The 144179-nt window shown below is 35.6% G+C and overlaps 4 protein-coding genes across 4 annotated transcripts in view; 3 read left to right on the top strand and 1 right to left on the bottom strand.

Moving 5' to 3' along the window:
- Positions 1-37997: 37997 nt before the first annotated feature.
- On the top strand, positions 37998-38603 carry LOC137398197 (uncharacterized). Its single transcript, XM_068084303.1, has 2 exons — positions 37998-38017; positions 38165-38603. Exons 1-2 carry the CDS (start codon positions 37998-38000, stop codon positions 38601-38603), a joined length of 459 nt encoding a protein of 152 aa, XP_067940404.1.
- A 2133-nt stretch (positions 38604-40736) lies between these two features.
- LOC137398621 (uncharacterized) lies at positions 40737-105979 on the top strand. Its single transcript, XM_068084788.1, has 20 exons — positions 40737-40813; positions 47092-47217; positions 48131-48167; positions 53750-53887; positions 57102-57163; positions 61028-61238; positions 65357-65556; positions 67722-67787; positions 77677-77770; positions 78674-78828; positions 82826-82933; positions 87563-87683; positions 90016-90165; positions 90981-91161; positions 94653-94839; positions 96453-96554; positions 97431-97508; positions 98228-98288; positions 103824-104009; positions 105441-105979. The coding sequence occupies exons 2-20, from the start codon at positions 47125-47127 to the stop codon at positions 105785-105787; spliced, it is 2577 nt and encodes an 858-aa protein (XP_067940889.1). The 5' UTR covers positions 40737-40813; positions 47092-47124; the 3' UTR covers positions 105788-105979.
- Positions 105980-123971: 17992 nt separating this feature from the next.
- LOC137398886 (uncharacterized) lies at positions 123972-133251 on the top strand. The gene is made up of 4 exons (XM_068085052.1): positions 123972-124427; positions 128153-128293; positions 129468-129561; positions 132918-133251. Exons 1-4 carry the CDS (start codon positions 124340-124342, stop codon positions 133021-133023), a joined length of 429 nt encoding a protein of 142 aa, XP_067941153.1. The 5' UTR covers positions 123972-124339; the 3' UTR covers positions 133024-133251.
- Positions 133252-139841: 6590 nt separating this feature from the next.
- Positions 139842-144179, bottom strand: part of LOC137398691 (sodium/glucose cotransporter 4-like) — a 23585-nt gene continuing 19247 nt past the window's right edge. The window contains exons 10-12 of the mRNA XM_068084883.1: positions 142450-142665; positions 140609-140704; positions 139842-140191 (exon numbers count right to left, since the gene is read on the bottom strand). Of these exons, the coding sequence (XP_067940984.1) occupies positions 139958-140191; positions 140609-140704; positions 142450-142665 (546 nt within the window). The 3' untranslated portion in view covers positions 139842-139957. The remainder of the gene's footprint in view (positions 140192-140608; positions 140705-142449; positions 142666-144179) is intronic.

The raw sequence follows: 144179 nt of genomic DNA, 5'->3' as shown, positions 1-144179 counted from the left end.
ACTTTTGGTCTTTTACTCAAGGAAGCTCACGAGCCAAAATTCCTGTTTTGTCAATTTGTAATTTTGTTTAAAAAACTACACAAGTCTTTTTAGAAATTGCATTGTAACAAAATAATTTTTAGATAGCAATAGCAATAGTGCAATAGCCTACTTATTGTTCTATTGGGATCGCTAATTTGAACTAACCTTTTTTTTTAGAAATATTCTATAGCTGGCCGTTGACTACTTTTGTTGGAAAGCTTACATATAGTTTTAAAGATTGGAAAACTCATCTCACTTTACTTTGCGTAGCTCATACATGTATATAGCCACCCCTTTTTATTAATAATTGCTTTGAAAAAGTCTCGCAGCATTGATAAACTTTCTGCGCTGTTTGAGATTTTTCTGAGCCAACATGTTTATCACTGTTGAAACTTTGCCTGTCATACATTGAACATGTCGTGTTCTGCTTATGATTATGTAATATTGAAGTAGCACCAATTAAACTCCGAGAACAAAGAAACTTATTCAATACTGCAATCAGTAAAATTCAGTACTGCTCATGCACAATAACAAGATTATAACATTTTATGCTTGTACACTACATCAAAGACAAATAAGATCCTAAACTCTCATAAAGTTTGTGCTCAATAGCGTATACACTTTTCAAATATTCAATGAATTTAATATTTTCTGTATATTCCATTCTATAATATCCTATTCTGTGCAAGGATTTATGGTTAGCTAGAAACAAAGCAGATTCAGTGAGTAAGACATGTTGTTAATAAAATGGTTGCTTGTAAATCTCACATACACTGCAAATAATTTGTCAAGATTCTACCTAGGCGCAAGATTTTAAACTTTATTTGCAACATCAGATACTCATGCTCACTTCTATTTTATATCACATGGTTTCCACTATGCCCATTTTTTAAAGACATGCGTACATATTTGCCAATCTAAACAGCTTTCACGATCCATCAACTTACTGCACAATTGCCAAAGAGTTATGCCACGCGTCTTGAATCGAAAAAGTAAAGTGAACAACAGTTAACGGTAACGACGAATCACCTTTTCAAAATATTTCATATTATTAGTTGTTGCTCACATAGATGATTATCATCATAAACAATACTGACTTAGTAAAACATGGCCGAAGGTTTCACACTGAAATGTTATACTTAAAATTTTATTAAATACTTAAAGAATTTGATAGTTACTGTCTATTTTTATTTTTAAAAACTTCAATATGAATTAAAAGCCAAACAGGCATAGCAAGTGAAATGTGTTTGAAAGGTTGTATTCTGTTTCACAGGTTCTGAAAATAATCTGGCAAATATCTACTTAGTAGACAGCAATTCACCTTTAGTTGCAATATTGTCTTTTAGCTGTACACAAATTATATTATATTTGTATTGCATTAGTGTTGTTGTCTTGTTTACGTGTGCCAATTATAGGCTCAATAGTTTCTATCATGCTAATATTTGAAACAAATAAATATATTTTATTACACCCAATAATTTTCGTACAAGATTTAGTAAAAATCCCAAACTAATAGGTTATATGGCATACACACCCATGATAATAATTCCGAAACCGAAATGAGGATATGTGTTCAATGAATTTTTTACGGATGAAAGTATAATTAATTAATTCATCAATATTCTAAAAGTAATGGTTGTATTTTAATGAATGGTTTTGATAATATTCGTAGTTATTGAAATAGCATTGAGAAATTTTATGACTGTATGTACAGTTATGATATTTGCTTTATGTTTTCAAACCAATGGCCATACAAGCAAATGTTCATGCACTGATATTTTTACCATCGATTTGGGAAAATCTTATTACAAATGTTTTGAGATTGATGGCGACTAATTCTGCTCTTATAATCATTGTGTAATGTTCGAAACTAATGGTTGTAATATAATAAGTATTTGTTGGGGTATTCGTCTTTCCAAATTAGAAATATTTTATTCTTTGTCATCAAATGTAACAACAAACTGAAGGAAACTTTTTATAACATCCTTGATATGAATTAATACTATGCATGCACCAGTAAATTTTGACAATTATTTCAAACCAATGGTTAAAAGGTTATGCAAACTCGTGGTTATATTGGAACCCTCAAATTAGCAACAACATATCACAATGGCGTTGATATGCTATATCACTCAAACTGCTTTTGTAATAATTGCTCAATATCCCCGAGCAAATGGTTAAAAAATTATACACGCTTTGTGGAGATAATGGAGCAGGCATTAGGGACATTTTATTACATATGACTTCTACATATTTGTTTATACATATTTGTATGACTGTGAGCGGAGTTGCATCAATTGGCCAACTTCCCAGAATAGTTACATAATTATAAACACTGGTGATGGTATCTTAGCATCTATTTAAGGACATCTTGTCACAATAGCTATGAGATGCTTGATAACTGTGTGTAGATTGGTAATAATTGGTCAATGTTTCAAACTAATGGAAGCAATATCATTCACAGTTGCAATAATAGTTTTGCCACAAAATTGTTGAAATCTTCTCACACATTCGCTTTAAGATGGTTAACGAATAAGTGTGCACTTACAATTATAGATCAATTTTTTCAAGCTAATGTTTCAAATATAACAAAAACTTGCTGTGATATTTGTGCCATTAAATTAGAGAGATTTTACCACAGCCCAAATGCTTTGAAATGATTAGTGACTGTAAGTGAACTTACAAAAAATTGTAAAGTCATATGCACATGTGATAATAGTTCTGTCATCAAATTGAGACATCTTGCCATGATGAATTTACATGGCTTAAAACTGTACATTCTTTTATCAGAATTGGTTAATGCGACCATACAAATGTTTAAAATAGCGTAAACATGTCTGAGATATTTGGCTGTCAAATAACGGCCATCTTACAGCAACGGTTTTTAGATTGTTCATGACTGTGAGTTCACACATAATAATTGTTCCATGTCCCCAAATTAATGATTAAAATATCATACACACCTGTGAGAATAATTTTACCATCAAATTGGGGACATATTGTTGCAATGGTGTTGACATTGTCTATGACTGACTGTGTTCTTTTGTTCTAATTGGTCAATGTGCTCAGAAAACTGTTTAAAAAAGCATATTTATTGGGGTTGATATTTTGGCATTAAAATTGGAACATCTTGCAGCAATGGTATTATGAATGATGATGACTGTGATTTCAAATAAAATGATCAGTCAATGTCCCCAAATCAATGGTTAAAATATCATACACACCTGTGAGAATAATTTTACTATCAAATTGGGGACATTTCGTTGCAATGGTGTTGACATATTCTATGACTGACTGTGTTGTTTTATTATGATTGGTCAATGTACTCGGGAAACTGCTTTAGAAGCATATTTACTGGGGTTGATATTTTGGCATTAAAATTGGAACATCTAGCAGCAATGGTATTATGAATGATGATGACTGTGATTTCAAATAAAATAATCAGTCAATGTCCCCAAATCAATGGTTAAAATATCATACACACGTGTGAGAATAATTTTACCATCAAATTGGGGACATATCGCTGCAAAGGTGTTGACATATTCTATGACTGACTGTGTTGTTTTGTTATAATTGGTCAATGTACTCGGGAAACTGCTTTAGAAGCATATTTATTGGGGTTGCTATTTTGGCATTAAAATTGGAACATCTTGCAGCAATGGTATTATGAATGATGATGACTGTGATATCAAATAAGATAACCAGTCAATGTCCCCAAATCAATGGTTAAAATATCATACACACGTGTGAGAATAATTTTACCATCAAATTGGGGACATATCGTTGCAATGGTGTTGACATATTCTATGACTGACTGTGTTGTTTTGTTATAATTGGTCCATGTGCTCAGAAAACTGTTTAAAAAGCATATTTATTGGGGTTGATATTTTGGCATTAAAATTGGAACATCTTGCAGCAATGGTATTATGAATGATGATGACTGTGATTTCAAATAAAATGATCAGTCAATGTCCCCAAATCAATGGTTAAAATATCATACACACGTGTGAGAATAATTTTACCATCAAATTGGGGACATTTCGTTGCAATGGTGTTGACATATTCTATGACTGACTGTGTTGTTTTGTTATAATTGGTCAATGTGCTCGGGAAACTGCTTTAGAAGCATATTTATTGGGGTTGCTATTTTGGCATTAAAATTGGAACATCTAGCAGCAATGGTATTATGAATGATGATGACTGTGATTTCAAATAAAATAATCAGTCAATGTCCCCAAATCAATGGTTAAAATATCATACACACGTGTGAGAATTATTTTACCATCAAATTGGGGACATATCGTTGCAATGGTGTTGACATATTCTATGACTGACTGTGTTGTTTTGTTATAATTGGTCAATGTGCTCGGGAAACTGCTTTAGAAGCATATTTTTGAGGTTGGTATTTTGGCATTAAATTTGGAACATCTTGCAGCAATGGTATTATGAATGATGATGACTGTGATTTCAAATAAAATGATCAGTCAATGTCCCCAAATCAATGGTTAAAATATCATACACACCTGTGAGAATAATTTTACCATCAAATTGGGGACATTTCGTTGCAATGGTGTTGACATATTCTATGACTGACTGTGTTGTTTTGTTATAATTGGTCAATGTGCTCGGGAAACTGCTTTAGAAGCATATTTATTGGGGTTGCTATTTTGGCATTAAAATTGGAACATCTAGCAGCAATGGTATTATGAATGATGATGACTGTGATTTCAAATAAAATAATCAGTCAATGTCCCCAAATCAATGGTTAAAATATCATACACACGTGTGAGAATTATTTTACCATCAAATTGGGGACATATCGTTGCAATGGTGTTGACATATTCTATGACTGACTGTGTTGTTTTGTTATAATTGGTCAATGTGCTCGGGAAACTGCTTTAGAAGCATATTTTTGAGGTTGGTATTTTGGCATTAAATTTGGAACATCTTGCAGCAATGGTATTAGAAATATTCATGACTGTGATATCAAATAAGATAATCAGTCAATGTCTCCAAATGAATCGTTAAAAGATCATACACACTTGTGAGAATAATTTTACCATCAAATTGGGACATATCGTTGCAATGAGGTTGACATATTCTATGACTGACTGAGTTATTTTGTTATAATTGTTCAATGTGTTCAGGAAACTGCTTAAGAAGCATATTCATCGAGGTTGATATTTTGGCATTAAATTTGGAACATCTTGCAGCAATGGTATTAGGAATGATCTTAACTGTGATATAGAATAAGATAGTCAGTCAATGTCCCCAAATCAATGGTTAAAATATCATACACACCTGTGAGAATAATTTTACCATCAAATTGGGGACATATTGTTGCAATGGTGTTGACATATTCTATGAATGACTGTGCTCTTTTGTTCTAATTGGTCAATGTGCTCAGGAAACTGCTTAATAAGAAGTATATTCATTGGGGTTTATACTCTGGCATTAAATTTGGAACATCTTGCAGCAATGGTATTAGGAATGATGATGACTCTGATATGAAATAAAATAATCAGTCAGTGTCCCCAAATCAATGGTAAAAATATCATACACACCTGCGATAATTTTTCTACAACCAATATAGGGATATCTTTTCTCAATAATATTTCTACTAATTTGTTAAACTAATGGTTACAAACTTGCTGATTAAAGTACCAAACATTCCCTTGTGCTCAAATTGCCCTCTAAATAGTTGAGGGTGAAAAGTACAGATTCCCTATTAGACTAGCATTGAGAGAATTTATGATATCGTGTGCACTTATAATAGTTGGTCAGTTGTACCTAAATAATGAATATACTTGTATACTAATACAAAGACACTTTTGTTTTATGTTTACATCATACATCAGAAAAATTGTATGACAACATATTTGAGACTATTTTTGATGGTTTGCAGTTCCAATAACTGGCCAATTACTTCAAAAAACATTGACTGTAGTATCATACGTAATGTGGATGATGTACTCGCCTTCAAATTGAACAAAGTTTATTTCAATAGTACCGAGATAGCTCAAATCAGTGTGTGCAGTGATAGTATTTATTTAACACTCCCAAGCTAATGGTTAAAATATTTAGCAAACTTTTGATCATATCTGCACTAAAAATTGAGTCAATCTTGTTATTAAACATTTGAATAGATTACAGTTAAATGTATGGCTTTTGCAAAGATGGGCAACTCAATATATTTTTAGGAAAATGTAATAGAAGGCAAATTTTTGGTACGGATAACACGATTTATTAAACATAAAGATATTTTTATAAGGTAAAGGTTTTTGGGCTTACATTAGGCATATTGGAGATACCAATGCTTCATTTCCAAAGCTTGATTCTAATATGTCTCCGTCTATGCTTGGCTTTTTATGCATGGCTTACAAACAAAGGAATTGCGCAAAAATTTAAATTAAAAGTGATAATCATCATGTGGAACCAAACAGAAAAGTACGACTAAAATTAACTATATCCAAATTTATTTGGCTTCCTGATTTTAAAAAAATTACTCACATTTGCTGGCCTGGTTATTTTTACTTTTGTTTAAAAAAGTTAACTCATGATCGCGCAATGTAAATTTTCTGATGGCTGCTCTTGGTAGCGATAAAAATGAGATGTAGCAAAATACTTTATCGATTATAGTAATTAAATTTGTTGCCCAGATCTCAGGGCTTAAGAGTTCTATGAAAACTATGTTAAAATGTTTACCTTGAACATACTCGCGTTAAATGTTGAAAAGTCGTAAATCTAGATAGACATCAGCCTGCAACCTTGGCCTGGCTGTTTGCAATTCAAAACCTTAACTTGAACGGATCACCATAAATTCTGAGAAGCAATTGATTACACTGAATTTATTAATAAACATAAAAGTCTCAGGTCGATTCAACCTTTGCGCACCATACATGTGTAGAATTAGTACTTTAAATAGGTTTAATAAAGAACTATTAAACTTCTAAGTTGATATTTGAGGACAAAATTAAGTGATGGATAACTTTTACAAGCACATTTACGAAAGTGTGGGAAGAATATCACATACCGACAACTCCAAAATGGTTGAAAAAAACAAAAATAAGCCCGAGTTATCTTCTCTATGCAAAAGTCCCCGTTTATTAGATAAAAAATTCATACATGTGTGTGAGGTGAAGTCCCCAAAGTTAGTGTTAAATTCTCACGGGCTATAACTGAAAAACGGATAAGATGACAGCTCCAAAAATCAGTGCATTTGTAAACCCAACAAAAAATGTTTTAATATGTTGTTTTTTAAAGCTCTCAATGATAGATGAAAATTGTCCTCAAAGTGATGGTAAAAATATCGCGTCCCCAATTGCATGCGTTTACAAGACTGTGTGTGCGTGCGTGTGTGTGTGTTTGCTACCTTATCTTCTCTATAATCCTATGATTTCAAAATGCCACTGCTAGATATGTAGACACATGTAGACAGCAGCTAAAAATTCATTGCAGTGGAAAATATGACAATTCGAACTTGCTGTGTTTTGTCAGATCTAAGAAGAGTATATGAAAGTATAGCTCTCTTAGAGAACAGCCGTAGTTTAGTGGTCTTGTTTAAGGTTTTGTTTAGGTTCTCTTGTCACATACTCTGACATATTCGCAGATGCAGTTGTTTTTAGAACTGCTGTTGCTTTTACAAAAATGTTTGTAAAAACACGCACAGCTTCTGCTTGCTGTAAGATATGCAGACATCGTACTCGAGCTATGAGAGAGTTCTCACTGGTAACCTTTTATGTTTTTTGCAAAATTATGTTGATACATGTCCTTAGTACATTATTGTTTTATAATATTCTTAGATGTGTTAGAATGGCTATATTTATAATATGATTTGTCAGACAAGTGTTATGGTGTAATAAACCTAAATCTAATCCCATTAAATTAAATAACATGACACCCGTCTTAGATCACTAATGTTACCAATATTACCATTCTACTAGACATGAGGATGTATTAGTGTAACTGATTGAAATCAAGTCCAACAAGCACAACCATATCCAGACTTTAATTTCAAATAAAAAGCACAATTTTCAATCAAAGTTAGTTTTCAAATAGAATACATTATAGACTACTCTGGGAATCATCATTTTATTTTTTAAGGGTCTTTAATTTTTTAATGTGATTGATTGGTGCTGGTCATAACATAATGTGATTGGTTGGTGCTGGTCATAACATATTGTGATTGGTTGGTGCTGGACATGACATATTGTGATTGGTTGGTGCTAGTCATAACATATTGTGATTGGTTGATGCTGGTCATAACATATTGTGGTTGATTGGTGCTGGTCATAACATATTGTGATTGGTTGATGCTGGTCATAACATATTGTGGTTGATTGGTGCTGTTCATAACATATTGTGATTGGTTGGTGCTGGTCATGACATATTGTGATTGGTTGGTGCTAGTCATAACATATTGTGATTGGTTGGTGCCAACCAGAACACACTGTGATTAGCTGACACTGCTCATAATACACTGTGGATTGTTGGCGTTGATCAGATTTGTAGATGTGCTGGTCAGATCTACAAATGTGACTTTGAACTCCACACAATATTTTAAGGTCAGTTTATATGTGGAACTAGCTGTACTACTCGGCGTTGCCCGAGTAATAAAAACGTCTTTGCACAGAAAATTGATTTGTATTTAACATATAATAACATTTGCCATTCTAACTTTCAAACTACATATCATGAGAGAAGTGTTTTGTGTAGTTGAAATAATTTAAGAGAAAATAAAAACAATTTTAAAGATTTTCAAACTTTGTCAAACAGCTGTAACTTTCAAACTTCATAACATGAAAAAAATGTTTTGTGGGAGACAAGTAAAAAAAGATAAATTCCTATCATGAGTAAAGTGTTTTGTGCAGGTCAAATAAAATTTAAAAATAAAACGACTATAAAAAGGTTTAGATGTAACAGTGAAATAATTAGCAAGTAATAGCTAAATTGAGTCTGTTTTGCTACGATTACAATAAAAGATGATTCGGTAGTGATACAATTAATACTAACTGAGAAAACAAAATAAAAATCATGAATATGTTGAATTAATAATACCAATTTTTGCATAGAATTGTGTGTGAAAATTAAAAAGTCACTGTTCCACTAAAAACTATTCGTCAAAAGTTTGAATACGACAATATTGGTACCTCTCGATACTGATACAAATTTAAAAAAGGTATATCTTACTAACTTTGTCTGACCGAACAGCAAGAGAATGTCGAGGCTTTCTTTCTATAATTGTCCGCGCGAGGAGAATTGGCCTTGAACACAGATAAAGTAATTGAACCATAAAGTAATATATTATATTATATTAGAAATTGAGTGACTTCCCATATATAAATTTTTTCTTATTGACTGTAATGTCTTTGCATATGTGCAAAACTGGTGGTAAAGGCGTAACAAAACTGAACATGTACATGTAGTTCAGCTGTGTGCACGTATGCATTGGTTCTGTAAAAAAATCCAGTTAGGAAAACTGTGTATGGTACAAACTTAAGCTATGAACTACCCGCTCATAACAGAACTGAGTTGTTTGTATCGGAAAGAGCAATAAGAAGCTTCTCTAAATGCTGACCTTGTTATTATAAAGCTCATATGTACTGAGTGGGTTTAGCATCTAGTTACGCAGACTCGTCACAACTAGTAGTAATAAGCGAATAACAAACGGAAGTCAACAGAGATCCAACAGTTAATTGTTTTAGAGGTTCCAAGGTAAGAGTTCAGGCCTTCAATAGCCTCATTATATGATGATACCCTGAATGCGTCTTCCAGCATGTGTTATGCTGGCTAGTATCTTTTCTGATACCTAGTGCTTTTACACGTATGTAAAGTTAAATGTTACAAGTTGAGATACAAGTGATTATCTTCTTTGGATGCCAACTTGATCCAAATCGTATATACATGTATGTATATGAGTTATATATATATACGTATACTAGCTGTACACATAGCTGTACATAGATATATATTATATCTATGTATATACATATATAGATATAATATATTTTATATATTTATATTAATGTATATTATATATTTACAATAAATATATAGTATATATAAGACACCTAATGAGCGATGATAACGTAGCATGATAAAAAAAACTCATAAGCATGTAACTATGCTTTTAGACTGAACTCGTATGATACATTTTAGAATAAACCACATGCATATGATACTTTTTAGACTGAACCACGCTCGTATGATATCTAGTGTTCCACTCTCGTCATCTGTTAAACAACCGTGTGCTGCCAGTTACCATTCAAGAACTCTTGGGAACATCGAGGTCTTGTGTGAACTAGAGTTAAAACTTTCAGCCAATAGTAATGAATCAGTTGAAGATCAATCACATTTGGTAAGCTGTATTCTAGTTTATATAACACTTTACAAGTGAAACATAACCTCACTAATGAAAATAATGTTTTCAACAATGGCTAATTAGAAATTAGCTCACACCCACCCGCGATGATTTTCTTTGACTTGAACCCCTGCATAAAATCTTTAAATAATCTTGCATCTGGCATTTTAGCATCTCTAATTTACAGTCAAATTTTAATATAGTATGATATTATCTTAGTTGGTAGTATATTAAATCATACTATTTATATATAGTATGATATATCATACTATATCATACAACATATTTAATATGCACATCCTATACTATATTATATTGTACAATATTTATAGCAACATTTTGTTGTATTCTTTTATATGATACTATATTATATTTATCAAGCTATATTATATTGAATTAAATTATATTTTACCATATTTTATTATATTATAACATATTATATTTTCTTATCAATTATCAAGTGGTAGCGCCTTTCAATTATCAGTGGTAGCGCGACTGTCAACCATGAAGTTGATGATTCGAGTCCTGCTAAGTGCTGATCTGAAAAAATGCTCTTAGCAAGCTTTCAGCACCAAATTGCTGGACTCTTCGGATCTAGACCATAACTTTGAGGCCCCGTGTACTTCACTGACAACATGGGCACATCAAAGATCTACTATTTCTACTATACTGTTATTTTACTATTTTATAGAGAGTCAGTGTTTTGTCTTCCTACTCTAATAGACTGTTATTTTCAGATTTTGGTAATGATAATCCTTGGCATTTAATGGGTCAACTAACTAAAGTGTGAACTTTACCACCTTTTATTCTAAAAGGTATCATATGAGTGTGGCTCAGTCTAAAAGGTACCATATGAGTGAGGATCAGTCTGAAAGGTATCATATGAGTGTGGTTCAGTCTAAAAGGTATCATATGAGTGTGTTCCGGTCTAAAAGGTATCATATGAGTGTGGTTCAGTTTAAAAGGTATCATATGAGTGTGGTTCAGTCTAAAAGGTATCATATGAGTGTATATAAACTTTAGGTGCATATACCTATATCTTATATTTTATATATTTACATGTAGGCCTATATCAAATTTGGAGGCTCACAGCTTTAAACCCTAGAAATGTACAAAGAGACAGACAAACTTCAATTGTTGGTGCTTTTTTATTCCAGCTAACAGGTTTGAATTTCATTGTAGATACATGTGTCAATTAGAGTTGAAAATCACTGGAATTACCTCAAAGAAGCCATTTTGAATGAATCTTACCACCTAGTGTTCCGTATTGATAATAAAATAAGTAAGTGTCAAATCATTAATGCTGGAACAGGTAAGTGGTAATTCATCAACACTGAAACGGGTTAGTAACAATTAATGCATTAACGGGTAAGTCTCAATAGACTTATGGTAGAACAAGTAAATGAAAATTTACCCTCGGTAGTACAAGTAGCAACTCATCAAAGCTAGAACAGGTAAGTGGTAGTTCATCAATGCTGAAACAAGTAAGTGTCAAAGCATCAATGCTGGAACTAGTAAGTGTCAAATCATCAATTCTAGAACAGGTAATTGTCCATATACAAAATTATACATATCTCACAACGGCTGTTCTTAACTATTTTTAGATCATACACCTCCCGTAGTGGTAAATCAGACACTCATGCTGCCTCCTACCAGAAGAAAGTTGAAGCTTTATTACGCTGATGACTACTGGGAGAAGCTGACTTGGGTTTGTTTTTGTGAAGAAAAAACAAAAGTTTGTTCTAATTATTCGAGGTGCCCCAGAAACAATGGTTAGTATACACTTGCAAGTATTCACTTCCACAATGTTTACCTGAACAAATCTATATATAAAAATCTTAAAGTTTGTTGTCTGTCGAGGTCTGATCTGTCCAATTATAACGATTGGTATTTAGCAATGACAAACCCGTATCGCAGCAGATCTCATGTCGGAACTTCCCTCTCACCTGACGATAACCTAACCAATTAAAGGTTGACTTGCAACAAAACTCACATTACAGTTATTTGATATCAAAAGATTCACCATGTCTTACTCTGTTGTATTGTAGGTGCAAAATATGTGGAAATGTGATTACAAGCTCTTAAAAGCTCAAAAACGAACCATTAATGGAAGCCACACAAGACCGCCGTAGTTTAGATTCTCTTTCCAAAACGGCTCAAATGTGACATAGTTGTGGGAGATGGTTTCTGTTTACACTTTCATGCAACCTTATTCATCAAAATATTTTCACAAATACACTTCACGCATTCAATTTATAAAACCATGTCTATTGTTCTTACGCTTCTGTTTTATCGTCATTGTAATGCTGTCACTTTTAGCACGGACATCTTATAACTTACCGTAAAAATTCATTTAATTTTTTAACCATACCTCGAAAGAGTACATATCATTGTCTGATAATAATGACGAGCTGTTGGTCACCTGTGATAATCGAGAAGTGCTGCAAAAATTATTTGCGAAGTATTGGGTCACATGATCAGATTACGACTTGACGATTCGGTCAAGCCGAAACAAAACTGTAAAGTTGCGAGCATCTATATTTGATACAGGGTCTTTGGTAAAACCCGAAGTGTTTGTCATAAACTAGTGATACGATAAGTTTTATATTGAGCTTTTTATCGGCCTTTCAATTTGCGTAAAAACATCACGTGACAAGACAATAACCAAACTGTCATGATTACGTCAGAGAAATAAACAGATTCCAATCTACGGCGGCTTTTCGCTTTTGAGGTTTTAAGAGCTTGTAATCACGTTTCCACATATTTGGCACCTACAACACAGCAGAGTAAGACATGGTAAATCTTTTGATACCAAATAACTGTAATGTGAATTTTGTTGCAAGTCAACCTTTAGGCTACGCGAGATGCAATAGAATCATTGGGCAATATGAATCGTTATCTGAGTTAAAATACAAATTGCACTCTGTGTTACGCAACTTCACTAAAGCTTGCTCTAACGGCTCTTATTGCCAAGTTTAGCAACAAGGATACTAACTTACTTAAATTAGTTGCTAGGCTAATAGTAAGTGGCAGGAAACTACTTTACCTGCCGCTGTTTGTAAGCTGTTTTAATATCCTTGCAACGCCGGACAAAAGGTTAGTAATCTTACAAAAATAAACTATTTGATGGAATGAAATTTGATAATTAAATGAATTAGATACTTTTGTAAGGTGTTGGCATGAGCATTTATATATTTTTACTCAATACATATGCTTGATTTTAGTTAGCAATAGCCCAAGCTCAATGTTTTCTCAATACCCATACTACAGCCTGTGTGAAGTGAACTTTGCTGATGAAAAGCTGAAGCTAAGCTGTAATTATTCCCATGATTCAAACAAAGAGTTATTTGCTCGACAGGCCTTGGCTCAATCAGGTCAAGGTAGGTTGTCTTCTGTTCTCCTTGACAAGAGACCCTTCAAGAAGGGTTCTTCAAAATCTTCAAATAGTAAAACTTTTGAAGATTCAAGAGACAAAACTCAACACTTGATATATTATTATTGCACTGAGGTATTTTAAACTATAGTATACTAAGTTGGCAATTGAATAAACTTTTTCATTGTTTGGTGTCATAAAAATATAGTTGATTCTGTTTTTTGCTCACTATTTCAAAATGGTAGAAAATTGACATAGTTTAATAAATAATTGGTATTAATTATTTTGCAGGACTTTTTAAAGGGTGAGGGACTTAATTGCTGAATCGTACAAACTTTGCATACTGACAGTAGTTTAGTGTACAAACTCTTTATACTGACAGTAGTTTAGTGTACAAACTCTTTATACTGACAGTAGTCAGGTTTAGAAACGCTGTATATTGAAAGTAGCTAGGTGTACAAACTCTGTATATTGACAGTAGTTAATAATACATAAGTTCAGACGCTGCGTCGGCCAAACTTTACCGGTTACTTTCTTTCCAGGAAGTTAGAAGTTATAATTGAGTTCAGCCCATTCAGTTTCTAATTGTCACCAAATGCACTACGAATTCTTTTAGCAATCAGGTGTTCGGTAAGCTCCTTCAGACTGCAAATGACGTGTTTGAGGAAAATGGCAAACTCACAGTCGATACGACAAGGCTGCTTTTCTACAAGGTTGTACAACTGCCCATATGACTTCATATGCGCTATGCCTGTATGTGCTATAGTTTCAGCAGTCTGTGGTCTGCCTGACCCTTACAGATAGACATGACTGGCTGCTGCTCAGCACGGTCTAAATAGTGCGGGACATGTTGGTGTCAGTGGAGACTAAGATGGATGTTCTATGCAGAGTTACCACAAGAACTCACTGCTCGTTGAAAGTGATTAATGTCTGCTCATATAGATCACCAGCTTATACCGGCCTGGGCTGAAGGAAAGCATAATCAGATAGTGCCTCGACCTCACAGACCTACCCTACCCCTCTGAATCTGTAGTTCAGTCAGAATGTACACGGGACTACAAGACCACCAGGTAGATGATGAACTACCCCTCTCTGACTCGCCAGCCACACCTCCGATTGTGGACATGTCGGAAGGAAGGGTGCCAGCTCACTTGGAAAATCTCTACGTGGCAGCCAGGTGCAACTGCATGGAGCCAGGTCAGTCTGACCAGCTGGCATGATTGCTGACTCACTACCAAAGTATGTTCAGCACAGGTGATGTAGATATGAATTGGGTCTACAAAGTGGAACACTCCATTACGCTAAAGGAGGAAACCCATCCTATCTAACAGCCCAAAGGTTGATAAAGCAAGCATAGATGACCTAGACCTAGATGTCATCAGAGTCATCACCCCCAACTTGATGCCCATGTGCAATGACTGGAGGAGGTGCTCCAGCGGCTGAAATGAGCCTGGCTAAAGTTGAAGCTCTATAAGTTTAAACTTTTACAATCACAAGTCCGGTATCTAAACCACGGGTGAGAGTAGAAGGAGACTCCGAGAATACCCAGGCGGTCCATCAATTGTTGACCTTTAGGGGACTTAGGGAGCCACAAGGCTCTCTTAGAATGGTAGGATACTACCAGCAATATATACCCAACTTTGTTACTCTTCTCAAGAGAAGAGTGAATGTGGGAAAAAGCAGAGGAGATAGCCTTTGACCAGCTGAAGGCACAACTTTTTTCAGCCTTTGTGCTTGGCTACCCAATACCGAGCTAGCCGGATATCCTAACTATGGATGCCAGTGGCTACGGATTAGATGCGGTGCTCTTTCAAGTACAAGAGGGAGCTAGGAGGATGATAGCTTTCTTCAGCAATACACTGACACTTGTCGAAAGGAATTACTGTGTGACACAGACGAAGCTGCTAGCTGTGGGCAAGGCTGTGAAATACTTCTAGCTATACTTAAAAAGCACACAGGATAAGTGTGCACAAGAACAAACTTTTTCAATGTTTGTTGCCATAAAGATATAGTTTATTCTGTTTTTGACTCACCATTCTAAAAATTGTACAACGTTAACATTAACATTAACATTAACATAGTTCAATAAGTTATTGTTATAAATCATTTTTCCGGATTTTTGAATGTGTGAGGGACTTAATTGCTGATTCGCGAAAACTCTGTATACTGACAGTAGTTGGGTGTACAAACTCTATATCCTGACAGTAGTTAAACGTACAAACTCTATATACTCACAAAAGGGAGATTTATAAACTGAATACTGACAGTAGTTACGTGTACAAACTCCGTATATTGACAGTATTCAGGTTTACAAACTCCGTATATTGACAGTAGCCAGGTGTACAAACTCCGTATATTGACAGTATTCAGGTACACAAACTTCGTATATTGACAGTATTCAAGTGTACAAACTCTGTATATTGATCATAGTAAGGTTTATGAACTCCGTTGATTGACAGTATTCAGGTGTACAAACTCTGTATATTGACAGTAGTCAGGTTTACAAACTCCGTATATTGACAGTATTCAGGTGCACAAACTCTGTATATTGACAGTATTCAGTTGTACAAACTCTGTATATTGATCATAGTAAGGTTTACGAACTCCGTATATTGACAGTAGTCCGGTGTGCAAACTCTCTATAGAGATTAAGAGTACTTGTATAAGTATTTGTGTATGTAACGTGACTTAGCAAATTGCTAAGCTGGATCTAAACGTAAATGCCATGGTTGTTTTGTTGATAGTCAGAGAAACGGTTACAAACTTGAAAGCAGTCTACGAAGGGTCAAAGAAGAGCGTTTCGCTAACTTGGGAGACCACAACAACTGGTCCGGATTCATTTTTAATAGAGCTCTGCAGTCAGGCCTCGGGATGTCACAAAATCAAAGAAATGGCTGTGCTGGATCCTTCCCAGAGAGAGTTTTCGATTTTATTGAAACCTGATTTTATAGACGAGGTTGGAAGGTACAACATTTCTGTGACTGGAGTCACTAGCAACTCTAAATGGTTCCCTGCTTTCTCCAGTTTCATCATTGGTGAGATCTTTTTTATCACAACTCAAACAATTTTTTAAGACCTCAAACTAGACTGCTTGAACTGATGAGAATGCATGCGTTTATGCTTTATGGCAGCACTTACTAAATCCAGCTAATTAAACAAATAGCTAATTCCTACTACATGTACAATCACTGTGTTGAAGTTCTGACAGAATTGTCTGTCACTGCAACTTCTAGTAGAGTGGGATGTTAGCGTTAGATTACAATATACATGTGTGTGTATATGTATTTTTCATTTTGAAAAAGTTAAATTACAAGAAAACTCTAAACTCTGCGAATTCAGTATGTTAAAATTGAATGATTCTTGACTAATAATTTCTCGCGGCAGCTACAGCGTTGTTTCACGCTGGGCACTTCTCAGACAAATGCCCACTAGACAACATATGCATAACCAAAAACAATCTACCAAGCTAGAGTAACAATCTCAATTTTGTATACTGACACTAGTTAGAGTTACAACTTATGATTGGGGACTGGTTCGTGTAATTTTTAGGTGCGTCCCGTACACATAATGGTCCAGTGTCCGAGTAGTTTTGACAGGTCGAGTGTTACAATGTACTGTTGCTGGTGCTAGCTCTGTTGTTCTCGCTGACCTAACTGTAGGTCTCAGAGCATTGTTATCTTTTTCTTTCAGTGTTTTTGGAGTCAGTATCGCTGGTTTTGTCATTGTGGGTCTCTAACCGGTGGATTTTTTCTAAGGTGTTCCGGACATAAAAGCAGAATCACATACAGTCAAACATGAATAACTCGAACTTCACGGGACCGAGCAAAAGTGTTCGAATTATCAGAGCGTTCAAGTTATCAGAGCACTGTCACAAGTTCATGTATTTACTTATTTATTAGTAGATACATGTACATATACAAACTATAATATAAATCAAAAGCACAAATGGCTTGTTTCAAATTAAATGCTTCTAATGTAAAGTTTAAAACGTTTTTATCAAAAAGTATAGAGATTTTTCTATCACTTGAGATTGGTTTGTTGTTTGAGGTGATGTTATTGCCAGGACGTTTTTTTAGATTGACATTGGCAAAACTTGATCGTTGTTGAAATGCTCAAAAGAAAAGACATCTTTTTCTTTTGAGCGTTTTACCCACGATCAATTTTGCCGATTTTTCTTAAAGTTTATGCAAAGATTACCTTACTTTACCTGGGATTCGTTAAGAGCAACACTCTGAGGCAGTTCAATTAAAAGTTTTACGAGGTTTTACGGTACATTGTATATCACTCACGCTTTTTGAATGAATACTTATTGAATGTACACACGTATTCTGTGTTTAGGTCAAACGATGAATAGTTTTTTTAGCTAAGACAACGTATACATTTAATTACAACAATTTTTAAAACGTTTTAAATATTCAACATTCCGACGTTGATTCAACACGGAATCAACGTCGGAAAACATTTCGTCACGGGCTAGCCGGGTCACGCACTCAAGGATTTTCGTCACGCACATGCAAAGCAAAAACAACATGCTGTTTTTGTTTTGTATGTGCGTGGCGAAAATCCTTGCGCGCGTGACCCGGCTAGCCTGTGCTATTCATCGTATAGCAGTATATATCAAATTTCATCAAACCTTTAGAAAAGTCGTTGACAAAAATATTTTGCCGATGGTGGTAATAACGACGCTTATGAATTACGAAAAGATGAGGTTTACCTCTATGGCTTTGAATAAAGTGATTTTCTAAAGCGATAACAACCGTTTCGGTAGTCGTTGGGCGAAAAACAGTTCGAATTAACAGTGTTGAGTTCAAGTTATCTATAGCAATTTATCATTACGTGGGAACGGACCAAAGAAACCGTTCGAATTAACCATGTGTTCGAGCTATCCGTGGGCGAGTTATCCATGTTTGACTGTATTGGATTACACACAACTGACTTCAAATCCAGATACAATAACCCCAAAGCTTGGGTCAATCAGAAAAGTAAATAAAATTAAACAAAACTTAGTGAACACTTGCAGTCCGAAAGACAACAAAAAACTTCAAGAGAACTTGGAAAATAAAAGGGCTCCCCCAGCCCTACAATATCAGAACAAAAAACATTCAGAAAATTATTACATAATGTTCAAGTGGAACTAACAACACTAAACAAAATGAACGAACTGGCATCAGCATGTAGGCATGCTTGGAGTTATCTTCTCAAAGATTTCATAAGCACCGCCTCTACACCACACTGTTATGCCAAAACCATCACAACCTGACTAGTGCAGGAACAAATGCTGTAGCTGCCGCCAATAAGATTTGAGTGAAAAATTGTTTTATTATATATACTATATAACTATCTAGAGTGTTGAAATAGGATAAGTAACCACGAAAGAGTTAAAGGTTGACTTGCGACAAAATTTTAATTACAGTTATTTGGTATCAAAAGATTCACCATGTCTTACTCTGCTGTGTTGTAGGTTCAAAATATGTGAAAATGTGATTACAAGCTCTTCACAGCTCAAAAATGAACAGCTAATCGCGGCCATCATGAAACTGTCGTAGATTCCAGATGGGGTTCAAAATGTTCAGCTTTGGAAATTAAAATTCTATTTTTTATTTGGTTACGGTATTTTATTTCTTTGTGGCAGTCTGGATCCTTTCATGTTTGAACTTTTCCTTGGTTCTACTGTAGCCAGAGCTCGACCGAATTCTTCTGGGCATACATAAGCTCGGCTTGAGCTGGCCCTCACTCTGAATGGATGACTGACGCTTCTGTTCTACCAGATATGTTTGTTTGGGCCATGCTCTTCCCACATAACTGGCTTGCATCTTAGAGTTGTCTCCTCATTGTCTCATTTTGTTGACTATTCAGACTTAATCATCAGGGATGTAGAAGTGTGGCTTTTTCTGGCCTTCTTTTCTAATCTCTCCGTTTGAACAGTTTCGACCATTTATAAACTTTAGTTGTTTTACTGTTGTCAAGGCAACCAGATGTTAACCAATTTGTAAAGATTGTGATGTAAGGTTTTCCCAATTGTGTATGTGCTGAAAGCCTGGTCAAGCTTTATGAGAGTTGTTTACACTTGTAAGCCAATATTGCCTATAAAATGCTGAAACACATTCTAACATGTTCTATATGTTGAATTTTCTAGTTTTTATTTGTTCTGTTGTACTAGTTGAGTGCCAATTATACATATTCACATTTGTCAGACTTTTATGGACGCAGGTTCATAGCGTCAACAATTGAAGCTAAAAGTACACATCTACTCAGTGTCGAACTGCAAAGTTGAAAGGACCTGCATTCATTGAGTCAGAGTATATTAACAGGATAGAAAACCAGAGGCTAGTGCCCTCAGTACAAAAATATAGTGTAAGAAACTACATACCTGCACATCATGCTAAGATGCAAAGCTAGGAACTACACACCTGCCACATAGTGTTAAGGTATAGAGCCAAAGACTACTCACCTGCTGGCAGTGTTAGGATCTGGTGTCACTTACATATAGCTCTAAAATATGACCTCAGGGACTACACACTTGCCCCATAGTGTCAAAATAAGAAGCCTGAGTTATTCTATTTAGTGTCACAATAAAAGCTAAATTGATTGATAATGGATCAGGTAGAAACAATGAGCTCTAACGTATTTATAATGGATCAAGTAGAAACAATGAGCTCAAGTCAATTATTTTTAATAGATCAGGTAGAAACAATGAGTTCTAGTAAGTTATTTATAATGGATCAGGTAGAAACAATGAGCTCTAACTTATTTATAATGGATCAGGTAGAAACAATGAGCTCTAACTTATTTATAATGAATCAGGTAGAAACAATGAGCTCTAACTTATTTATAATGAATCAGGTAGAAACAATGAGCTCTAACTCATTTATAATGGATCAGGTAGAAACAATGAGCTCTAACTTATTTATAATGAATCAGGTAGAAACAATGAGCTCTAACTTATTTATAATGGATCAGGTAGAAACAATGAGTTTTAACTTACTTATAATGGATCAGGTAGAAAAAATGAGCTCTAACTTATTTATAATGGATCATGTAGGAACAATGAGCTCTAGAAAAAAACTTTTAAAGGACCAGGTAGAAACAATGAGTTCTAGTAAGTTATTTATAAAGGATCAGGTAGAAACAATGAGCTCTAGTCAATTATTTATAATGGATCATGTAGAAACAATGAGCTCTAGTCACTTATTTATGATGAATCGGGTATAAACAATGAGCTTTAGTCAGTTGTATTAAGTTAATTGTTTACTTTTAGAGAGTCGAACGCATTTTGGGTCGAAAAAAGATCAGAAGCTTCTTTTTACAATTATTGTTGTGGGTCTGTGTGTCACTGGACTCATTAGTTTCGCTGTAATTCGCTGGATACAAAAGAATTCTGGTAAGTTTTTGATTTTCATAGAGTCGGTCAGTCAATAGAGGTAATACAGTTTTTCCCATATAATATTCATTTTTGACTAGCTAATATTTTCAACATTTTCAAACTAGTATTCACTGTCGTTTAGCGGGTGCTATGTGTCTATGTGTCCTTCTAAGTGCGTGTGCGTCTCTGTGTCTGTACTTCTATGTGTACGTGTGTCTGTGTATCTGAGGAACAGTGCATTTGAGTGTTGGGGTGTATGTAAATTTATGCATCTTATTCGGTATATTTTGCTTCGAATTAAACTTTTCAAGACTCTTATTAAAAGGTGTGAATTTACAATTTAAACTATTATTAACTTTATCTTTAAATTAAGGCATCAATTTAATTAGATTTGCATTTGACTTTTTTAAATTTGCTCGAATGACTTGCATGTGAGCTTATGTGGTAAATAATAACATAGTAATAGCAATTATATAATAATAACAAAAATAACATAGCTTGATAAAATAAAAATGATAAAATAAATAAAACTGATAAAATAACATCATTATCAGTTTTGATAAGCATGGAAAACTTCACATCTTTTATTGATATTAGTTAATGTTAATAATAATTAATTATTTTCAATATTAATAAATATTATAATATTTTTAATAATTGTTATAATAATAATTATTATTAATTAATTAGTTATTGTTTATTCACAAAACAATAATTAATAAATTGAATGATAAAGTATCGGTCATGCACGTTAATGACTATATATAAGTATTGCAGTAGTAGCACATAGTGGCAGCTATAGCAGGAGGTAGAAAACTTGATATTTTGAAGTAAAAAGCAGAGAGTAATCGTATTAATTATATAAAACTGCTAGGTGATTTATAATGTAGTGAACAAATAGCATAGTTAAGGACTAACCACTGAAAAGATGACGTAGAAAAACCTAGCCAATGAACAAATGGCAGAGCAAAAAACTAGCCAATAAAGAAATGGCATAGTTAAAGACTAGCCAACAAAAACATGACACACTAACCCTAAGTTTTACCATAACTTTTCCAATAAAGGGTACATAAGATGACATAAAAAAACAAATCATAAAAGTTTATTTAGGTAAGACTCAAATGCAGGTTATGTTTGATATTTTTATTTTAAAATTAATTTATGTTTATTTTGATTAATTAAGAAAAATTGGTAATTTTACTGTTTTAGAAAGAAGACAGAAGATTAGCACAAACCTGAAATTCCAACATCATGTAAACGAGAAAGTTAAGTCAATGCTGCCTCCGGACTTGGAAAACCCTCCAAAATAGTCATCGGCAGGAGCACAACAAAAAGTTTTTATCGTGTCATCAGAAGAATCAGAAACTCAACTTAAATCAATGTGACTCAAGTAACAGATAGACACGTGTTCATCTGTAACTGTTCACCCAATCCTATACAAACTATCTCATATTGATATTAGCTAAATTTTTGATGTCAAGGTCATTGTGAATATACTTACTACTACTGCTACAAGGTAGAAAAAGCCATTGCATGGTACATGAGTTGACCTTGACATCCAATGACTTGAATCAAACTCGCCAAGCTATTTCGTATTCGCCATTGAGGAGTCGTCCACCTGACCGGAATACTATAATCTCCATCATGTATACAACAACTGAACAGATTGTAAATAAATTTACTTGCCAAGTTTAAATTTTGTTTTCCAAAATAATGATTGTCATTTAAATTATGTACAAACATGAGTTATTCTTCTAGACTGTGAACTGCAGGTTAAAGTTCACAGTCTAGGTCAAAGTTTATTTCTCAGACGTTGTATGTCAAGCATCGCAAAACTACCGGAATAAAATTTTGCTTTAGCCTGTTTTTATAATGTGTGCTACCCTTGCAACCGTAAAGCAAATTTAGAGCATGCTGCATATTTCTAATGTAGTCAGGTAACATCGCTTTTTCATAAGCACACATTGCAGCAAAAGGAGATAATTACTACATTTATTAGACTAAGCACTAAAATAGTTTAGAAAAACAGTTTCGGTCTTTTTACTAATTGTAATGATCCTCTGTTTTAAGGACTATTAACTATAAGTGCTGGATTGGTGGTTCAAGTAGTTGGTTTATGATTTGCAGATTTAGAGGAATGTATTTTAGGTGTAGATTTAATGTCAAGAATTAGACTGGTTTGTTTTAGTTAAAAACTTTAAAACATTATATTTATTAAAATTCAAACTTTCAATAGCAAAAACATAAAATATATAAAGGCTAATCAAGTCAATGGCTGATGATAATTGCGCAAGTCTAAAAATATAAAGAGTGATACAAGAGCAGAGTAATACTTAAAGCGAGAGTAAGATATGGAATTCAAATTGTTTCTCATCTACGCATGCTTATCTACGTTTTCTTAGTCAGTCAGGCAGTCGTCATATCCGTAGATCTCAGACGATTGGGCGCTGCAAAACTTCCTAGGCAGTAAGCGAGTAAGTACAAAGAAACAGATAACATTTATGCTATGCAGTAAAATAGCAGGTGCTAGGAAGTTGAAATAACAAATTGGCGTGTCAGGCTACCAAGAGTCCAGAAAGCTGTTTTTTAATCATATCAAAATGGTTAAATAAAAGGGTATGAGTGGTTCCATAAGAGGTGTATAGTACTCTTACGACGGGATGCATAAACATTAATATAGAAAAGTAATAACATTATGAGTTCCCTTGTCTCACAATGACAGGTATTGATGGGCTGTGTAACTATAGATTACAAATGCTGGACGCTTCACATAATCCACATTTTGTTTTCCATCTCTTCATTTACATAACTTTCTGTGCCCCTCATCCTTAAATCTATTCTACTAAACCTAGTTCATATGAACACCACTCATATCACTCTGTAGACAACCCATAGCCAATAGCTTACCAATAGCACAAAATAGCTTTACATAACTTTCTGTGACCCTCTCTTCCTTAAATCCATTCCACTAAACCTAGTTCATATGAACACCACTCATATCACTCTGTAGACAACCCATAGCCAATAGCTTACCAATAGCACACAATAGCTTTACATAACTTTCTGTGCCCCTCTCTTCCTTAAATCCATTCCACTAAACCTAGTTCATATGAACACCACTCATATCACTCTGTAGACCACCCATAGCCAATAGCTTACCAATAACACACAATAGCTTTACATAACTTTCTGTGACCCTCTCTTCCTTAAATCTAATCTACCAAACCTAGTTCATATGAACACCACTCATATCACTCTGCAGACCACCCATAGCCAATAGCTTACCAATAACACACAATAGCTTTACATAACTTTCTGTGACCCTCTCTTCCTTAAATCTAATCTACCAAACCTAGTTCATATGAACACCACTCATATCACTCTGCAGACCACCCATAGCCAATAGCTTACCAATAACACAAAATAGCTTTACATAACTTTCTGTGTCCCTCTCTTCCTTAAATGTATTCTACTAAACCTAGTTCATATGAACACCACTCATATCACTTTGTAGACCACCCATGGCCAATAGTTTACCAATAGCACACAATAGCTTTACATAACTTTCTGTGTCCCTCTCTTCCTTAAATCTATTCTACTAAACCTAGTTCATATGAACACCACTCATATCACTTTGTAGACCACCCATGGCCAATAGTTTACCAATAGCACACAATAGCTTTACATAACTTTCTGTGCCCCTCTCTTCCTTAAATCTATTCCACTAAACCTAGTTCATATGAACACCACTCATATCACTCTGTAGACAACCCATAGCCAATAGCTTACCAATAGCACAAAATAGCTTTACATATCTTTCTGTGTCCCTCTCTTCCTTAAATATATTCTACTAAACCTAGTTCATATGAACACCACTCATATCACTCTGTAGACCACCCATAGCCAATAGTTTACCAACAGCACACAATAGCTTTACATAACTTTCTGTGTCCCTCTCTTCCTTAAATCTATTCTACTAAACCTAGTTCATATGAACACCACTCGTATCACTCTGTAGACAACCCATAGCCAATAGCTTACCAATAGCACACAATAGCTTTACATAACTTTCTGTGTCCCTCTCTTCCTTAAATGTATTCTACTAAACCTAGTTCATATGAACACCACTCATATCACTCTGTAGACCACCCATAGCCAATAGCTTACCAATAGCACACAATAGCTTTACATAACTTTCTGTGCCCCTCTCTTCCTTAAATCTATTCTACTAAACCTAGTTCATATGAACACCACTCATATCACTCTGTAGACAACCCATAGCCAATAGCTTACCAATAGCACACAATAGCTTTACATAACTTTCTGTGTCCCTCTCTTCCTTAAATCTATTCTACTAAACCTAGTTCATATGAACACCACTCATATCACTCTGTAGACAACCCATAGCCAATAGCTTACCAATAGCACACAATAGCTTTACATAATTTTCTGTGCCCCTCTCTTCCTTAAATCTATTCTACTAAACCTAGTTCATATGAACACCACTCGTATCACTCTGTAGACCACCCATAGCCAATAGCTTACCAATAACACACAATAGCTTTACATAACTTTCTGTGTCCCTCTCTTCCTTAAATGTATTCTACTAAACCTAGTTCATATGAACACCACTCGTATCACTCTGTAGACCACCCATAGCCAATAGCTTACCAATAACACACAATAGCTTTACATAACTTTCTGTGTCCCTCTCTTCCTTAAATATATTCTACTAAACCTAGTTCATATGAACACCACTCGTATCACTCTGTAGACCACCCATAGCCAATAGCTTACCAATAGCACACAATAGCTTTACATAACTTTCTGTGCCCCTCTCTTCCTTAAATCTATTCTACTAAACCTAGTTCATATGAACACCACTCATATCACTCTGCAGACCACCCATAGCCAATAGCTTACCAATAGCACAAAATAGCTTTACATAACTTTCTGTGTCCCTCTCTTCCTTAAATCTATTCTACTAAACCTAGTTCATATGAACACCACTCGTATCACTCTGTAGACCACCCATAGCCAATAGCTTACCAATAACACACAATAGCTTTACATAACTTTCTGTGTCCCTCTCATCCTTAAATCTATTCTACTATACCTAGTTCATATGAACACCACTCATATCACTCTGTAGACCACCCATAGCCAATAGCTTACCAATAGCACACAATAGCTTTACATGACTTTCTGTGACCCTCTCTTCCTTAAATGTATTCTACTAAACCTAGTTCATATGAACACCACTCATATCACTCTGTAGACCACCCATAGCCAATAGCTTACCAATAGCGCACAATAGCTTTACATAACTTTCTGTGTCCCTCTCTTCCTTAAATCTATTCTACTAAACCTAGTTCATATGAACACCACTCATATCACTCTGCAGACCACCCATAGCCAATAGTTTACCAATAGCACACAATAGCTTTACATAACTTTCTGTGTCCCTCTCTTCCTTAAATCTATTCTACTAAACCTAGTTCATATGAACACCACTCATATCACTCTGCAGACCACCCATAGCCAATAGATAACCAATAGCACACAATAGCTTTACATAACTTTCTGTGCCCCTCTCTTCCTTAAATCTATTCTACTAAACCTAGTTCATATGAACACCACTCATATCACTCTGTAGACCACCCATAGCCAATAGCTTACCAATAGCACAAAATAGCTTTACATAACTTTCTGTGCCCCTCTCTTCCTGAGTATGTATTCTACTAAACCTAGTTCATATGAACACCACTCATATCACTCTGCAGACCACCCATAGCCAATAGCTTACCAATAGCACACAATAGCTTTACATAACTTTCTGTGTCCCTCTCTTCCTTAAATGTATTCTACTAAACCTAGTTCATATGAACACCACTCATATCACTCTGTAGACCACCCATAGCCAATAGCTTACCAATAACACACAATAGCTTTACATAACTTTCTGTGTCCCTCTCTTCCTTAAATGTATTCTACTAAACCTAGTTCATATGAACACCACTCATATCACTCTGTAGACCACCCATAGCCAATAGCTTACCAATAGCACACAATAGCTTTACATAACTTTCTGTGACCCTCTCTTCCTTAAATCTATTCTACTAAACCTAGTTCATATGAACACCACTCATATCACTCTGTAGACCACCCATAGCCAATAGCTTACCAATAACACACAATAGCTTTACATAACTTTCTGTGCCCCTCTCTTCCTTAAATCTATTCTACTAAACCTAGTTCATATGAACACCACTCGTATCACTCTGTAGACCACCCATAGCCAATAGCTTACCAATAACACACAATAGCTTTACATAACTTTCTGTGCCCCTCTCTTCATTAAATCTAATCTACCAAACCTAGTTCATATGAAAACCACTCATATCACTCTGTAGACCACCCATAGCCAATAGCTTACCAATAGCACACAATAGCTTTACATAACTTTCTGTGCCCCTCTCTTCCTTAAATGTATTCTACTAAACCTAGTTCATATGAACACCACTCATATCACTCTGTAGACCACCCATAGCCAATAGCTTACCAATAGCACACAATAGCTTTACATAACTTTCTGTGCCCCTCTCTTCCTTAAATGTATTCTACTAAACCTAGTTCATATGAACACCACTCATATCACTCTGTAGACCACCTATAGCCAATAGCTTACCAATAACACACAATAGCTTTACATAAATTTCTGTGTCCCTCTCTTCCTTAAATCCATTCCACTAAACCTAGTTCATATGAACACCACTCATATCACTCTGCAGACCACCCATAGCCATTAGCTTACCAATAGCACAAAATAGCTTTACATAACTTTCTGTGCCCCTCTCTTCATTAAATCTATTCTACTAAACCTAGTTCATATGAACACCACTCATATCACTCTGTAGACCACCTATAGCCAATAGCTTACCAATAACACACAATAGCTTTACATAAATTTCTGTGTCCCTCTCTTCCTTAAATCCATTCCACTAAACCTAGTTCATATGAACACCACTCATATCACTCTGCAGACCACCCATAGCCATTAGCTTACCAATAGCACAAAATAGCTTTACATAACTTTCTGTGCCCCTCTCTTCATTAAATCTATTCTACTAAACCTAGTTCACATAAACACCATTCATATCACGCTAGGAGCCACCCTTAGCCAATAGTGCAATAGCACAATAGCCAATAGGTGGTCTGCATACGTCCTATTGGCTATTGCACAATAGCCAATTATATGTGGTCTGCAGACCACAAATAGCTTGCCAATGGCACAAAATAGCTTTACATAGGTAACTTTTTGTGGCAAGTTTACAATGCAGGTCAGTTTTTTATGTCAGAAATAAAGCTATCTCAAGTGAGCTAACTAGAAAATAAACTATAAACTTAATGATTTTGCTTTTTTGTATCAGGAGTTGAAAGATTCTGTGATAAACTAGGAATACAAGCTGTACCAGATGCCACAGCCCGCTTTGGCTTACTAGAGCAGAAGATCCCAATGATTTCAATTGAAATATAACCAAACAAACATTTTCTGAAACACACTGTTAGGGAAAACCAATTTCCTAAGTATTAAATTATTTCAGAATCAAAACTTTTAATAAAACAATCAGTAATGAGTTTATTGGTGGTAGAGCTAGTTACAATCAAGTATCAATTTGACAGCAAGCAAATTGTAATGATTGGTTGAATGAAAGGTCAAAGTTCGACGAAGCTATTGCTATGTATTCATCGTATGCCTTCCTGGCTAGTAACTTTTATATTAAATGCTGCTTGAATAATAGCTGACGCTGTTTAATAGATGGTCTAAGGTGACGGTCAAGGCTGCACATTCTCTCATTAGAGTCATAAAAATGGCCATATTGGTGGCTTATTTATGAAAAGCAATTGTCATGGACGTCCAGCAGCACGCAATCAAAATTTACGTGTATTATAACTAGTATGCTGGTAGTTATGTGTGCCATGAGAGATTATCTAGTGTAATAAGTATGTGTGCAACTATTCCATAATATGGCGATGTGCCTGGGTGGCGCAGTGATTAGAGGGTTCGTCAACTAAGCTGGTAATTTTGTAAGTTGAACTCCTGTGCATCTTTTTTCTTAGAAGACATTCCTATGGCTGTTATTAAAATAAGGCTTGACTCCGCCCACAGTCTGTTAAACTCCTCCCTGTTGAAACTAAGATGTTTCGTAGAGCTTCACCATTCGTAATGATAATAATAATAATAATCATACCAATAGTAATCAAGTAGCAGTCTTTGAGAAGAGATCAGAATAGTATCAGCATCACTAACAATTTTCCACTCAAACAGGTACAGCTATAAAATGAAAAAAAATATAACTAATAATAAATATAACTAATACATAACATACTTATAGACCATAGCTTTTTGCTATTTATATCACTCTAACAGGATGTAAGGCGTGAATATGCATTTGTAATATTCAATGTGTTTCATCTTTCATCCATATATAGAAAACTGCAACAGTTAACAACTGAAATCAAATAAAGGGTTTAACACTTTATAGCATTTAGAATACTCTTCTCTAGCAGGAGAACGGATATCAGGTAGAAGATTGTTAAAGCAGTCAGCAATGATATTTTCAAAATAATTGTTAAAAGTTGCATGCAATTGGTTCCTTTCGTGTGAGTTGAACACCTGAACATTCAATTGAAAAACAAGGACACAAAATGATTTTGAAACCTGTGTTTACCCATACTATAAATATACTCATATACGTATTTGGGTTTGATGAGTGGAAGTACTTCGTCTTTTCCATTGAAAAGTTCATTTCCATCCTAAAATGTTCATTTTCTCACTATATTGTTATAGCAACCATCTATGCCCTGTACAATTACTAAGTTATTATATAGCTATAGTGTAGCAACACCTGGCTGTGTTGATGCAGATGTGCTATGCTTGGCTGACAAGTACAAGTAGATCATGTTTCTATAGGGTGCAATAGTAGAGTGATAGCTGTGTGATAAGATGGTAATGTAATGGTTGTGTGATACCTTATGTCAAGGCATATGTATGTATATGAAGCACCAGGAAAGCAAGACCTTTGCACATGCACAAGGTGACACCTTTGGTCACACAGGCTGTTTTCTGGTCACACAAATGTTTCACTTTTAAACAGCGACACTGAATCACAACAAAGTGCGAGTTACTTAGTTTTTTTATGACACCATTGCTGTATAGAAAATTAGTAAAAACTGACCTCAAAAAGACTGAGTGGTAACAGAGAAACTACAGAATGATGACACTTTATCAAAATGGTACTTGTAATCATTCTGCTTTCAACTGGCCATTCATGAAATGGTTAATTTCTGAAATGTTTAGTTCTATTTCCAAACACAAGCCTTAACATTGAAAACATCCTGCCCTCAAGCTTAGTTTATCCTGAAGGTTGGTACTTTACTGGGAGCCTTTCAGTTTGCACTCTTCAAAATTGTTTAAAAAAAAAATATTTTTTTCCTAACAATTTAAACTCTCCATTATCTGTATGAGTATCAATTATTAACAACTCATGCAGTCAGGAGCCTTTTGCCCTTTGTCAGCTGTAAGTTTGTCAGTTGATAATTTGCAAGGGGGCGGTGACAAGAACTGCCCCAGCAAATTTACAATTTCTGTGGTGTTCAAAGCCATTGGGCACTTTCAACCCTACTTATATGGCCAACAGTTTCCGTTCAAAAGTGATCATGCTTTACTCAGTTATCTGGGCAGGCAGAAGGAGCCATTCAGGCAAGTAGCTGGAGATCCTGGCAGAATTCAATTACAACTTGGAGCACCAAGTGAAGCAATGCCAAAGCATCGCCAATAGACCGAGTCAGCAGATGTGTTAGAACAGCTAGTAATGCGAGCTCATCAAGCTGAGGGATGGTGGGCCAATCCAGAGAAAGCTTGCCATGGAAACCAGCCCTCATTGTGCACACTTGCGGCAAACTCTGAAACTGTGTCAAGGGTCGCCCATTTGTACCAACCTGCTGCCTTTAATGTAGCAGCTGATGGACTGATCCCAAAGCTGGTCGAGGCTACTTTAAGACTTGGGAGCAGTAACCTTTTGACACACACGCACGCACGCACACACACACACACGCACTCACACCACACACCCCCATGCACACGCACGCAAGAATTGTTACTATTATTAATCTTTGTATTCAACATATTCACGATTTTTTTTTCCTCAGTTCGTATTAATTGTATAATTACCGAATCATCTTTTAATGTAATCGTAGCAAAGCCAACTTAATTTAGCCATTACTTGCTAATTATCTCACATTTACATTTAAACCCTTTTATTGTCACTTTTTTTTTTTTTTTTTTTTGACCTGCATGAAAACATTTTCTTCATGATATGAAATTTAAAAGTTGTTTGACAGAGTTTGAAAACCTTTACAGTTGTTTTTATTTCCTCTCTTAATTTATTTTATTGCACCATACCCGTTTTCATGATATGTAGTTTGAAGGTTAGAATGGTAAATGTTGTTATATTATAAACGAGCTGTGCCACCCGGCGTTGCCCGAATAATAGAAAGTCTTTGGACAGAAAATTGATTTGTATTTAACATATAACAACATTTGCCATTCTAACTTTCAAACTACATACCATGAGAAAAGTGTTTTGTCTTATAAACAATGAGAAGTAGTGAGAGTTGCTCGCTATTAGCCAGTTTAATAATGTGAGCGAACAGCTTCTCGTGACGTTATGCTATGACCCGCACCCCAAGCAGTTAGGTATTTGCTCTCATATAATGACTTATATTGGCAAGCTAGCAATTCGATTTCTGTAGTATAGTGGGTAAAGGCATCAGACTGACAAACGGCAGGGTCCAACATCGAATCTTTTTCGGTACGGAATATTTATTCCAAGATTGTATAATCTATAGCCGGACAATCAATCCTACAAACATACAACAAACTTTGAGAAATATGTATTTACAAATAAATTTTTTGTGCCAAAACTTTTCTATTATCCAAGCAACGCCGAGTTGTACAGTTGATAGATTTATACAGATTAACTGCTGCTATGCTTTGGTAAAGTGTCAGCTTTGTGGCTCCTGTGATATCAACTATAACTTGTGCTCATTGCCTTGTTTGTACTTGTCTCAATGTAAACATATTTGTTGCACATGATATCAATTGATAACCGCTGTATCATGTTATTCCATTTCTGTATGGTGGTGACGACTATCATTTATCTCCATTTGTTTAGTCGTTTGTGGCACTTTTACCCACAACTTTTCTTATGCTATGAAGAAAAAACTCCTATGCTGTCCTGATGTCCCCGATAGTTGATCTTTAGCTGTGGTAAAGGTTGGACAACTCCTGTGTTTGTCACTTTTCATTGTAGAGCAGTTGGGCCAGAAATTTAATGTTGCTGCTTATGTATTAAGTTTGCAGTGATTGCTAGACTAGTCAACTGTTAGTTCTTTTGCAATGATAGCCTGGTTTCTATGGTTACCAGTTTGTTGTCTATTGGAATTTGTCGGATATTTATTTCAATATTTATATTATTTTATTTCAATACTGACATTTGGTAATTTTCTGTATTGCACCAGAATAACAGCTGTGTCCCACTTTTCCAGCTGTATCCTACAGTAGTTTCAAAACCTGAAAAAACTGGTAGATATCCTTCACCAAATGATAGCATAGTAATTTGGAGTTGTAATTCCTTTGCACAAAATATTAAGAAATAGATAACTCCCAGTTAAAAAGCAAGTCTAGCTCTCAATAAAACTTGCAAATAGTATCGATGAATGGGCCTTGAAAAAATAATGTACAAAAAATGTAATCTCAAGTGAAATTACAGTTCTAAGCTCCGCTCAACATGCATATGTGCAAATTTTGATTTACATCTAAACAAAATTAGCATTGGAAAATAATTAAAATTTCCTCCTTGATCGCTGAAGGGTGTAGCAAATTTATGGAAAAGTATAGTTCCTATTGGAAAAGGTTTGTTCCCCGTTACAACGGTTTTTTAATTTACTCGCTGTTTGTCGGTAAATCTAGAATATTCACTGGAGTAGTGAAACTAAGTTACTGTTTAAAGGTTGACTAAAAACAAAATTTACATTACAGTTGTTTGGTATGAAAAGATTCACCATGTTTTATTCTGCTGTGTTGTAGGTGCAAAATATGTAGAAATGTGATTACAAGCTCTTAAAAGCTCAAAAACGAACAGTTCATTGCAGCTATCACGAAAGCGTCATAGTTTGGAGTTCATTTCCAAAAGGGCTCAAATGGGACGTAATTCAACAAGATGGCTTCTGTTTACACTTTCAAGCAACCTCATTCGTCGAAATATTTTCACAAATGTACTTCACGCATTCAATAAAATCATGTCTATGGTCTTTACAATTCTATTTCATCATAATTGTAAAGCTGTCATTTGAGCACTGATATTTCAACACCTACCATAAAAATTTGTTTAATTTTTTAACCTTAGCTCAAAAGAGTGCATATCATTCTCTGATGAACAGAAGAAGCCTCTTGATCATCTGTGAAAGTCGAAAAAGCTGCAGAAACTTTGCACAATTTGGCAGAAAGTATGGGTCACATGATCGGATTATGACTAGATTATTAAACCAAGCTGAAACGAAACTGTAAAGTAGCAAGCATCTATATTTGATGAGGGCTTTTAGGTAGAACCTGAAGTATTTGTTATAAGCTAGTACTATGAGATGTTTTATATCAAGCCTTTTATTGGCCTTCAATTTCACGTGATAACATCATATGCCAAAACAATAACCAAACTGTTACAGTATGCCAGCCAAATAAAGAGATTCCACACTACGGCGTTTTTGTGATGGCTGCGATTAACCGTTCGTTTTTGAACTTTTAAAAGCTTGTAATCACATTTCCACATATTTGAGACCTACAACACAGCAGAGTAAAACATGGTGAATCTTTTGATACCAGATAACTGTAATGTTAAATTTGTTGCAAGACAACCTTTAAGTATTTGGAAACTATACAATAGGAACCTAGTATATATAATCTATCAACATAATCAGTGTGAAGAATGTTGGAGAAAGTCTGGCAGGCAAAGAAGAAAGTAATAAGAAAAGATGGTCAGCGAATAGTGTTGTAGATACTAGAAGTTTGTCTATCTCTGTAGGGCATCTTCTGTGGCGTAGTTAGCTTGTGTAGATGAAAAAATTCAATTCTAAGAAAATAAAGGAAAAAAAGTTTAATAAATTGTAAAACTTTAATACGTTGATTAAAAATACATTTCTCATTACGTTAGTAATTATAGTATGCCATATGTTGTTGTGTCTAGTAAAATGTTGAGAGCTGGTTTGTCTAAACCGATGAATATTAATTTAAAATTTTGACATTGGATTTTACTGAAGGCACACAAATTTATCAGCTCTTGTCTGTTTTCAAGGGATTGCTAGTTGCTACTTATCACTTTAAAGGGAACCATTAATCTATTAATGCTAAAACAAACTAGACCAGTGAATTGAGAGCCTGTAAAAACTCTTCATCTTTTTTTGTAAATTATTCCTAGATAAGTCTTGAACCGCCGTCTTTATTTTCCATTTTATTTGCCGCCGGCATGCAAATACCAAATAAGCAGTTCTTTTAGCTAAAGAGGAAGCATTTTTGAAGGTCAAACAGGGTGACATTTAACTTCTGAACAGTATTGTTAATAAACCCAATGAAATCTAAAAAAACTACGCATACAAACACTCGGGTAAAAAAATTTGTTTAGCTCTTGTTTGAACTCCAAAGTCCCTTTGGTACAAATATTATGACTTTTAAATGTGTTTCTGCCAGCCTTCATTTGTGAGATTAGCATATATACCTGTATATATAGCATATATAGCATATATACCTGTATATATGCATACATACATAAGCCACTCTTTATCTCGAAAAACTATTCCTTCCTTGCTCAAAAAGATTTTTTTACTTTAGCAAGGTGATGGTTGCAAGAGTATCATCTTTCGATGATGTGAAATCAGACCTAATAATAGACATGAGAATAAACACATGGTGAAGTTTGTGCCTGTTAGGTCAAAAAAATCATTTACAACATCTCTCGATTATGTTGAGTGACTGAAGAAACTGTTGTATTAGTCAGTGTAGTCTTTGTTTCTTCCAGAGCAAGAGAGTAATCACCAGAGCAAGCAATTATGACTGAGGTTCTTGAATAATAAAAGCATGAGTTTTGTTTTTACATACTGTAACTTGTTATGCTTACTCAGAGTTAAACTATTATCTGCATTAACCTGCATCAAAACTTCGATAACATGACTTACTCTGAATAGAAAAGATTAAAAAAATGGGAAAATAATTTGTGGAAGGAATGACAACAACTGTGATAGACACCAATACATACCAATGTGAGCATGGAAGAGATATGAATGTAAAACAGAAAATGAAAAACAAGACTGAAAGAAGTAAAAGAGTATTGTGTAATGCTGTGAACATCAACATGTATATTGTATACTGAGTAATGCGTATAAGCCATCATCTGCTCAGAGTATGTCAATTAATGTATTAATAATCTTGATCTCTTATGCCATTATAGATTGCATGGCTCAAGACAATACATATTCCTACATTATGTTTACTGAACTGGTCTAATTTTGGCCAGGATGTTGTAGCCTTACACAGTGGTGTTTGATAGTGTAACACCTCAACTTCCCACACTGACTAAAGCCTCGTGAAAGACAAGGACAAGTGAAGAACAATTGTGAATACCTGCTTTTTAAATATTCTTAAACATCTGAACAGTAGATTGAACTGCTCTTGAAAGATTTCTCCTTACTACTTCTTTACTGTAAGAGGCTAGATTTATTTTAAAAAGTTTGCCTTTCTTCAGTTTTTCCCATTGTGTGTATGTCATATGCCTTTTTATAACATCTATTTGAAAACAACTGGATAGAGAGATTATTGGTGTAGTTCATGAATTTTATGCCTGGTTTGTTGTAGGTTTACTGTGTATCACTGGCAATACAACAAGCATCAGCTTGAGAATGACTATCATAGAATAACATACCTATGGTTCAGTGCAGTACTTGCAAGGGGTGGTACCACCAAAGATGTATATCTTGTGAGGCAACAGATGTCATCAACTTTTCACTAACAAGTTAACTGAACTCTCTAACCCCATATTGACAAGAACAGGTGCTTTAAGTAGATGTTTTCATTTCATTTGGCAGATTTCTTGCCGTTATCTCTAATCTATACTCTTATGTCACTCTTCTTGTTAAAATAGGTTACACATATTTTGTCTTTTATATCCACTAATAATAAGTACCCATTGTGTTTACTGTTTACTGTAAATGGTGATGACATACTCTGTGTTGTGCATACACACCTATTTTGAACATGTATCACATAATCGGTGTTGTAGATCTACCTGTCAATTGTTACAAATATCAACTACTTTGCGTTGTACACATACAGTGAACATATTTCACATACTCTGTTTTGTTGTACGTTTACTGTTATCAATGAGTGTCACATAGTCTTTTTGTGGAAAGGAAAAAATAATAGGGTTATAAAAATGGTTACAAAATGTTGCTTTTGCATGTTGAAACAAAATTGTGAATAGTTATCACATACTTTGTATTGTTTTACACCTGCTACTGTTTAGTATTAAGTTATTGACTACTGTAATAAGTACAACATACACGGTAGTTTTGTGTTACAAAATGAAGGGAGCTTCTTTACTTTCCGAATCGTTTTAAACCCTTTGTTAGGCCCAGCACATGGCGCCAGGCACACAATTGTTGTAAAATTTTCGAACACCTTTTTCTAAAATTAACAGCTGTCGTTGTTGTATTATGGGATTTGTTAGGCTCAGGCTATATTGGTGTCTGAGCTCAAGGCAGTACAGGTGGTCTTGGTAATTACGGTGAGTGCATAAAGCTGGATAAAGCTAGTGGGTAAAGCTAGTAGATTAGCTAGTGTAAGGCAGTATGGGGGAAGATATAAGGAAGTGTAACGAAAGACAAAGGCTCTTCTTGACTTTTGCATCAATCACATGTAAGTACATTGATTTATACAACATGACGCAGTTGACGAAGCTCTGATTTTTCTTTCTTTTTGTGTTATCGTTAGCGATAATTTTCTGGGTACGGGCTAAGTTTAACGGTTGATTAGACCCTTTCACGGGCATGCAGGTGAGGTGACGTGAGGTAGGGTGGTGTTGTGAGGTCGTGAGGTGTCGTAGCGGTGAAGCATCGGTGTTGGAGAGGTGTAGATATTTATTAAGTGTTCGGAGGTGAGAATTACATTAAATTTATACGAGGGGGTAGAGTAAATCTGTGGTGAGAAATATAACGTATTGTGTTGTGTCGGGATAGAGATCGGTTATCCGAAGCTGGTGTTTGGTGAGCACGGTGATGGTTCGTGGGAGAGATTTATAGAAGAAATGAATTTATGTATTGAGAGTGCAGTTGAGAGAAGAGGTTATGAAGGTGAAGGTGGCAATAGACGCCTTATTATGAGAGGTAGAGCTAAGTTGAAGCCATTACTGAGAGCTATTGGGCACAGTGGTAGAAAAGTATTGAGGGGTGCAGGGTTTAACATAGATGGTGCAAATTCTACTTATGAAGAGGCAGTGGAGGTTTTGCAGGGTTATTATGGTAGACAGGAGAGCATGTTTGTGAAGGATCATAGGTTTTTGACGACTACACAGGCACTCGGTGAAAGTGATAGAGTTTTTGCGACGAGTTGAGAGTTTAAGCAGATATGCTGAGGTAGCAAATAATGCTGATAGATCAAGGTTTGCTCTTATAGTGGCAGTTAACGGGTTGAGAGATAGAGAAGCAAGTAGAAACTTGATGAAAAATGCCAATTTGACTTGGGCGATGTTGAATGAGGCATTAGGACTCATGAGATGGCGAATCATTTAGACAGGTTTGTGAGAGCAGATAGTAGAGGTAGCAATTTAAAAAGTGAGATTAAAAAAGAGGTAGCAAGGGTATCAGAGTGCGGCAGTCGTGCGCAGTACCGGAGTGGTTGTAGGGATAGAAACTACAACTCAGAAGGTGGATAATCTCCTAGAAGCAGTCTTAGGAGTAGTAAAAAGTATTATGAGGATAGCAGTGATGAGCGTGATGTTAGTAGGTATGGGGCAAGAAGTGAAGAGTATGACAAGGACAGTGACAGTAAGAAGTTTAGAGATAATAGCAGGGAGAGGGATGTCTCTAGATATAGAGCAAATAGTAGAGAAGGCAGTGAAGATAGAGTGTGCTACAATTGCAAGCATAACGGCCATGAGATGAGGAGTTGTCACTCCATTAAATGTTTTTCTTGTGGGCAACGAGGACACGTATCCCGATATTGCAGGGATAATGGTAGAGAAGTAAGGTCTGGCAGTCGAGATAGCAGGAAGGAGAGGTATTGGGGCAGAGAAAGTCTTCATGACGTAAGGGATAAGTGGAATAGACCCAGAGATTACAGCATGAAAAGGTATGAAAGAGACAGTTGGTTTGAGAAGTGAGAGACAGATTGGTATGATGAAAGGTGCAGTGACAGTAAAAGGGGTAAAAGTGCAAGATTTTCAGGCTATAGAGATAAATATGGGGAAAATCAATGACTAGGCCAGAAAATGCAGTATTTAGAAGTTAATGGAGTAAATGTGGAGTTTACGCTTGATACTGGGGCTGAAGTGTCAATAGTAACCGAGGAAACAGCCAATAAGTTGAACCTACGGTTAAAGAAACCGTCGTCAGCTTTAGAAACTGCTGATGGTAGTGAGCTAAAAGTGGTTGGAAGTGTGATAGTTCATTTGGAAAGTAAAGACAGGCATATAGATGCTGAAGTTCATGTGGTGAAAGGATTGAGAACAAACTTTTTTGGTCATAACTGAGTTGAAGCAGCAAAAATTATTTGCTGTTGTAAACGCGTTATGCGAAAGTAAGTTTAAGCCTGTTAAGGACTGTAGAAGTATTAAGCCTGTCAAGCCGTTTTCGTCGAGAACCATTATTGCTGAGTCAAGTTATGTTTCAGATGATGTCGAGTTGCAAAACCTGACAAATAAGTCTGACAGAGAGAGTGAAGTTAAGAAAAGTCACACAGGTCAAGATTGGTGGACTTGTAAAACCAAGGGAGTGAAGAGTAGCAAATACGTAGAAATTGATAGTCAACGGGGGACAGCCCAAGACACCAGAAATATCCAAGTGTCTATGGGGTATGATAGAAAACACAGTCATGATGAGGTAAGTGAAGGTGCTGAGAAAGTAGCTGAACCAGTACCTGTAATGGAGAAGGTTTGTTTTTTTTTAGCCGAGGTATCCAGCAATGGAATGTTAGACAGAGAAGGTCATGAGAAAAAGGTAGCAGAGATTGAAAGAGAGGAAAGGGAGGTGCGGAGGAAGTCGAAGGAGAAATTGACTAAGCTGAAAGCCAAACGGGAGGCAGCAGTCATGGAGTTGGAAAATGTCAAGGCATTCAAGGTAGTGGTGCAGGAGTTAGCCGAGGTTCAGAGGAGAATTGTTGGTAGCAGACCTGCACTGGTTGCAGGTGAGGTAGAGCTAGATAGGTCTGGGCCTATGCCAACTCTCAGCTCTGTGGTGCCATCCCCTGTGCAGCAGGATATGACCCAGGTGGAGACCTCCCACAGGAAGCCTGTCGAGCCTGCCACTTATTGGGGAAAGCGAGGTAAAGATGGAAGAGACGGAGATGAGGTTGAAGAGTCATTACTGACTCAACCAAAATACTCCGGGCTAGTCAGGGTTGGTGGAAGTAGTGTTGGAGATGTTGGTGGAAGTAGTGTTGGTAGTGACAGTGGTCATGGTAAAAGTATCGGTAGCGGCGGAGGTCAGGGTGATGGAAAATCCAGTGCAGACTGGCAATGGAGCTGGCAGTAACGAAGAGAGTATTTTAGACGGTGGCACAGGGTCAGACAAGCCAGAGGCGTAGCCTATGGAGACTGCCCTAACAGAGTCAGGTAACGAGCAACACAAGTAAGGTAAGTTACTACGCCTGCTTGTTGGTAGTGATGAAGTGGCCCAAAACAAACAGAAAAAAAAGAAAGGGCATGTTGTATTATGAGATTTGTTAGGCTCAGGCTATATTGGTGTCTGAGCTCAAGGCAGTACAGGCGGTCTTGGTAATTACGGTGAGTGTAAGGCAGTATGGGGGATATAAGGAAGTGTAACGAAAGACAGAGGCTCTTCTTGATCTTCGCATCAATCACATGTAAGTTCATTGATTTATACAACAATCGTAACAAGAATACTTTTCACTATAAAGAAACAACAATCAGTTAACGTCATAAGAAAATATTAGTAACAGTGAATTTCAATTCAGCTTGCTTTTTGCGGTGATAGCGTTTACAGGTATCTATAACAGCTGGGAGAATCAGCGAGTCAATTAACGAACCGTTGTAGCGGAAACGAGATTTTTCAATAGAAACTAGGTATCCTCTTCCAAATTTTACCCGAGCGAAGTTTTTAAGGCTTACTTTAACGGTAAAAAATATTTAGCGCAACCATTGAACTAAAAACCCCCGGGTTTTAAGTTCAATGAGCGCAACAGTCGCATTTGTTCGGCGAGTTAAATCGAATGAACAAAAGGTTTAGTTGTTTATTTAGTGACGAGTTAATTCGTAGACGACTTACCACTAAGCACTAGTTTTCCTCAATAGGTTCCTTATCGACGAGGATGTGTTCGCATTATTTTGTTTACATCAAGTTAACGCAGCACATCGTAAGTAGACTTTCTTATGATCCATTTACTATTTATAGACATATTGTACGCTTAAAATCCTCTGTTTGATCATATATATGTTGGCTAACAGTTAACATTATTTTTTCTTAAATACAGTCTTTCATTCTACCTGGTTTGCGATACTCTGAATATCGTTGATCTTTTTTGGTTCCTCGGAACGTAGTGTTTATTTTTAATCTACATGACTGTTTGCTGAAAATATATGTTGCACTTCGGTATAGCAGTTTCAAATTGGTAACTAACTTGTCAGTGTTGTACAAAAACGATAAATAAATGGAAAATGCTATTTAATGTATCTAAGTGCTCTGTCATGGTTTTTAATGACAAAAATAACTCTCCCTCAGCTGAATACTTCCTAGACGCCGAACAATTAGAAATAGTTGAAGAAACCAAATACCTAGGTGTTATCCTACAATCTAACCTAAAGTTTGACAAACATATAGACTCCAAAGCCAGAAGGGCGAGACAGCAGTTGGGCATGATTAAGCGTGCGCTATATGAAGCTCCTGAAAAGGCCAAACTCTTAGCATATACTAGTCTTTGCAGGCCACATATTGAGTATGCCTCCACTGTGTGGGACCCTTCTACTAAGCTACTACAACATGAACTTGAAATGGTGCAAAACAACGCACTACGTTTTATATGTAAACTGAAAGGAAGAGATAGCATCACCAAAGCTTTAGATACTTTAAATATGCAAACACTATGTGAAAGACGGAAGGTCAGTAGACAAAATCTGCTAATGCGACTCCTCTCCTCTGACCAGAATCACAACTCATTAATTACCACCTATGATGAATTAATGCAGGACCGAGTTAGTACGACTGTCACACGAGCTGCTGGAAGAGGCGATCCTCCTACTATATATGCAAGAACGTCTGTTTATCACAACAGCTTTTTACCAAAGACTGTTCGTGAATTTAAAAACTACATCACATCAACAATAAACAATTAATTGCTAATATGGCAATAAATTACAATATTATCTAGTGTTAACAACTGCTCAACATATGAGGCGTGCCGCTTGCCGCAACCGGCTCTAGTACGTTCTATGAAGAAGATGTAAGATGTAAATCTATTCGACAACCTTTCTATTCAATTTCGGTATCACTTGGAAAAATGTTGCTAATGTAGTGCGTCACACATACCAAATTGTATTTGACTAAGTTTATGTTTTGACGTCAATCAGGTTATCTTAGTTTTATACAAAAGAACCATTTTAGCTATAGAAAGCCAGCTCTTTTATGGGCAGGCCTGCCAACCCAAGAGTGGGGCAATGCGTGAGATTTGGTTTTAGGGCAATTGATGTATCAATGATAGTCATACCTGCCAACTCTCACGCATTGGGCGTGAGACTCACGCAATCACCCAAAGAAAAAATGAAAATGCGTGAGATTTTTGCCCCAATTTCCATAATTTTATATATACTATCATTGATACATCAATTGCCCCAAAACCAAATCTCACGCATTGCCCCACTCTTGGGTTGGCAGGTCAGATGATAGTATATATAAAATTGTGGAAAATGGGGCAAAAATCTCATGCATTTTGTCACATCGTCGCCAATCTCACGCATGGAGTCTCAGGCCCAATGCTTGAGAGTTGGCAGGTATGGTTATGGGTGGATATGGAGAAACGTATGTTATGCGTCACTAATCCGAATCCACACACAATACCAATGGAGAAATTTCTTTGTCATTTTATTTTAACTTTGTTTAGTTTATGCACTTTTGCTTAGCTTTTAGGAACTAATTATATTATAACTGTTTCCGGTACTTGTGAAAGTGTCAGCTATATTAAGCAATAGGCTACTGTTATTTACCAGTAGAAGTTACTTCTTTATTTTATATGTCAAACAATTAAATACACACTAACAAAATTTTAAAACAATAATATTAATGAAAAAAAGTTAGAATATCTAATGGAAGTTACATCCTTATACGAGCCATCATCCATGTTTGTTGCTCAGTTTAGTCCTGTATGGCCATGAGCCTCGACAGTCAAACGAGATTCATGACAGTTCATAGGTAAAGAGTTTTGGCAATTGAGATAGTGATGTAGAAGCGGCTCAGTTGATGAAGAAGAATGAGGCTTCATAGGCAAGGAGAGAGAGAGACTCCTCAGCAGGCCAAGAAGAGAACGCTTAAGCAGGCCCTCGAGAAAGAGACTGAGTTATTGGAACTGTTCTCTTTTATAGATGTCTAGCATGTGGGAAGTCCAACCTGTAGGAATAGGCTGAGTGTTAAGGTTCAAAGCTTTCTGTCAAGTTTGTGAAGATATCTTGTTTGCGTAAGTCTGCTATTTGCGTAAGTCGCAGTTGGTGTAAGGGATGTATACATGTAGGGTGGAGCTTGTGACTTACTCCTAGTATCTAGGTCAAGTCTGACAGAGGATGGCAGATTGGTATATGTGTAATCATTTGATTTGTCTCCTATGTTTCTATGGTGGTTTTCAGTTGGTGGATTTGATTGCTTTTACATCCCTTTGGCGATTTCTCCAGTTGGTGTTGATGCAATTTCTATTATTGCTCCCTCAAATTTTAGTTTCTAATTTGCAGAAAATTGACGTTTTCTAATTTTTGGATCTTGCGATGTCTTTTGGAATTTTGCGGCTCATACATATTATATGCTTATCTTGTGGTCTGACTGCAGCCTCTGTTGGTATTTTGTTCTCAGGATTCTTCCATACAGCAGCTTTTGACATGTGATTGCTATATGCGCAGTGTACATTACTCAAATATATTATTTTGCTTCAAGTTTAGAGTGCAAGTTTAGTTTGCATAAGATTTTACACCAAAACCTAAAGTGTGAGGCCAGAACACTCTGACAGAACAAGGCTAGCTTATGGGGAGTTGTAAGTGTCAATCTTGCCAAGTGATGCTGCAAAATGAAATTATAGGAATGTTTTAAACTTTCAATACCCAAGTAATAGTTATTCACATATTTAAGAGTGATTTAGGTAGAAAAATTCTGCTGCTAACACATTTGTAAGAGAGCACATTTCTAGTGAGCATAAATTGGACATTTATTGGGGAACTCTTAGTGTTCACAGATTGTGTTCCATTATTCTAACATTTCATTTATTATAGTATTATTTATACTCAAATTTTTGCTCATTTAATTGTTAGTCTCTGTAAATAATAAACCTTTTGTATATTCCTACTGTTTAGTATTGCCTTACGTAAGCCTACTTGTTGCGTGCCATCATTCAGGTCATTGAAGTCATACTGTCAACTCATGGTAATGATCCGGCACAACTACCTTCAAAGTAGCTACTGGCTCATTACCACATGTTATTGTTTATTAAGATAACCGAGTATACTCATGTCATCTGGGCAACAACCTTGTCAAGCTGATGTAAGTCCGGTTCTTTGTCCTTAAAACATATAGAGGTGGTGTTTGGGTGACCTCCAGGTAACTGCCTAAAGAAACAAGACTAATTGTTGTGACTAAAATATGTGTATTTATCGTATGAAAGTCTAAACACCTACTGCCCTCTATACAATTTGGGCCACTTACACACGTATTTACATTCAATTCCAAGTAAAAACTCACCCGGACTCTGATAAAGCTAACAAGATGCTGTGCCGACCATAATCCGTGTTCCGCGTACACAACAATGATATCGTTAATACAATATGCAAAAAATATAAAATTTCATGTAATTTTCAAGTCCATATAATTTCATGCGCACAGTTTAATTTCAATGCATTCAATATACTATAGTTACACAAAAACGAATACAGCATAAAAGAAACAATAACAACGAAACTATCATCATTAGCTTTTTGGCTGCGATCCTTCTTCCTGGATGGGTAGCTATCAAATTCTACACTCAACTAGCTACTGCACATTAGTTTGCCGAAGATTCCTACAATCACTCAATATATGAGTTTCATCAGCACATTGACATTGTCAGCAGTATCTATAGTTCTTATTAGAAGGTGAGCGGTGAGGACCCAAACTGCAAAGCATATGCTTACCTCTGAATCATCAGTAAGCATCATTCTTGACTTACAACACTTTGTTGAATGCGTGTGTGTGTTGAGCACATTGTTCATGAGGGTTTCATGTATTCAGATGAAATTTGATTTGTGTGTCTATAAGGTGGCTAAATGGACACTCTGGTACTAGTGGTATGTAGTGCTCATGGTCGTAAGGGATACCATATTGTCACAAAGTGGTGATGAAATGTGACAGGTTCGAGATATCTGGTGTTGTGATTGTATCCTGATGTCTGCACAAGGCCAAGAGTTAAGACGTCCGGGTGTAATATTGCGGCAAACTATGTATAAGTAATATAGTGTCTATATGTCGAAGATTGCTGTGAGAGTATAAAATAATCTTTTATTGCTGACTTGTAGACATGTATAATGTAAACTGAATTGTTATGAACTTCCCTGTATTAGCTGCAGTCAGACTATTTATACTTTCTTACAATTATTCTAGAAAATTCCAGAAAATCCATTCAGGAAAAATCTAGTAATAGAACAATATTCTAAATTTATGATCATAACTCATCAAAACATGTACATGTACATATATAGAGGGCTAATAATAATCCACTGAACTACTACTGTATGATTCATCAGCGTATTGCGCAATAGCTATTGTCATACTATTACTTTGTTTACTATACTACTACATGTATACTATATACAGTACTCAGAATCTGTGACACATATATATTTGCATTACCCTTAGAGTGTGAATAACTCTCTGTTATTTCAAGGTCTACCATGTATCTATGTATATGTACCATGTATACTATGTACCCTTGCATTGCCTCTAGAGATTGAATAACTCTATGTTATTTCAAGGTTTACCATATATATATTTGCATTACGCTTAGAGTGTGGCTAACTCTATGTTATTCCAAGGTCTTCCACACATCTTTGCATTAACTTCAGAGTGTGAATAACTCTGTTATTTCAAGGTCTACCATATATCTTTGCACTGCCTCTAGTATGAATAACTTTGTTATTTCAAGGTCTACCATATATATTTGCATGTTGCCTTAGAGTGGGAATAACTCTATGTTACTTAAGGAAAGTCATAGTACATTAATGTAGGTTTAAGGACGGGAGTTACAACGTTCAGTACCAAAATATATACCAGTGTTTGGCTATGCATACCACAAAGATTTTTGGCTACAAATGTTAAGGTGAGACGGTGAGACTTGTGAATGGTAAATTGTCTTTACTTATGCAAAACTATGCATATGAAAACAGAAAATGTTGCACTTAATGATCAAGCAGGCTAATTGCCAAAACTTTATTGCTGTAACTGGACGAATGACAAACGCCAAGATATATATAGACTAGATAAATGCCCGACACTATCCAGGTTATAAAAAAGATTGCGCAGCAAAATTATTTTTTTCAACACACAACATTTACCATTCTCCCTTTTAAACTTCATAACATGAGAACAGTGTTTTTGTGCAGTTTAAATAAATTAAGAGAAAAATTAATCATTGAGTACCTGGAAGTGTGCGTGTAAAAACTTGACTGTTGCAGCAGAAGCTCATTGTATTCGAGGGTTCGATGGACGGTACTGGTACCTCCTCGATACTGGTATAAAAATAAGATATCAGACTCTCTTTGTCTGGCCGACAGGAGAGAGAATGTAGAGACGGTTCCTACTCCAGATAACACAATTGTTCACGTGGAAAGTATTTAGCTTTTACAGATTTTCCGAAACCAGAAATATGAGTTTAATGGCACATTTCAAATTGAAACGGCAGATTTTAAAATGACAAATCAAAAAATTAGGTAATGATAAAAAAATTAGCTTTTAAAAATTCATAAAAATGACAGGTGCAAAATCAAATATTAATTAATAATACAAAGTGCACATTCGGCCTGTGTAATCGCGAAAAATATATACAGTATATGGTAAGAGCGATGGAAATGATGGGAGTGGCTTAGCTATGTGGTTATATGTTACACGCTATAGTTATGGTTATAATTATAGTTATACTTATAGTTATGTGGTTACACGCGCTTGTTAGTAGATCTTCAATTTGAATGTCCCGAGGTCAAATCCACTACAAAGATGATTTTTCATTGTTATAGCTTTATTAATAAATTGATAATAAAGACTAGTATTTATTGATAACAGCTATAACCAAGATTAAACTTTGTTATAGCTGGACAGACAAATGACAAACATTGATATTTATATATACATGTATAGATGAGTCAACATAGAGTACTCAGTGAGGTGCTAACATATTATATTGACTACTGCTGGCAGGTGAGAGAAACAGATGAAGGGGACTGAGTAATAATGTTATGCCTGTCTTGGTCGCTGTTATGTCTGATATCTCTCATACCTATGACAGAAGCAGCATGGCAGAGCTGTACTCCTGAGGACCAAGATGTTAGTACTGAAACATTGGTTATGTTTCTGATATTTGATTCTCTTTACAACTCTCTGGTACTTTTACTTACAACTCCCTGGTACTCCCTCTCAACTCCCTGGTACTCCCTCTCAACTCTCAGGTACTCCCTCTCAACTCTCAGGTACTCCCTCTCAACTCTCAGGTACTCCCTCTCAACTCTCAGGTACTCCCTCTCAATTCCCTGGTACTCCCTCTCAACTCTCTGGTACTTCTCAACTTCCTGGTATTCCCTCTTAACTTCCTGGTACTCCTTCTCAACTCTCTGGTACTCCTTCTCAACTCCCTGGTATTCCCTCTCAACTTCCTGGTACTCCTTCTCAACTCTCTGGTACTCCCTCTCAACTCTCTGGTACTCCCTCTCAACTCTCAGGTACTCCCTCTCAACTCTCTGGTACCCTCTCTCAACTCCCTGCTACTCCCTCCCAACTCTCTGATACTCCCTTACAAGTCAGACGAGTTTTGGTACTTGAGAGCTTTTGTCAAATGTTACATGCCTGCAATAGATGGAAATGATACTTGCGAATGATGCTCAAGACAATGCCGTAAGCTATTCCATTTTAAATATTTCCACATTTTAGTCTTATTTATTTCGAAAGCATGCTGCTAAGTGAGACATCAGTGCATCGCTATGACCTCTCACGTAGAAGTCATTCCTTTTCAACAAAGCCTCCATATTCATCCGCGACACTTATCGCGCGGTAACTTAACATGCGCACAACTCTATATCTGCATTAGTTGCGTAATAAAAACATAGTTCATAGGCGTATTAGTAGTAAATATGCCAATAATATGCATAAATACATATTCATGTTGCAATCCTCCATCTGACTTGCTTAATATGCATGATTGAAGCATATGCTCCAGCTGTATCACGTTTCTCATGTGTTGTAGCCGGAAGTACTTTTTTGCGAATACTCAACAAAGACGGGTAAGTTTTGTATCTTTACTTTGGTGTGATTGGTCAAGAATTTACTAACATGGTTCGACCTTATGGATTCTGTTTCAAGCTCAATTTCATATATTAACATATCTACCTTAGGGAGTCATTTTCTCATGTTTTTACCATGATCAAGTTTTGTTGATTTTCATAATGAAACATCCTGACAGTCGGATGATCTCAAACATCAAAAGCAATCACAAATGATAGAAAAATATTGATACTTTCTGATAAAATCTACTAAAATCTTGTGCAAGGTCATCTCCAAGGCCATCCATTGCTTGATTGTTAATTGTTGCTAGAGTATATGACACTTTCACTAGTTCATTACTAAATTAGAAAAATAATGTTACTTAGTTAGTATTATTGTTAATAAAGTTTTGCCCTGGAATGAAATGTAACATTATAGGTAAATCACAAATCTGCCATATTTGGCTTCTCCTATTGGAGTATACTTCCATGATGCTGTTAATCGCAAGATTAAAACAGCAAAAATCCGCAAGTCCAGTGAGTTTTTTTACTCCCTAATGTCTAATGAGTGTTTCATGCTTGCCAAAAATGAAAACAGCACTTGTGTATGATGCGCGAGAAACTGCCGCACAAGCTATTCCATTTTAAACATTTTCCACACATCAGTCGTTCTTATTTTGATTTGAGCATTTTCGAATTTGTCACCGTGACCTCTGGCATAGAAATCCTTGTCATTTTTTAACAAAGTGCTCATGTTAATCCACATCCATTAAAACATTTATCGCGCGGTAACTCAACGGGCACACAACTCCAATTCCGCAACATGGGAACAGCGATAAGGTTCTGATAAAAGGTTACGATTTTTTGATTTTCATTGTATAACTTATTGACAGGAATTTAAAGAGCTGTGAGTTTGGCTAAATGGATCTGCATTTGTTAAAAAGTGCTATCTCTATAGAGTAATAGCTCCGCAATTGTCCAAATGAGGTGATTACTCCGCCATTTTGTGTTGTTCAGCATACATCATTATTTTATAATCAGGAGATGTTTGGGTGTCCTAGTTCCTTCTTTATGCCTTGTTCCTCAACATGGCAGGCGCCTGGTAGCAAAGATAATATTTATTTGTAACTTATACATACAGAGAGTGCATTGTGCACTAATCCAGGAAGCACTTGAATATGACTATCACTAAGAGGTGCTGCGAAAATGGTTAGATGGTTCTCAGGCTTGTTTTCAAAAAGGCTAGGAAAAGCTTCAATAAAGCATGTTCTTACCAGCTGTCTCTACAATTCCTGAGACAGCCAGAGAACCTTGAACTTTAGACTTCCTATAAGCTCTGTTTAACATTTCTATATTGTTGTGACCCCAGCCTACGCTTAGTTCATACTGCTGAAGTATGGCTGGTATCAGCATGAGTCTTGCAATGCTGCTCTGTATAGCTTAACTGAAGCCGAACATATATTATTCCTGACATAATCATTATTATTATATAATAATAATTATTAAAATAATTATTATTATATAATATTATAGTATTATTATATATTTTTATATAATATTATATTATAATTATTATGTTTTATATAAGAATTATTTTAATTATTATCTAATAATTATTATTAAAATAATAATTATTATTTTACAAACCTATTCTGCAAGCCTATGTTGTAGCTGTCATTACTTCTACCTATTGATATTTGATCAAGAGCATGACAATCCTACGCAATTTATTTACGGTTAATAATAAACTAGTATAATAGTAGAGACAAATTCAGATGTTGGATATGTGAGCCTTGCGGTATTTATTTAGCATCGGCGTCCGAAGTTTATGGGAGTTTCCATCTGTTCTGCAAAACTCACTTTTTCATAATATATCGCCTCCTTTCTTGTATTCGCCTTCTTATAGCAAAATATTCAGGTAGCCTGCTGTTTGAACACTAGATTCACATGGGGAGACAATGCACACGGTGTAAAATCCCTTACCGCTACAGAGACTGTCGCATGAACTACTTCCTGGTTTACCTCTAGTTTATTTGAATCATGCTGACTTCGCCATCAACATCATTGAGTTAAGGATGAACTTGCACCCAAATATAGGAGATTTTATCAGAAAGGATCGGTAGTTTTCTATCATTTGCGATTGTTTCTGATGTTTGATGTAATCTGACTGCCAGGATGTGTCAAGATTAAAATCTACAAAACTTGATAGTTGTTAAAACGCTTAGATCAAGTGCAAGTGTGATTATAACGTCTATAGTTGCAGAGACTTCTAACACTGCAACTTGAGAGCAATAGTCGATATTAACTATAGCAGTGATAACCACTAGTGACATCATTGTGCACGTATTTTTTAGCGTTTTAACCGCGATCAATTTTGTTCGATTCTAATATTGAAATGTCCTGACAGTCGGATGATCTCAAACATCAAAAACAATCGCAAATGATAGAAAAATACTGATACATTCTGATAAAATCTACTGAAATTGTGTGTAAGTTCATCTTTCAGCTTGAAGTCTCTCCGAGGTATGCCCTTTACTGGCTCATACTCTCTCCATTCTGTGTGCAAGCTAAAAGTTACACATTCCAGACTTCATCTATTGTCTTTTAGCGAGCTCATAAAATCTGGCACGGGTGGCTGCAGTTTATCCATGCAAATAACCTGCATGGATGCAGTGGAGCCCATTTTGTTTGGTTTGTTGCTATACTCTACTTCCTCCTTCAACCCTTAAGGCCCGTGCAGACTATCAATCAAATCAACATTTAGCTGTGCGATGGACTGCAACGATTAGCTGTTTTTACGTCATCACCAACGATAAGGTGTGCAGACTGAGTGATTAGCTGTAGGTGATCGCTAACCAACCACTGAATAGAAATTATGAAATTTCATCGGTGATATCTTGGGTCCTTTTGGTATCATTTAATTATCTCATTATGCTATTCATCACAGCGTAGTTCTTCGCAATCTGAATTGACATCAATCTTCACAACTGTTGAAATTGGATTCGATGAGGTCAACAAAAAGCCAACCAAGATGCAACAGTTGTGATCATCGGTGTCAAAGTTCAACATGTTGAAAGTCCATTGCATTGTCGCCAGCAACAATTACGCTCATCGCAAAAATGCCGGCATAGCAGCCCATCGCACAGGTAATCGTCGATTTGAGCGATAGTGTGCACGGGCCATAAATCAGCTGCTGCACTCTGATTAGTTTTGCCGATACAATTTTGATGAATGCCAAATATATATAGCATGGCCAGAGAACAAATTTGACTTCGCCGAGATCTGTCATGGTGTCTATAGTGACTAGACAACTTTCCCCTGTAAAATAACCCTTAAAGGTTGACTTGCAACAAAATTCACATTACAGTTATTTAGTATCAAAAGATTCACCATGTCTTACTCTGTTGTGTTATAGGTGCAAAATATGTGGGATTGTGATTACAAGCTCTTGAAAGCTAAAAGACAAACAGATAATCGCAGCCACACAAGACCGCCATAGTTTGGATTCTCTTTCCAAAATGGCTCAAGTTGGACGTAGTTGTTACAATATGGTTTCTGTTTACACTTTCATGCGGACCTCATTCGTCGAAATATTTTCACAAATATACTTCACGCATTCAATAAAACCAAGTCTATTGTTCTTACGCGTCTATTTTATCGTCATTGTAATGCTGTCACTTTTAGCACGATATCTTATAACTTACCGTAAAAATTCGTTTAATTGTTTAACCTTAGCTTGAAGGAGTACATATCATTGTCTGATAATCATGACGAGCCTGTTGGTCACCTGTGATAATCGAAAAATGCTGCAGAAATTAATCACGAAGTATTGGTTCACATGATCAGATTACGACTAGACGATTAGACCAAGCCGAAAGAAAACTGTAAAGTAGCGAGCATCTATATTTGATACGGGGTCTTCGGTAAAACCCGAAATGTTTGTCATAAACTAGTGCTACGATAAGTTTTATACTGAGCTTTTTATTGACCTTTCAATTCATGTGAGAACATCGTGTGACAAGACAATAACCAAACTGTAATGACTACGTCAGAGAAATAAACAGATTCCAATCTACGGCGGCTTTTCGTTTTTGAGCTTTTAAAAGCTTGTAATCACATTTCCACATATTTGGCACCTACAACACAACATAGTAAGACATGGTGAATCTTTTGATACCAAATAACTGTAATGTGAATTTTGTTGCTAGTCAACATTTAACAATTGTAGTATACTAATACTACAATTTCGTTGTAGTAGAATAGACTTTATCTAGCCATTCTAATTGTTTCACATTTACACACCTTTACAGTTGTTTAATTTTTTCTCCTAAACTATTATTTAAATTTTTATGCACAACACTTTCTTCTCGTGATATGAAGCTGAAATAGAAACTGTTCTATATGTTACATAAAATTAAATTTTCTGTGCAAAAAATTTTACATTGGCAATGCCGGGCATTCAGCTAGTACAATTATATTACTTTATATATATATTATATATATAAATATATATATTATATATATTACTTTATTATATTAATTACGTTAAAGATAGACTCACGTAGAATTGTAGTAGATTTCATCAAAAAGTATCAGTATTTTTCTACCATTTGTGATTGTTTTTTATGTTTGAAGTGATCTGATTGCCAGGATGTTTCAAGATTAAAATCGATAAACATAAATATAAACATCGATAAGCATAAATATTAAATCGATCATGATTAAGGCGTTCAGATCAAGCTAAATTGTGATTGCAAAGAGACAGCCAGAATAGACACGGGTAACAATTCAACTTGAACACAATAGCTGATATCAACTATCACAACAATAACAACTAGTGACATCATTTCTCACTTTTTTGAGCGTTTTAATTACCATTAAGTTCCATGTTAATCTATAAACATTCTGGCATCAAGCATGAAAAACAATCACAACTGATAGAAAAATACTGATAATATCTCATAAAATCCACTTCAAAATTGTAATAGTTCATCATTAAGAACTTCAAGGTACATATGATTTCTCTGATTTCATGGAGTTACGCTCTCCTAGTAGTTCTCAAAGGTTTAACAACTCCTGTAAAAAGATAGGCTCGCTCTTTTTTAATGCAAGCACCTATCAGGGTGCAGAGGATTACCCATAGCATTAGCTTTATTTACTCAACTCACATATTTTATGATTATTTATTTTTATTTTACATTTTTTTTAAATTTCAAAATCAGCCTTCTGACTTAAAAAACCTGGTAGTTGGAGAAATTTTGAATATGCCTTTAGATGTAAAGTCATATATGCGTAAGATTACATCAAGGCACTAAATAGTAGAGGGTCGTATTGTTCTGATCTGAAAAATGTTAGTTTTGAAAGATTGGCTACCTTCTTATGCTAGCTGTTATTTTGTATATTCTGTCTGCTTTACCATTGTCTCTCCTATCGTTACCTTTCTCAGCATGTTACATCATTTGTGTTTACAGGAGACATTAGTGAACAATAAATATCCCTTGTCAGACATTTGTCTTATCAAATTAGCAGGGGAGACAAATCAAATTTTCTTTTTTATCTACACATATTTTGTGCTTTTACCCACTATTCTATTCCGTTACCAGAAGACTGTCCGGATATCACTGTGGGGTCACCCGGTACGCCCCTCCAACCTGTCGTTGACATTGATATCTACAAGTACCTCAACAATGTTGTGAATTATACAGGAGTTAAAATATCATGGAGCTCACCCACTGCTGCCGGTATGTGTCCAGAAGTGGTCATACAATTTATTTCGGCTGAATGATGTTATCTTCTGCACTCCATGTTTTGTATAGTTCGACTTAAGTACTTCAGATCTTGGTTGACATAATAAAATAATATATAATATATGCAATTTTAAGTATAATATAATTATAGCTTTAACTTGCAGAAATCATTAAGGATGAACTTAGTAGTTTTTAGTAGAATCTTTTTAGTAAATTTTAGTAGATTTCAACAGAAAATATCAGTATTTTTTGTCATTTGCGAATTTTCTGGTGTTTGATGTGATTGACGGTGTTTCAACATTAAAATCAAAAATATTTTATCGCCGTTAAAACTTCCAGAAGAAAATTATGAGTAAAATGGCGTCACTAGTTAGGTCACTGAATAGACTCCGATTCAAAGCGAATGTGCTGTTATGACGCCTGTAGTTGCACTGCTTATACCAATAATGATAGAGACAGGTGGAGACAGGTGGAGACAGGTAGCTTGCCAACTACTCTTGTCATTTTGGCACATACTCTTCTGCTGAATTTGATCAAGTTTTATCAATTTCAATCTAGAAACATCCTGGCAGTCAGATCACCTCAAACATCAAAAACAATTGCAAATGATAGAAAAATACTCACGCTTTCTCATAAAATTTACAACAATTTTGTGGAAGTTCACCTTTAACAGGTCTGATTTGTCAGCTTAATTTGTTATTAAGAATAGAATAGGGAATTTGGTAAATGCTTATGAAATTAGTTAGGTAACATTGTGTAACTGTCATGTAGTAAAGGTATGGTCACTCACTGGCAAAATGTATTGTTTGGTTACCCACTGACGCATCGACAAGGCGTTGCTGAAGTTAGTTGGTGCTAGTTTTGAAAGGAACATGCTGGTTGGTAGAAATAAAAGTGTCGCCTCAAATTTTCATGATTCCTTTTCAATTTTTTTTTCTAATGCATGCTTGTTGTGTCAAACATTGGCCCAAATGATGATAACAACACAGTATCAGTTTAACCACGATCGATACGTGGGTGAAGATATTCTCTCTTGTAACACATACAATGGTACTATAACTCATATTATTTTTTCAAGTTTCGAAACGTCTTTTGAAAAAGTTTTGCTTCGACTTGTACAAAATATTTCTAAATACCTAAGACCGTTCATATTTTTTACTGTTTGTTTGTATTATGTTTGACCCGTTTACTTCCCATGGGTGTGACGTGACGAACAAACCCATCTCACTCAGTTTCATTTGCTAGTGGAAGTTTGTAAACGATAAGCGTTTTGTTGATGTTCGCTAGATAATTTGAAGATTTCATATACCACATACAGGGTAGGACAAATTTTGTTTCTAGCAATTCGGTTTTTTGGTTTTCTATGTGATAAAAGTTTTTCAGTTTGCTTCATAATAAGTCTTTCTACTTGCGTTCTTAAAAAAAATTTATTCTGAGCAAAATAAAACAAGGGCAATACAACTCCCACCTCTCCTGAGTGCCATCCTCCCACTCTTGCAGTCTTCACTTAACCTTGTCTAGACGGCCAATTCCAAAAATAAACAAACATACCGTTCATGATTTATAATTAATTTTTTTATGTGTCCTTTTTTTACAATGTAGTAATATAATTCTAACATGTACTCGTTCCAAGTTTTAACCATTACATGTACATGTATTCATAGTTTCAGCTATTCTCATGTCCGAGTTTTGTGAGGGCTTGCAATAAGTTAGGGCACTTATACGGTAAAACAGGTTTCTACTTAAAAAAGCTTTTGGAAAAAATTCATATTAGAAGTACAGGTTCCATTGTGTATCCAATAATCTTTTAGTAGGCAAATACTTTGAAATCAATTTTTTCTGTAGTTTATTTTGATAAGAACTTGAAGGATTATTGTACTTAATTTTTTATTATTGAAAGTATTTTAATTTTTTTCAATTTTTAGTATTTCAACTTTTTATTATTTTAATTTTTTTCAATATTTTTAGTATTTCAACTTTTTATTATTTTAATTTTTTTCAATATTTTTGTATTTTTCTATAATTTTCTCATTTAGGTAAATATAGAAATACAAATAGCTACACCAGTGCTACTGCTATCACATATCATTGATTACGCATGCTAAAATACAAATATCCCGATGTTATTTCGGTAACTTACTGGGAAATCTAGCGGAGACATGATAGTCTCCACGTGGTTGAGATCAATTCTTTTTGGTCAATTTATTTGTCAACATGACACATCACTTAGTAGCGTCGGTATTTGTAGTCGAGACAAATATCTACGCTATATGTTGCCAACGGTTTTCTATAGTGTGTAGCCAGGCCTTCACTGTAATTGACTAGTATACATCAGTAACTAGTAATGCTATCGTTATGCTTTAGCCAGGCATTTACTGTAATTGACTAGTATATAGTAGTAACTAGTAATGCTACAGTTATGCTTTAGCCAGACCTTTACTGTAATGAACTAGTATACAGTAGTAATTAGTAATGCTTTAGTCAGGCCTTTACTGTAATGGACTAGTATACAGTAGTAACTGGTAATGCTATAGTTATGCTTTAGCCCGGCTTTTACTGTAATTGTCTAGTATACAGTAGTAACTGGTAATACTATAGTTATGCTTTAGCCAGGCCTTTACTCTAATGGACTAGTATACAGTAGTAACTGGTAATACTATAGTTATGCTTTAGCCAAACCTTTACTGTAATGAACTAGTATACAGTAGTAATTAGTAATGCTTTAGCCAGGCCTTTACTGTAATTGACTAGTATACATCAGTAACTAGTAATGCTATAGTTATGCTTTAGCCAGGCCTTTACTGTAATTGACTAGTATACAGTAGTAACTAGTAATGCTATAGTTATGCTTTAGCCAGACCTTTACTGTAATGAACTAGTATACAGTAGTAATTAGTAATGCTTTAGCCAGACCTTTACTGTAATGGACTAGTATACAGTAGTAACTGGTAATGCTATAGTTATGCTTTAGCCAGGCCTTTACTGTAATTGACTAGTATACAGTAGTAACTGGTAATGCTATAGTTATGCTTTAGCCAGGCCTTTACTGTAATGAACTAGTATACAGTAGTAACTGGTAATCATCTATTAGGAAGGTAGTAGCTGGCAAATTTAACAGATTATTAGAAAAAAGAGCATCATTTTTCCGATTCTGTTCTATAACCGATGGCCCTTATGAAATGCTTAGTGCTCATATCTTTACTTTTAGCTCTCAATGCGACTGCTGGCTATGCTCTCAGTCTATATGCTACCAATTCCAATGGAAGTAAGGTAGGATGTCAGGCTAATAAATGTTACCTAATCTATATATATAATTATATACTAGCGGAATGCACGGGTATTAAAAATCAGCTTATAAACCATAGACCTATTAACTATACCTATAGTATAGTTAATTAATCTATTAAATATTGTTAATAAGTTTATGTTATAAACAATGAGGGGTAATGTAGTTGTCTGCCACTTGCCATTAGTCTGGCACACTGCCAATGGTTAATTTGAGTAAGCTTATTAATAAGAGCTAACAATTTGCTCTCACAGTTGAGCACGCATAAATTTATGCTACCGCTCTCTGTGATGTTGCGCCAAAATGGAGAGTGGTAGCATATTTCCACCTGTATAATGAAATATATCGCCTAATGACTCCATCAAGCTTGTGTGGCTTAAAGGGTAAGGAATTGGACTAGTGAATGGGAGGGTCCGAGATCAAATCTTCTGCACTACAGATTCTTTATTGTAAGAATTTAATAGCTATAGCTAGACATACCGAACTACAGACAGACCAACTTCGAGAAATATATATATATATAGATTAGTTTGTTTTACATTTTGAAAAACCAATTTCTGTGATGAATTATAAGACTGCTTTTTCTTGCCATCTTATGCCTAAACTATTGTGGTCGGGGATGACAACTCTCAATTTTGGAAACACATGTTTTTACTCCTAAGTATTGGGTTGAAAAATGGAAGAATGGAAGTTTAGGAAAAGGTAATGATGATAATGTTTTGAGGTAAATTATAAATTGAATTACTTCAGATTGTTTTAAATACACACAGAGATAAATATAGCTTTGTTTGTAAAGTTGGCTGTCTTCCAAAGTTTTATGAAAATTCTCTGAATGCGAGGAAATCTTATCTTATCATGAAGGGAAGATACCGTAAGCACTTCTTGTCCCCGGTAAAGAATTCCTGTTTTAGTTATAATGAGCTGTTTCACATTCAGCTGGATATAATCGGCAGACTTATTGATGCCAAGTTTTTGCTTAGTGGGAGTTGTCTGCTCATTCTTCTTTTATCTTCCAGCTTTTGTTTATCCCAATCAATCTTGCCAACCTTCTACGACTGCTAATACTAAAATACTGTCGAACCTTGACATGCAAAGTTAACCTTGACATACAAAGTTAATCTTGACATACAAAGTTAACCTTGACATACAAAGTTAATCCATTCTCATCATTTTCTCCATAAGTCAAAACCACCATACACTGTAGCAAAGTTATGATAATAATCTTTGTATTCTATTTAATTAATTTTAAAATCCAATGCAGCAATAAATTTAATGTAGTTCAGAATCGCCTTATAATAGATGCAGCACGTATATAAACATTATGTACAAAACGATTTAATTCGATTTATATGTCAACAAGGTATCAAAGAAATAATCAACTAAAGCCGTCTCTTCTTATTTAGCGATAGAGCATGTGGACAGGGGTGTAGCCTCAGCACTGCGTATGTGGGCAGGGGTGTAGCCTCAGCACTGCGTATGTGGACAGGGGGTAGCCTCAGCACTGTGTATGCAGACAGGGGTGTAGCCTCAGCACTGCGTATGTGGACAGGGGTGTAGCCTCTGCACTGCGTACGTTTAGTGATGACCCAGTGATGGAAATACACAGTGCAACCTGTTGTAACTTACACTAGAGATAGCTAGAATATATTGTATATAGAAATTGACGGTCTAAACAGTGGTTTGACTGGATAAAGAAGGCTTTGACTGTATGAATAGGTGTTTGACTGTATAAACAGTAGTTTAAGTGTATAAATAGAGGTTTGACTGTATAATTAGGGGTTTGACTGGATAAATATGGGGTTGACTGTATAATCAGGGGTTTGACTGTATAAATAAGGGTTTGACTGTATAATTAGGGGTTTGACTGTATAAATATGAGTTTGACTGTATAATTAGGGGTTTGACTGTATAAATTAGGGTTTGGCTATATATTTAGGGGTTTGACTGTATAAATATGGGTTTGACTGTATAATTAGGGGTTTGACTGTATAATTAGGGGTTTGACTGTATTAATATGGGTTTTGACTGTATAATTAGATGTTTGACTGTATAAATATGGGTTTGATTGTATAAATAGGGGTTTGACTTTGTATATTTTTGTCTCATTTTGCTATTATTGGCAGCATCATCATGATGGCTGTAACCTTGTTCATCTCTAGGTCAGATAGTCAGCAAGTGGTAAAGACTTCCTTACATGGTTGCATTTTATTAGTTTGCAGTTCAATATTATGATCATATGCTCTAGGAACTAATGATTCTCGTACACATATCTTAGCTTCTTTTTTATTGGATGGTGTAAACTAGCTGACATAATTACACTACTAATATCCTACACAATCCTTCGTTTTTTCATGACGTCATTTTATCGTTGTTGACCATCTTTATAGACAATTTTATCATTAAAAACACGAAGCTTTTGCAATGCATTTTTGAAAACGATGCTTTTGTTTGCAATTTTTTTATTATAGTATCAAAACAACACCAAAAATTACTATTAAATAAAAGAATTACGATCGTTTTCTGCAAATATGGCGGCTTTTTCGTGAACGAGCACATGTGCAAACCGCTTGATGACATCAAAAAACGATGGATAGTATGAGCTTTGCTGTAGCCTTTCACCTCAATCAGGTTGGGTAGGGTGAGTTTACATGAGATAAGAACATCTGTTGCGATGCAACACGACAGGCTAAGGCCTGAAGTCTTAGGCTGGTTCACATGACATCGCCTGTCGCCGATTATTCGTCGATTATGAGCTCTGTAAACTGGCAGCATCGTCGCGGCGTTTGCATCGAATGTTTGCAGCTGTCAAACTTCCCTGAAAGTTCGTCGAGCATCCACGATAGTCCGTGCGATGTGCACTACTTATCAACCCTTCAGAAAAGACTGAGATCATTTTAAAGACTAAATTTAGATAATAATGGGTTTTAAGACGCCCATATCTATAATTCTAGATCGGATTCTATATAGTTTATATAGTTTATACATCCCCAACTTCTGTCTCTAAAAAGCTAGGTCTAAAGGCTACGTCAAATATTTATGGGCGGGGCTTGTTGTGTCGGTATTGAATCGCTGTAAAAAAGCCTTGAAAAACCAAAATCATTTTGAAGTTAATGGACCAATCTTTATTTTGAATGCAAAATTGGAATCAGTGTATATGATTTACCTATGAACAATGAAAGCTGGTCGTGGCAGTTATGGTTTAATAGAGCGATTGTCATTCATCAAGGTCATGACTATGCGAAAAAACCATAACTGTACATAGATAAGTACTCACTGATGCTCAGATATAAAATGCATTACAATTGCAGTAAATGCGTACTTGGATATTTGTAGTTGTAGCAGCAGTGCCGTAGCAGCAGTAAGCGCGGCACAGTCAAGCAGTATATATATTAATTAATTAAATTATACTAAATGACGAATTATTATTATTAATTAATTAATAATTAATACTACTGTTCAGTACTCATTATACATGCAGTACAACTATTTTATAATATGCAGTAAGCAGTATTGGCTACTCGGCAGTGACAGTGCTAAATGCAGTGCGCGTGTTGCTAGTACACAGGCTGGAGTTGTCTGCTCATCATTGGGATGTTTTTCTTCTTTTACCTTCACATTGCAGTGATTTTTTATCTGTGTAAGCCACACCCTGCTCAATGCTTCTCGGCTAGGCTCTCTACCTTGACTAGCTAAGCTAGTGCACATGGAGTCTTCATTAATGATTTTAATGGTGTATTTTTAGCATTCGTCTCGATAGAAAATAAACTTTAATTGTGAAAAATTTAATTATAAAACAATTCAATCAAAAGCAATTCAATAGCAGGTTGTATGTAATTGTATTTTTGTAGGAGTTATTTCTCTGTCGGTATTTCCGCATATATTCTATAAGGGAGATTTCAAGGCAAAAAGACTCTACCTACAAGTTTGCTTACTTGCAAACTGCCATTCCTTACTATAGCACTCGCATTGATGTCGAACTCACCACTCTTCCTGCTCAACCATCACTATATGTTCCTGTTAACTCCCAGTCTTCATTTACTACATATGGCAACCCTGTTGGTGAGTAACTCTATCCTCCATTTCAGCCCCTAAGGCTATATATAGTATACTCCCAGTCCTCATTTACTACATATGGCAACCCTGTTGGTGAGTAACTCTATCCTCCATTTCAGCCCCTAAGGCTATATATAGTATACTCCCAGTCCTCATTTACTACATATGGCAACCCTGTTGGTGAGTAACTCTATCTTCCTTTTCACCCCATAAGGCTATATGTAGTCCCACGACCAAACACGAGCGAAGCGAGTGTTTGGGAGCTTTATGATAAATGCACATGTGCACACAACTCACGAAAATTGTTCATCAACGGCCGTCCCAAACCCTTGTACCGAAATCTCATCAACAAATTTAACCATTTTTATGGAGTCGTTTAAGTATAATATTGATACAAAACACATATAAACCTATTTAAATATGTTACCAAGTCTTTGAAAAGTGTAGACAATATCCTAAAACTTACCCATCTGATCGAATAATACATAACTGGACAGATTAATTTGGCCTAAAATAGCCATTCAAACCTGACAAACCTTTTTTAATCAAAATTAAGACCGGCGAACGAAACGCCGATAAAGCCTTGCGACAGAGAGTAGAACCATTAAGTCATGCGCATTTCCCGAGAAAAACGTGCACATTTCATTAGTCTATGGCATTTTCCAATTGCCGAAGGTTTCGGTAACTCACGTAGAAGTATTGAAAAGTAATCGTATTTGTTTCTTTTTTGCCGATTTTAAATACATGTATATCTCTTGACATTTTGGACACTTATAATGAGTACTTTGGTATTCCAACTGATGTCCAATGCAGTGAAAGTAAAGGAAATGACAAGGATATTTTTCTAACGATTCTTATGAGATTATTACAATATTTAATTGTAAGAATAATTATAAGAATAATTATTCAATTTTATAAGATTATTATAAGATTTAATTATAAGAATAATCATTTGAATTTATAAGATCGAAGTATATAGTGACCGATGGTGTGCATTATGTTACTGTTACTATTTTTCTAAAGATTTTGTTGATACTACGGCTGTGCCCAATATCGCGGTACTGCCAAGCCGTTTTTAATATCTGCAAACTTAAGTTATAGGCCTACACTTTCTTATAGATATATAGCTATTTTTATGACAACCAACTAAAGTCTGTTTAGATTTTTAAATTCAGCATAATTTTTTGCATATAAATACCAAAATCTAGATAAATATCACAACTTCTTGATATTGGTTGCTATTGGTTGCTATTGGTTGATATTGGTTGCTATTGGTTGCTATTGGTTGATATTGGTGTATTCAGTTTATTAACCATAAAATCTGCTGTAATTAAGTTGGAACCAAATTCTTTTTGCAAAATAATTAAGATTTTTCTCCTTCTGCTAGTGTAGATAACTCTAAATCTCTAAATCTAAATGGTTTCTGTGATCATGACCCATTTCTTCACTTTAGTTACATATCGCTATCAAAACCATTTTACGTTCAACACAACCAACATTCAAACTGTGTATAGTACACAGCAGCTTGCCATTTTTCTTCTAATATTGCATTTCTCCTATTGCAGGGGAGATATATAAACATATAATTTTTCCCTTTCATTATTGCTGTTTGTTGTACATAATAACACCCAGTACATTAAATATATAAACATTATAAATATTTATACTTCAAAAATATCGATTTTCTTAAAAATAAATATTATGATATTTATTGATATCTTTGATATCTATGATATTTGTTGATATTTATGATATTTTTGAAACAAAGGACATTTTTGAAAGAATTTCGGAGCTAGGTTGAGTTTGTACAGTGTTTACTTTGTGATTGATGTATTTTATAGGTTACATGTATATGGGACCAGTCAGCAATGTTTAATACCAAAAACTTGATTTATTGTAGGCCTAGTATAATAATAATATTTATAAATATGAAAATGTTCGTCAAACGTTGGATTGGAAATCATGACATGAATGCAAAGTGCACACAAAATAGTGCCAAATAGTAAATACACACTATGATAGTCCAAGCATGTTTTAATGTCCTACTCTTGTCTAGTTTAGGTATTGTATATAATAACACCCACACCCAGTACATTACAGCTACCATTGCAGTTATCCTATTGCACTGCAGTGCCATTTGACTGCTAATATTGCATTTCTCAACCATCAGTACCCTTTCTTTTTTTCCAATATCACTTTAGTCATGGGTTGCATGACAGGGGAATTTCTAGTATAAATATATGATATATATATTTAAACTGTATATATAGTATACTAGAAACTCCCCTGTCATACAGCCCACGACCAAAGTGATATTGGAAAAAAGAAAGGGTACTGATGGTTGAGAAATGCAATATTAGCAGTCAAATGGCACTGCAGTGCAATAGGATAACTGCAATGGTAGCTGTAATGTACTGGGTGTGGGTGTTATTATATACAACAAACAGCAATAATGAAAGGAAAAGATTATATGTTTATATTTTTCCCCCTTCAATAGGAGAAATGCAATTTAAGAAGTAAAATGCACTGATATTATTAGAATAACCAATGTTATTAATATAGTAATACAGTAATAATAAAAAACTTCTGCACAATTTTATTTACATTTCAAAACGTCATAGCTAACAATATCAAGAAGTTGTGATATTTATATAGATTTTTAGAAAATCTATTTAACAAAACTATATAGAAAAAACAATAACAGTAACATGTTGCCCAACATCAGTCGCTATATACTTCGATCTTGTAAATTCGAATGCTTATTCTTATAATTAAATCTTATAAAATTAAATAATTATTCTTATAATTAAATATTGTAATAATCTCATAAGAATTGTTAAAAAAATATCCTCGTCATTTCCTTTACTTTCACTGCTTTGGACATCAGTTGGAATACCAAAATACTCATAATAAGTGTACAAATTGTCAGTTACTTTAAAATCGGCAAAAAATAAATGATTGATTACTTTTCAGCACATCTACGTTAATTACAGAAACCTTCGGCAATTGAACATGCTATAGACTGGTTGCATCTGCATGTTTTTTTTTCATGAAATGCACCCAACCTAATGGTTCTATTCTCTGTCGCTCGGCGTTTCGTTTGTCGATCTTAATTTTGATAAAAATAAGGCTTGTCAAGTTTTAATAACGATTTCAGGTCGAATTAATCTGTCTATCTATGTATAATCCGATCAGATGGGTAAGGTTTAGGAAATTTTCTATAAATAGTAAAGACTTGGTAACATATTTAAATCGGTTTATATGTGTTTTGTATTGTTATGATACTTAAACGACTCCATTGAAAAATGGTTAAATTCGTTGATGAGATTTTGGTACAAGGGTTTGCGACGGCCGTAGATGAATAATTTTCGTGAGTTGTGTGCACATGTGCATTTATCATAAATCTCCCAAACCATTGCTCCACTCGTGTTTGGTCGTGGGATATATATAGTATATATATAGTATGTATATATATATATATATGTAGTATATATATACTATACATAGTGTATATATATATATATATATATGTGTGTGTGTGTATTTTCATCAACAGAAACAATACAGAAAAATAATCTGCATATTAGTAAATATATCAGGTTAATTACAAATTAGTGAGAAAATGAAAAGAGTATAGCAAAATTCACTCAACCTGAGCACGAGATAATGATGATGGAGCCATAGGTGCGCTGTAGCCCAGCTAATGTTGCGCAAGCCCCAAAAACAGTCAACAGTCAGTGTATATATGTAGTATATATATAAATAGTTTAAAATGTTGTGTGTTTCTAATGCCATGTTTATGTTATAGTTTGAAATGGCAGGAGTTTTCAAGATTAAAATCGATAAAACTTGATCATGGTTAAAACGACACACGTATCGTTTTAACCATGATCAAGTGTTATCGATTTTAATCTTGAAACATCCTGGCAGTCAGATCATCACCCAAAACATCGATAACATTTCCAAATGATAAAAATGTTGATACTTTCTGATACATCTACTAAAATTCTGTCGAGGTTCCTCTAGATACAACTAGTTAAAGTAATCGCTGTGTTTCTAGTTAAAGGTTGACTCATCTTCAATTTGTGCTAATTTTAAAACTGAAACTTAATCTTTTTGTTCAGACAAGTTTCAACTGAATGGGTCGATGGCTGCCTCAAGTCTGCCTTATACAGTGACAGCGCAGTTTAGGCTCTCAAGCTACTCAAGTGACACACGGTTTCTGTACAACGTCACCGAGTATTTGGTACTTCTGAGTGACCCAGATAACTTCGCTATAAATCATCTCAATGGCTCCAGTGTCGAATCCATTTCAATCTTCCCTGTGAGTATTTGTCAAGGTGCCTATTTGAGTGTACAGAAGTAACACTGAGCACCTCGCTTATATGTTAAGCTTGCTCTTTGCATATTTTACCTTTGCAGTGTGACCTTGCGACCTTGAATCGGGGTTGACCTTGTGACCTTGAATCGGGGTTGACCTTGTGACCTTGAATCGGGGTTGACCTTGCGACCTTGAATCGGGGCCGATTTAAATCAAATGATTTAAATCATGATTTAAATCATCCTAAAATATCATGTTTGATTTCCATGTCAATAAATGGGACTTATAGAGGGTCTGTGAATATGAACTGCACAACTTTGTCAAAATTAATATAAGAACAACTTTTAATAAATTAAAGTGATGTAAAGTTGTTTTGTTATGTTGCTAATGTTTTCATGTGGCAAACTTCAATAAAATAAAATAATAATATGTTAGCGATTATGAAAAATAGCTAGTAATTGATGTTTCAAAAATATCTGATTTGAATCAAAAAGATCCGATTTTAAAAAAACATCATGATTTTTCCCAACCCTGCTTTGAATTAGTTTTGGAGAATTTAATACGATCAAAATACTATATTTATAGTAATTATTTTTACCGGTGACTTAGCAGTCAGATGTACCATGAGTGATTATTTTGTGTGCTGATAAAGAACAGGGATTAACCACCTGTATAATTATTTGTAACACTATAAGGCGTTTGAAACTTTTAATAGCGCTTGTCGTCAAGTGTCCGTCAAATGTCCGTACTGAAAGGCCAATGATGGGAAGTAAAGTTTAGATTATAACATCATTTTATTTTGAACTGTAACCTTTAGCTTGAAGATGACCTGCACAAAATCTTTGTAGATTTTATCAGAAAGTATCGATATTTTTCAATCATTTGAAATTGTTCTTGATGTATGACGTGTTTTCACTGCCAGGATGTGTCAAGATTAAAATCATCAAAACTTGATCGCGGTTTAAACACTCTGAAAAGAATAACATGCCAAAATGACATCACTAGTTGCTTGAAGTTTGACTATACCTCATAGAGGTTTAACTGTACCTCATTGAGGTTTGACTGTAGATCATAGAGGTCTGACTGTAGATCATAGGGGATTGACTGTAGCTATTAGAGGTTTGACTGTAGCTAGTAGCGGTTTGACTGTAGCTATTAAATGTTTGACTGTAGCTCATAGAGGTTTTACTGTAGCTCATAGAGGTTTGACTGTAGCTCATAGAGGTTCGACTGTAGCTATTAGAGGTTTGACTGTAGCTCATAGAGGTTTGACTGTAGCTCATAGAGGTTTGACTGTAGCTCATCGAGGTTTGACTGTAGCTCATAGAGGTTTGACTGTAGCTCATAGAGGTTTGACTGTAGCTCATAGAGGTTTGACTGTAGCTCATAGAGGTTTGACTGTTGCTCATAGAGGTTTAACTGTGCCTCATAGAGGTTTGACTGTACCTCATGGAGGTTTGACTGTAGCTCATAGAGGTTTGATTGTAGCTCATAGAGGTTTGACTGTAGCTCATAGAGGTTTGACTGTGGCTCATAGAGGTTTGACTGTAGCTATTAGAGGTTTGACTGTAGCTCATAGAGGTTTGACTGTAGCTCATAGAGGTTTGACTGTAGCTCATAGAGGTTTGACTGTAGCTCATAGAGGTTTGACTGTGGCTCATAGAGGTTTGACTGTAGCTATTAGAGGTTTGACTGTAGCTCATAGAGGTTTGACTGTAGCTCATAGAGGTTTGACTGTAGCTCATAGAGGTTTGACTGTAGCTCATAGAGGTTTGACTGTAGCTAGTAGCAGTTTGTCTGTAGCTAGTAGCGGTTTGACTGTAGCTAGTAGCGGTTTCACTGTAGCTGATAAAAGTTTGACTGGTTCTTTCGTCTACAATCAACAGACTGGGTGCTAGAATCTGACAAAAATCATTGAAGTTTTCGAAATGTTGCCACCCCGAGGGTGCATGTTTTTCTCACCTCATTGTACATAATAGAGAGAATGAAAAATGTGTGGAGTCGTATTGCATAGAGCCGTATTGCATAGAGTCATATTGCATAGAGTCGTATTGCATAGAGTCGTATTGCATAGAGTCGTATTGCATAGAGTCGTATTGCATAGAGTCGTATTGCATAGAGTGTTTCAATATATTAGTAATCTGTTAACATTTTATCCTTGGCTGTAGGACAACGTCACTGAGTACGCCAAAGTTACCTTTTATTCTCTCATGCCAGGGCCCTATATGCTACAGGTATGTGTCATAAATATCCTTATTTGCTACAGGTAGGTGTCATAAATATTCTATTTGCTACATGTAGGTGTCATAGATATGCTTATTTGCTACAGGTACGTGTCATAGATATCCTTATTTACTACAGCTAGGTGTCATAGATATGCTTATTTGCTACAAGTAGGTGTCATAAATGTCCTATTTACTACAGGTAGGTGTCATAAACATCCTATTTACTACAGGTAGGTGTCATAGATATCCTTATCGCTACATGTAGGTGTCATAGATATCCTTATCGCTACATGTAGGTGTCATAGATATCCTTATCGCTACATGTAGGTGTCATAGATATCCTTATCGCTACATATTGGTGTCATAGATATCCTTACCGCTACATGTAGGTGTCATAGATATCCTTATCGCTACATATTGGTGTCATAGATATCCTTATCGCTACATGTAGGTGTCATAGATATCCTTATCGCTACATGTAGGTGTCATAGATATCCTTATCGCTACATGTAGGTGTCATAGATATCCTTATCACTACATGTAGGTGTCATAGACATCCTTATCGCTACATGTAGGTGTCATAGATATCCTTATCGCTACATGTAGGTGTCATAGATATCCTTATCGCTACATGTAGGTGTCATAGATATCCTTATTCGCTACATGTAGGTGTCATAGATATCCTTACCGCTACATGTAGGTGTCATAGATATCCTTATTTGCTACATGTAGGTGTCATAGATATCCTTATCGCTACATGTAGGTGTCATAGATATCCTTATTTGCTACATGTAGGTGTCATAGATATCCTTATCGCTACATGTAGGTGTCATAGATATCCTTATCGCTACATATTGGTGTCATAGATGTCCTTATCGCTACATGTAGGTGTCATAGATATCCTTATTTGCTACATGTAGGTGTCATAGATATCCTTATCGCTACATGTAGGTGTCATAGATATCCTTATCGCTACATATTGGTGTCATAGATATCCTTATCGCTACATGTAGGTGTCATAGATATGCTTATTTGCTACAAGTAGGTGTCATAAATGTCCTATTTACTACAGGTAGGTGTCATAAACATCCTATTTACTACAGGTAGGTGTCATAGATATCCTTATCGCTACATGTAGGTGTCATAGATATCCTTATCGCTACATGTAGGTGTCATAGATATCCTTATCGCTACATGTAGGTGTCATAGATATCCTTATCGCTACATATTGGTGTCATAGATATCCTTATCGCTACATGTAGGTGTCATAGATATGCTTATTTGCTACAAGTAGGTGTCATAAATGTCCTATTTACTACAGGTAGGTGTCATAAACATCCTATTTACTACAGGTAGGTGTCATAGATATCCTTATCGCTACATGTAGGTGTCATAGATATCCTTATCGCTACATATTGGTGTCATAGATATCCTTATCGCTACATGTAGGTGTCATAGATATGCTTATTTGCTACAAGTAGGTGTCATAAATGTCCTATTTACTACAGGTAGGTGTCATAAACATCCTATTTACTACAGGTAGGTGTCATAGATATCCTTATCGCTACATGTAGGTGTCATAGATATCCTTATCGCTACATGTAGGTGTCATAGATATCCTTATCGCTACATATTGGTGTCATAGATATCCTTATCGCTACATGTAGGTGTCATAGATATGCTTATTTGCTACAAGTAGGTGTCATAAATGTCCTATTTACTACAGGTAGGTGTCATAGATATCCTTATCGCTACATGTAGGTGTCATAGATATCCTTATCGCTACATGTAGGTGTCATAGATATCCTTATCGCTACATGTAGGTGTCATAGATATCCTTATCGCTACATATTGGTGTCATAGATATCCTTACCGCTACATGTAGGTGTCATAGATATCCTTATCGCTACATATTGGTGTCATAGATATCCTTATCGCTACATGTAGGTGTCATAGATATCCTTATCGCTACATGTAGGTGTCATAGATATCCTTATCGCTACATGTAGGTGTCATAGATATCCTTATCACTACATGTAGGTGTCATAGATATCCTTATCGCTACATGTAGGTGTCATAGATATCCTTATCGCTACATGTAGGTGTCATAGATATCCTTATCGCTACATGTAGGTGTCATAGATATCCTTATTTGCTACATGTAGGTGTCATAGATATCCTTACCGCTACATGTAGGTGTCATAGATATCCTTATTTGCTACATGTAGGTGTCATAGATATCCTTATCGCTACATGTAGGTGTCATAGATATCCTTATTTGCTACATGTAGGTGTCATAGATATCCTTATCGCTACATGTAGGTGTCATAGATATCCTTATCGCTACATATTGGTGTCATAGATGTCCTTATCGCTACATGTAGGTGTCATAGATATGCTTATTTGCTACAAGTAGGTGTCATAAATGTCCTATTTACTACAGGTAGGTGTCATAAACATCCTATTTACTACAGGTAGGTGTCATAGATATCCTTATCGCTACATGTAGGTGTCATAGATATCCTTATCGCTACATGTAGGTGTCATAGATATCCTTATCGCTACATGTAGGTGTCATAGATATCCTTATCGCTACATGTAGGTGTCATAGATATCCTTATCGCTACATGTAGGTGTCATAGATATCCTTATCGCTACATGTAGGTGTCATAGATATCCTTATCGCTACATATTGGTGTCATAGATATCCTTACCGCTACATGTAGGTGTCATAGATATCCTTATCGCTACATATTGGTGTCATAGATATCCTTATCGCTACATGTAGGTGTCATAGATATCCTTATCGCTACATGTAGGTGTCATAGATATCCTTATCGCTACATGTAGGTGTCATAGATATCCTTATCACTACATGTAGGTGTCATAGATATCCTTATCGCTACATGTAGGTGTCATAGATATCCTTATCGCTACATGTAGGTGTCATAGATATCCTTATCGCTACATGTAGGTGTCATAGATATCCTTATTTGCTACATGTAGGTGTCATAGATATCCTTACCGCTACATGTAGGTGTCATAGATATCCTTATTTGCTACATGTAGGTGTCATAGATATCCTTATCGCTACATGTAGGTGTCATAGATATCCTTATTTGCTACATGTAGGTGTCATAGATATCCTTATCGCTACATGTAGGTGTCATAGATATCCTTATCGCTACATATTGGTGTCATAGATGTCCTTATCGCTACATGTAGGTGTCATAGATATCCTTATTTGCTACATGTAGGTGTCATAGATATCCTTATCGCTACATGTAGGTGTCATAGATATCCTTATCGCTACATATTGGTGTCATAGATATCCTTATCGCTACATGTAGGTGTCATAGATATCCTTATCGCTACATATTGGTTTCATAGATATCCTTATTTGCTACTAGTAAGTGTCATATATATCCTTATCGCTACATGTAGGTGTCATAGATATCCTTATTTGCTACATGTAGGTGTCATAGATATCCTTATCGCTACATATTGGTGTCATAGATATCCTTATCGCTACATATTGGTGTCATAGATATCCTTATCGCTACATGTAGGTGTCATAGATATGCTTATTTGCTACAAGTAGGTGTCATAAATGTCCTATTTACTACAGGTAGGTGTCATAAACATCCTATTTACTACAAGTAGGTGTCATAGATATCCTTATCGCTACATGTAGGTGTCATAGATATCCTTATTTGCTACATGTAGGTGTCATAGATATCCTTATCGCTACATATTGGTGTCATAGATATCCTTATCGCTACATATTGGTGTCATAGATATCCTTATCGCTACATGTAGGTGTCATAGATATGCTTATTTGCTACAAGTAGGTGTCATAAATGTCCTATTTACTACAGGTAGGTGTCATAAACATCCTATTTACTACAGGTAGGTGTCATAGATATCCTTATCGCTACATGTAGGTGTCATAGATATCCTTATTTGCTACATATTGGTGTCATAGATATCCTTATCGCTACATGTAGGTGTCATAGATATCCTTATCGCTACATGTAGGTGTCATAGATATCCTTATTTGCTACATATTGGTGTCATAGATATCCTTATCGCTACATGTAGGTGTCATAGATATCCTTATCGCTACATGTAGGTGTCATAGATATGCTTATTTGCTACAAGTAGGTGTCATAAATGTCCTATTTACTACAGGTAGGTGTCATAAACATCCTATTTACTACAGGTAGGTGTCATAGATATCCTTATCGCTACATGTAGGTGTCATAGATATCCTTATCGCTACATATTGGTGTCATAGATATCCTTATCGCTACATGTAGGTGTCATAGATATCCTTATCGCTACATGCAGGTGTCATAGATATCCTTATCGCTACATATTGGTGTCATAGATATCCTTATTTGCTACATGTAGGTGTCATAGATATCCTTATCGCTACATGTAGGTGTCATAGATATCCTTATCGCTACATATTGGTGTCATAGATATCCTTATTTGCTACATGTAGGTGTCATAGATATCCTTATCGCTACATGTACGTGTCATAGATATCCTTATCGCTACATGTAGGTGTCATAGATATCCATTTTTGGAACACAAAGTGATAACATGTTTATTGAGTCGAGGAGCCGTATTCCATGGTGCGAGGCAGCTACATGTCCTCTTACACAAAGAGTTTTAAAATATCAAGTTATTACAGCTAGAATGCTTTAATACATAGATTGACGCTGCATAGAGTGTTGCAATACATAGATTGACGCTGCATAGAGTGTTGCAATACATAGATTTATACTGCATAGAGTGTTGCAATACATAAATTTATCCTGCATAGAATGTTGCAGTGCATGAATTTATGTGACATAGACTGCAATATTGTAATGTACTAGCAGAAAGCTTGACGTCTCTCGAGATGTCATTCATTGTCAATGGAAATTGTTACACTCTTTTCATGACAATAATCCATGAAGGAAGGACAATGTCCTTAATGCATGTGAATGCTGATTCCTGACTTTCTAATCAGATAGATTGTGACATATTTATACAGAAAACAATAGTTGTAATATTACCAATTTAGTTTAGCATTGCTAGAAGTTGTTCTGCTTTTTCACATTAAATAAGTTATAATAGGTCCACTCTCTCAACTCTTTAATGACCTGGCTATATATAACCTTTCATGCTTTGAGAAGTATTTGTTATATCTCAAAACTGAAAGTCGCATCTTATTCAGCACAAAATTAAATTTTTAATGATATATAAAATAGCTAGCTTTACTAAATTCTTCAATTCTATAAAAACAGAAAACTAATAGTTTAGAGAAATAATTTTTAAATCGCTCCTCAAATGTAGGAGATTATTAATTTTAAGAACAAAAAATAAGGTTACCCATGTTTTGTGTCTCATGTTAGCCATGTTCATTGTAGTGAATACTGAAACCTTATCATCATAGTAGCTTTATTATCTTGTACTACAGAGGACATCTTTTTATCAAGGACCAGGAGGAGCTATGAGTAGGATTGTAGAAGTTGTGTTATCAATGCTTCTTTGTATTTGGTGAAGCTTAGAGTTGGGAGGTTTTTTAAAAGTTAGTACGATATATAAGCGTTGACTCGGGCTATTTGTAAGCTATTTACTGATAAACTTCCAAAACCAATGTGAAAGATAATCGTTTGTCAAAAAATGATAGTTGAATTAATAAATAATGCAGAATCATAAACTTCTGGAGATTTTTCGTAACAGAATTTTCATTGATTGTTTGACTCGCAGTAGCAACGAAAAAATCAAACTGAATACCTGGCTCCGGCAATTTTGCCTTCGTTCTAACTCTTAAGCTACCGTAAGCCAATGAATCGGCTTATCAATAGGGTTTCACTTTCTTTTCATTACGAAGCCCTTGCATTAGCTAGACTAATTAAATTTTGTCTCCAACAAAACAACCTTGTTGCCAATTATGTGCAACCAATCGAAAATCTTTTGACGCAACAATTTCATTGCTAATTATTTTTCAAAATGGGAAAACCAGATTGTTATTGTCATGGTAGTAAGAAACTCACAGCGTTCGTTCAACGCAAAGAAAATGTCAAAAACTTTGCTAGAATGGGATTCACTAAACAATTTTATACTTTTCTTGTAGAGAATGTTGTTCTAAATACGATGCATTTTACAGTAAAACAATATCTGCATTGATTCTCAAGATATTGCATAAATACTAGCGGTCTATCAAGTTTTCGAAAATCCGTTTGAATTAGTTTGATCAGAATAGCGATTTTAGCGCAGTAGCAAAAGAGTTTAATTCCTGATTTTGATAATCGATTTTCGAAAAGCATAAGACCAGTCAGTTTTGCGAGATAGGATTTCAATTACGTTGTATGTTGTGTCTTGAATTTTGTGGAGAACACAGGTAAAAAAAATTATTTAGCTACGGTTAGTGGTTGCTTGGCGAAAAGCAAATAAACTGCACAGTTTCAGAAGGCTGCTCGGAGTGACTTGCCAACGTGGAAGAGTTAACTCTGCAAAGAATTCTCTTGTCATGGAACATCGCTTTTATTATAGTAGAGATTATTCCTCAATTTGTGATGCGGTAGTGGTAGAGTATTGGTAGAGTATTGGTTTTCCAAACTGAATGTCATGAGATCAAGACCTGTACAATGTAATATTTTATGCCATTTAATTATCGCTAACATAATTTTTTCAGTGCAACCGTTTCAAGCAAGATTATAAAATCAGTTTTATAATCTTGATACCTGGTAGGAAATGTTAGTGCTTACAATGCCCTATATCAGTTTTGTAATTATAAACCATTGTAATTATACAATGGAAAAATGTGAGGTAAAAATCATCAAAAATTTTATAAAAATGCGGTACATATTGAAAATTAGTAACAAAATAGTATGTTAATTTATGTTTTAGTATGTATTTTGAATTAGTTTACTGAATTTCAACTTATTATCACAAAATTTTTTCCTTCATAAGTTTCTGTCTTCACTTTCATTGTAAAATTTAGCGTGTCTGGTTGAAACCTTTTTCAACCAGAATTCAATAAGAAAGGCTGCGCGATGCTGTTATCGAAAGCGGTCTCCCACAATGGAAGAATCAATGTAACCATACGTACAAAGTTTGTACGTATTTATACACTAAAGGACAAGGCTTTAACAAGTTTCAGAAAGTAATGTGAATGCATCAACTATCTTGAGTAGCTAGTTATATGAGTTACATACATACGATGAATTGTATTCACATAAGAGATAACAAGCCCATCTGCATAGACATGGTTAAACAAGAAAATGAAACATAAAATCAAAAGGAAACAAATAAAATGAATAAAATATGAAAAACGTGCCACACAAGAGATAAATAATCCCACGACCAAACGAGCGGATACGAAGTTTGGGAGTTTTTATGATAAGTGCATGTGCACACAACTTACGAAAATTATTCATCAACAATGAGACGAACCCTTGTATCAAAATTTCATCAAGAAATTTAACCATCGTTTTGTAGATTAGTTAAAGTATAATAACGATACAAAACACATACAAACCTATTTAAATATGTTATCATGTCTTTATAAATTATCGAAATTCTCTATAAACTTACCCATCTGATCGGATTATACACAAATAGACAGATTTATTTGGACGAAAATCGTCACAAAAACGCTTGAAAAGCTTGGTTTAATAAAAGTTAAGACCGGAAATTGAAACGCCGGGCAACAGAGAATAGAACGATTAAATCGTGCGCATTTCGCGAAAAAATAACGTGCACATTTCACCAGTCTATGGCATTGTCAACGGTTTCTGTAATTAATGTAGAGGTACTGAAATCGTTTCATTTTTGCCGATTTCAAATTGACATTTTAGACACTTGAGTACTTTGGTATTCTAACTGATGTCCAACGCAGTGTAAGTAAAGGAAATGACGATATTTTTTCTAACGATTCTTATGAGATTATTACAATATTTAATTATAAGTTTGGATGACTACAGAACAATGGCTACGTAGTACAGATTTTCTAAAGATCTATATAAATATCACAACTTCTTGATATTTCTACCTATGACGTTTTTAAATGTAAACAAAGTTGTGCATTGGTTTTATATTATTACTGTATTAATAATATTGATTATTTTAATAATATCAGTGCATTTTACTTCTAATATTGGCCAATATTGCATTTCTCCTATTGCAGGGGAGAGATATAAACATATAATCTTTTCCTCTCATCATTGCTGTTTGTTGTATATAATAACAATCACGCCCAGTACATTACAGCTACCATTGCAGTTATCTTATTGCACAGCAGTGCCATTTGACTGCTAATATTGCATTTCTCAATCATCAGTACCCTTTCTTTTTTCGAATATCACTTTGATCGTGGGCTGTATGGCAGTGGAATTTATAGTATATATTATACATGTATTGTTTTAATGCACCATTCCACATCAGTAAATTAAACACTTGAAATATCTCTGCCAATGTGGGGGTTTTCTGTATCATCTACCTCCTCGCCCTTACTAATTGGTTGCTCCTTTTGAATGCTGATCGCGTGCATGGCCTTCTAAATCCTTCAAATCTTCAGTCGTAAGGTTCTTCTTGTGCTTGCTTTAATGGAGTTCTTGTTTTAATAATAATTGCAAATGCTGATTGGTTGCGATCATATTCCTTGACAATGTTAATAATACAGGTGCCTTCTTCTTATTTACGACATCCAACTTTGTTGACATAGAAATCATTTTTCCTTCGTTTTGTATCAGTCTCAGATTCCATAGCTAACGAATTAAATGTAGATACTTGTAGATATATACGTATGCTGATAAAAGTTTATAGTAACGATATTATAACGCTACAAATGAATATTTCCTCTGCCTTGAGTATTTTACACGAAATTTTCCACGCGGAATACTGACATGAGAGAAGTCAATCATCGTGTCTCTTCTAAACGTTCTGAAAATGTTTTGGCACACTATGTTTCGGTGCCTTTTTTATTTCGACGAGCGTTATGAGCACACCGACCGCCAAATTTTAACTCGGGCAAAACTTTTCTCACAATCGTATGGTGAAATAAAATTTGTATAGCGAGGTGAAAATCTCACAATGTTTTACTACGTAAGGTGAAAAAATCGTATATCAGGGTAATCGTATCTTGAGGGTACACTGTATTTAGTTTTCGTCTATCAACCGCAGCTTTATGAAATACAACCCATTGCCATACAAGTCTACTGTGATTTCTGGTTTACCTTTGAGAAATTAACTATTGTAAAGGATTTTGTCGGCCTTTACTCAGGCACGATCTAACTTGTGATAAATGCTGCATAAACTGTAAGAGATATGAGTGTGGTTTTTGTTCGTTTTATTCCGAAGGAACTTCCAGTAGTCGTGGAACTGCGACTACTCTGCCCTCCTATCGAGAGCGTTCCCTATACATACATAAATATTCGCCAGACCGTATAATGGAACCGGGTAGAAAACCAAATAAAAATAATTATTAATAGACTCGCTAACAAGTTGGCTTAGTTACGGCCAAACTAACAAAGTATTAGCGATAAGACGCATAATGAAGAAGACAGACACAATATGTAAAATATATTTAAGAGTAATTATATTCCAGTATATATAAAACATCAGAAATAAAGTCGTGCCGTGTTGTTCGCCACATCACTTGTAACACACAGATATTACTCCAGGTCTGACCATATATCGGGGAAAGTATTGAGAATACTTGTATGAATACTTATAACATACAGATATTACTGCGGGTCTTGTCATTAGTGACGAGATAGAATTGAGAATACTTGTATGAATACTTATAACATACATATATTACTGCGGGTCTTGTCATTAGTGACGAGATAGAATTGAGAATACTTGTATGAATACTTATAACATACATATATTACTGCAGATCTGGCCATATATCAAGGAAAGGCGTTGTCCAGTTCTGTGTAGCACCACGTTTGACTCTCACCAGCTTAGCGCCTTCACAGTCTCAGTAGCTGGTAAATATTTTATCTGCTCCTCTTTTAATTTCTATATTGTCTTGTTGTACTGTGTACCCAAAGCCATGGGTCAGACACTGTAAATGATGTGTGCAGTTGTTATTGATGTCTATGACATGATTGACATATTTAATTATGTTTATGATGTGTTTTGTCATTGCATATGTTTATGTATGTTGTCATTGCATATGTCTATGTATGTTGTCATTGCATATGTCTATGTATGTCGTCATTGCATATGTCTATGATTTGTGTCATCATTACTGTTGTCTATGATGTGTGTAATCTTTGCAAATGTTTATTATGCCATCATTTCATATTTTTGTGTGTATAGTCATTGCTGATGTTTATATGTGCCATCATTACGGATATCTATGATTTGTGACATCATTACCGATGTCTATGATGTGCGTAATCATTACAGATGTCTATGACGTGTGTTGTCATTGCATATGTCTATGATTTGTGGCATCATTACTGATGTCTATGGTGTGCGTAGTTATTACAGATGTCTATGATGTGTCATCATTGCATATGTCAATGATTTGTGGCATCATTACTGATGTCTATGATTTGCGTAGTCGTGATATATTACCCATATATTTGACACTTTATAGTGTCATCAGTTATTCAGCGTACAACATCAAATGCGTTTTGGCTTCTTTATTTCGTTCTAAGGAGTTGTTATCCCTTTAGAAGTGGATCTTGTAGGGTTTGGAAAGCTGGTAACATAATAAGCTAGTATGTGAGTTTACTTTCAAATAAGGGATGACAACTTCTCACTTTATTAAGTTCGTTTAAATTACACATCAAGGCTTGCACATTATTCAAATATAATTAAACACGCAAATATTGCTCACTCCAGGTTACTCACAACTTTTCAACTATACAAACTTTCCACAGGCTATGATTATGTTCCTGAGATGGAGCCAAGACTAAATATATCAAACAATAATAGAGCTACTATCAGTTTTCAAGTGGCTCCCACATACCTTCACATAGTGTGGTATGAGGTCATACTCCGGCAATCGCATGGTAGTGCAGTCTTCACAGACAGGGTAAGACAATTCTCCATCAGTACTCTCTTGCGTCTTGCATAGCATATTTGTCTCACGATCTGCAGCTTTTTACGCCCAGTGTCTCCAATTCTACATGTCTCCTGTATACTCTCCACTTTTCATAGCCTTTTTGCTCCAATTCTACACGTCTCCTGTATACTCTCCGCTTTTTATAGCCTTTGTGCTCTAATTCTACATGTCTCCTGTATACTCTCCGCTTTTTATAGCCTTTTTACTCCAATTCTACATGCCTCCTATATACTCTCTGCTTTCCATAGCCTTTGTACCCTGCGGCCTTTGTGGCCTCTGACCCCTTGTGTCATTCCTGAATGACATTTGATTGATTAGCTTTACTCATGTAAAATTTTAGTTGATTTTATCAGGAAATATCGATATTTTTGTAGTATTTGAGATTTTGTTTGATGCTTGAGGTGATCTGACTGCTGGGATGTTTCAAGATTAAAATCGGGGGAATTTGATAACGGCTAGATCACTCAGAAGAAAATGACGCTCTAATTTCTCCAAAAGTGATGTCAATAATCGTGTATATTGTTTATAAATGATGGTCTCATCAGCATCATATACTTGTATGTTTACACAGTATTTAAAGGAAAACAGTGAAATAATTTCTAACCAAACTATCTTCAAGATAACAATATGTGTCATGATCAAAGAAACCATGGTTAAGTCGGGATTATAACATTTAGAGTTATCTACACTAGCAGAAGGAAAAAATTTTCAGTTATTTTGCTAAAAAAATTTGATTCTAGCTTAATTACAGCAGATTTTATGGTCAATAAACTGAATGCATGTTTACCATTAGTGCACAAACATAGTTTCGAGAAAACTGGTGTTAAAGTTTGAGAAACGAAAACCAATGCACAATTTTGTTTACATTTAAAAATGTCATAGCAACAAATATCAAGAAGTTGTGATATTTATCTAGATTTCTGTATTTAAATTCAAAAAATTATGCTGAATTTAAAAACTTAAACAGATTTTAGCTGGTTGTCATTGAAATAGCTTTATATTTATAAAGAAACGTATTACTTAATTTTGCACATATTAAAAACGGCTTGGCAATATCGTGATATTGGGCACAGCCAAATCATCAACAGAATCTTTAGAAAAATAACAACCGTAACATATTGCACACCATCAATCACTATATACTTCGATCTTGTAAACTCGAATGATTATTTTTAAAATTAAATCTGAAAACAATCTTATAAAGTCGAATAATTATTTTTACAATTAAATACTGTAATAAGCTTGTAAGAATTGTTAGGAAAATATCATCGTAATTCCCTTCACTTTCACTGCTTTTGACATCAGTTGGAATACCAAAGTACTCATTATAAGTGTCCAAAATGTCAAAGTTATCTTTAAAATCGACAAAAAAGAAACGATTATATTTATCGGACGCCATTTTTCAGTACTTCCTGTTTAGCATAGCAACGGTTTTAAAGGGGTTTTTCCAAGGGTTAAAGACTTCTATTGGCTAAACTGGCTTCAGATTCAGAAAGATCACTTTTTGATTGGTCCAGATGCACGTGTTGCAAAAATCGTTACCAATAATATAAATTCAGTTAGTGCAACTTCAAAGTCGGATAACTCAACTTCGTGATTTGCGACTTAACCATGGTTTCTGTGACCGCGACCCATATATCTGAGACTATATTTGAAGTTATATTCCAACAATTATAAGCAAAAGCAAATAAAATGTCAATAGAGGCTCTTAACCTCAAATAAAATTTTTATTATTGAGTGCAAATACGTGAACAAAATATTCCTTCTTCGCTGGTTATGAACTTTCTGACACAAGAGAGCGGCATAACACTGCAACTTGGAAACAATAGCTGATGTCATAATGAGAGAGACCAATAGGAAGTGCAATTACTGACATCATTTTCGGAGGTCTGTTTCTTCTGAGCATTTTAACCACGATCAAATTTAATCTAACCACTGAAAGTCAGATCACCTGAAACAACAAACAAACTATCAAATGATAGCAAAATATCGATATTTTCTGATAAAAATCTGATGCGAATGACACTTTAAAATAATGAAAACTGTTCTGTATCATCTAGCTGCTAAGGTAGAGAATTTTTGCTAAAGGTAGAAAATCGTTGCTAAGGGTAGAGAATTTTTGCTAAAGGGAGAGAATTGTTGCTAAGAGTAGAGAATTGTGGCTAAGGTTAGAGAATTGTGGCTAAGGGTAGAGAATAGTTGCTAAGGATGGAGAATTGTGGCTAAGGGTAGAGAATCATTGCTAAGGGTAGAGAATTGTGGCTAACGTTAGAGAATTGTGGCTAAGGTTAGAGAATTGTGGCTAAGGTTAGAGAATTGTGGCTAAGGTTAGAGAATTGTGGCTAAGGGTAGAGAATCATTGCTAAGGGTAGAGAATTGTGGCTAACGTTAGAGAATTGTGGCTAAGGTTAGAGAATTGTGGCTAAGGTTAGAGAATTGTGGCTAACGTTAGAGAATTGTGGCTAAGGGTAGAGAATTGTGGCTAACGTTAGAGAATTGTGGCTAAGGATAGAGAGTTGTGGCTAACGTTAGAGAATTGTGGCTAAGGATAGAGAGTTGTGGCTACGGGTAGAGAATTGTGGCTAAGGATAGAGAGTTGTGGCTACGGGTAGAGAATTGTGGCTAACGTTAGAGAATTGTGGCTAAGGATAGAGAATTGTGGCTAACGTTAGAGAATTGTGGCTAAGGGTAGAGAATTGTGGCTAACGTTAGAGAATTGTGGCTAAGGATAGAGAGTTGTGGCTAACGTTAGAGAATTGTGGCTAAGGATAGAGAGTTGTGGCTACGGGTAGAGAATTGTGGCTAAAGGTAGAGAATAGTTGCTATGGGTAGAGAATTGTGGCTAAGGATAGAGAATTGTGGCTAAGGGTAGAGAATTGTGGCTAACGTTAGAGAATTGTGGCTAAGGATAGAGAGTTGTGGCTAACGTTAGAGAATTGTGGCTAAGGATAGAGAGTTGTGGCTACGGGTAGAGAATTGTGGCTAAAGGTAGAGAATAGTTGCTATGGGTAGAGAATTGTGGCTAAGGATAGAGAATTGTGGCTAAGGGTAGAGAATTGTGGCTAACGTTAGAGAATTGTGGCTAAGGATAGAGAGTTGTGGCTAACGTTAGAGAATTGTGGCTAAGGATAGAGAGTTGTGGCTACGGGTAGAGAATTGTGGCTAAAGGTAGAGAATAGTTGCTATGGGTAGAGAATTGTGGCTAAGGATAGAGAATTGTGGCTAAGGGTAGAGAATTGTGGCTAACGTTAGAGAATTGTGGCTAAGGATAGAGAGTTGTGGCTAACGTTAGAGAATTGTGGCTAAGGATAGAGAGTTGTGGCTACGGGTAGAGAATTGTGGCTAAGGATAGAGAATTGTGGCTAAGAGTAGAGAATTGTTGCTAAGGGTAGAGAATTGTGGCTAAAGGTAGAGAATAGTTGCTATGGGTAGAGAATTGTGGCTAAGGATAGAGAATTGTGGCTAAGGGTAGAGAATTGTGGCTAACGTTAGAGAATTGTGGCTAAGGATAGAGAGTTGTGGCTAACGTTAGAGAATTGTGGCTAAGGATAGAGAGTTGTGGCTAACGTTAGAGAATTGTGGCTAAGGATAGAGAGTTGTGGCTACGGGTAGAGAATTTTTACTAAAGTTAGATAATTGTTGCTAAAGGTAGAGAATTGCTTCGTATATAAGAAGACTTGGTAAATATTGCAATGGAACGTGGACATCTGTTTAGGCTGAATAGATTTCTCTATAACTCCAGACTAAGTGCGCTCTTATCTTCGCTGGACAAGCAATAACTGTAACTTTTTAGTCGAATATCCTAATAAAAAGAGTGAGTTATAAATTTGATTATATGTAGACCGATGGCCATGAATTATTGAGCTCCGGCTCGTTATCTGTATTTAGCCCAATCACGTGTGCTTGTTAAAAATAGAATATGTTCCTTAAATTTTAATGTTTCCGTCCTTGTTTCACTACCTTACAGGAAGTGAGACCCCCTGCAAGAAATGTCTGGTACACATATGAGTATAACCTAAGCCTTGTCACGATCATGGAGGAATTTAACATCATCACAGATACAATTTATGTCGAGGTCAGTCACGTTGAGGACCATGAGCGTAGGAGTGTACAATTGATTATTACAGTTGTACACTCAGTACTACTTATTTTGGATTATACAGACGTTACCTTACTTATGAACAACAGTATATATGAATAGTTTTGTGCGTATGTCAAATATTGTTCATAAAAAAGCGGTAGATTCGATGCTCGTACAGAGAGATGCCTTAGCTTAAAATTTTGTATCGCACCCATTTAATGTATTTGCATTCATTATACAATAATTTTGGTTGGTGAAAAGCGAAAGGCTTTTAGTGATAATAGAAGTGTAAAAAGAGGCAAGTCATTTCATTTGAAACGAGAAGGGCGATAATAAAGAAGTTGATGCTGGTAAAAAAATGATGAGTGTTGCATATGAGTATAAAAAGAGTCGTTCAACCGTTGCTACGATTTACAGACAGAACCACTGTATCATGGAGCATGTAAAACAGCAAGAATCATTAGCCAAAACAGAGGTAAATTCCCTATAACGTAAATTCCAGATAACAAAAAATCTATGTTATCATTATGTGACTATTGACTATTTATGTAAAGTTTTTGCTTCGTACCATGTAAAACTTCCATATAACGTAAAGCGTCAAGTAGGGGCAACTTCTCAAATCCGATTTGATTAGTATTATACCTCGCCGCAATTGTGAGGTGAAAAGGGCATATGTATAGCATTACAAGTATTTATATTACAAGTATATATACTTGTAATATATGACATCCATGGCATTTTAGTTCGTTTTGATAGATTATCAAATGAGTTGACAAAACAGAGAATCGGTAGTTGTGCAAATTGTTAATAAATACTTTAAGGCAACTGATTGGTGCAGGTGTTACCAAGGTGATTGGTGCATTCGTTTACCAACCTGAATGTCACGAGTTGGAAGTATTGCCGAAAGTTATTTTTTATCTTAGCCTTGACCTCTGGACACAAATACGAGGGCGATTCGATAAGTAAAGATATTTTTACAATAAGTCAAGTTGTAGTTGAGTTAGAAACTTTTTTTTCAACATATTTCCCAGACAAGTCAACACATTTCTGCCATCTTGGTACCAGTTTGTTTATCCCATCTGCATAAAATTCTGCAGATTGCCTTCGTAACCATTCGCTCACAGTAGCTTTGACCTCGTCGTGAGTCTCCATATGAATCCCTCTGGTATAGGACTTTAGAGCACCAAAGAGATGATAGTCAGAAGGTGCAAGATCAGGGCTGTAAGGTGGGTGGTCCAACAGTTCCCAACCTAGTTGGTTTATGGTCTCAGTGGTTCGAGTGGCAGTCTGGGGCCTTGCATTGTCTTGGTGGAGAATGACGCCACGAGATTGCATGCCTCTTCTCTTGTTCTTAATGTCCTTTTTGACTTGTTGTAGCAGTTGGCAGTAATTTTCCCTGTTTACTGTGGTTCCCTGCTCAAGAAAGCTTACTGTAATAGGGCCTCTCACATCCCAAAACACTTTCAACATCACTTTCTTGACACTTCTCTGTGCTCTGAACTTCTTTGTGACAGGAGATGATGGTGTTTCCACCTCAATGACTGCTGCTTTGACTCTGGCTCATAGTGTGCCACGTAGGTCTCATCACAAGTCACAAGTCTGTTTAAAAAGGAATCACATTCTTTTTTAACCCTGTCCAGATTCTTTCTAGACATTTCCAATCACTTAGCTTTGTTGGAATCACTGAGCATTTGGGTGCTCACCTGCAGCATACCTTTGAGTACCCAAGATCTTCATAAAGAATGGAATGCACTGTTCCAATGGAGATGCTCAATGATTCAGCAATTTCCTCTACCTTTATCCTCCTGTCTGCTCTGACAAGCTGTCCATAGCCTCCAAATTGGACGGTGTGGCTGCCTCTTTTGGCCTGCCTGATCTTGGTTCATCCGCAATAGAGGTCCTTCCTTTCTTAAAACTGCTAGCCCATTAGAAAACTCTGTTTTGGTTTAAACTACTGTCACCATTATGAGCTTTCATTCTCCATAAATGTCACTTGGTCTGACTCCTTCACTTGACAAAAATCGTAGATGACGAACAGGGAGACCACTCTTTTTATAGTAAAAATAATTTTTTGTTTTGCTTTATTGAAGACATAGAAAATATTTGTTTTTAGTTTTACTTAGCAGAATAGTCTTTACTGTCTACAGAAAATAACAAATCGTGAATGGGCGTCGAGTTTGTGCGTTCCCATCAACTTATTATAAAATCACCACAAGCATAGCCTGTAAAACCAGTGATACTGATCAGAAAAAGGAGACAAGTTGTTGATGCAAGTTAGTAACATCACAGTTACATTACAGATAACAAATTTAAATTCTAAGCCTAGTTTTTTTCCTTTTTGTATTTCTTTCTTGTATTAAAAGGTGATTTTGGAAAGATCTTGTAACGGCTTAGGCAATTTACATGTATTTTACTATTCGTACAACGTAAAATCCCTATAACGAAAAAGTTCCTGAAATTGATTATTCACGTGGTATGGTTGTCTACTATATATATGTGTATATATATATATGTCCAAAATACTATATAGATAAATATATATAGGCTACTTGTATTGGGCACCTTACTAATTTTTATTACAAAAATTGCTTACATTTGGGGCCACAAAGATTTTTAATATAATATACTGTCTGTCCAAAGTCTGTTCGTCTTTCCAAAGCCACAAGTGGATGTTGGGAAAAAAACATTCCATTGCATGGGATTCAAACCTATGCATTCAGCTCAGCAGCCAACTGCACCACTTCATCACCTGCTAGCATTCCAGTATAATTGTACTTATAGTTATTACACCTAAGTGACCCAACAATTTTTTTACGGCACAGGGTTCTAGTAATTAAATAAAAAGAAAAGTGTTGCCAGATGGAGCCAAAAATGCACAAGCAAAACATTATACAAAGAAGACTTGAAACTGCTAAGTGTAAGTGTACATCTTATCTCTTTTGGGAAAAGATTAAGAGAATTAGTAATACAATAATACATAATAATAATAATACAATAAGACAATAATTAGTAATACAATTGTTGAGTGTATATTTTAGTAAGTGGAAAATATAATCATCACTACGTGGATATCTTGTACTTGAGAATTTATTAGTATCAGTGGTGTATGAAGGAGTTTAAACCATTCATTATTTATAATCCAAAAATGTTAGTTCAATACATTAACTTATGTATAAGTTAGCTTAAGATTCTTATACTTATATACTAAATATATGTTATACTTAAATTCTCAAGTAACAGATATCTTAAGCTAACTTAAGATATATATTTTAAAGCACATAAATTACATAATTTTTTTATTATATTTCAATCCAGCAGAGTCTTGGCTTTCGAATGAGCCTATATTCAATACACAAAGAATAATATAACTATGAAAAACGGGGTGTCAAAAGTATGTCCTGCAAAAAAACACTTGGTTCAGGTACTCAAAATGTGACGTCCTAATTCTCATTTAGCCTCAGGTCGTCGATCCCTTTCGCTGCCATTGAGGCTGCGTTTTTCTGTGACAATCGGTGCTGTTAAACCCGGAAAGCGCTAATAATAAACTAAGATTCTAGATAATCAACAATGCATGCGATCGATCGTGCTAAACCAATACAAACACATGTTCTGGGTTAATTAATTATGCTTCAATAAATGTACTGCCGTTGATAAAGGTAATGAAATCACATCGATTAAACTATGACCTGTGGTTGCGTGGCCCTAGGACTAAATGTCAATCGCACTTTTGGGAAATCACGCAATGCTTGAAATTAATTAGTCTCAGTCGTCACACGCAACATCACATTAAAAATAAAGAGCTAGTGCATAATATCATCGGGAAAATATAGTATGGTTCTTGGAGTCTGAGGTACTTATCATAGAAATAATATGTACATGGAGAACTAATGACACTGATTCCTTTGTCATCTTCATTCGTTCTCTGGAGTTGTCCTACTTTCGCCTGCCACTAGCGTCATTATCGTAGTTGATAAATAAGCGGTAAGAGCACACAACAACGAATATGAGAATTGTGCCGTCACAATTTACGAGACTATTCCAGTAAACTTTTTCACGGTAGAGCTTTTGGGAAAATCCTATAAACACCAACCAATGTCTGTCTCACCATGGCAAACAATAGCTCATTCGAAAGCCAAGACTCTGATGTATTGAAATATACAATAAAACAATTATGTAATTTATGTGCTTAAAGTTAACTTAAGATATATATATCTTAAGTTAACTTAAGATATATATATCTTAAGTTAACTTAAGATATATATATCTTAAGTTAACTTAAGATATATATATCTTAAGTTAACTTAAAATATATATATCTTAAGTTAACTTAAGATATATATATCTTAAGTTAACTTAAGATATATATATCTTAAGTTAACTTAAGATATCTGTTACTTGAGAATTTAATCATCAGTATACGAAGGACTTAAACCATTCATTATTTTGAATTCAACAAAGTTAGTACAATACATTAACATATTTACCAGTGGTAGACAACTCCGCTGCTCTATACAAAAACGTTTGGCAAAGTTTCATCTTTCTTCATAAGATCTAATAAGCTTCCTTTGCCTATGGATCTTTTTTCATTTTACTTTTGATATTTATGTGTTTCTATGTTTTAAGATAGTACCTGCGTCTGACTCGGCATTGTGTGATCGTCCCGGACGCTGCAACCTTAATGGAACTTGCACTAACTGCACTAAAAGCTTCTCCGCTCCTGTCAAAGTTTTTGCCGACTCTCCAGGTAGGCTGGTCATTCCTGCCGTCCACCTTATTTCTATACTTTTATGTTTTCCTTTGACCATGTCGCTGATGTCCATGTTATTACGGTATTAAAAAAATCAAATATAGTGGACGGTCGTATCTCGACTTCTCAGCCTGATCCACTGCCATATTTACCTTCGATTTCAAAGCTCTCGTAAGACTCAGTAAGTCGGGGTTTGGCTGTATACTTGAGTTCATGTGTTTGTAAGGATTTGTATAGATTAAGTCAGACAGCTGAATAATTTATTGTATATGACTTAATTTAATATGTTAGTTACTCAGTTAATATGTTAGTTACTCAGTTAATATGTTAGTTACTCAGTTAATATGTTAGTTACTCAGTTAAATGCTAGTTACTCAGTTAATATGTTAGTTACTCAGTTAATATGCTAGTTACTCAGTTAATATGTTACTTACTCAGTTAATGTGTTAGTTACTCAGTTGATATGTTAGTTACTCAGTTGTTATGTTAGTTACTCAGTTAATATGTTAGTTACTCACTTAATATGCTAGTTACTCAGTTAATATGCTAGTTACTCAGTTAATATGTTAGTTACTCAGTTAATGTGGTAGTTACTCAGTTGATATGTTAGTTACTCAGTTGATATGTTAGTTACTCAGGTAATTTAATCTATTCAGTTGTTCAGAAAGTACTTGGCTAAGCCAAGGGTTTATCATTTTTCCTTTCAGTACTACAGTTTTACAATTCCTCCTTGTAGTCAAGGTCAGGTCAAGGTTTCTCAATTGCAGCAGCATCGGTCTCTCAACTCTCTGCATCTTCTCTTAGTTTAGCCTGAGTTTATTCAAAAACATTGAGGGGGGGTGATGAATAAAGTATAGATAGTTCACATGGACGACTGAGACTATATAGGATATATTAGATGTTCCAGAATTCCAATCAAGACAGTATTTATGCTTGTATTACACCGTATTCGTTATGTACGATTCCAATCAAGACAGTATTTATGCTTGTATTAGACTGTATTTGTTATGTACGATTCCAATCAAGACAGTATTTATGCTTGTATTAGACCGTATTCGTTATGTACGATTACAATCAAGACATTATTTATGCTTGTATTAGACTGTATTCGTTATGTACGATTACAATCAAGACATTATTTATGCTTGTATTAGACTGTATTCGTTATGTACGATTACAATCAAGACATTATTTATGCTTGTATTAGACCGTATTCGTTATGTACGATTACAATCAAGACAGTATTTATGCTTGTATTACACTGTATTCGTTATGTACGATTACAATCAAGACATTATTTATGCTTGTATTAGACCGTATTCGTTATGTACGATTACAATCAAGACAGTATTTATGCTTGTATTACACCGTATTCGTTATGTACGATTACAATCAAGACATTATTTATGCTTGTATTAGACCGTATTCGTTATGTACGATTACAGTCAAGACATTATTTATGCTTGTATTAGACTGTATTCGTTATGTACGATTACAATCAAGACAGTATTTATGCTTGTATTAGACCGTATTCGTTATGTACGATTCCAATCAAGACAGTATTTATGCTTGTATTAGACCGTATTCGTTATGTACGATTACAATCAAGACAGTATTTATGCTTGTATTACACCGTATTCGTTATGTACGATTACAATCAAGACATTATTTATGCTTGTATTAGACCGTATTCGTTATGTACGATTACAATCAAGACATTATTTATGCTTGTATTAGACCGTATTCGTTATGTACGATTACAATCAAGACATTATTTATGCTTGTATTAGACTGTATTCGTTATGTACGATTACAATCAAGACATTATTTATGCTTGTATTAGACTGTATTCGTTATGTACGATTACAATCAGTTAAAGATGTTGCACAAAGTGGTAGTAGATTTTATCAGAAAGTATCAGTATTTTTCTATCATTTATGATTGTTTTTGATGTTAAAGACGATCCGACCGCCAGGATTTTTCCAGATTGAAAATGACATAACTTGATCCCGGTTAAACGCTCAGAAGAAAAATACATCTTTTTCTTCTGAGCGTTTTAGTCGAGCAACTGAGTTTACTCAGCCTTAGGATCAGGTGGTTAGACGATTCCCCGAATTATCTCGGGCTCATGGTTTAAAGGGGTAAAGAAATCAGAGTCGGTCCCTTCTACAATCTCTCTAGCATCGAGTAACTCTTTACATCAAAGCAAGACCTTTCCTAATGTCATTATACGTGCAAAGTCAGTGGGTGACAAACAATATATATTTCTCTTGTCATTTATTCCTATTTTGAAGGAATGGCCTGTGGTTATGATATCATATCTTTGTAGTATCGCGTTTGCCACTACTCAGCCTGATCGTTCTTCCTATCCTAGCCACTCCCATTATTGTTCTTATCGCTATTTACTGCCGCCGGAAGAGAAGAAAACAGAGTAAACAGAAGGATATGCTGACTTTGATGGATACTCGATCGCACTTTAGTAAGTATATACATGACATATAGTAAGTATATGTGTACCACAGACAGTAAGTATATGTATATGAGAGAGTAAGGGACTTTTGTTCAGTCACTGGACGGTTATTCCCTTTACTGTTTGTGTTCGCAATGTGAATTTCTTGTAACTGTTTAGATCATCAGACATATTGACAACCTGTTTATAGATTTTTCAAATCAAATCCAGCAACTTCAATCAAATCCAGCAACTCCAATCAAGTCAAATCCAGCAACTCCAATTAAATTCAGCAACTCAACTCAAATCTAGCAACTCCAATCAAATCAAATACAATCCAGCAAACAATGGAATAGATAGATTGTGGATTGTAAGCAGCTGGTATAGTTAGACACAAGGATCTATCGTTCGTCAAGGTGCACTCAGGCTAAACATTTGCACCTATTTCTTGACCTTGATGTTTGTACACATGGCTTCCTTTATTTAACTACTAGATGTACTACCCGGCATTGACCGGGTAATAAAAAAGCTAATAATAATATGGCAATAGCTATAGCTGGACACACACGACCAACTTTGAGAAATATATATATATAGATTCCGTTGATCTATACCTTACACCCTTTATGGTTGACCACCATTAAACCACCAAAGGGACAAACACAATGAGTTAGTGTTCAAGTACATGTTGTGGGTTGTTTCTGTGTTATGGCTCAGCCTTTACAGATAATTTCATGCTCGTTCATTTGTCTTTGCAACATCTCTGTATTTGCTCTCTATACGGCGCGCCGTATTCTCTCAAAATTATTATTTTAGGATTTGTCATTGAGTATGTATATTTGCAGCGGTCGGTACGGGACCAGACGAGGGGATGCTGATTGGCCCAACATCTCTGGCAAGCTTCATTGCGTTTGCTGCTGACGATCGGTCGAAGAACCGGTATGAAGAACTCTACCAAGTACTTAGTGATATCCTCTCCAACTATTTTAGCTGCAAAGTGCATCGGTACTCGGACATATGTCGTCGGTGTGTATTATTGTATTGTACTTATAAAGGGTTTCTGGCGCGTTACTGAATGTATGTATGCTAGGTTGTGGTTATTAAAGACAGATAAGACTAGTAGTAACAGGTACTTCTTGCTGCTCTTGCGTTAGGGTCATATAATGGAAAGCTACTCTCTAATGTAATATACATGTAAGCAATGTCTGAACCCTTGGTTGGAAGTTGGGAACAAATCACACCTTACCCGATTCAAGCACATGACTTTCAGTTTGATAGCTTGGCATTCAATCACCTGCGCCTAACGACTGCCATCGGTGTTTGGGAATATTATTATTATTTTTGTGGTGATATTTTTATATTGTTAATATTATTATGATGACATATTTATATTATTCTTGTGATTGTATTGCCTCTAATATGCTGGCAGTCTCATGCGTTGTGAGAGATCGTCAGGTGTAATAATTATACACACAATTATTTCGAAGTGTTGCAAGGCAGTTTATTTGCGCCGGTGGTAGAGTGTTGGACTATCTAGCCCAGGGGTCGGCAACCTGCGGCTCTGGAGCCTCATGGGGCTCTTTCATCCCCTCGCTGCGGCTCCCTCTGACTTTGGAATTTTCTCCTCTTATTACCATATGCCAAGTAATTCATAAAAATATAGAAATTTTATCACTAGATTTTGTAAAATAATTTTAAAAATTGTAAGTATGGTGATAAATCAAACATTGTCATTTTTTATGCGTCATTATTTGTTCTACAGTCATAATTCAACTTACGAGCTTAATGCGTTCCGAGACTGAGCTCGTATGTCAATTTACTCGCATGTTGGTGCAATTTATTTATATATAGAACAATTAAATATATTTTGATTGGTTTCCATACTCTAAAAAAAGCAAATAAAACACTCAAAACAAGTTATTGTAACAGAAAAAACATGTTGGTTATTGTCCTTACGTACTACATGCTTTCAAAAAGCAGCAAATAAAAAATAATGCAAGGAAATGTGATTAATTAAAATGTAAAATTAAATAAATACAAAAGCAGTTAACACTCGCATTTGCCAGGGAGGGAGATATAAGTTATCCTTCGTTACAACAGTTGACTTTGATAAATTTGGATTTTATCAAAGTGTTAAAAGACAAACTTAGAAGTAAACCTAAAACCAAACTTTCATTTTCAACTAAACGTAATTAAAATTTCTTCGGCGTTCATAGTTTGATGTTTCTCGCTGGTTAGCGAGAAACTTTAAGGACGTTTGCCTTTGTCGCCCTCGCAACATGTTGCGATTAGGACGAATACAGGTGTCGTCACAAATGGTTAACGCACGACCACTAGCCAACTTGTCCGAACGTCTATTAAACAGTTTGAATAGATAGCGCCGGCCTGTTCACATAGCATCGTTTCAGTTACGCTGTCACTGGCCAATCGTTTGTCCAATGCCATCAGCAGTCGTGAAGATCGCTGCGCCGTTTAGAAACTATGGTTAGTCCTTTTGCGAACTAAATGCCCTGAATATAATCCTTTTGTTTGATAATTATGAATGTATTTCTGTCATATTGCCGAGCTAGCTCAATCACGCATACACATTTCGCATATTTTTTAATTATTTTCCGTTTAATATCAATTGTTATCATTTGCTTAGTCTTTGCATTATCTTTCATTTTACTGACAAACTTTTGGTCTACGCACAGTACTTTTAATTCACATAATTCTGCAGTGGAAATCGCGCACAAAAACACGGTACAAAAGTATAACCTGAGCAGTTGGAAAATACAGAGTGATTCTGTTCTCATAAAACACTTCCGGCATACTTGGCAACTGACTCAAGTGCTCGTATCTCAAACATGGCTCGTATGTTAGTGCTAAAACTTGCTTGAAAGCTGGCTCGTATTTCAAGTTTGTCGTACGTTGGAGCACTCGTAAGTTGAAGTATTACTGTATTATTATTAGTACCTTATCACTTGATCGTCACGTGACTGTAACATAAAAGTATAGAAAATCATCTTAACGGATTCGCCAGGAAGGCCAGACCGCTATGAGATACCTTCTGATATTATTTCAACGAACTGGTTTAATTAAACAATTAGAATCTAGTGAGGCTGGCCAGCCACTTAGGTCTGCAATATCGTCAACAACATTACTGACTAACAACAACACTATTACAAGTAATACACTTTATAACAATTTATGCGCTAATAAAACCACCGAAATTATTTTATTGCTCTTTGCAAAAGTGTAATTTTGTTTTCTCAGCAGTTAAATCATTATACATGCCACAAATTTTCGTTTTATGATGTAAACATGATATAAAAACACTAAAAGCTAAACAAAAAAGTTACATGCGGCATTTATTTATTAATTTGAAATATGAAAGGGGGTTTGTGGCTCCTATTGCGTTTTCTTGTGGAAAGTGGGTTCAAATGGTTCCTTGAGTGGAAAAGGTTGCTGACCCCTGATCTAGCCAAAAGTCATCAGTTGTAATCCTGTTTTAAGCGATCTTTCATCCTAACATCCAAGCGAAGTGTAGCGATGGATGGCCTGATAGACACGGATCTTATCATAGTAAAGATTGTGATGGCATCGTTATATTATTACTAGCGGAGTGGCTGGTGTTGCACAATTATCAAAAATCTACTTATAAACAGTGACAGGTAATGTAGTTGTTTAGCCTTTCCCATTAGCCTTTCACGTTGCCAATGGCTAATTTGAGTAAGTTGAAGTTGCAAAACTTACTACATGGTAATAAGAGCCGTGAGAGCAAGCTTTCATGCTGGTTCAAACTATCTCGGCATCGATGCCACAATACTTCGGTGCTCATCGATGATAACGATGTTCACGCTATCACAAACCCATCCGCATTTGCGTCGGGAAATACTCCGTGACGTAGCGTTAACATTTCTCTTTTTAAATTTTCGCGAAGAAACCTCTTTGTTTTTGCGTGCTGGAATCAAAAGCTAGTCCCGCAGCGACTATCATAGATGATTATAAATAAATCTAGCCTTTCGCGAATGCGAATTACCATCGCCGAAATGGTTCGCATTAAAAGGGCGGTCATCGATGCTCGGCGAAATATCAGGAAAGTTTGACTGCTGCAAATTTTCCCGATGTGTCTGCATTGCTCCATAGATGCCATCGATTCACGGTTTACATAATTGATGATGAACGCCAAAAGAAAAACGCTGACGTACAGCGATATGGTGTGAACCAGCCTTTAGTGTCGTTGTGCCATAATGTAATGCTATATGTATTTTTATCCACTTAGCGTCATATATCGCCTAATGATTCCATCAATCTCGCTTAGCTCAATTTCTAAGATATTTGTCTGGTGAATAGGAGGTTCTGAGATCAAATCCAGCATGAAATGGATATTTCATTCCTAAATTTTAATAGCTGCAGCTGGACAAGCCGATCTACACACAAACTTTGAGATTTATAAATATATTGTTTGTCATTGTATCTTTATATTATTTTTATGGTGGTATCTTTATATTATTATTGTGATTGTATATTTGCAGAAATTCTTCCGAATTTCAAAATTACAACGTGGCTATCATCATTTGCACCCCAGAGCTGTGTGAGTCTCATCAACAGGCTATATTTCACGCTGAACAAGATGCGTTGCCTCTGGCCCAGCTCTATCATCAGAAAGTTATGAATCTTCTCCTTGCCCCTCCCTCTCATGAGTCCCTCAGAAAAGTCCTCGTTAGTTCTTTACACTGTTACTCACTGTGCCTGAAAATTTACCTGCGTAAGGTTGTCAGATAGTATGTTCACTCCACTTCACAAATGAGTCATACATAACTCCATAAAACGGAGACTTGATCAGAGTCAGTTAATGATGCCAACGATTTCTTACAGAGTTTTCCAAAAGTTGTTGATAAAATGTTTTTTATAAATGTATTTGAATGCCTTTAAGTAGAACCCACTTGGTTTTTATATGCAACAACAATATTTACTATAATGAGAGCCGTGTTTGTCCGTCCGTCCGTCCAAAACCACGGGAAGGAGGTTGGGCATAATTCCTAGAAGCCAAGCTTTTAGAACAAAAAGTTGCTTTCAATGGGATTTGAACTCGCAACTTTCAGCTTACTTAACCAACACTCCACTATCTGCACCAATCAACCACCTTGCTGCCAATCATTACACCTTACATGTTTTAGTTGCTCTAATTCACTACCTACACTCACAAAGTAACAAACGCCTATCTATAGAGGATGATATGTGATAAAACGTAACATTACTATGTACAGTACTGTATAGAGTTCTTACCATCGAGACAAATGTAGTGGCTAACGACGGTGTGAGAGAAACTTGACAGCAACACGTTTGGTACACTAGACTTTTGTTACACTTTGTAGCATAACGTAAACTTTAAATTTTACTTGAATGAGTTTAGCTTACTAAATGCGCACTTGAAATTAAGTTTTAACTTTACACTAAATTTAATTCTAGTTGTGTCTTTGGTTTCATTTTTTTATTACCTTCCAGCTTGGCTCTTCTGCCTCACTTTCAGCCAGCCTTTTCTTTCAAACTTTCAAACTGATTCGATGAAAAATGTCATGCGATGCTGGTCTGGAAACGGCCTCTCGCATACTTGCCCACCTAGCGCCTCCTTCGAGAAATGTCTCGTATGCTCGTATCTCAATTTTGTCTCATATCTCAAATCAAAAATTTGCTCGAAATTTATCATATTTTGGGCACCCGTATGACTCTAACAGTAATAAAATAACAGTTCTTTCTCTTTCCATCTGGTTTTATGTTTTTCAAACTTTTGATTGATAAATATTACAAAGAACTAAAATTATTCAACATATATAACTTTTCCTATTATTTATTACTCCATGATTGATCACTACGCTGCCTTTGCGAATCAGCTCAATTGGTCAAGTTGACAAAAGTGCCAATTAATCATTGCAACATACGTCTGCTTAAATACCCATAAACTTCAACTTAGATTCAGCTAAACACAAACTTCATGACATACTACTTTGTTTTTTAGTCATGTACTAAACAGTAGTTCGAAGGAGTGTGGTGCGCTGTCAGCTGTACTAACTATATGCATAATTATTGCAACACATGGAAGGTGGTTGAGTGGTGCAACTGGTACTAAGCTTGGCTGGGAACCTGAATCTCCAGGTTGGGTTTCCATGCAATGCAATCTTTTTTCCTATCATCTTAGCCTTAGGCCAGCTTCGGACAGACATGGCTCTTATTATGATGATTGGACTTAGCCTTAGTTTCTCTCCTTGTACTAACACAGTGTCTTAATCGCTGACATATTTTAACTCTATTGGTGCCAACTCTGTTAATGCCAGGTAACATTTGACCATATTCCTCGCTGTAATCTTGATGCTTTGACCAAAGACCTTCCAACTAGACCCGTTATTCTCAGCCTTCCCTCACAGTTAAAAGAATTGGTAAGGATTGCTATGTCTATGACACTACAGGTCTACATAGACCTCAAACTTAGCTATGAGAGTCTGTTACTGCTTTTATCACATGTCTATTGAGAGCATTGTAGTGTGTCTCTGTCTATACTGCGCATACTATAGGGCTTTCTACAGGTCCAATCATTAGCTCTCTTCATTATGGAGCAGCGCTTCCCTATTGGTTTCCATCATCCTTACTACCGGTGAGGTCAGTTTCGCACCCCTTATTCTGAATGAAACAAAGACGGCTCAAAACAATAAAAAAGGCATATTGGGAATATATACAAACAATATGTTATTGATTGGTCTTTTTGAGAAAGAGTCTAATGTTTTCACACGGCAGCAACATATAAACAACTCAATTTATGATCTTCAACTGTTTTCTTGTATCGTGTCTGCTATTATCTGGTTGAAACATGGTTCCTTGTGGGCAAGTGAATTGGCAGATCATTTTCAGTATTGATGGGTTATTTTTTATTATTGATGGATTATTGATGTTTGGTGTTAAGAAAATATGAAAATCTAGGTTCAAATAGACGAGTTGTTACAACAGCAATCACTTTCTTCGTCTTCACGATTGATTCTTGTATAAAATGTAGATACCTTGTTGATACCCTGTTGATAGCATAGCAAAATCAAATTGAGCAACTCTTTTAATTTTACTAGCAGCTGTCTTTGCCACTGTATACTATAAATGGTTCTCATCAAAATAGCACAACCATCATTAAAAATTCACTTGCAAGCTTTGTCCACGAGAGGTAAACTCACAATGTCTGGCCCTCACATGTGTTATTGTTATCGTCATCACTGTTATGTTTTATGGTTGATCGACTAACTATCCCATGTCTGTCTCTATCTGCCCAGGTGCTTACTATGTACGACGCTGACGATGGTACTGAAGTTTCTTCCTGGGGATTCTTCTCTAGCAATGGAAAAGAGTTGGTAAGGTCCAGCATTTTGTTGAAGCACAGCTTAGAAGTTATCTCCTTTGCTTTGAAATTTGCTCTACATATTTGGTTGTGGCCTTGGTTGAGTTCTATTCAGCGTAGACCTCGTATGTAGCTTCGAGTTCACCGTTGATAGTAAAGTGATAGGGTTGGAGGGTGAACATTGACTTACTAGATAAAAAAACTCATATAATAGATGTACACACCAGCTATACAATAGAGTGTACACTTGTCATATAAAAAAATGTACACCTATCTTATAATTTATGTACACTCACTATGCAGTAGTGTACACGTGTCATACAATAGAGTTTACCCTTGTCTTACATTAGATGTACATTTGCAATACAATAAAGTGTCCACCTGTCATACGTTTGATGCACCTTTGCTATGAAATAGTATACACCTGTCATACTATAGAGTGTACACCTATCTTACATCGGATGTACATTCGCTATAGTGTACACATGTCATATCATAGTGTGCATTCGCTGTACAATGCCAATCAATGCTTGGGGATCTACAATAGTTCAAAAACTGCTAGGGTGAAGGGCCATGTTAAGGTCACGATGTCAAGTGAAATAGTTTACTATAAAACTACAAAATAAATACGTAAAATATTTCTACCGTACTGTTCACATGTTGAGCAAGCAATATTGAGAGCAGTCATTATGAAGGTCAAGGCGGTGATGATATAGTTCACTGTTCTTGTAGTTAGAGAAACTGGTGACAAAGATACAAGCTGTCTCTACATTCTATGAGGATTCAGGCTACGGTGAGAAATCTAGTGTCTTCCACAAAAGTCATCGTTTTTGTGTCCAATGAAATCAACGTTTAGCTATGCGATGGACTGCAATTATTAGCCGTTTTTTTTACATCAGCATCAACGATAAAGTGTACACACTATACAGCTCTAGGTGACGGCTAATCAATTACAAATTACGCAATTGCATTGGTGATATCGAAGGTCCTTTTGTTATCTTTTAATTATCTGCTTACATAATTCATCATAAAGCGTAGTTCTTCGCCACGCTTCCGAATATGAATTGACATTGATCTTCACAACCGTTGAAATTAGATTTGATGTGACCAACCAACGGACAGCCTACCAAGATGCGAATAGTTGCGATCATCTGTGTCAAAGTTCAACATGTTGAAAGACCATCGCATCATCACCAGCAACAATTACGTTGGCTGCTCATCACAAAATGACATCATAGCAGCCCATCGCTGGTGTCTATCACGCAGCTAATCGTCGATTCGAGCGATAATGTGCACGGACCTCAAGAGATCATTGCACAAGGATGACTCATCTGCATTGGTTCTAAGCCGACAAACTCATTTTGTGTAAAACGAAAAACTTGTAAAAGCAGTTTTTGCGCAAGTCGTCGACTCAAGGTCGGTGAAATGCTACATACTATATTGGTATGGTTTTGATGGCCGTCATTTATGGAGCCCAACATGGATTTGACCAATCATATCTCGCAATGTTGAAAGTGCTGAAAATACAAGCAAATGGAATGGCTATCGATGTTCCATTTCATCGGCTAAAAGGGTGACTCATTTTAGTATAGTTAGAGTTTTTAGTTGGTGGTGTGAAGTCTTTGTAAAAGCATATTTCAAATCCTATACAGAGTAAAAGTCATTCCATCTGACTTTCTCAGCGGAAACAAAACTCCGACAAACCATCCTGGTGTAAATGCACCGTATGATGGCATAATTTCAACATAGTCAGTTGGGAGTTGTCAACACTACTGCCAGGTTGTGGGCATAATTTAAACCGCATCTCTTTCATCTTTTTGTAGCTAGACTGAGCTCATCTAATCTGCATAAAGTTTAAATCAGGTGTTTAATAAATACAGTTAAAGGTCGTGTAGAGTCAGCTAAAGGTGAAACAATCTGTTAACACCTTAATCTCATTCTGTCAACTTCTTAATCTGACAGCGTCTTAATATGTTAATATCTTAAAACGTTAATACTGTGCTGTTAAGCAGTTTTTTGTGTAAAACAACAAATTTCAGGTCATTTGCAGCATCACTGCTTCAAATGTAATTGGCCAGTAACTGGCTAAATTGGAATTTTATATTTGGCCTAGACTCCAAAAACAGCTACAAGTTTGACGAGACACTTGAATACCTCTGAAATGAATTGTTATATACAGGTGTCACAAGTTAGCAGTGATGTACATGTAGGCGTCAAAAGATGTAGAGGATTTTCGTCTATTTCTGTTACCTGCATAGATATATAAACCTAGATTGGCCAATAATAGCTACTCCCATCTGTTGCCCTGTCAGACTTAAATAGCATGGCGTAAGGTCATTGTATTGTACCTCACGCTTGACTGCATTGTTGATAACAGTGGAGCTAATGAGGAGAAGCTGACAAAATCACATTCATTTTCACATAAAAACCTTCTTGGATACATAATCCAGTAAACTAAAGCAATTCTGTGATAATATCTGATAAACACCATAGATTAAAACTATAAAAGCTATGAATTGTTGCACACAAATCATGAGCCATCAGGGCTATATTTGCCACCCTCTCCTATCCCCATTCTCTCTTTTCCCCTTCTCCAAAGAAGAAGTGAGAAGGGGAAAAGAGAGAAGGGGGAAAGGAGAGGGGGGCTAATAGCCCGCCCACTCAAAGAGCCAGACCCTGGCTAGGTAAATAGACTAATATCATGCTGGACTAAACAAGACTAAATATGATGAGTATGCAAGTATGTGTCAAAAATGAGACAGAATGATTATTTTACAGCTGGCTATGTAGCTGGCTAGGTTACCAAAACTGAAGTGTAATGATTGTATCACTAGCAACGTGGACATTACCGACTATGATGTAAACCAAGCAACGAATTCCCTAATCACAGTTAAGAATCGTGGTGACTTGACTTTGTCTTCGCCTGTGGTGATTGAGGTTTGCAACCATCGTGAGAAAGCGATGAGAGTGTTGCTTAGTAGTGCTGGATTGGTGAAAAACCTTCACAGGCTAGCACTAATTGCCACCATGGAGAAGTTGCTGAGATTCAACATTATGCTATTGTTTAAGTGTAATCATCAAGCTAGTAGCCTAGCTCGTGAGATAGCAAAGAGATATATTTCGATTAGGGCGCATTGTGAAGCTAAGAATAGAGCTGGCACGTGTAGCTCATCTGGTCTTGACCCACCGGGTCAGAGGTGCCCGGGTTGGGTCACCCAACCCTCAGGTCTTCCTATACAAAGACACTGCTAGGTTTATGGCTAAACAACAGCGGTTGTATATCGTTTTTTAAGTGCGATTGAAATGGAGTCGCATATAGTCCTAGCGCGGAAGGACCAGGCAAAATAAAACAAGGTGAGTCAAGACTATATTTTTACGTCTGCGACAATAGTCTTTGGACTATAGGTTTCACTACGTTTTTCGGCAAGAAATAATCAACATGTCAGTGGTCTGGGAGTTCATGAAGCCAGTCACGAAAGGAAAATACCAAGTTATTTGTACAATATGCCAAAGCAAGTTAAAGGTTGACTTGCAACAAAGTTCACATTACAGTTATTTGGTATCATAAGATTCACCCGTTTTACTCTGTTTTGTGTTGTAGGTGTGAAATATATGGGAATGTGATTACAAGCTCTTAAAATCTAAAAAATGAACAGTTAATCGCAGCCACACGAGACCACCGTAGTTTGGATTCGCTTTCCGAAACGGCTCAAATGGGACGTAGTTGTTACAGGATGGTTTCTGTTTACACTTTTATGCAACCTCATTCATCGAAATATTTTCACAATTATACTTCACGAATTCAATAAAACCATGTCTATTGTTCTTACGCGTCTGTTTTATCGTCATTGTAATGTTGTCACTTTTAGCACTGATATCTATCTTATAACTTACTGTAAAAAATCTTTAAACTTTTTAACCTTACCTCGAAGGAGTACATATCATTGTCTGATAATCATTACGAGCCTGTTGGTCCTGTGATAACCGAAAAGTGCTGCAAAAACTATTTTCGAAGTATTGGGTCACGTGATCAGATTACGACTTGACGATTGAATAATGCCGAAACAAAACTGTAAAGTAGCGAGCATCTATATTTGATACAGGGTATTCGGTGAAACCCAAAGTGTTTGTCATAAACTAGTGCTACGATAAGTTTTATATTGAGATTTTTATTGGCTTTTCAATTCACGTGAGAACATCACATGACAAGACGATAACCAAACTGTAATGATTACGTCAGAGAATTAAACAGATTCCAATCTATGGCGGCTTTTTGTTTTTGAGCTTTTAAGAGCTTGTAATCACATTTCCATGTATTTGGCACCTACAACACAACAGAGTAAGACATGGTGAGTCTTTTGATACCAAATAACTGTAATGGGAATTTTGTTGCAAGTCAACCTTTAAGCTACAAAGAAGGGTCCACTTCAATACTATTGAGGCATTTACAACGAGGGCATCCTGAGGAACTTAAAAGCGCGTCTAAGAACCTTCAACCCAGCAAATTTATTTTATTTTTAGTTGCTTTCACTAATACCAGAAGTTTTCGGGAAGTGATGGATTTTTGCTTTCCACTATGCTGGGTTATCTATTTTTTATATTTGTAAAGTATTTCTTAACTAATCTCTTGTTGATTATAATAGTAGTTGAAAATTAAATCTGTAATAAAAACACTAGCCAAATCATGCCATTAATCTATCACCCATTGAGTAGCACTGATTCACCAATGTATAGCCATAAATTGTAGATTGCATCTATAGACTAAGCCGCAAAATATAATGATTGCTGTGTTAATGGTTTCTTTTATCTCAGTTTATTGATGTCACAACATTAGGCTGTAATAAAACTATCTCTTAACCTTAAATGAATAATAAATCGCGCGTGCTGACCTGGTCCAACTCGATCTTGGCCCTCATTGCTGACCCTGAGTCTGGTCCGATCCTGCATTCCTTGGTCTCGTTCCAGCTCTAGCCAAGAAAGCCATTGATTCCATTTCCCTGATCAGATCAAAACTTCACAGGCTCATCATATTAAGTCATGTTTAGTTCAACATGATATTAGTCTTTTACTTAGCCAGGGTTTGGCTCTTCGGATGGGTGGGCTATTTGCCCTCTCTCCTTTCCCCCTTCTCTCTTTTCCCTTTCTCACTTCTTTGGAGAAGGGGAAAAGAAAGAATGGGGATAGGAGAGGGTGGCAAATATAGCCCTGCTGGCTCATGATTTGTGTGCAACACTTCATAGCTTTTATACTTTTAATCTACGGTGGGTGGTTATCAGATAATATCACAGAATTGCTTTAGTTTACTGGATTATGTATACAAGAAGGTTTTTATGTAAAAATAAATGTGATTTTGTCAGCTTCTCCTCATTAGCTCCATTGTTATCAACAGTGCAGTCAAGCATGAGGTACAATACAATGACGTTACGTCATGCTATTTAAGTCTGACAGGCTTTTCCCCATTGGCCAATCTAGGTTTATATATCTATGGTTACCTGTTTCACAGTTTCTAGTCTAGAGTAATTTTTTCTGATACTGAGTCAGGCCAACCTATCAGATTATTAAAGCTTTACGAATACAAAGCACTGGAATACAAAGTAATTGTTGGTCAAATCCTGTCTTATTGCTATTCAGTTTCTTTACAACAACTTGGGTTTAAAGGTCATGTTGGGCCATCTTCAGGTAAAACACTCTGTTGGTTTTACACCATGCAGTCTTTTATGTCAAATCATCAAATTTCGCTTACACTAATAAGTAGAGGGGTCCTTCAACCCCTTCCCCCTTCAACCCCATCCCCCTTCACTGAACAATTCAATACATGAACTGAAAAATTCGCTATTAGTTTTTATGACATATTTGTATATGTAAGGTTTGAACGCTGTCAATTCATTAGTCAGCTGCTGCTCTCAACAATAAAGCACATTTCTTCCTAGATGTCATAGAGACCATTGTGTTTCAAATTGCTGTATTCAAATGTGCATATACAATTTATAGCCAGTTACATAACACCCGATACTTCAAATTAAATTTGAGGTATTTTTAAAAGTTAGTTTTCACAACTATTAAATACTTATTAGATTTAGTTCAAGTTGGCATTTATGTTGTTTAAAAATATAATACCTAAAACTAATTAGAAAAAAATAATTAGGTTAATTTTAAAACGCTTTACCAAAAAACAGGTTCTTCAAAGGATTAACAATGATCTCTGTATGAGCGATAGGGTTAACAATGATCTCTTTATGAGCGAGAATTAGTGCTTATTATGGTCCTACTGTTTAGCAATATTGGTAAAGGAATGAAATCTGTGGACAGATTGTCTCCTGTCATGTAGATACAGCAACAGTGACTACAAATGGACAGCTCATAAGGTTGGATCAGAGTGATATTGAGCAGGTTCGACTGGAAGCCCAACTACTGCAAGATCAACAGGAAGTACAGCAACAGGAAGTACAGAAACAGGAAATACAGCGATTGCAAAGCAGCCCATTGAATGCAATGATCCTACCAGCTAATAGAGGCAAGTGCATCATGATTTGGTTTTTTGTAATCATTTTACTAACCATGGAGTTGTCATCCCTTTTTCTAGTCATGGAGTTGTCAATCCTTTTGCCAACCATGAAGTTTTCCTCACGTTACTAACCATGGAGTTGTCATTTACTGTTTGCATATAGACCTCTAAAGTGTGTTTTTAGGTTCAGATTTTTGGTAATCCACAATATTAGTACAATCTTGCATAAATGACAGGCGTTGTCTTTACAATACAGGATAGAACTATTCGCATCCGTAAGCACTGTATGTTGCGGGTCGGTACCCCTTCCCTGATTTTTGTTTGCAGCTAAAAGTTTAGTTGACTTTGCAGTTTCCTGTTTGCTACACTCCGAGCAGCCATAAACTTATTTACTGTAACATATTATAGCAATTGTTTTCGTCAGTTAAGTGTTGTTGTGGTTTTACAAATTTATTTTTGATAACCGTAAAACTACAATTCAAACAACTTACTAGAGCATTATTTCTATCGAATTTTAAATTTATTAAAAATTATTTGTCAATAGCGACCCATACATTCATTTAACAACATACTGTATTTCAAATTCAAATTTTACCCAATTGTACAAAATTTTGCTACATGTACCTATTTTCAAGCTTTCACTGAATACATTGGTAGACTGTTTAAGTACGACTGTACGTCATCCAATGTGAATATCGAATAGTTGAGCTAGTTAGCCACTCTTTCAGACTGTCAACTTGTAGTTATAATTGTAGTTTTACGCATATCAAGAATAAATTTGTAAAACCACAGCAACTCTTTGCTGACTGCAACAGCAAGTGTTAGAGATTGTTATTATTATAGTACCTGTCACATTATTATTATTTAGTATTATTACATTTGAATGTACGCCATATTTCAAGACCCATTGAAGTACAAAATAACAGACACACAAAAACTGAGATTTATTTTACCATAATGAATGCAATGATGTATAAGTCGATAAAAATGTTTTTTTATTTCATATTTATTTATTTTCATATTAGATATATTTTATATGCTTATATAAGTTTTATATATATGATTCCATTAGGAAGTTACTCCAGATTAAAAATAAGCTGTTAGTCTTGTAACCGTTTCTACCAAATTCACAGACTTCATAAATGCGAGTGCTAATAACAGAGCTATTAATTGCATTTTTAAGGTCTAGCCATAGAGTTAAACTCATGTCTAACCATAGAGTTATTTATGTTAGACTCATGTCTAACCATAGAGTTATTTATGTTAAACTCATGTCTAACCATAGAGTTATTTATGTTAAACTCATGTTTAACCATAACAGTATTTATGAGTATTTTTCTCAACGTATTTTTCTTATGATATAAATAATTGAATTTTAGATTCATGTTTTTAACAGTGTCACAATAATTTCCAACTTTTGTCTGTATGTTTGACTTGCAGTTGGGGAAGGAGAGAGATTCCTAACTATAGTGCCTCGAGCAGAAGAGATGAAGTTTCTAAAGACGCTTTCAACAGACCAGCGTAGCGTTATTAGCGTGCCCGAAAGCACTTTTACAATTGACAGCTTGTTGACTGTCAATACCGAGCAGCAAAAATTGGCGGTACCTCGCCAGGAGGATTCTCCTTCAGCTCAGGAAATGGTCATTCGATCAGTGGCCAGCGATGTAGTGGCCAGCCATCCTTTTGTGTCTGATTCTGTCACGGATCAATCACCATCTGGAAGTGCCATTTCCACATGTCACGTTACAAGGAGTGACGGTACAGAGGTTGATAGGGTCTTCGCTTGATATTTGCATAGCCTTGGGCTAGCAAATAGCTTCAGCTAGCTTTGGGTCACCGAAAACGCTTGTCAGCATTGCGCTAATCACATCAGCATTTATTATTGCAAGTTTGACTAGTTTTTACGCATTTTGTTTATTTTTTTAATAGTGTTTTGAATATTTACCAATTTATAAAAATGTATTGATCTATGCAAGAATAATATAATTGCTTCACTTGAAGGCATGATTTTGTGATTTCTTTTCTATTAAGTTCTTGCAGTAGGTATACCTGGTGACTTATTCACAGCTAGTATTATACCATGACTAGCTTTGCCTCCCGGCATTGCCCGGGTGTTAAAAATTAGCTTATAAACTATGTAAGCTTACTAATTCTAAGCTAGTAATTCTAGTGAGCTAGTTGATAGGCGCTAGGCTTCTAATGACGGTACTCCATGACGTTGCATCAGCATTGTTGTCAAGCTACAGTTATTCTAATAATAGCTATAGCCCGAATACAGACAGACATACAACATACAGACATACTTTGAGGAATATATATGCCATGAAGAAGCCTAAGTATATGCATCCAATCATATCGGAGAGCATCTTTGCAATGACATGAATATTGAAAAGTCCATTGCAAGTAGGACTAGATAAAAGAGTAATCCATTGAAAAATTGTACATGCATTGAGGAGTTGTGTGCACACTGGATGGGGAGTTGTGTGCACATTAATAGAGAAAGGTGAGTTTTGTGAACCAAGTGTAGAAATGTGATCAGAGATAGTACAGTAATGATGGAAGCAATAACACGATTGGGCAAAATGGTGAAACGCTTTTCAAATATACCCTAAATCGACTAGCCTAATGCCCTGAGTTGCACGGGTATTGAAAAAAATAGTTTGTAAACATTACCTCACCTACTACAATACCTTTACACCACATCACTTGCAACTGTTTATAAGTTGGTTTTATTACTCGGGTATTGTCGAGCATTCACCTAGTGAGGCCATCTGCTAATCGTTACGTGTGACACAAAGTCGTTATGCGTATTTTAACCACTGTAATGAATATCTTTACCATTATTGAACACTATTATGTTTGGTTGAATGCCATAGTCTCACGACCAAACACGAGCGAAAGGATTGTTTGGGAGATTTACGATAAATGCATATGCGCTCACACAACTCACGAAAATTATTCATCAACAAATTTAACCATTTTTCAATGGAGTCGTTTAAGTATAATAATGATACAAAACACATATAAACCTACTTAAATATGCTATCAAGGCTTTATTATTTGTAGAAAATTTCCTAAACCTTACCCATCTGATCGGATAATACATAAATAGACAGATTAATTTGGCCCAAAATTGTCATTATAACTTGACAAGCCTTATTTTTATCAAAATTAAGACCGACAAACCGAACGTCGAGCGACAGAGAATAGAACCATTAAGTCGTGCGCATGTCACGAAAAAAAAGTGCACATGTCACCAGTCTATGGCATTGTCAATTGCCGAAGGTTTCTGTAATTAACGCAGAAGTGCTGAAAACTAATCATTTCTTTTTTGCCGATTTTAAGTAAGATTTTAAGTAAGATTTCAAAGTAACTGACGTTTGGGACACTTGAGTACTTTGGTATTCCTACTGATGTCCAAAGCAGTGAAAGTAAAGAAAATGACGATGATATTTTTTCCAACGATTGTTATGAGATTATTACAATATTTAATTAGAAGAATAATTATTCGATTTCATAAGAATTAATTGTAAAAATAATTAAACGATTTTATAAGATTTAATTATAAGAATAAGCTTTCGACTTTACAAGACCGAAGTATATAGTGACCGGTGTTGGGCAATATGTTACTGTTATTATTTTTTTTACATAGTTTTGTTAAAATAGATTTTTTTTAAATCTATATAAATATCACAACTTCTTGATATTGTTAGCTACGATGTTTTGAAATGTAAACATAATTGTGCATTGGTTTTCTATTATTACTGTATTACTATATTAATAACATTGGTTATTCTAGTAATATCAGTGCATTTTACTTCTAATATTGCATTTCTCCTATTGCGGGGGAGAGATATAAACATATAATCTTTTCCTTTCATTATTGCTGTTTGTTGTACATAATAACACCCAGTACATTACAGCTACCATTGCAGCAGTTATTCTGTTGCACTGCAGTGCCATTTGATTGCTAATATTGCATTTCTCAACCATCAGTACCCTTTCTTTTTTCCAATATCACTTTGGTCGTGGCTGTATGACAGGGGAATTTCCAGTCTAATGGATACGTGCAATACTTCTGGAACTGGAGGTTCAGGGATCAAATCCTCTGCGATGTACGTTTTTCAATGCTAGATTTTCATCTTTATAGCTGGCCACATTTATGAAAACAATAAACACTGAGATTTATGTTTATAGAAGTTGTTATGACTGAATGTTGGTGTTTTCAGTTACTCAAATTAACAAAGTGGAGTGAGGGGATTAATAACACGAGCGAACTAGCCACAATAATCCAGAATAATCCAGTATAACAAGGATTATTAATACTTGCACTCGCTTGGAGCAAGGGTTTTAATTGTTTATTATCTTACTTCCTAGACAGTTATTATTATTGTTAGTTTTTAATAGAAGAGACACGTAAATGAACAATTATTACATGGTTGAAGTTATTATTAAAAAAACTTAGTAAAACGAAAGTATGCAGGAACCTGTAATACCTGTTTTATAAAAAAACGCATGGCGAGTTGGTCGCTCCTTTTGGGATGTATGCAATCCGCCACGACAAATGTGGATTTTTGGGCGTAGTTTTTCGGATGTTGATTCAGTCAGCAGACAGGTCTCACACGTTTACCCACCAGGAATCCAAAAGAGAGAACGCCGCATAGACAGCAAATCTGATCTCCCTAAGCTCCGGGAAGTGTAGACAGGATCGCTCGCTGCTCACCGTCAAAGTAGGGACGGCATCGGGAAATTATCCCACTAAAGGAGAACTTGGGCTATAGTTCATGACACAGACCTGCTGATACGAATCTATTGGCTAAGGAAAAATCGTGCTACCCTTAGGCTAGCTCAAATAGGAGCTTATACCGCAGTACAGAGCAAGCCATGAGAAATAACCCAGCAAATGCACAGCGCGTTGGGAGCTATCCAAAGTAAGATGACAACTCCAAGTCTCAATAAGTAAATCAAAACTATCGAAACCGAATATAACAAAGTCAAACTAGAAAACTAACCATTTACATTTCCTTTCAAATAAATATGTATAGTCTGCTTAGGTGGTTATAACTACAGATTTAAAAGGAATATCTACAATTCTTTCAATAAAAGAGAGTGACGATGACTCGACTCCAAATTTATACTATAATATTCTGCTATAAATTGAAAAGTAGCCAAAATTTCATTTAGTTACTGGAAAAAAGTGTCCATTGATGTGAGTTTTTGTTGTTCTCAACTGTTGTTTAGTGTGGCAGGTAATGCAGAAAATCTTTATTTTGCATCTGAGCATCATATAGTCAATCAACACACATATGTTAACCTTTTCAAACGTTCCCTGCATAAAGCGTAAAGAAGCACATTATCCAGTGGCATCAGACTTACAACGGTATAAAACAATCCTGCCATTTCTGAAAGGTTTAATATGAGTAATACAATATAATTAATTTGAGTAATATAATATAATTAAAGATTTTATATCGTAGTTTTTTCACTATCACAAAATAACTTCTATTTTCACGGCACGCTATTTTCACGGCACGCCCTGCTGAAATACTACACAGCTACTGGTAGTATTTCAGCAGAGATACCACGATGCATGTTGAGTTGGATATCTTCGCATGATCTATGATTGCAAAATTAGCACCAGTTATCATCAACATTCTTGCCTCTGTCGTGGCTGGTCGCCAGATGCTACGGCCAGACTGCCTGTCTGATTGCCAGATCTGACCAAATGTCGTGTATGGACCAGCTATCAATCTTGCCCGTTAAATGAATGGCCAGAAGCGATTCTGGCTGAACTCTCTAGTCGCCAGATTTATACATTGTATTTGATTTCTACTAGCTGTCCAATTGCAACTAGATGTTATAACTACGTAGATTATTAGCATCACAGCTGATAATTCACCAACATATGCTAGAGTCCGATTAAAAGTTTCCTTTTTATCAGATGCCCTTCGAAGTAGCCATTTTTTCAAAAATTTATTGGGTGCAGCATTAACCGTGAGTCTACAGAAAACGGGAGTTATGGTAACAATGCTGGGTATGCTGGATATATTAAGAACATGACCCAACATGCTAGTGGGTCCTCTATATACACTAGTATATAATAGCCTGAAAATATATTATTGCTTAATCTTATACTTTTAGGAATATAAAAAATAATATTCCTGAACAATATATATTCAGGAAATATATGTTATTATATAATTTCTAATATAATATATTATATTAGAAATTATATCATTTCTGTATTATTTTTATACTGTTAAAAAATATATCTTAAGAGTATATATTACCTTTTTTATATTAGAAATAATATTTTCTGGAAATGCATCCTAATATATTTTAAAAATGCCAAAGCCAATCATGTCAACTGCAAGAGCTATATAATGGTAATAATATGAAATATTAATAATTAATATTTCATATTATTATTATTATTAAACCCACCTTAATAACAAAATATTCACATGTACACACCGTCCATCAGACTAATATTATTGCACAGGTGCCCTCTTGTTCATACACAGCTATATATACAGAGACAGACAGCGAGCCACAAAGATTGCCGTATCTATTTATAGATTTCAACCCAAGATAATGCCTCATTTGAATAAACTGAATTAAACGGATCAATTGATCAGACTAACTCAAATCTGACTTTAAGGTAATCTCAACAGAGAGAGCTCTGTGGATTACTCACCCAGTTTAGTTTCCGTATAATAACATTGCAACAAGCGTGAGGTACTATTTCTCTACCAATTTATCATCAAGAAAGATGAGCAAAGGTTATAGCTTGCACCATCATACGGGTTTCTGTTGCACCGAGTAAAATCACTTGGCACCCTGTAAGAATATAAAACATACTGACTAGCTGAATGCATGGCATTGCAGGGGTAACATAAAGAGTTTTTGCATGTCAAATATATTTTTATTAATATAACCAACATCACTATTCTAACTCTTAAATGAATGCCTTTGTTTATTTTTGTGTTCAATAAGTTTATGTTTACGCCATAAATACATATATTTATAGCATTTTGAGACGTCTGGCTGTGTACATTTCTTATACTACAGTAGCAGTCCATTGCAACATTAAAGATTGGCAGGTGAAATAAGTATGGCAGCAATTATTCCATAGCATGGTGAGATGGCTGCGCTGCGTAGTGGTTGGCACCCCTTTTAAAAAACAGTGTTTCCGAGTTCAACTCCAATGCGAAGCAGTATTTTCATTTATAACACTAACAAGCGTTGCAAATGTGCCTATTTTATTGCTATAACTGGACATATTACAAACCAACAAACCAACACTTATATTGTTATATAACATATATAGATACCTGGCAAGTAGGAAAGTCAGGAGCGTCTTGCTGGTGTGCCATCTGCCCAAGTTGACTAAAGAAATGCTTTTTTAATACATGGAAAGTCAATGATGAGTTTTTTTTCAATTAGCAAAGAGACACTGCCACACCATAATCACAATACACGACAATAATATATAATATAATATATAAGACAATAATATTGTCTTCAACAGGACAGCTGCAACAGTTCAACCCGAGGCAGCAATTGAACCTTGAATCGGAGCAATACGAATTTGTAATAACTTTTGTGTTAACGTGTTGCTGGAATTGTTGGTTCATGAATCATCAATACTCTGTTTCATGATATGGAGTAATATACCCAATTACAGCGTATACTAGCAACTGTTATTGCTACTGCTAACGTTCATTGCTTATGTAAATACTCAATAGTGAATAATAAAACTATTACATAATGCAATGATTACATAACTACATTGCAATAATACAATTATTTGTAATTACATCTATGATGATGCAGTTATTTAATAAATAATGATGTAATGTCACAAACTTTCTTTACTATAGCAAGAATGTCCATCCATTGCCACAGTTAGAGGTTTAAAAAAATATCGTACTACATGAGATTCAAACTCGTGTCATTCACTGTAGAAGCTCAGCTTTTCAATCATTTACCGTTTAGGATTTAATAATTATTGTGCCCATAGTTACTCCCCATGCTCTATTGGCACTCCTGATAATCTCTCACAGTACATGAGGCTGCTAAGGTACTGATATATATTTAAACACATGATTGAAAACCTAGCTTTTATTGTGTTTATGGAAAATAAACATCAATAGTGTACTATCTCTGTAGAGTTGCTATGGAATGACAAGTTTGAAAAAGTCCGGCAGTCGTAAAAAAGTCCCGCGGTCGAAAAAAAGTCCGGTGGTCAAAACAAATTTCCGCAATGGTAAAAAGTTTCATAATCGTAAAAAAGTCTCGGAGTTGGAAAAAGTTTTGCAGTCATAAAAAAGTACCATGGTCGAAAGTGTCCCATGGTCGAAAGTGTCCCATGGTCAAAAGTGTCCCATGGTCGAAGGTGTCCCATGGTCGAAGGTGTCCCATGGTCGAAGGTGTTTGGCGGTCGAAAGTGTCTGGCGGTCGAAAGTGTCTGGCGGTCGAAAGTGTCTGGCGGTCGAAAGTGTATGGCGGTCGAAAGTGTCTGGCGGTCGAAAGTGTCTGGCGGTCGAACGTGTCCCACAGTCGAAAGTGTCCTGACAAGCAATATACAGCTTGCTAATCCAGTTTAGAGAGAAAATAGTATTTTGGAGAATAGTTGATTTATGCTTCTATCTGATGTGTACAGTAAAGCTTTTAAATATTGAATGCAAATGCTAACACCCTGTTCCAGTACATATTTATAGTAAGTCAAGTAATCTAGAATGTTCTCAGCCCAAGGCCTCTCACCATTAACTTATAGGTGATTGAGCAATACAACCAAATTGTAAACAAAGCCACAAGCTATCAGGCAGTGGCCATAATGTATGAAGACCAGGACTATTGTACGCAATGTGAAAATTAGCTTCAGATTTCGTGACAGACAGTTAGCATATTTTTATAACTTTGGAACTTGATGGCAGCAAAGTCAGCATCATTCAAGGGTAACAATCTGTAATCAGAATTGTTGAGATTAATATTGATAGCCACCTGCAATTGACGAAGCTTGTCAGCCAGTAGATTTTACAGATTCTGTAGTTTAATACTTCATTTTAAAGCTGAAACTGCACAAAACTTTAGTAGATTTTATTAGAAAGTATCGATATATTGCTCTCATTTGCAATTGTTTTTGATATTTGAGCAGATCTGACTGCCAAAATGTTTCAGGACTGAAACTGAAAAAACCTGATTGCAGATAAAATGCTCAGATCAGGTGATAGTTTAATATGATGTCTGCAGAGAGAAAACAGAGTAGAGATGTATAACACTGCAACTTGAACACAATAGCTGATACCAGCTGTCGCGACGATAGCAATCGGAGATCTCATTTCGCACATCTTTTTCTTCTCAGCGTTTCGACTGTGATCAAGTTTTGTTGATTTTAATCTTGAAACATCCTGACAGTCAGACTACCACAAAACATAAAAACGAATTGCATATAATAAAAAAATGCCCTCAAGTTTCTGATGAATCCAATAATTTTAATTTAATATTTTCTGATGAATTTAATAAAATTTTGTTTAAAATAAACTTAAAAAACAATTGCATATGATAAAAAAATGACTGACTTGCAGTCAGTCATTTTGACAACAGCTGTTTCCATGACGCGCATGTGTCGCAAATTTGAGCTAATGCGAAAGTTAACCTCCAGCTAAACCAGTTTTGCAATTCCTGAAACTTAATCGATTCCATCACGCTTGTAAATAATGGAAACAGATTTTGCGAATGATGCACATTAATATACCATGCCAGCTATTCAATTTTAAACATTTTCAATACTTCCGTTTGTCGTTTCTCGATCGAGTTTCGTGTGTTTGCGTCGCTAACACGTGTGTCGCTAACTGCGTCGCTAATTATTAACTTATAGCGTACAATTCTTCACCTTTTTTCAACAAGGCGCTGGAGTCAATCCGCATCATGCTTATGTCCATAGAAACACTTAATTCACACAGTATCGCAACTTGCGCGCAACTCCAAATTCCCATGATGCGGTTCATGGAAAATACGTGTCATGGAAAATTATTGTTAGACAGTCTTGTGGTTTGGACTTTATCACTGACCTGCATGCAGCTCAGCTTCCCACCTTCTTTTGCCATCTCTTTGTGTCTAGTTCTCTCAACTCCATGTTACTCTCAGGTACATCTTTGTATCTCAGTCTAGGTCTGTCCTGATTCCTCTTTCCTCCGTTGAGTTGTGTGTATAATAATTGTCTTGGCAATTTTTCATATCCCATCCTGTGCGCATGTCTCAGCCATCTTAAGCCCTCTTTTGTTGGAATGTCCGCCATGCATGGGAGGTCAGCCCGTCTTAGGATTAATCTTACCTTGCCATAAAAAGTTCATTACACCGCGTAGTTGTCTCATCATGATTAAGAGTCGTCTTTTCATTTGCGTTTGGTACACTCTCCAGGCCTCTTATCCGTTTAATACGGCTGTTGTATACCTTACACTGAGCTTGGATGGTTACAGGCTTACTCCTCTCTAAACAATTTGGAAGTTTTCAAAAGGAAACACTAGGAGTTTCTATTCCCTGACCAAGAAATGGCTATTCTTTCAAGAGATAGCTACGAGATAATCCATGACAATTTTACTAATCAAACTAAGCTTTCTAGAATATTCTACAGCTTGTGTGGTCTCTATATCTATTAGGAGGTATATAGTTAGTTAGCTAGTAGTGTCATTTATAGATAAAAACCGTCCCCAGATATCACTCGTTTCAATATGGTCATATCGGAAATAAATATTACTGCATGATAAACTGAACCAGTAGTTGTGCTAAGATTCTACTCAATATTACTATTATTATTATTAATATTATTATTAGTATTTTAATAGCACAAGGAAGAGCTATTGTCTAGTATATATACAATGTGATCCAGACAGAGTTATATAAGTAGTACACCAGTTATCAAAGACTAAATATAGGTTTGCCAATCCATATGAAAACAGAGATGAAACCTTTCAAATAAATATTTGGAGTAGGCAGCATCTTTAATTACCGCCAATCAATCAGCAAACATCAATTATTCTCCTATTCAAATATTGCAGTGTTAGTATTAGCATCTACACCAGGTTGATTGTCGAGTTGTGTTTCTCCGAGGGAGTTGGAACGGCTTTATTCCGTTTATGATTCGAAATACATTTTTGCAAAGACTTTACACCAACTCAGACTACACAAAGGGGGTCATCTTTTTTAAATGTAATTTCAAAACCAATCCGCTTTTATTTTATAACATTGCGATATAATTGGTCAATTTCATGTTTCCATGTTGTACATTGTCAAATATGTAACAGCGTGATCCCCGTAGACTTGTTGTTCTACGGGGACTCTACAGGTAATATTGGCCCTCATTGGCTTATATTAGCTCGCTAATATAAGCCAATGAAAGCTTAAAGTTTCGTATCAACTTTATTTACCTAGTTTACAGACTAAGCAGCTCTCCCAGTTAAAAGTACTCACTTATTGTAAAAACAATGTGTTCATACGCCTAATTGATAAAAAGTGATAATATCCGATGAGCCAAGCATAAGATACAAAAAGGTAACATGTCAGATATAATATCATAATAATTTTGGTTACAGGCAAGAACAGTCGAGATTGCACGGGACTACAGAACAGATCAGTAGCCTAACAATAGCATAGATTGGCATAAAGATAAAGCCACAACAGAGTTAGTTAGCTGGATGTCAGTGGTGGTTATTCCGGTACTGATATAAATAGTATAAATTAGAATGCAACAGCAATGTAAGACACCAACATGGAACTATTCTATGTAAATTTGTTGTATATTATTATGTAGATGGGTAACTCGTGTTGTTTAATAAATCCTGGTTATGAAACTGGGATTGATGTGTGAATGTTATGTCAAAATATTCTTCTTATCCCACACATAAACAGACAAACATAATATACAGCGTTTCACCGATCTTCCGTTGGCAACTAAAACAAAGCTGTTTTACAACCGTTTTCGTTTTACACTAAACAGACTTTGTCGGTGTGGAGGCAACTCCAATAAATCATCCTGCTGTGAATGAACCTTTAACAAAGTCCTTTCGTTGGACTTACTCTGCCAATATTATTCTTTATTAATCTCATAGACTTAGTAAACTAGATGTATTTTCTTTATTAAAGTTGCGGTGTCACTTTTCAGTATTTGAAAAGTTGCCTGTCTGTAAAAATCGTTGTCATGCTGTTTTTTTTTCATCGCTCTATGTTCAATGTTATGTAATTTCATAAACAAATTAGTTAATCATTTTATTAAACCACACTGATTAGCGCGTTAAACTTTAAATAGCCGGCTGCGACAATAAAAGGCCATAAACTAACTATTCAGAAAGAAGAAAAAACAGAAGTCGAAGATTTGAAATATTCTGCCTTGTCATGTTTTGGCTTTTTATAGTACAAAGGACAAACCTAAATTAACCCCAACCACTGAAAAAATATTTACCGTCAAAAATATTCCGCTATAAATTTTCTTTGACACAAAAAATCTGAATTTTGAGTTTACAATAAAAACTTTCACAAATATAATATAATATAATATATATATATATATATATAATATAATAATATTATAATAAAATAATACAAAGATAAATAAGAATAACATACAAAGATACATACTTTACACTTACCCTTTTTGTTTGTTATACAAAATAGAGTTCAAAAAATACTATAACTAAGTACTATATGTATTAGTATATACATGTAGTACTTATTACTTATTATATGTATTTATATGTAATAATAATTAGTACTTATTATATATATTATAATAAGTACTAGTTATTATATCGTTTATAATAGTACTTATTATAAACTTAATTATAAGTTTATTTTTTATATACATGTACATAGATGAATATGTATACGCCGTTGCGGTTTGCTAATGAATTAACAAATCAGAACAAAGCTAGATGCCAGCAAAGGTAAATCTGTGTTTCAAAAAGGCATAGATACATTAGACTCGCCAACACACACATGGAAAGTACAAATTCTATCGTTCTTATTGAATCCTATAAGTCTCTAAGTCAATAAGTCTCCTTTTGTTTATTGTTTTGTTTGTTTAATTGGGTGTGCCTGCACACCCAATTAAACACCCACACCCTACACCTGGTGTGCCTGCAGGTGTTTGTTCATTTGCATAAACGGCTCACATTTTCACATTTTCTAGTAAATTTTATTCAAGATTCACATGTATATGTGGCGTGCATTCTGCAAACTTTCTAAAATATTTTGGCTTAAGACTTCGCCTGGTTCCTGAGAATCACCCTTTAAACACCCAACTGTAGGTGATCTGATTGAAGCTAAAAGAGCTATCAGGTACTGCTAGGCTTACTACCAGTAAAATATCTGTTGCTAGTAGTAACAGATATTTTACGAAAATTGCAGTAAAACAACTAACCTGCTAGTAGTGGGGTTACGTTGTACGTAACCTCACTATTATCACCTTGTAGCTTGTATTTTCCGGTAATGCTGTAGCTTGTATTTCTCAAAAAGGGACTGCTTTATAATGCCATTTTATTTAAACTATATGCATGTATTTCGTAGTGGTTTATTTAGATATTTTACGAAACAGGCAAGATATTACAATTAGTGTGTGTTTATAATATAATAATAATTAGTGTGTGGTTATAATATAATAATTAGTGTTTGGTTATAACCCTTCAAGGTGGAGTTATAACCCTTTGTTATAGCAAGAGGTGGTACCATGACATATATAAAATTAAGATTTTGAGTTCAGAAATACCATTTCAGCCCGCACAGATCTTGATCTATCTGATTTTAATATAATCTGAGTGAATATGGACCAAAACCTGATATGCACACTCCTTGACATGTTACACACCCTGGTATGCACACACCTTGACATGTACACACCCTGATAAACACACTCTTTAACATGTAAACATTCTGACACACACGCACGCACTCACTCACTCACTCACACACACACACACACACACACACATCTTGACATGAACACACCTTGACATAAACACACTTTGACATGTACACACCCTGATATACACACCCCTAGACATGAACACAGCCTGACATGAACACACCTTGACCTAAACACACTTTGACATGTACACATCCTGATATACACACCCCTGAACATGAAAACAGCTTGACATGAACACACATTGACATAAACACACTTTGACATGTACACACCCTGATATACACACCCCTGGACATGAAAACAGCTTGACATGAACACACATTGACATAAACACACTTTGACATGTACACACCCTGATATACACACCCCTGAACATGAAAACAGCTTGACATGAACACACATTGACATAAACACACTTTGACATGTACACACCCTGATATACACACCCCTGAACATGAAAACAGCTTGACATGAACACACCTTGACATAAACACACTTTGGCATGTACACACCCTGATATACACACCCCTAGACATGAACACAGCTTGACATGAACACACCTTGACATAAACACACTTTGACATGTACACACCCTGATATACACACTCCTGGACATGAACACAGCCTGACATGTACACACCTTGACATCCACCCACTCTGAATTGCTTTCCTCATCATCACTATTACTGTTACTGTTGCAATCATTGTAATGTTTGTTTATCATCCTGATAATTAGATTAAGTTACATCTGTGTTATTATTAGTTGTTGTCCGTCTGTTCGTCTGTGCCTCAGTCTGTTCGCTCTCCTTTCCTGTCATAAAGCAGAGAGAATAAAAATAGGTACATCTATTGCAAAATTATCTCTGTTGAGTTAATAAGCGGAATTTCCTCGACACGAGCCCCATATTGGGCAACGTTTTAGTCTCACTAATTGCGTGATTGCAATTCTGTGATTGCATAATTGTTGGTACATTTAAAATGCAAAAATAAAAAGGCTTTGACGTCCACACTGCACTTTACCATTTCTGACAACTTAACAACTTGATGTAACAGTCACCTATTATTAACAACAATTCTCAAAGGAAGCTGAGAAAAAGAATTACAATAAAATCATAAACTGTCCAATGAGGAGAGCTAACTATAACAAATAAATTTTGCATCAATTAGTTCTGAGTCGTTAATTATTAAGCCTTATAAACAGCAAGATTGGTAGTTACCGTTTAAAATAACCAATGGCAATACAGAAAAATGTTTTGAATAATCCTTTGTCTTAATTTTAATTATTAATAAGCTGAATGATAATGGTAGCTTTTATTGTATTATTATTCTGATAACTAATAGTTATCCGGATAACAATAAAGTTTTTGTTGTTATTTTTAATAACAACAAAAATATTATGTTACATTTATTTGTAATAAAACTATTCATAACTAAAATGCACCTGTGTTTATTATATAAATAGACAAAAGTGAAAGGATTGGTAGAGCAAAAACAGACTTGAAAGAACATTAGGGATTTTAGAATGACGATGAGTAAAGACCTACAGTATGTAAAATTTTGCAGGCAAAGTACATGAACCTATATGACACACAATATCAATAGTACATAAACCGATGTGGGGCACGACAGCAAAAGTGCATAAACTGAAGTGACACTCGACAGCATATGCCATTTCAGTTGATCAGGTTCAAATCAAGCCATGAACCTATGTAACAATTAACAGCAAAAACACTTAATCTTATGTGACACTGGACAGCAAGTGCATAACCCTAAGTGACACTCGACAGCAATTGCATAAACCTGTGTGACTCATGGCAGCAAAAGTAAATCAACTGATGTGACACTGAACAGCAAGTAAATAAACCTCAGTGACTTTCGACAGCAACACATAACCGTGTGTGACACTCGACAGCAAGTATGTAGCCCTATGCAACACTCAACAGCAAGTATGTAGCCTTATGTGACACTCAACAGCAAGTGCATAAACCTATGTGACTTTTGACAGCCAAAGTGCATAAACCGATATGGCAGTCGGCGGTAAGTGCATAAAACAATGTGACACTCGACAGCAAGTACATGAACCTAAGTGATTCTTGACAGCAAAAGGGCAGCAACACGGCAGCAAACATGCATGACACTACTATGGAGGACTCTGCAGTTGAAATCTGACAAGCTGCTCACCAAGATATGATTTATATTAAATATTCTGTTTGTTATTCAGTGATAAATACCTACACAGTACCATTATATAGACCATATATATGCCCTATGAACCAGACCTATATAATAGGTCTGGTGCAGTTTCTGCATCAGACAGTAAGCATTGAACTTGTGTTCTAAAGCTCATCATAGTTTCAACATATACTTAGAGTTTTAGCCCTAAATATAGTCTATTTTCTTGTAACGGAAGCTGTGGATGGAGGCAATCAATAATGTTACAAAAGTTCAAACAGGAACCAACGCCACAATAGGATATTAATAAACTCAGATAATTTGAGAATCACACACGGTGTTTGCATAGAAAGCAGTAGGTATAAATAATTCATGGAAAAGCCAACAGCACTTTCTGAACCAGCCACGCCAGCACTAGCCTTTTGCGCAGCTGCCACTAGGCTACATGCATAGATGATAGATAGAGATATAGATAAAGAGATAGATATATAGATAGATAAATAGATAGATGCATAAGTAGAAACATAGATACATACATACATGTAGATAGATAGACAGACAGGCAGACAGAGAGATAGAGAGATAAAGATATAGTTAGATACAAACATGTAGATAGATAGGTAGGTAGGTAGATAGATAAATAGATAGATGGATAGATAGATAGATATGTAGAAAGATAGATATATAAATAGATATATAAATAGATAGATAGATAGATAGATAGACAGGCATATAGATAGACAGATAGATAGATAGATATGTAGAAAGATAGATATATAAATAGATAGATAGATAAAAAAGATAGATAGATAGATAGATAGATAGATAGATAGATAGATAGATAGATAGACAGGCATATAGATAGACAGATAGATAGATATGTAGAAATATAGATATATAAATAGATATATAAATAGATAGATACATACAAACATGTGGATAGATAGACAAGCGATTTTCAACCACTGTGCCGAGTGAGATCCTCAAGTGTGCCGTGAGAAATTATGCAATGTCGCTTTTTTAAATACAGGTTTCTCACTGAGGAAGTTTAACAAGTTTAACTGTAGCAGCCTTGTATTTGAATGCCAAGGCCTCGATGTAATAGGCCTCGCTGTAGTAGGCCTCGATGTAGTAGGCTAAATATCCAGGTACTAAGATCCATGTGCATTTATTTAGTGCATTTGGCGAAGCTTAAAGGTTCACTTGCAACAAAATTCACATTACAGTTATTTGGTATCAAAAGATTCACCATGTCTTACTCTGTTGTGTTGTAGGTGCTAAATATGTAGAAAGGTGATTACAAGCTCTTAAAAGCTCAAAAACGAACAGAAAATCGCAGCCCCATGAGACTGCCGTAGTTTGGATTCCCTTTCCAAAACGGCTCAAATGTGATGTAGTTGTGAAAGATGGTTTCTGTTTACACTTTCATGCAATCTTAATCATCGAAATATTTTCACAAATATACTTCACGCATTCAATAAAACTATGTCTATTGTTCTTACGCATCAGTTTTATCGTTATTTTAATGCTGTCACTTTTAGCAGTGATATCTTATAACTTACCGTAAAAATTCATTAAACATTTTAACCTTACCTCGAAGGAGTACATACCATTGTCTGATAATCATGATGAGCCGGTTGGTCTCCTGTGATAATCGAAAAGTGCTGCAAAAATTATTTGCGAAGTATTGGGTCACATGATCAGATTTTGACTTGCCAATTAGACCAGGCTGAAACAAAACTGTAAAGTAGCGAGCATCCATATTTGAGACGGGGTCTTCGGTAAAACCCGAAGTGTTTGCTGCAAACTAGTATTACGATAAGTTTTATATTGAGCTTTTTATTGGCCTTTCAATTCACGTGAGAACATGCGTGACAAGACGATAACCAAATTTCGTGGTTACGTCATCGAAATAAAGAGATTCTAATCTACGGCGGCTTTTCGTTTTTGAGCTTTTAAGAGCTTGTAATCACATTCCCACATTCTTGGCACCTACAACACAACAGAGTAAGACATGGTGAATCTTTTCATACTAAATAACTGTAATGTGAATTTTATTGCAAGTCAACCTTTAAACACCATCACCAAATAAAACACCCGTCCCTTCAGAACAAGCTGACAGACTATTTTGTTCGCTTGCGCGTGAATACAGAGCAACAGGCAACTTTTATGAGAAAAACTACCAAGGTAAATGAGGACTCATCAGGACAAATGAATAAAAAATTCAGTAATTTAATATATGTTTATCTGCATAGTATATATAAAATTATAAGTATATATGTATACATACATATAATGCAACTCTATAATTAGGACTTCTGGCCCGTGGCCAGTCTTGGAAAACATAAACTGGCCCACATGTGAACAAAGGTTGCCCATGCATGGCTTACATGGTATTTAACTAGTCTCTACATCTTCTGTACTTACTCCTGTTTCCAGTAAATTCATTTTAGTTTGTGTACTCAGTATCTTAAGACCTACCATATAACAAAGAAAGAGCCTTATTACATTGTAGTGTACTGTATTATATTATATATATTAATCTTTATGTTCTATTATTGTTTATGCTTTATTATTTTGTTATTATTGCAAATGATTGTTGCACTTTATTTTTTAGAGTCACGATTCAGACTTTTTTTTGCACCTTGAAGGAAAGGTTACTATGGAATTTTTTGCAAGTAGATCATTTTTTCGTTGATGCTTGGTAGCAATGTCTACCGGACAAAATAAACTAACCATTTATTCAAATGATACAGAGAACTCGTTCATGCTGGAACTGAGTTTTTCACAATCATCTGTCAGTTAAGATATTTCCATGGTAACTGGCCCAGACTGTTGTGTAATTGAAATTCACACAACTACCTGTCATACATCAGCTGCTGTCAGATGTCAGCTGCCGTCACACATAACCCGATATCACACATTAAATGTTGTTAAACAATAGCTGCTGTCACATGCCATCAGCTGTCACATGTCAACTGGCATCATATGTCAGCTGTTGTAACGCATTAGCTGCATGCTGACACATGTCAGCGACTGTCACATATCAGCTGCTGTCACACATACAGTAAGCTGCTGTCACACATCAGTTTGCAGACACATGTCAGCTAATGCCACACATCAGCGGCTGTAGCATGTCATGTACATTTCTACATGAAGTAGGTCTGTAGAGCCACGCACATACACAGACAGATGTTTCCCTCTAAAGCAACCCCACAGAGCAACACACCCACACATGCATGCACACACACACACACATACACATATGTAACTTTCCATCTGAAACAGGTCTCTAGAAAAACCCATGCGCATGCGCAGACAGATAGAAACTTAAATCTGTGTGTACACGCATGTGCGCGTATGCGCACGCACCCATACGCACATGTGCACGTGTGCGTGCGCATACGCACTTGTGCACATGACAGTGTGACATATGACAGTGCAACAGTGTGACATGCGCGCACATGCATGCGCATACATGCACACGCGCACAGACAGTGTGTAGGCGCGCGTATGCCGACACTGTCATGCGCACACAGGCAGATGTAAGTTTTTATCAAAAGTAGGTCTGCTGAACCACACACACTTACGCAGGTGTAAGTTTCTGTCAAAAGTAGGTCTACTGAGCCACACACACTTACACAGATGTAAGTTTTTATCTAAAGTAGGTCTCTATAACCGTAAACACATGCAATTAGATGTAATTGTTTATTTAAAGATAGTTTTCAGTTAAGGATCAACTGTACGGTTTCATATCCAATTTCTTTCAGTAGGTTCTTACTAGACTCATCGAGCTACTCAGCAAATAGATTTAACAAGTTTGTTTGCTAACAAAGAGCATATAATGCTTGGTGAATCCTTGCTGTTAGCTTATCTAGCAGCATCCTTCATTTGTATCGAAGTCAAGAGGAAGAGAGATAAAGAAACTAATTATAAAAGTCAGGAGTGGTCGGGCACGGCAGCAAAGCAGCATATCATAAAAGACCATCTCCAATTACCCTCTCACGTCATTCGTATCGAGTGCGGCATCATTTGACGGCTCTAAAGCATTTTAATCATCTCTTCACCGTTGCTTTGAAAAATTAGCCGATTTTCTCGAACCAAAGAATTCTAACAGCAAAGCATTTCTTGTTTGTGAGCACCTTCCGTTGTCGTTCAATGGTATAAGAAGTCATTTGAAGCTGGTCGTTTATGCTCCAACGTGCCCATTGGAACAGTCGAGACTCTTGAGTGGGCTTTAAGAATGCCTGTTATACCTGCTCCATGGCAGCCAAAGAATATTCCAGCTCTGGTTGTTTGTTTCTTTTTTATCCAATCAGCACAAGGAAAAGGTGAGTTTCTCTTCACTTCCTAGCAGTAAAGTCATTTATATGTTAATTTGTAATTTTTCTCATTACTATAGAAGATAGCTAAGGTTTCACACACCAGTTTTTTAGTGGAGGATCGTATCTTCAAACACTTTAAAGCAGGTGCTTGCACATTTAGTCATTCTATAACAAGTGCTTGCCCCTTTAGCTACTTTTCGCAGGTGCTTGCACCTCAATCTATGTGTTGCAAGTGCCTGCACATTCAACCATTCTGTAGCAGGTGCTTGCACATCTAACCATTCTTTAGCTAGTACTTGCTAATCGAGCCATTCTGTCGCAGGTGTTTGCGCTTTTAGTCATTCTGTAGCAGGTGCTAGCACTTTCAGCCATTCTGTAACAATGCTTGCATCTTTAGTCATTTTGTAGCAGGCGCTAGCACCTTATGTCGTTCTGTAGCAAGGGCTTGCGCCTCCATTCATTCTGTAGCAGGTACATACAGCTCCGGTAGACAGTGCATCTCTTGCTGAGTTGTTCGCTCGCAATGCTTGGCTCCAGCCATTCACTTTTTTCTGATAACCAATGGTGCACATTGACACTGTTTATATTTTTGTGAAATATGTTACTTCTGGCATAGAACTACATTTTAAAATCTCTACATGTTAAGAGAACAAAAAATAGTTTATTTTGACTCGAATTATTGTGTTAGCCACAGTTTGTGTTCAAAGATGATTTTTCTTTTTTTGCTGACGGATAATCACCTCTACATCTAGTAAAGCAATTATGCAAAAGTGTGCATTTCAGGTAACGCTGGAATGTTTATTAATAGACGATGTGGTGCAAACAAACTGTAGCGTAAAAATTATGTCACACCGAGTTTGCACTCTTCGCGTGTTTTTCAAAATAGCTTCCGGTTTTCACTGACTCTACGATATGCATTACTTTTGTTAATTGTTTTAATTTAGAATTTATTTTACAAGCAAAATATAGATCAGAGTATTTTGCAATTAAACCAACAATAGAGAAGGGTTATTAATGCTAGCCTACACTCAGTTATTCTGACAAATGTGGAAGGCGGCATGATGCCCACAGTTATTGATTCTTAAGTCACTGCATAGCCTGATATTCATTTAAAGTGGCAGCCGGTTATGAGGCTGGCAGCTAATTTAGACAGTATTATTTATAATTCCAAAATCCTGATTATGTTGATGATTTAGATCAGGAGCAAAAAGCACAAGTTAATTGTGTAAAACTTGCCTAAGAAACCAAATGTTTCGCACATGCTAGCATTTTTTATTTATGAAGTTATGATTGCTGTACGATCAATTGTACGATCGCTTGTACGATCGCTTGTACGATCAATTTTACGATCGAGTTTACGATCGCTTGTCTGATCGATTTTCCGATCGATTGTCCGATCGCTTGTACGATGATTTGTACGATCACTCGTACGATCGCTCGTACGATCGCTCGTACAATCGCTTGTTTATCCAGTTATGATCGCTTGTTCCTAGTATTCTTCCATGATTTGACCTAGTATAGTGAATCTTTGTACCTAAACACGTTAGCAATTCATCAGTGTGGTGTAAAATCTTGTTTTTCATCCAAAGTTATTGGATGAAAAACAGGATGACATGTAGGCACTTACAGCATCATCTACTGCTGCCCTTTTGGCTGCTTAGCATCATCTGTTTGCTTGTTTACTCAGTCCAAAAGGCACCCTCAGTGGGCAATTTGACGCTAAACACTTTCCCCATTGTTATTTTCTCTGCTTTTTTCCGAATGAGATTCTGTCAGTAAAATACAAAGACTTCTGACTTCTGGTAAAATGATAGAAAAAAGTCATTCCTCTTAATCAAAGCGTGTATTTGTGTATCTTATGTAACAAAAATATTTGCCAATGTTTGGATAACCTGTTAACTACTGTTGAGCGTCTCGTGACATCATCTCATTAAATGTTTATTTAGTGTCACTATCGCTTGGTATGACCTCAGTTTTAGTTAGAGGAATACCCACCCAAGAACAATCCTTTCCACCCAAATAATAATTAGATATAAACTCATAAACTTGCATCTGACATTTATGCTGCCTATCTGATGCCAACTGCAAATCATTGTCAGTACCACGATGTCAAATTTCCCATATAATGTATGGCTGAGATCCTTTATTCGCTATTGTTTCTAAGAAATCTCATAATCTCTATCAGCATCACGTTTCAACTGTTTACGTATGATCGTGCATGCTGCCAGAGAATTACAAGCCACAATTTAATCATTCACTGTAACACAATCTCTACAACTTTGACACCATATCTCAACGTACACAGGGCTGTCAGTGTGTAGCATTATGCTAACAGAATGGCCCAATCCTTGCCATTAAAGGTTTTCCTAAATGAATTTCCAAAAAAGACTTGGTTAGTTCCGTCTTTTTCTCACAGAACATTTTCTGAACAATTAATATCATGATATGAAATGTGCAGTATTGCAGTATTGCAGTATTGCAGTATTGCAGTATTGCAGTATTGCAGTATTGCAAGAGTATCACCTATTTCTTCAGGCCAAGATTTTACGATTTAAAAGATTTTGTTCAACCCTTAACATATAATCGAATATATATTAATATATATAATAATGTTTATATTTTCAGTACAATGATAGCAAACAGTGCAAAGGATTCTATGCCACCCTTTACCTCTCCACACCAGAAAAACTAACCACTTCGCGATCCCCATTAATATATATTTTATTAATCAGTTCTCAAAGCATGATAGTAAAGAGTATTACAATATAAGTGTATGTGTCTCACTTTTGAGCTCTCCTCCTGAGAGAAGGCATCATAAACCTTTATATAGCCTAGCCCAATCCCTCCATGTCGAGAAGGCCGACTGGTCCTTTCTCAACTAGCTGGCTTTCTTCCAGCTGAATTTTTCTTTAAACCAGCTGGCCCAAGCTAGTGGTCACCCTGCTTTTATCGCAAGGCAATAGCGTTTAGTGTTTTTTCGAAGGCATAGCATTGCCAGCCAGACAGCCCAAACTCCAGCAGACAAACATTCATTGAAGTGAAGCCACTATTTACCCTTTTTGAATAACATTTTGTATTTGTGCCCATACTAGCGGCTCATGGATTTGAGCTATGAACTATTCACGGCAATAAAACTCTACAACTTACATTGTATATATATAAGTTTCAGCGTTTGTCTGTATTCTGTTTGTCTGTCCATATGTCTAGTTACAGCGATAAAGCTTTAGGAATGGAAAATCTGCTTTACACTAGCTTTAATATTGGAACCTGTAGTTCTGCAGACGAGCATTTATCTAACACACTACTCTGTTCAACTCGCTATACTATAGAATATATTAGGCACATGTCTATTACACATGTCAATCTCTCTTGGCTTCACGCTTAGCACTGCAGCTAGTGTTATTCGTAGAGTCATACCAGAAGAAAAATGTGAGCACAATACACAAAAAACGTGGCCAACAAGACTAAAGCAATCAATGTAGATTATCTGTAGTAGGCACTGCAGGCAGTGCTGTACAAATTTCACACAATAAACACACTACACAGAACTAAACTTCCTTTAAAAATTAGAATGGTAAATGTTGTATACATGAGCCAAAGAATTTTTCGGTGTGACAACTTTTTTATTACCCGTGCAACCGTTGATATTCAGCCAGTATATTTACAATTGTATATACATGGAGCTGTTTTAAGAACTTTGGGTCAATCTTTAGAAAAATTTTATTTTTCAGTTTCAGCGACTGAGTACCTGCAAAGAAGATCCACTAGTTCAATGGATGAGCACTTGCTAGCCTGCATTCTCAGCCCATCTTGCAGTTCAGAGAAGCTAAAAAACTCTGACTATGTCAAGAATTCAGAACAACTTAACTCAGGTTTGCTTATCAAAACTAAGAATCAGCAGAATTCTTGCAAGAGCTCTAGACTGATGATTGCAAGCACTTGATGTCACTACTATTGCATGTGATTGCAAGCACTTGATGTCACTACTATTGCATGTGATTACAAACACCTGCTGTCATTGATGTCGGCATGTGATTACAAGCACCTGCTGTCATTGATATCGGCATGTGATTACAAGTACCTGCTGTCATTGCTATTGCATGTGATTACAAGCACTTGCTGCCACTGCTACTATGGCATGTGATTACAAGCACCTGCTGCCATTGATATTGGCATGTGATTACAAGTACCTGCTGTCATTGCTATTGCATGTGATTACAAGCACTTGCTGTCACTGCTATGGCATGTGATTACAAGCACCTGCTGTCACTGCTATTGCATGGAATTACAAGCACCTGCTGTCATTGCTATTGCATGTGATTACAAGCACCTGCTGCCTTTGTTATTGCATGTGATTACAAGTACCTGCTGTCACTGCTATTGCATGGGATTAAAAGAACCTGCCGTCACTGCCATTGCATGGGATTACAAGCACCCGCTGTCATTGATATTTCATGTGATTACAAGCACCTGCTGTCACTGCTATTGCATGTGATCAAAAGCACCTGCTTTCATTGCTATTGTATGTGGTTACAAGCCATGCAGTATTTCCTACAGCATGTAATTTCAAGCACCTGCAGTCATTTTCACTGCATGTGCTTATAAGCATATACTGCCTGTCTATATCTTGTGATCACAAGAACTTGCCGTTTTTGATATTGCTTGTGATTACACGCATATACCGTCATTCCTACTGCATGTGATGACAAGCACATGCAACATTTTATTGCATGCAATTACAAGAGCCTGTTGTGCTTTCTGTTGCTTGTAATTACAAGCAGTTTTGGTAGCTGCTTGTGCAACTACCAAAACTAGCAACTAGCATTTTATGCTAGTTGATATTTATATATATATAAAATATAGTAGTTGATTTTAATTGTGGCTAGCTGGCAAGCAGCATACAAAAGACAGAGACTGCTATCTGAGACAGTGTTATGTATGAACAGATCTGACAGCAATAGTTATACATTTTGATAAACAGAGACTGCTATCTGAGACAGTGTAATGTGTAAAGAGATGTGAAAGCAATAGAGACATTTTTTGCAGACGATCTGAGTAGGCTGTATCAACCAAAGGAAGACAAGATGGCAAGGAAGCAAGAAATAGTTAAACATGCATCGATTCTTGATTCTATAAAAAGGTAACTTTGTTGGTAACATTTATAGGATTTAATTAAAATTATGCTTCAAGGTTGATGATCTTATTTATGGTTATTTCGTAGCAAGACTTGGGCCTTTCTTTGTTTCCGTATGAACGTAAAGTGGATTAAGAAATTGCCGATGCAAAACGATGTATGGAAGTTATTGATTTTTCCTAATTAAAAAAAGTTACGTTTTAGACATGCACGAAGTAACAATTTTTACGCATTAAATACAAGATTTTTAGTGTAGTTCAAAATTTTAAGATATCAGAACATTTGAGATGACTTCGCACAACTTCTTTTTAATTTTTTCCAAAAGTATTTTTATCTACTGCGATCGCTTTTGATGTTTGAAGTGATTCGATTGCCAGAATGTTGCAAGATTTAAACCCGATGAATTTTGATCATGGTTAAACTACTTAGACCAATATAAAGTGTGATTATGAGACCTACAGCTGTAACTACATAGGGACCAACAGAACAGAGACAAATGATGTTTCTAGCACTAGCCGACAACAGCTATCGCAATGATAAAAACTAGCAATGTCATTTCACACGTATTTTTTCTGTGCACTTTGATCGCGACAAGCTTTTCGCAATTTTAGTCTAGAGACATTCTGCCGATCCTTAAACGTCAAAATCAATCAGAAATAATGAAAAAACACCCGTACATTTTTATGAAACCTCAAAAAATTGGTGAGTTTGTTTTTAAACTACTTCTAAACTTTCACAGTTATAGTAAATGTGCAAACATATAAATGCAATTACATGTGGCATACGTGTATAGTACATAGTATTTAGATGTAATGATGAAAAAACTATAATGTTGAAGTAACTAGTAGGGACTAGAAGGGTTTACTATAGTTAAAGTAACTAGTAGGAAATAAGAGGAATTACTATAGAGTTAAAGTAGCTAGTAGGAAGTAGGAAAAATTACTATAGAGTTAAATTAACTAGTAAGAAGTAAGAGGGATTACTATAGAGTTAAAGTAGCTAGTAGGAAGTAAGAGGGATTACTATAGAGTTAAAGTAGCTAGTAGGATGTAGAAGGGATTACTATGGAGTTAAAGTAACTAGTAGGAAGTAAGAGGGATTCCTATAGAGTTAAAGTAGCTAGTAGGAAGTAAAAGGGATTACTATAGAGTTAAAGTAACTAGTAGGAAGTAAGAGGGATTACTATAGAGTTAAAGTAACTAGTAGGAAGTAAGAGGGATTCCTATAGAGTTAAAGTAGCTAGTAGGAAGTAAGAGGGATTACTATAGAGTTAAAGTAACTAGTAGGAAGTAGGAAAAATTACTATAGAGTTAAATTAACTAGTAAGAAGTAAGAGGGATTACTATAGAGTTAAAGTAGCTAGTAGGAAGTAAGAGGGATTACTATAGAGTTAAAGTAGCTAGTAGGATGTAGAAGGGATTACTATGGAGTTAAAGTAACTAGTAGGAAGTAAGAGGGATTACTATAGAGTTAAAGTAGCTAGTAGGATGTAGAAGGGATTACTATGGAGTTAAAGTAACTAGTAGGAAGTAAGAGGGATTCCTATAGAGTTAAAGTAGCTAGTAGGAAGTAAGAGGGATTACTATAGAGTTAAAGTAACTAGTAGGAAGTAGGAAAAATTACTATAGAGTTAAATTAACTAGTAAGAAGTAAGAGGGATTACTATAGAGTTAAAGTAGCTAGTAGGAAGTAAGAGGGATTACTATAGAGTTAAAGTAGCTAGTAGGATGTAGAAGGGATTACTATGGAGTTAAAGTAACTAGTAGGAAGTAAGAGGGATTACTATAGAGTTAAAGTAACTAGTAGGAAGTAAGAGGGATTACTATAGAGTTAAAGTAGCTAGTAGGAAGTAAGAGGGATTACTATAGAGTTAAAGTAGCTAGTAGGAAGTAGAAGGGATTACTATGGAGTTAAAGTAACTAGTAGGAAGTAAGAGGGATTACTATAGAGTTAAAGTAGCTAGTAGGAAGTAAGAGGGATTACTATAGAGTTAAAGTAGCTAGTAGGAAGTAGAAGGGATTACTATGGAGTTAAAGTAACTAGTAGGAAGTAAGAGGGATTACTATAGAGTTAAAGTAGCTAGTAAAAAGTAAGAGGGATTACTATAGAGTTAAAGTAGCTAGTAGGAAGTAAGAGGGATTACTATAGAGTTAAAGTAGCTAGTAGGAAGTAAGAGGGATTACTATGGAGTTAAAGTAACTAGTAGGAAGTAGAAGGGATTACTATGGAGTTAAAGTAACTAGTAGGAAGTAAGAGGGATTACTATAGAGTTAAAGTAGCTAGTAGGAAGTAAGAGGGATTACTATGGAGTTAAAGTAACTAGTAGGAAGTAAGAGGGATTACTATAGAGTTAAAGTAGCTAGTAGGAAGTAGAAGGGATTACTATGGAGTTAAAGTAACTAGTAGGAAGTAGAAGGGATTACTATAGAGTTAAAGTAGCTAGTAGGAAGTGAGAGGGATTACTATAGAGTTAAAGTAGCTAGTAGGAAGTAGAAGGGATTACTATGGAGTTAAAGTAACTAGTAGGAAGTAAGAGGGATTACTATAGAGTTAAAGTAGCTAGTAGGAAGTAGAAGGGATTACTATAGAGTTAAAGTAACTAGTAGGAAGTAAGAGGGATTACTATTGAGTAATATAGCATAAAGGAGTAAAATCATTCTTTCAAGACAAAATTAATTAGTCAAACCTCAAAGAAGTAAACATGAGTAAAATATTCATGACAACGATCTACAAACCTGTTCATTGAAGGCAGTTGCCCTAATGCATGCAAGGGCGCATTTTCGATGTGCAAATCAGGTAGACCTTGGTACATTTATAGAGAAAATGAAAGTTCTAAAAATGCCAATTGATTATTAAAGTAAAAATTAATCTGCAGTTTAGCATGCGGTCGAGTGACACTAGCGGTAAATGGTAGTGGTAGTGGTAGAATGTCATGAGATCGATTGATCAAAAACCGTAAAACATGATATCGCAGTAGGTGGTTTAATCACCAGCCATACTAGTGCGATGGTCTGCAACGAGTTTTATAAAATAGTAGTTAATTTAAATATGCATTCCCACGCAACTTGTCTAAATGCTATAATATGCTGCTGTCAAATATTTACTACAATGAGGGCCGCATCTGTCAGAAACAAAATTGCACCATACAGGAATCAACTTCAGATAATTACGTCAACAGCCTGAGGCATTACCAACTGTGCCACACATATACCTTACTGCACAGAAGTAATTGCCCAGATGCTCCCTACACAAATTGATCTCTAACTGGATAGCCAGAGTACTTGTAATAATATTAGGGGACAGGCTTCTTATAACACCTACTACATGGATGTAGTTGTTAACAACCTATCATTTATTCGCAGATATGGAGGAAGCGTGCATCATGGCAACCCAATATCTGTGTCTCTTGGGAAAAGACTCTCTGAAACTAATAGCAATATAGTGTCCAAGTTCTTTCAGGATTGGTAAAGCATTGTGCTCAGTTTATCGTTAAACTTTCTATAATATTATTTATTGTTATATTTTTAATAACTCTTGAGTTTTGTCGCAGGCGCTTGTAAAAGCCTGTTTTTTCTTACTAGTATGAGTACTGAGTAAAGGCTAAATATTATACGTGCTGTTGAGAACCTGAGCTAAAACTACCGTGTGATGGTATAGGAAATGCCGCTCGTCTCTCGCTGTCCAAGTCTCTGTAAAGCCTTCATAATGACAACGTGTCCAGTATGTTTCTTTTCTATTCATTGTAAAAAATCTTTGCTATATTGTTGATAATAAATAATCATTATTTCAGTGGTTCTGTTATTCAGGTGACTGGGTAGTGCTGATATGTTTATAGACCTTTAGCTTATGGTCGGTGCATACTTTGATTTGATAATTTGTTGATTAGTGGCTCTACTGCTATCATTTAACAAGAGGATGATCCCAAAATTATAAACAACGAATTAGGCCACTCAATAGGTGTGGATACACCTACTGATGTCTAACTCTAGGATAAGTGTACATGAACATCTGATATACAGATCTAGTAAAGGTGTGGATACATGACTGGTATGCAACCTGTTAGCTGCGTAATGTGCAATTTGATGTATGTACGTACGTGGTTTGTGTAAAGGCTGTTTGCCCCAGAGCCGTATAGCTTCACAGAGTGCCGTGACAAAAACCGGAAACAAAAACGCTTGTTTCCAAACAAACTTGATCGAAATAGTTTAATACTCTAATAGAATATTCATACCTCGCTCTCAATACCTCACCCTTTTGCGTTTACTTTTTTACAAAAAGATATTGGTAGCATATTGTAAGGAATTTTGTCCTCTTTCAAATGGTGTATGATACAACAATTAATTTCAAAGCGACTGCCAATGGGAATAATTTTTGCTGGTTAATGTTGCGGCCTCTCTATTATAATTTAAATTTTAAAAAAAGTGGGCGTTGCTTGTTTGTCTGGAAACGAGCAAGTACCTATATACATACTTCCATTTATTGGTCGAAGGACTCTGTGAAGCTATACGGCTCTGGTTTGTCCTAAATATTGACAACAACGTTGTGTCATGCTTCTGTTAGAGCGAGACCTGATTGGTTGGTTTTACTATTTGGTCTTGAATCATGTTTTTGGTTCTAGCATTGTACTCAGTCTGTAAACTCAGTTCAGTGTATTATGTTGGTTTTGGCTGGGTTCAGAAATATAAGTAGGCCTACACAAATGATAGTGACTGCTAACACAACCGTAACAAAAAGGTAGATACAAAGCTACTATGCATCTCTAGTACAAAGTGCAATCCTTAAAAAAGGAGTGGATACACATATGATATGCAGCTCAAGTAAGGGAATAGATACACAGTTGATAATCAGCTCTAGAGAAGGGATGGATACACAGCTGAAATGCAGTTTAGTACATTGGTTGGATGCACAGCTGATAGATAAACCTAGTAAAGGGGTGGATACACAGCTTAAACACATTTTTAGTACATAGGATGGATACACAGCTGAGAGATAACTTTAGAAAAGGGGTGGATACACAACTGAAAAGCGATTTTAGCACATGGGTGGATTCGCAGCTGATATGCAGCTCTAGTAAAGGGATGGATACACAGATGATATTCAACTCTAGTAAAGAGGTGGATATACAGTTGAGCCTTAGCAGATGGTGTATTTACTGAATGATTTTGAGTACGTACTAATTAGGAATATCTCAACCATTATTCGATGTCTATTTTTAACAAGGTGGAGTCTAATAGTGAGTGTTTATGATGCAAAAGTTGAGTGTTTATCAAGCTGATTCCTGCAATTTTAAGGCTTCTAATGCTTATTTTAGACAAAATTTTAATAAGGGCGTTAAGGCATGTCACTTAATCTGAAAGTACAATGTTCCTCACTCTAATAGTACAATATGCCTTAGTCTGAAAGTACAATCTTCCTCACTCTAAAGGTACAATATGCCTTAGTCTGAAAGTACAATCTTAATCACTCTAACGGTACAATATGCCTTAGTCTGAATGTACAATCTCCCTCACTCTAAAGGTACAATATGCCTTAGTCTGAAAGAACAATCTTCCTCACTCTAACAGTACAATATGCCTTAGTCTGAAAGTACAATCTACCTCACTCTAAAGGTACAATTTGCCTTAGTCTGAAAGAACAATCTTCCTCACTCTAACAGTACAATATACCTTAGTCTGAAAGTACAATCTTCTTCACTCTAACAGTACAATATGCCTTAGTCTGAAAGTACAATCTTCCTCACTCTAACGGTACAATATGCCTTAGTCTGAAAATACAATCTTCCTCACTCTAATAGTACAATATGCCTTAGTCTGAAAGAACAATCTTCCTCACTCTAACAGTACAATATGCCTTAGTCTGAAAGTACAATCTTAATCACTCTAACGGTACAATATGCATTAGTCTGAATGTACAATCTTAATCACTCTAACGGTACAATATGCCTTAGTCTGAATGTACAATCTCCCTCACTCTAAAGGTACAATATGCCTTAGTCTGAAAGAACAATCTTCCTCACTCTAACAGTACAATATGCCTTAGTCTGAAAGTACAATCTACCTCACTCTAAAGGTACAATTTGCCTTAGTCTGAAAGAACAATCTTCCTCACTCTAACAGTACAATATACCTTAGTCTGAAAGTACAATCTTCTTCACTCTAACAGTACAATATGCCTTAGTCTGAAAGTACAATCTTCCTCACTCTAACGGTACAATATCCCTCAGTCTAAAGATTCAATATCCCTCAGTCTAAACATTCAATATCCCTCAGTCTAAACATTCAATATCCCTCAGTCTAAAGATTCAATACCCCTCAGTCTAAAGATTCAATACCCCTCAGTCTAACGATTCAATATCCCTCAGTCTAAAGGTACAATATCTCTCAGTCTAACGATTCAATATCCCTCAGTCTATAGGTACAATATCTCTCAGTCTAAAGATTCAATATCCCTTAGTCTAAAGATCCAACATCCCTCAGTCTAAAGATTCAATATCTCTCAGTCTAAAGGTTCAATATCCCTCAGACTAAAGATTCAATATCCCTCAGTCTATAGATTTAATATCCCTCAGTCTAAAGATTCAATGTCCCTCACTCTAAAGATTCAATATCTCTCAGTCTAAAAATTCAATATCCCTCAGTCTAAAGATTCAATAACCTTCAGTCTAAAGGTACAATAACCCTCAGTCTAAAGATTCAGTATCTCTCAGTCTAAAAGTACAATGGCAAAGAGAAATGCCAACAGGAAGAGCTGTCACTGCCCGCCTCCTATACACACACATAATTATTGAACCACGAAAGTCCATAACTAGTAGGGCTAAGCGTACAAGTGTATCGCTATTTGTGCTTTGGCTACTGAGTATTGACAGAATAATTGTTATTTTTGATCTTTTGAAGAAAATAGAGTTTAGAGACACTTAGAAACAAACCACTGGCAATTATTGTTAATTATAAGATAATTGCTTACAGACAGTTGTAGGCCTACCAAGCTCAATACTACTTGTGAACATTCATACTTGGGCTCATCATTCCAACAGTGCGTTACCTGTCAAAGCTATTTCAAGGAAAACTATAGTATTTTACCTATCTCCATTGATTGAGTTGTTTCAATGTTGCTTTATAGCAGCAGTCTGATTTTTGTGTGGGCAGAAGTGCCACTTTGTCCGCGGTCAAAATTTGTCTTGGGAGAAATTCAAATCAAGGTCCCGAGGCTAACCTTATACATAGGACCACAGAACCATTGTAATATCACACTCAAAGGAAACACAAAAACAATACATTTTTATATTTATATTATTACTATTACAAATTTAAATAGTTAAATATATTAGCACTTGAATGTTAAATAATTATTAATTAAAACATTTCTTCTTGGACACACCAACAAACGAGGAGTCGTATCGATTTTTTCGAGATATCATTCGAATAAAATTTGTTATTAAAATGAAGGAAGTAGGTAAAGATATTTTAAAACTCTTACAAATGAAAGTGAAAATTCTGGTCTAATATTTTGTTCAAAAATTAATTTGATTGGTTTACGCCGTTACTTAAAAACGGCTTTTGTAAACAAAGCCATGTGAATGCTGGAATTCTGGCCGATGGAGATTCTGACACAGCCTACTCAATACCGGAAAACCGACAGTTAGGGTTCAAACTTCAAAGGGTTAAGGCTGCAAGCATGAATATCAGGCGATAAAAAATAGTAAAAACCAATAAATTTAATAGACTTATAATAAAATTGTAAATTTTAAAATATGTCTGACGTTTAAAATTTTAGACACACAACCCGTATCAACAAACCCGATATCCGAAAAACCCGTTGGCCAAGAAGTACTCGTGTCAAGCACTACCAGCTACCCGATACTCAAACAAAAACGGAAGGTGGTGAGTCTAAACTCGTTGGCCAAGAAGTACTCGTGCCCATACGTACTTACAATAGTTAGATATCCACCAAACACTAGTAAGACTGTAATGTGCCTCAATTAAAGTGGGCGAAATATAATAAAACTAGCTGTTTCGTGTGAATCAATTGGCCAGTAAAGATTACATCTTGGAATATAACAGTTACGTCCATCTCAATACCTGTGTGAAAAAATATTAATAAAAGTGTAAAGTTACAAGACAAACCCCAACACATATAGTAAAAGTAGAGAAAAATTAATTTACTGTAAAACCAGATGTTCCTTATGACAAGTCAAAAAACTTGCGCACTTTCAAATAATCCTTTGAGGGGGCCTCGCAAACCAACTAGTCACCAGTGTTGTAAGCTGAGGTGTTCATATAAGCTAAAGTTACTATAACCCTAGTTAATATCAAAGCTTGTAACAAAAAGCTAAGCTTGTTAGCTTGATGACAGACAATAGCACTGCTTGTAGCAAATCTGGAACAATATTTATATTTATAATTGGCCCTTTTATCGACGCAATTTTATCATTGCATATTAGACACACTGCAAACCCGCTCTCTCTACAAAGGCAAATTCTTCTGTCCAATCTTGCTGAAATATCCGACACTCCTTGTCTTTTTCTCTTTTAGCCATCTTTTGGTTTGAAGGGTTTACCTTTTGATCTAAAAATTACTCGTCTGGTCTCTGTGCAGCCTGCGCAGAGCGGAATACAAATAGAACTAGGAACTCTTTGCTGCATGCTACACATCAAAAAGTTGCAAATAATATATCTTTTTTATCAAATGAATATTATTTTTTATTTTGTTTACGGTTAAAGTAATTTCAGCATTATTTGTATTATTATTTTAATTAAATTGTCAACAAAATTATGGATTATTTGTTCTATTAATTTATCAAAGCGCAAGATGCAATCATCAAAAAGCCACATATGGCTCGAGAGCCACAGATTCCCTATTCCTCCCACAGATTCCCTATTCCTGGTCTAAATGTACAACATACCTCAGTCTAAAGATACAATATCCCTCAGTCGAAAGGTACAATATCTCTCAGTCTAAAGATACAATATCTCTCAGTTGTAAACTTCTGCTAACCAAATGGTTTCATCACCTATTAAAATACGTCAATTATTCCTCACTTACAGTTACACCTTTAGTTTATGTGGCATGTTGAAAGCTGCTTTTATGTTAGGTTCAAGTCTAACTGTGTATGCTTGCTTTCTGCAATTATTAGATGCGGCCATCTTCCTTGTAGCTTGGTTAAGGTTAACTAGCGTCTAAATGCTAGTGCTAATAGCCTCATGATAATAGTGATAATAGAGTGCTAATAGCTTCATGTGAGAACTTGCTGCCTGATACGACTATTATACAAGCGATAAAAAACTTTGCAGCACAACAAAGCGATACCATGAGAAGCCAACTTTACTAACATAAGAGTCATCTGTCCGTGTCCAAAGTCATGGTTGTAAGTTGGGAAAATATTTGAACTTACCCTACAGGATGGAAATATTTGATGGATTTAGTAATTCGCGAGGTCGCGTGCAGTCAAATCCGCGAATAATTAGTTTTCTTTTTAACACAAGAGAGAATAACTACTACCTCAAATTAAAAACTAGCTGCTAGGCAGAGTTAGTAAAAGTAGCTGAGTTCCAAACTCTTTTAAAATCTTTGTCGTGGCTTTGAGTTGAGCCCATTGCTAATAAATAACAATTCTTTACAAAACTTTTCAAGGTTGTCACAAGTTATTCGAAATTCGGCATGGCATCATCATCGGAAAAAGTCTCCCGCAGTTCTTTATGTTGAAAAAACTCATAACTTACCACAAATTGTTGGTTAACCAAAGGCCTCTACATCGATGAACATTCATGAAAACCTCTGGATGCAGCCAAAACTGTATAGCTTAGCGTGATCGACATAAATTTCTTAGCTAAACAGGAACCTAAGCATGTGGTAAATGCATGTGAAGGTTTTACTATACTGCTAGCTGCTTTCACAGATTGATTTATTCGCAAATGTTTTCATTCGCAAATAATTTGATCCGCGATTATGCATGAAAATAAAATTTTTGCGAAATCTAATTCCACGAAAAATTTCATCCTGTAGGGTACAACATTCATGTTGGTAGACGAACACGCTGACACCTGTGCCATTCATCCACCTTTTCATGTCTTCCAATAACTGTGCAAGTGCTTAAACTTTGGTACTTTAGCCGCACACCAGCCCATCTCTTATGACATACTGGACTTCCTGGGTACTGATGGTTACAAAGGCCAAGTGTTGGTCTTTAACTTGTTTGTTGGCAACTTTATTCAAAAACCTGTTAGACTAGTTTTCTAATAACTAATCTACATTGAAGTAGATGCAGATTAGTATCTGCATCACCATTTTTAATTTAGCCAACTGGTAGGCAAGTAAAGTCTTCTACGAATTAATCCAACGAATAAACTATCTACAATGTCAAGGTCATGTCTGTAAAATTTTCAACTGTGTTACTATGGCAACTGCTACGCAAAAAAACCCCAAATGAAGACGCCGCAAGTTATGAGTATGACTAGGTTAATCTCAACAATAGTCTGTGCTGTCTTGCTTGCTTTTAAACTCTGCAACGTGGGACGACTGGCCACATCCGCATCCTCTTTTGCTTTGGAATCTTGGTCTATTCCGCAGAACCAAGAAAGAAGACATGATTTGATTGCCGTTGTTTGTTGCTCATCGCCCTCTTTTAACTTTTCACCTTTCTGCAACAAGTTCTGTCTTGTAGGTTATCTAACAATAAACCTCTGACTGCAGATATCTGACAGTAGATCTCTGACGGTAGATCTCTAACAGCAGACCTCTGACAGCCGATCTCTGACAGCAGATCTCTGACAGCAGATATCTGACAGTAGATCTCTGACAGTAGATATCCGACAGTAGATCTCCGACAGTAGATCTCTGACAGCAGATATCTGACAGTAGATATCTGCTGTCAGATATCTGCTGTCAGATATCTGCTGTCAGATATCTGACAATAGATATCTAACAGCAAACCTGTGTCAGAAGATCTCAGACAGAAGATCTCCGACAACAGGCCTTAGACAGCAGATTTCTGACAGCAGGTTTTTGTTCACACCATAAACATAAGCCTCAAAACTATAGATGAAGCTGCAACTAACCTGCTGTTTGTCAGCGATGAGTTTTTCTTCTTCCTTCAACTTGAGCTCTAAATCCTTGTCAAAGCAGTCCTTTGTCCACCAGGTCGTCTTGTATAACTGTGGGAATGGTAGACAAAATAGTGAGCACATCTGGTAATTTTGGAGCCGTGTTTCAACTAAACTCACAAAATGATAGTCTAATAAAATTTTGGCTATCTCCAAGAGCTGACTAACTATCTTTTACTTAACAAGACAAATGCCATCATAACAACTTTTTATACCTTATATAATGTCTTGTTCGGCTAACTACGCAATTTGTTGCACTTTCTTACATAAGTTGAGACTTGCTCAATTGAACTAAGATCGTTGGATTCTGTCGGCTCATGATTTTTTATGGAATTTTTCAGTAATTTAAATAAACAGTTAATAATAAGAAGAAAAAACTTTGAAACTTTGAAACCTTGACACATAAAGTTAAGCTATTTTGATATTAGCTTCGCATGTCAACATCATAAAATGTCAAAGATGTCATATGTTAAAGCTTTCATCTATCGAAACTGTCATATCTTTAAATCATTTTACGGTATGCTAAAAGTGCTATATGTCAGAACTGTCATATGTTGTAATTCTCATACATTGATTGGAACTGTCACTTGTTGAAGCTGCCATATGTCGAAATTATCATATGTCAAAACTGTCAGATGTTAAAAATGTCACACATGTGTGTAGAAAATTTTTTTATGAAAATACTAAAAATAACTTTTAAAAAAGTGACTTTTATAAAAGTAACTATTTTTAAACATTTCAAGATTATGTTAACTGAACACGTCATTAAAGAAATTGCATTACATAAATTGATGCGAAAACAAAATTCCTGAATTAAGTTATGCAAAGAGCCAAGGCATGTAATCATTTTCAGCAGCAAGAATTTTTTATTGTCCCTTTGCCTTGAAGTTAAAGACAGGCAAATGGAGGTGTGTCCAGGAGACGATAATACAGGAGAAGACAGTGCTTAGGTAAAAATGTTGATAAAGGTATAATGCTAGTTTATCTTGCTGTAGACTTACGGTTGACTTGCACTAAACGTACAGTAGACATACAGTAGACATACAGTAGACATACAGTAGACATACAGTAGACATACAGTAGACATACAGTAGACATACAGTAGACATACAGTAGACATACAGTAGACATACAGTAGACTGTGTCGACTTGAATTAACATATCTTATCTATATTTTTGTTCAGATTTTTGAATTTTTTGTCTTGAGGTAATACATTCAGCATTTTAGCTCTCACTTGAGTCATGGCTTTTTTCGTTTCAACTATTTATTAACCATAACTGCTAGATAACTTTAAAATACTCCTAAAACGATATGAAAGTGTCTGCTTGATTTTTCTACATTATTTCGCATTAATTTTTAAAAAAACATCATCTACATCCGTATTTGCCACTACTACCACTTGCAGTAGTGTTTTTGATTATAAAATTGAGTCACATCACTTACCTTTATTTATCAGAATAAAAATCAAGCAGTAAAGGAGAGCTATATACATGCCTGTATATACATGTATGTACATGCATGTATGTACATAGATACAGGCATGTATGTAGCTCAGCATATAGCTGTGCAAAGCTGTATATCTGTACATACATGTACATACATATACATGTACATATATACTGATTCGAATTGAGAGACTTTGGATGTCATAGTTCAGAAATTACTTTGGATGTTGAGTCAAGTATTTGCCTAAAAATCGTTTCATGTATCAAGAGATTTATCCGTCAACATGATCATAGGTCAAAATTTGTATTTATTCAGTTCTTTAGAGAAGACAACTCCAAAGTTGACCCACCTCTTTAGCTGATGGAGGTTTGCTCATCACACTTACAGCCCATATAATAATTATAGAAAGACCAAAAAGAAAGATTGCGAAGTTCAGGTAGTGTATGCCAGAGATTATCCATGGTCTTGTATCCTCCTCTCCGCAAGTCGGGGCAGGTAACGCCCAGTCCGCTACCATTCTGCTTACTCCCACAATGAATCCAACCAAAAGGCCTCCAAACGCTCCCTACAATTACATACACATCTGAAGAGAGCAGTTAATTTTGATAATATTCTTTGCTCGATGCGTTCTCGTAGATAATATTCTTTGGTCAAGCTTAAGAAAGTGTCGTGACAAGGCTGTTGGGTTTAAACAAAACATATGTTTTATTATTCATTTTCACTTTTTTTATTTTTTTTTTATTTACTTTATTTTTTTTTATTAAAATCAAAAAGTTTTTAGTTAAGAAAAAAACATCTAAAATACAAATTCACGTCTAAATAATCTCGGGCTAGACATTTTTATAAGTCATTTTGTTTGCTAGAAGCTAGAATGCAGACAATTATGCATGCTAGCTTATGATCAAGTGTTTTGCACTTCTACCCTGTGTATGAGTCCAGCTAGAAAATTAGGAAACTTTGGGTTTAAATGCAAGTGCATACTTAGTAAGTTGAGAGGGCATGAAAAACTTGCTATGTACTACGCATTATAAACTATGCATTACATACTATGCCTTATGTATTAAAGCTATGCTTTACATATGTGTGCACTATGCATTACATATTCTGTACTACGCATTGTCAACTATACATAACATACAATGTGCTACCCAATATAAACTACCCATTGCACACTATGCATTATAAACTATACATTACATAAAATGCACTGCAAATTATGAACTATGCATTAAATGCTATGTACTACATGTTATAAATTATGCATTACATACTATGCATTATAAACGGTGCATTATATAAAATGCACTATGCATTATAAACTACGCATTACATACAATATAGAGTAGGGAATAAATTTGAACTTTGTTGCTAAATGGGGTTAACTTGAGGAAACAAGTTAATAGCTAAAAACAAGGAATTCAAAATAATATCATCATCTACTTGATATATTAAGGAATTGCCTATGCTAGCTGTAGTGACACTTGGTGCAGGTGTGTCAGTGCGCTGTATTTTTTACTCTCAAGTGAATAGGTCATGTGGCAACCACGGTAATATTCAATTGTGAGTTTTGCGACATAAAAGTTTTTTGTTTTGAACTCAATTTATAAATAAGAAGTTAAAAAAAGGAATTAACTGAGGTTTTGTATGAGAATGATATCTAGGGACTATCCTTTGTAGTTCTCAAATTGTTTGGCCAGCTAGTAGTATGTAAGCAGAAAAAACTCTTTAGGGATAAGCAAGACAAATACACAGCTTCATTCACTAGTTTCAACTCACTTACATTGTAAAAGTGAACCACTAACAGTGAGACATCAAATGAAATTTTTCTGGAATGTTCTTCAAGAGCGCACCCAGTTTGACGTGTCCCTCACTACTTGTACTACGAGTTGCCCATTTCATGCAAAAAATGAAACAAGACTGCAGATGTATAGCTAAACTTAACACATAACAAATAACATATAACATAATAACATATAACTTACAAAAAACAGGAACACTTATCTCCTTGCAAGTGTTTAATATTTCTAGTTTAAGAAGTACTCAGGGATGTTGATATCGTTGTGTTATTTTAGGAACTAG

The sequence above is a fragment of the Watersipora subatra genome, chromosome 6 (genome assembly GCF_963576615.1).
Source record: "Watersipora subatra chromosome 6, tzWatSuba1.1, whole genome shotgun sequence".
Classification (NCBI taxonomy): domain Eukaryota; kingdom Metazoa; phylum Bryozoa; class Gymnolaemata; order Cheilostomatida; family Watersiporidae; genus Watersipora; species Watersipora subatra.
Note: the sequence above shows the minus strand (reverse complement) of the source record. Positions and strands in the feature narration are given on the sequence as shown.

What these genes read in the sequence shown, in the direction of transcription:
- LOC137398197 (XM_068084303.1), top strand. Translation starts at nt 37,998, where the DNA reads ATGGCGAATCATTTAGACAG. An exon ending in ATGGCGAATCATTTAGACAG is followed by an intron (nt 38,018 to 38,164) that starts GTTTGTGAGAGC and finishes ATAATCTCCTAG; the next exon opens with AAGCAGTCTTAGGAGTAGTA.
- LOC137398621 (XM_068084788.1), top strand. Translation starts at nt 47,125, where the DNA reads ATGTTATGCCTGTCTTGGTCGCTGTTATGTCTGATATCTCTCATACCT. An exon ending in CAGGGCCCTATATGCTACAG is followed by an intron (nt 67,788 to 77,676) that starts GTATGTGTCATA and finishes ATATTACTGCAG; the next exon opens with ATCTGGCCATATATCAAGGA. An exon ending in AGTTTTTGCCGACTCTCCAG is followed by an intron (nt 87,684 to 90,015) that starts GTAGGCTGGTCA and finishes ATATCTTTGTAG; the next exon opens with TATCGCGTTTGCCACTACTC.
- LOC137398886 (XM_068085052.1), top strand. Translation starts at nt 124,340, where the DNA reads ATGCCTGTTATACCTGCTCCATGGCAGCCAAAGAATATTCCAGCTCTG. An exon ending in CCAATCAGCACAAGGAAAAG is followed by an intron (nt 124,428 to 128,152) that starts GTGAGTTTCTCT and finishes TTTATTTTTCAG; the next exon opens with TTTCAGCGACTGAGTACCTG. An exon ending in ATTCTTGATTCTATAAAAAG is followed by an intron (nt 129,562 to 132,917) that starts GTAACTTTGTTG and finishes ATTTATTCGCAG; the next exon opens with ATATGGAGGAAGCGTGCATC.